The sequence below is a fragment of the Nomascus leucogenys genome, chromosome 22a (assembly GCF_006542625.1).
Source record: "Nomascus leucogenys isolate Asia chromosome 22a, Asia_NLE_v1, whole genome shotgun sequence".
Classification (NCBI taxonomy): Eukaryota; Metazoa; Chordata; class Mammalia; order Primates; family Hylobatidae; genus Nomascus; species Nomascus leucogenys.
The window spans coordinates 80,373,908-80,518,086 of record NC_044402.1 but is presented as its reverse complement, the minus strand read 5'-3'; the positions used below and the strand labels follow the sequence as shown (position 1 = coordinate 80,518,086).

The window sequence follows — 144,179 nt, the reverse complement described above, 5'->3', positions numbered from 1 at the left end:
CTCTCATTTCCCGCTAATCTGAATTGGAAGGGAGGAAAGAAAACATCTCACAGGACTTATCAAGTCCACATTCATATGGAAATTTTATAAAAAGCGTATATAACAAGTTTCGCCAAAATTCCTAACTTTTCATTTTCTGGATGTAAGTAAACAGGATTATTCTAAAACATTTTAATATCTAGATATACTCTGTAGTCATCTGTGATCATTTTCCCTCACATTTTGCTCATTCTACCTATGTATTTCTATATTGTAGTGTTTCAAAACACTCTTAAGTCTCAACTCTGTTGTTTCTTGGTTTTAGGGCAAAGTCAGATCATTCTAACTTCTTTCAGATTCTATGTCTTTGTTAAATACTCAGAATGCTGCTTTGCCTTCCATGCAGACATCTTAAAAGGAAATGATACATATGAAACACTTATGAAAATGTCATAAAATTTCTAAGGATACTTCCAACTCAGAACTAATCTTTAAATAATTTGATTTTTAAGTTCAATTGACATTCAGTACACTTATTCTAAGACATTATATAAAGTGTTATCTACATAATTTTGTAACTGGCATTTGTATGTAACCTAAACAACTCTAGAACTCATCCATTACAGATCCTTGGAAGGATCACTTTCACAGTTTGCCTCTAAGTTGGACCATTTGCCTTATCTGCCAAGTGACAGGGCCATGGCCCTCCCTCTTACATCTTTCCAGAAAAATTGCAAGGAAGCCTTAATAGGCTATGAGTTTCCACTGCTCAACTGTTCCTGCTGTTGCTAAACTGATCATTACTGCCAGTATAAAGCACTGGCCGCCTTTAATATGGCTACTGATATCACACCAAGTTCACTTTTATGGGCTGAACGATGTCTATCCAAAATTCATTTGTTGAAGTTCTGTCTTTCAGTACCTCAGAATGTGACTGTCCAGTCATGTATCCCTTGATGGGGATACATTCTGAGAAAGGAAGCAATAAATGATTTCATCATCGTGTGAACATCCTAGAGTGTACTTACACAAACCTAGATGGTAAAGCCTACACCTAGGCTCTATAGTGTAGCCTATTGCTTCCAGGCTACAAACATGTATAGCATGTTACTAAATACAGTAGGTATTGTAGCACAATGATAAGCATGTGTGTATCTAAACATAGAAAAGGTACAGCAAAATATGATATAAAATGTTTAAAAATGGTACATCTCTACAGGGCACTGTATAGGTCCATGAATAGAGCTTGAAAGTCTAGAAGTGCCTCTGGGTAAGTGGTGCATGAATGTGAAGGCCTAGGACATTACTGTACCCTACGGTAGATGTAATAAACATTGTACACTTGGGCTACACTTAATTTTTTTTAATTTACTTTCAAGAATAGATTAACCTTAGCTTACTGTAAATTTTTTACATTACGAACTTTTGTAAAAATTTTAAAACACAAACACATTGTATGGCCATATAGAAATATTTTCTTTCCTTATATCCTTATTCCATCAGATTTTCCTATACACATTAGCCTAGGCCTGCACAGGGTGAGAATCATCAATAACACTGTCTCCCCCTCCACATCTTATCCCACTGGAAGGTCTTCAGGGACAATAATACACATGGAGCTGGCATCTCCCACGATGATAACTCATTCTTCTGGAAGAACTCTGGAAAGTCCTGCCTGAGATTGTTTTACACTTAACTTTCATATAAGTAGAAGAAGTATGAGCTAAAATAATAAGACGTATAGTACAGTAAATACATAAACCAGTAACATTGTCATTTATTAACATTATCAAGTATTATGTACTGTACCTAATTGTATGCATGATTTTTTTACAACTGGCAGTGAAGTAAGTTTACACCAGCATAATCAGAAATATGAGTGATTTGTTGAGTTTTGATGGCCACAATGTCACTAGGTGATAGGAATTTTTCAGCTCCATTATAATCTTAGGAGACCACCATCACATAAGTGGTCCATTGTTGACCAAAAGATTGTTACATTGCACATAACTGTATTTTGAGTTAGAGCTTTTAAAGACTCATTAAGGTAAAATGAGGTCATATGGTTGGGCCTTAATCCATATAACACAAAAGGTATCCTTATAACAAAAGGAGATTACAACACAGACAAGAGGAAAGAAAGAAGCAGAAAGAGGATAGCTACATACAAACCAAGAAGGGAGACCTCAGAGGAAACCAACCTTGGCAACACCTTAACCCTGGACTTCTAGCCTCCGGAACGGTGAGAAAATAAATTTCTATTGTATAAGCCACCCAATCTGTGGTACTTTCCTATGGCAGCCCTAGCAAACAAATATAGTCACCCTCAGTGTGGCCTTCACCTAAACTTAGTCCCATGCGTTCCCTCCTCCAGCTTTCCACAGGCGCTGATAGATCCCCACCTGCAGCACATAGTCTAGTCTCTCTCCATTCCTTCTTTCCTAATGTCCAGTTCTTCCAGAGGGCCTCTAAGAACATAATTCTCTCTTTTTGAGGTTTTGGAGAAGCAGAGAGAGGCCTTGGAGTCAGGGGGCGTTTAAGAGCAGCTTTCTAATGGATCCTGAACTGCAGCTTCTTCCTAAATCTCAGAACCTCATAACATCTGGCCCTCCCAGCCAGACTCCTTAAACCTAGAAGGCACAATTTTTCTTTTAGGAGTTTCTCTGCCCTCCTCTGTAATTTAACTTCTGTTCGCGCAGCCTCTTTCATCAGACATATCTCGGTAGATATCTGGTTTTTTCATGGCCGAGATCCAAGTTCATTCACAAAAAGCTCCTGAACCCCAGTGAAAATCAGGACTGAGACTGGTAACCTATTTCAGGGTCTTTAAATTTTTTTAAATATTTATGACTGATTTTCCAATGCATCTGGAAAAATCTGACGTAGATGTCTCATAAAACTCTATGAGAGACCCATCTCTGGCTCAGCAGTAAATCTTATGTGAGAAATTCTTATTATCCTACTATCTGTCACAAGAATTTTGTTGAACTAGATTAATACTATTATACTTTATTTAAAAAAAACCCAAGCCTATATATCAGGTTTACTTGCCTAAGCTTACTTAATAAGTTAACACATATTGCAAGAAAGTAAATATATCTAGAGAAATGTCTCTACAAGGAGAGCTTAAAATTTCATTGATTTTTATGTCTTTCTTGTTTGTGTGAATAAAAGGAAATATTTCCTTTTAATATTTCCTAATAGGAAATATTACAAGAATATATTGTCACACAATGTTATCTGATGAGAACCAAATTTGTGAAAATGGGAAATGCATTCCAGAAGTTCTGATTTACACTGTTACAATGGCATCTTATAAATCTTTTTAAATGGATCTAACATCTTCCAATAAAAAAAACCTCACAGGGAACATACTGCATTAAGAAACTATATTTTTTAAAATAATACAAGCACTCTTTGTAATATAAGAACTCATTTCATACCTTTTTGTTAAAAATGTGAGCATTCACAGACTTTAAGACAATGTCAGACTTTAAGACTTGAATTCCGTAAAGATGCAGCTAGAGCAGTGATAGTTTCACACCTGGTATAATAAGATCCAATCCCTCAAGGACTACAGGATCTATAGCTATCTATTAATCAGAAAAGTCTTGTGTACAGAGGTTAACTTCCCCGCCCCAGGCTTTATGAATTAATTCTATATCAGCATAGAGCTTCCTTTTTTATTTCTTTTTTGGTTGCATCATTCTAATATGCAGTATGCTAAGGAATGCAGGAAGCTAAAATATTGACAGAAAAATTAAGGCTACCAGGTTCTTCTCATTCACAAACACAAAATTTTTCCTTAGAACAGTGGTACAGTAGAAAAATGGCCAACACACATATGAAAAGATGTTCAACATCATTAGTCCTTACGGAAATGCAAAATGAAACCATGATAAAATAATGCTACATACTACTAGAATGACTAAAATGAAAAAGATGAACACTCCTCTATCAATCACTGATTTTTTTTAAATAGACCAAAAATATAGTAAGGATAAAAGTAACTTTGAAAAGCACCATCAATTTAACCTAAATGATATCCAGCAAATAAAGAATACACATTCTTTTTAAGTATATATGGAACTTTTATATTTGTACCATAAAACAAAACCATTCTGACAAATAGAGGATTCCTACTATTTGGTTTCAAGACTACTGATTTCAAAGCTACAGTAATTAAGACAGAGTGTTCTTGGTGTAGGGTTAAGCAAATATCCAAATAAAATAAAAGATCCCGATATTTATATGCTCAACTGATTTTCAACAATGACATCAATGGAAAAGTACAACCTTTTCACTAAATGATGCTGGAACAAATAGATATCCATATGGAAAAAAAGAATCACCCCCTAATCCATACCATTTATGACAAATTGTTATGGCTCATAGACTTAAATATAAAAGCTAAAACAATAAATCTTCTAAATGACATTATTGCATATCTTCCACAAGCTTGGGGCAGACAACATTTATTAAATTACTGAAAACATTTTCCATAAAAACAATGATCAATTATACCTCATTAAAATTTAAAATTTCTACTTGTCACTGGAGTTTCTAAGAAAAAGAGTAGACTGGTCACAGCCTTGAAAAAAATATTTGAAATACATGTATCTGACAAAGAACACAAAATATGATATAAAAATAGAAAAAAACTTGAACAGAAACTCGACAAGGAAGATATATGAAAGACTGATTAGTCATTAGGGAAATACAAATTAAAACCACCATAAGAAACATTACACACACACACTAGAATGGCCACAATTAAAAAGACTAACACCAAACATTGGTGAGAATGCAGAGTAAACAGATCCTACATTGTTGATAGGAGCATAAAATTACACAAAAGGAAAGGAGTAGCAGAGAAGGTGAGCATATACATATAAATGTATGTGTTACCAGTAGTAAACATGTCTTAAATGACAGATCCCAGGCCAGAAGGGACCTAAAACAAAGACCAATGACCAATAGACCAAAAAAGAGGCAAGTGGGAGAGGGAGCGGGTGGTAGTGGTATGTGTGGGCACACAAGCATAAACAGGTATGTGAGATGCAGAATTAGAAGGAAAAATCCATATCTGTGCCTGCAACAAAAGCAGGTAAACATAAAATGAGGAGCTGTATATGTAAGAAACTTCTGTTTTGCAGAGGGTATCCCTCCTTCTTACTTTCAGAAATAATTTGTTTTGTCAATCTATCATAAATATTCTGGAGAAAAGTTTTAAGCTATAATTTTCACAGAGGTTTAAGTCCTTTGTAGAAACTAAAAGAGCATCAGGTTAATGAATGAAAGGAATGAAGGAATTGTACATATTTTAACAAAGATGGCTTCTCTTGTGAAATTCTCTATACTGGACGCCACGGTGCAAATTTGTCCTTGGCATTAGAATAAATTACAGCTCATCTCTTCCAAGGGGAACAGTATTTCCATCCACTAGGCTCAATGGGGTTAAGCTGGGGAACAGCTTAACAGATTACACAGTATTAATAAGTGCATACTGCTCTCATCTGATTGCTTTTCAATCAGAACCTTACATCTTTTGCCAGATATAAATCAGCTTATATAAAAGGGCTTTCAAATACAAAGCCAATGAAATATTTTCTTGAAGTCTGAATGCAATCCTTATTTGACTATGAAATCCAAACTTGCTATAATCAACATGAACAAAGCATACTGTGCTTCTGCAATATGTAATATAAATACAAAGTATATGACTTTTTATTAAACTGTAAAATATGCAAATATAGTATCACCTTAAATTAATAAAATACATTATGGCTCATTTTTCTATCTGTTGAAAATTATATTGTGTGATTACACACAGTCTCTAGCTCAAGTCCCAGGAGTAATGGAGAATGCATAGTATGGTATGTGTATGTATACATGGAGGGGAAATTGTGTTGGAGAGGGAACAGAAGCGGGAGTGAACAATGGACAACAGGTAATAACCTTCCTAATATCCAAGCTGGTGGTTGAGAAATATCTACAAGTATTTTAGAATTGATTTAGTAGTCAAGTTGCCTACATTCAATCAAAATCAAGCTATAGTACTAATGCATCTGAGGTCTCTCATAAATTACTTCATGTCATTGAGTATCAACATCCTCAGTTATAAAAAATAGTAACACAATTGGATTTTGTGTTTAAAAAATATAATTTTCACATAAGCTGAGTATACTATATACATGGCACAATTTTAATCTCTACATATTTGCCGTATTTTAAAGTACTGACTAAAGTGTAAACAAAAATGGGAAAGGCAAATTAAATAGAATTAGATGCTTCAAATTATTTTTGAAAAGCATTAAGTTCATTATTCACCGATTACTCGTTGTGTACCTACCATCTGGCAAGTACAGTACAGGGCTCTAAACTGTAGACAAATGAATATGTGGGATTTGAGATGAACTGTAGGTGAGAAAGAAGGGAGGGAAGGAGTTAGCTGTTTAGTTGGACACTCAAGCCTACAACAAATCACAGAATGTAGTGAGAGCAAGTGCTCTACTCATTAGGATGTAGCCTCCCAAAATAAGAATAACACTCATAACTGTGCCGTAATATAATTTTAGGTGATACACAAATGAAAAGTTGTTATTTTACTGGTTATAAGTTCTATACTTTTAATTTATAACAAGTATTATAGCTAATGTGAAGATATATTTATATATTAACATTTCTGGTTGTAGTTATGTAAGTATGTTTACATATATACACATTTATATTTATCTGGCATGCCATACCTATAATTTTAGGAGTATTATTAACGTAAAGTAACAAAATAAGTTAAATTAAGGTCAATTTAAAGAAATATTGCACAATAATATAACTACTAGGTGTAGATGCCAAAAACCATAAAGATGACATTAAAATTACTGAACATGAGAAAATTTAAGAAAAGCTACATTTCTAATATTTGTGCTTTCACTCTCCTAAATTCATGGTCTCTTCCATGATTCTATAATTTTTATATTAGACTATAGAACAGTTCTTCTCTGGATTAACGGTTGAAGAATTATCTATATACACACATATCCCAGGGCCAATGCTATCTCAACAGATGGACTCTCAAGCAATTATTAAGCTGTGGACCATAAATAATCCTAAAAGCTTCATGAGAAAAAGATACTAGAATAAGAGATAGAGTGAAAACAACATTTATTGAGCATCTACTCTGTTCCATTCTCTATGCTTAAAATTATTTCTATATAACAATAGTCAGAGGTAGGGTGTTTTATTTCCTCTATTACCTATAAGAAAACTAACATGGATACATGTTAAGAAATTTTCTTAACATTGAGGACACAGAAGTCAGTGAACTGAGCTTCTATCACACCTTGTTACTAAAATAACTTTTATTTTCCATCTGTGGTGTAGTTTCTCCCTTAAATCAAAAGGTTTATAAATGTTTCTCTCTAAAACATGAAATCTATGAAATAAACCAAACCTAGCAGAGACTACAGGGACATAAGGATTACTCGTTTTTACAAAGGCAATTGAAAGATTGTGCACACTACTGAAGAGACTGTTCTCTCCAGAGATATTTGACAGGAAAATAGAAGACTGCAGCAATGAGACATTGACTCTGGCAACTGAAAAGTGAAAGTTCCTGCTTTACCCCTCAGGCTGTCTACCACAGCAGACACCCATTTACTAGGTCACCCCAGGTTCAGAAATGATTTCTGAGAACTCTACTTTGGGTTTTAGGCTATTTTATCAGTCCTTCTAAAATTGCTCAGAATACACATACTTAACCTAGACAAAACAAAGCTTAAAGTATAACAACGCAGTAAAATTATGGATAATCTGGCCTATAATTGTAGATGATTTTTTTTTTGAGACGGAGTCATGCTCTCTCGCCCAGGCTGGAGTGCAGTAGTGCGATCTCGGCTCACTGCAACCCCCCGGGTTCACGCCATTCTCCTGCCTTAGCCTCCTGAGTAGCTGGGACTACAGGCACCTGCCACCACGCCTGGCTAATTTTTTGTGTTTTTAGTAGAGACAGGGTTTCACCGTGTTAAACAGGATGGTCTCGATCTCCTGACCTCGTGATCTGCCCATCTTCTCGGCCTCCCAAAGTGCTGGGATGATAGGCATGAACCACCAAGCCTGGCAATTGTAGATGATCTTAACAGCAATAGAAAGTAGGAGACGAAAAAGGACAGAAAAAGTGCACCTGCTCTTCTTTAGATTAACTTTAAACAACAGCTTATACACTGATCTTATGTGTATTCAAAAAATTTAGGGTGACCTCTTAAAAGAAAAATGGAGCATGTAACTTTCAAGCAGCCAGAGGAAGTTTTTCTAACAGATGTAATTAACACAATCCACAAAAGGCGAGCAAATAAAAGGAAAGTTAGGAAGAAGTAAATGGAAAAACATAAAATAAGATAGAAATAAATCCAAGGTGAATATACTCACATTCCTTAGATAAAAACAATGACATGGGAAGTCCCACATGGACAGAAACTGAATAGTCACCAGCCTTCAATCAACATCAACTGGAAGACATGAGTAAGCAAATCTGCAGGGGATTGTAGCATCGAACTTTTGAGTCTTGCAGACGTCATGGGGCAGACAGAAGTATGTCCCCTTGCTCTACACAAATTTCTGACCCATAGAATCCGTATAACAAATAATTTTTAATGTCACTAAACTTTGGAAAAATGTAGTATGTATAGTAACTGAAATACAGACACATATGTACACACATATACACACAAATAAAGACAGAAAAAGTACTCATGATATTACAAATGAGTAAAAATTTATAAGCAATTATTGAAGCCTGGTAAAGAGTAGAGAAGAACGAATTTTACTATTATTTGCAATTTTTTGTAGAGATTTGAGCTGCATCAAAATGTAAGGTATACCAACAGCCGAGCTGAAAGCCAAATCAGAAAGGCAATCCCATCCATAATGGCCACAAAAATAATAAAATACATAAGAATTCAGCTTACCAGAGAGGTGAAAGATCTCTCAATGATAATTTCAAAACACTGCTCAATGAAATCAGAGAGGACACAAATGGAAAAATCACATGCTCGTGGATATGAAGAATTAATGTCATTAAAGTGGCCATACTGCCCAAAGCAATTTACAGATTCAGTGCTATTCCTATCAAACTACCAATGACAGTCTTCAGAGAGCTAGAAAAGACTATTTCAAAATTAATATAGAAATCAAAAGAGTCCAAATAGCCAAAGCAATCCTAAGCAAAAGGAATAAAGCTAGGAGCCTCACATTACCCGACTTCAAACTATACTAACAGGGCTACAGTAACCAAAACAGCAAGGTAGCGGTGAAAAACAAACAAAAACAAGCAAAAGAAAAAAAAAAACAGGCACATAGACCCCAATGGAATAGAATAGAGAGCCCAGAAGTAAGGCTCCACACCTACAACTATCTGCTTATTTTTGTCAGCTTTGTCAAAGATCAATGGGAAAAAGACTATTCAATAAATGGTGCTGGGATAACTGGCTAGCCATATACAGAAGATTGAAGCTGAATGCCTTCCTTACACTATATAAAAGTCAGCTCAAGATGGATTAAAGACTTAAATGTAAAACCCAAAACTATACAAACCCCGGAAGACAACCTAGCCAAAACCATCCTGCACATAGAAATGGGCAAAGATTTTATGACAAAAACACCAAAAGCAATCGTGACAAAAGCAAAAATTGACAGATGAGATCTAATTAAACTTAAAGAGTTTCTGCACAGCAAAAGAAACTTATCAGAGTAAACAGACAACCTATAAGAATGGGAGAAAATATTTGTAAACTATGCATCCAACAAAGGTCTAATATCCAACATCTTTAAGAAACAAATTCACAAGAGAAAAATAAACAAGACCATTAAAAAAATGGGCAAAAGACATGAACAGACACCTTTCAAAAGAAGACATACATGTGGCTAACAAGCTTATGAAAAGCTTAATATCACTGATTATTAGAGAAATGCAAATCAAGACCATAATAAGACACCATTTCACACCAGTCAAAATATCTATTACTAAAAAGCAAAAAAACAACAGATGCTGGCAAGGTTGCAGAGAAATGGAACACTTATATGCTATTGATGGGAGTGTAAATTAGTTCCACCATCTTGGAAAGCAGTGTGGCAATTCCTCAAAAAGCTAAAAGCAGAACTACCATTCAAACCCAGCCATCCCATTACTGGGTTTATACCCAGGAGGAATATAAATCATTCCACCATAAAGACATATGCATGTAAATGTTCATTACGGCACTATTCACAATAGCAAAGATGTTGAATCAACCTAAATGCCCATCAATGACAGATTGGAAAAAGAAAATGTGGTATATATAGGTCATGGAATACTATGCAGCCATAAAAAGAATAAGATTATGTCTTTTGGGGGAAGATGGATGGAGCTGGAGCATTATCTTTATCAAACATTATCTTTAACATTATCTTTAGCAAACTAACACTAGAACAGAAAAACCAAATACTACATGCTCTCACTTATAAGTGGGAGCTAAATGATGAGAATTATTAACTCAAAGAAGGAAACAACAGACATGGGGGTCTGCTGGAGGGTTGAGGGTGGGAGGAGGGAGAAGAGCTGAAAGATAACTATTGGGTACATGCTAGGCTTAATGCCTAGGTGATGAAATAATCTGTACAACAAACCCCAGTAACACAAGTCTACATATGTAACAAACCTTCACATGTACTCCTGAATCTAAAATAAAAGTTTAAAACAAAGACATACATAAATTTACAGTTACTAAGAGATAAACACACAGAAAGAGAGCCATAGAGACAGAAGAAATAGACATAGGTAATAGGATGAAAAAGTGTACATGTCTGGAAATTGTTTTAATGAGGAAAATACAGATGCAAGAGAAACAAATGTGATCAAATCAGAGGAAATAATTTTTGTACACATTAGAGTGAAACAGTAAAATACCAAAGACAAAAAAAGCAACCAGAAAATAGATTAGCTAAAAAGAAATGACAAAGAGACCAGAATTTCTAAATAGTAGCAATGTACGTAAGAAGATAATGAAATCATATCTTCAAAGTGTGAGAAAACACAAAAACCCTAGCCAGACTTTTGTACCCAGCCAAACTACCTTCTAAGAATGAGGGTGATATAAAACATATTTGATTAAATGTACCTTTAACTGAAAGAAATTCTAATTGACGCACTTTAAGAAGAACGTCTCCAGAAGGAGTCTCATGAGAAGAAATGGTAAGCAACACAAATGCTAAGCATGTTTTAAACTGTGGTAGACATGGTGATGCACTCTGAGTCCCTTTCAACGAAGGGCTGGTTACTGGATAGCTGTCAGCAAACAGCTTTTATCTATCAGCCCCTTCACAGAGTGCCTCAGGTTAAACAAAGAATTTTGCTCAAGGTCAAAGAACAGCCCACACCTGATGATTGATCAAGGCAGGAATATAATGGCTTAGTCATTTTGGCCAAACTTGGGACAACTCTAGCAGACCATTTTTACTCCCAGTGGGGACAGCTAGGGCCTTGCATTGCAGCTTAACTTCTCTCTCTACCCTTTTTCTGCTTCCCTTCCTTCCCTTCTGCAGGTGTTTATCCCAAGGACACTCCCTAATAAGCCTCCTTCACTCCAAAAATATAAGGGAGGAGGGGAGGAGTGGAGGAAGGAAAGGGAAGGGAATGAAGGGAGAGAGGATAGAAAGATGGATGAAAGGAAGAAAGGAGGGAAAGAGGGAGGTGAGAGGGGGAGAGAAGAAGGAAAGAAATAAATGCAAAATGAGAGCACTGCATATCAAAACTTGTGGGATGTAAGTCAAAGCAATAATCTGTGGAAGATAGCCTCAGTTGTACTTGTTGCAAATCAAGAAAATGAAAAATAAAATGAAGTTAAAATCTTAAAAAGCTAATAACAAGTTCTAAAAAAAGAAATTGATTAATAAAAGTAGAAATAGACATAATAATGACATCAATATAGCCAAAAGCCACATTTTAAAAAGCTGAATAAAATAATCCTTACCTGTGGGATCAAAATAAAAATAAGAACATTAATCCATAACATTAAGAATACAAAAGAAAATAAAACTGCAGACATAAAAATATATGTGTAATAGTACTATAATGTACCACCAGTTAAATTTGATAATTTTAACTTGAAAGAAAATTCTGTGTAAACATGTTTTGTCAAAATTATGCCAATCCAATGAAAACATTCTGAATATGTCAATAATCAGAAAAACTGCAAAATGTTCAAATGAAGGAAAAAGGCTCACAGATAGTTTTAAACAAATCTTCAAGAAACAATTTCTATGTAGATAAACTTACTTTTTCTGACTATAAAATAAATAGAAACCTTTTTAAAGCATTCTTTAAGGTATTTCACAATCCTTATGGTGAAGCCCAAAGAGCTCAAAACAAGGAGGCTAACTTAGGACATAGGTACAAAATTGATAATCAAATTATTGGTAAATCAAATCCAAAGTGCAGATTTTTAAAAATCTATCTTGACCATTTGGGTTTTATCTGAGAAATGCTAGGGTGATTCAAGGTAGCCAAACCAAACTATTAATGTAATTAATTTTATTATCATATTAAAGCATCAAAAAAATGGAATCATATATGTCAAGAAAAAGCTTAATAAAATTTGTTAAAAACTTTCTTAGTAAAATACACTCACATCCGTAATGCCAGCACTTAATTGGCAGTCTGAAGCAGGAGGTTTGCTTGAGGCCAAGAGTTTGAAACCAGCCTGGGCAACAACAAGAGACCCCATCTCTACAAAAAAAAAAAAAAAAAAAAAAATTAAGAACGCATGGTGGTGTGGTGTCTGTTGTTCCAGCTACTTAGGAGGCTGACGCAGGAAGATCACTTGAACCCAAGAGATCAAGTCTTCGGTGAGCTGTGATTGTGCCACTGTACTCTAGCAGCCTGGGCAACAAAGCAAGACACTGACTCAAAAAAATAGAATAAAATTTGGTAAAATATAAATTAAAAGCCCTAAACAAGATGGAGTATTTTTTAGTTTTGAGATGGAGTCTTGCTCTGTCACCCAGGCTGGAGTGCAGTGATGTGATCTCGGCTTACTGCAACCTCTGACCCCAAGGTTCAAGTGATTCTCCTGCCTCAGCCTCCCCAGTAGCTAGGATTACAGGCACCCACCACCTTGCCCAGCTAATTTTTTGTATTTTTAGTAGAGACAGGGTTTCACCATGTTGGCCAGGCTGGTCTCTAACTCCTGACCTCAGGTGATCCACCCACCTCTTTAAATTTAATAACTATCAGAAACATTTTTAGCAACACTGCTTTACAAACTATATTAGAAGTCCCCAGTGTAATGAGACAGGAGAAAAAAAAACATTGCAAAGAGGAGGCAAATGCCATTATTTATGGAAGAATTAATTTTAGACAATCAGCCAAGAAATAATAAAAACTAAGAAGAAAGTTCTGTAGGGAACCCACAAAGATTAAAATGTAAAGATCAATAGATCTCTAACATATTAGCAATGGTCAATTATAAAATACCATGCAAAATAGGTATTTTTATTCTATTATCAGTGGGACCTAAGAAAGATTCTAATAAAAAGTGTGAAGACCGGTCATACTGCTCTTTTACCTATTATATCTGAAATTTTTAGCATGAGGTAGATAACTAATATTTGCTTTACAGTAGATATTCAATTGTACCAAGAATATAAATGGAAAGATATATACCAAATTTCTAGATAAGAAGACTCAATGGTTTAAATATATACTCTCTTGCCAAATTAACAATTGAGACAATATGAATAAGATTTTAACAAGGTATGTTTTAAAACCAAATAATCTGAATCTAAAATTTATATAGAAAGAAAAAGTACGTGGGTGGCCAAAATATTTTTTAAAAAGAATACAAACTTGCCCACAAGATAAAAAAGCATATCTAAAAACTGTTATAGGGTAATTTAGATCTTGAGATACTAGTACCATTTTCAAATCAGTGTGGAAAAGGTAAGCTACTGAATAAACATTATTTAGACCATTAGCTATTCATTTGGGAAGAAAAGCAAAAGAAACCATAAACTATAAAAAAAAAATTGGATGAAAATTTTATCATGGAATGGAGAAGACCTTCCTAAGGAATATGAAAACACAGCTTTTGTAAGGAGAAAGATTAACATTTGAATATAAAAAGTATTTAACTTTTGTCCAAAAAAGATCTCACAAACATTAAAACAAGTAAACAAAGAAAAGAATGATTTACAATACATGAAATACAAAAAATTAAAACCCTAAATATAAGAACTACTCTTATAGACCAACAAAAAGACAAGAACAAACTCAATAGATAAAAGAACAAAAGCAGTGAACAAGCAATTTTCAGAGGAGAAAATATAAATGGTAAATAGATGTTAAGATTCTCAACTTCACAACTAATCAGGAAAACATAAAACTATGACAAAAATTTTCACCCAATTGGCAAAAATTAAATATTATTAAATTACAAATATTAAATATTATAAAGATTTAGCTTTTAGGAGGATGCTGGGGAATGGACACTCGTCTTTTTTGTTATTACTTGTTAACATGTGAAAAAGGTACTGCACACAGTATACATTATTTAATGTTCTTACTAAGTGGAATTTGCTATGCTTACAGAGAATTGAGAATTTACAAACATTTCTTTAATTACCCTCATCCAATGGTGTACCACATTATACCACAAGGGGACGGTATTTCTCTAAAAAATTCACTGTCACAGACTAATGTAATTTACTGAGGTAGTGAGGAACACCTTTTAATGATGTCAAGATCAAAATAATTTAGCCTCCATGTTCAACTATAACTCACAGCTATTGAAAACAGTCACAGTCTTACATTTCTGGAAACACGAATAATTCCTAAAATCAAATGTTCATGGGTTAACCCAGAAATAGAGATGGAATGTTACCAACCAGAACAGAAAAAAACAAATACATAGTTCTGGCCCCAGCAGAAAGCTGTCTTCATGCTAGAAGGAAGTTAGGGAGCATGTTGCTGCTTCAACAGCAGTAGCAATTAGGTGTAAAAAATCAAAATAAAGTGTTACCTCAACACGCTGATAGAGTCCATTTGGGAAATATCAAGTAGACAAAATGATTGTTTCCCCAGAAACAGGCAGCAGGAATCCTTGCAAAGAATTCCCCACTCCATGCTTAAAGCACTGGCTTATAGGAACTTCCGTTTACTATACACACAAGTACCAAAGATATATAGCCCAATACTTCTTTTTATGGCAGCCCTAATGGCATTTTATTCATGGGTCGAGTTATAAGCCAACGAGAATAACCTATCTAATGGCCTGAAAAAGTAGAATACATAACACTATAGCATGAGACGAAACTACCAACAGCTTAAATGATTCTAAATATAGGTCAAATAGCAAAGCAGACCAGCCTTCTTAAGGCAACATGGTGTCTCATTAACATCTATAGATTTCTCACTATGCCAGGCTATCTTAAGCTTCATTTAGCTTATGTAATCTCACCAAGACTGTGAGACAGATGTTCGTACTGAGGCACAGGTTAAATAAATGGCAAGGGCTGGATGGAACCAAAATTAAACCTAGAAGGTCTACCTCCAGAGCCTATACATTTAAATACATGTTACACTACTTATCACGAGGCTGAATTCTGGACTAGTATTTTTAGGTAACCTGGATTCCAATCCTCCTCTGCCACTACACCTCTGAGGCTGGGAAAAGTGCATTGTTTTGGGGTCTTAGGGTCCCCTACACACCCACTCACCAACTGCCCACCACCTTCACCCCCATAAAGGAACTGAACTAGATAATGTACAAGGTCTTTCTTTGGTTCATCAATTCATTACAATATTATGAAAGCAGCTATCAGATTGATGCAAAGTGTAAGGTCTTATATGTTTAGATATCTGCCTCCTATGATCACCAATAGCAGCAAAGAAAACTTGTTTTTTAATATCTGTCAAAGGCATACAATAAATCACCAGTTTGTTTAAACAAAAGTATGGCTGTCTCTTATCTGCAAGCAGGTTTTGATATAGAGGGCTATATATGAGCATTATATGCCTATGAAGAGTGTGGGTGTACTGCCATCAAGAAAGTAAATGGAGGACCAAATATAGAAGTTCTGAGCAGAACTTCACAACTCTGACTTTAGCTGGCTCCAATCCCTCCACTGTGACTTAAGTAATGTGATGACTTGAGCTTCATAACAAATTGCATGTGCTTTAAAGACATTCTGACTACAGCCGGGCACGGTGGCCCACGTCTGTAATCCTAGCACTTTGGGAGGCCGAGGCGTGTGGATTCCCTGAGCTCAGAAGTTTGAGACCAGCCTTGGGAACACAATGAAACCCCGTCTCCACTAAAAATACAAAAAATTAGCCGGGCTTGGTGGCAGGAGCCTTTAATCCCAGCTACTGGGGAGGCTGAGGCAGGAGAATAGCTTGAACACCGGGGAGGCAGAGGTTGCAGTGAGCTGAGATGGTGCCGTTGCACTCCAACCTGGGCGAGAGAGCAAGACTGTCGCCACAAAAAAAAAAAAAAAAAGATTCTGACTACAATTGCTGACATTTTCATTAAAATTTACAGAAATGTAATGCACTGGAATAGTATTAGGTAATCTTACAACCATTTTAAGAGGTCTTCGAATTTTTTATAATTTTAGCTTTTATTTTAGATTCGGGGTATATGTGCAGGCTTGTTATTTGGGTATATTGTGTGATGCTGAGAGGTTTGGGGTATGATTGATCCCATTATCCAGGTACTGAGACTAGATAGTATCAAATAGTTAGCTTTTCAATCCTTCTCCCCCTCATTTCCCCCTCTAGTAGTCCCCAGTGTCTATTGTTCATCTTTATGTCCATGAGTACCCAATGTTTAGCTCTCAACTTATAAGTGAGAACATGTGTTATTTGGTTTTCTGCTCCTGCATTAATTCACTTAGGATAATGGCCTCCAACTGTATCCATATTGTTGCAAAGGACATTTCTTTCATGTGGCTGCATAGTATCCCATGGTGTACATGTACCACATTTTTTCTTTATCCAATCCACCACTGATGGACATCTAGGTAGATTCCATGTCTTTGCTGTTGTAAATAATGCTGCAATGAACGAGAGAGAGAGAGAGAGAGAGAGAGAAAGAGAGTTTGGTTGAATGATTTTCCTTTAGATCCCAGTAATGGGATTGCTGGGTCAAATGGTATTTCTGTTTTAAGTTCTTCGAGAAATTCTCCATATTGCTTTCCACAGTGGCTAAACTAATTTACATTCCCATAGACAATGTATAAGCATTTCCTTTTTTTCTCAGCCTCGCCAGCATCTGTTATTTTTTGACTTCTTAGTAATAACCATTCTGACTGGTGTGACATGATATCTCATTGTGGCTTTGCTTTGCGTTTCTGATTAGTGATGTAGAACATTTTTTCACATGGGCATTGGCCGATTGTATGTCTTCCTTTAAGAAGTTCAGTCTTTTGCCCATCTTTAATGGGATTATTTGATTTTTGTTAAGTTGTTTACATTTCTTACAGATTCTGGATATTAGACCTCTGTCAGATGCATAGTTTGCGAATATTTTTTCCTATTCTTTAGGTTCTCTGTTAATAGCTTCTTTTGCTGTACAGTAGCTCTTTCATCTAATTAGATTCCACTTGTCAATTTGTTTTTGTTGCAATTGCTTGAGAACTTAGTTATAAATTATTTTCCAAGGCCAATGTCCGGAATGGTGTTTCCTAGGTTTTCTTCTATGATTCCTATATATTGAGCTCTAACATTTAAATGTTTAATCCATGTTAATTTTGAATATGGTGACAGGTAGGGGTCCAGTTTCATTCTTCTGCATGTGGCTAACCAGATATCCCAGCACCATTTATTGATTAGGGAGTCCTTTCCCATTGCTTATTTTTGTCAATTTTGTCAAAGATGAGATGGTTGTAGGTGTATGGCTTCATCTTTGAGTTTTCCATTCTGTTGCATTAGTGTATGTGTCTGTTTTGGTACCAATATCATGCTGTTTGGGGTACTGTAGCCTTACAGTATAATTTGAAGTCAGGTAATGTGATACCTCTGCTTTGTTTTTGCTTAGGATTGCTTTCAATATTAGGGCTCCTTTTTGGTTCCATATGAACTTTGGAATAGTTTTTTCTAGTTCTGTAAAAAAAATTATGTTTGAATCTATAGATTGCTTTGGGCAGTATGGCCATTTTAATAATATTGATTCTTCTAATTCGTGAGCATGGAATGTTTGTCCATTTGTTTGTGTCATCTATGATTTCTTTCAACAGTTTTTTGCAGTTCTCCTTGTAGAGATCTTGCATTTCCTTAATTAAATGTATTCCTAGAGTTGTTTTTGTGTGTGTATATGTGGCTACTGTAAATATGATTGCTTTCTTGATTTGGCTCAGCTTAAACGTTATTGGTGTGTAGAAATGCTACTGATTTTTCTACATTAATTTTGTATCCTGAAACTTTATTAAAGTTGTTTATCTGTTCCAGGTGTTCTTTGGCAGAGTCTTTAGGGTTTTCCAGGTATAGAATCATATCGTCAGAGAAAAGATAGTTTGATTTATTCTTTTGCTATTTGGATGTCTTTTATTTCTTTCTCTTGCCTGATTATCCTGGCTAGGACTTCCAGTACTATGTTGAATAGGAGTGATGAGAGTGGGCATCCTTTGTCTTGTTACAGTTCTCAAAGAATGCTTCCAGTTTTTGCCTGTGGTCTTCAGCTATTCTAACAGAATATCAATTCAGTATTAAATTATATGTTTCACATTTATCATGAGTATTAAAATTTTTTAAATCTATAATTTCAAACTAGACATTTCTACAAATTGAAGGAAATAATACATTTTTCAACTTACAGTATTCTTAAAGTCTTTTAAGATTTTTATACATTAAGTCAATTTATTTCTGCCATATTCCCATTCTGGCCTCAGATGTTGCCAGAGGCTTGTCCAAAAACAAAACATTATTTTTAAACAAAAATAAAATTAAGAGCTCTCAACTAAGTTTCAAAACTGCTAAAATTTCAGAGTTGAAATAAATGCTAGGGATTAGAGAAAAATCCAAGTAATAATGGTTTAATGAAATTTAAAAATCTTTAGTATTTACTCTCTATATATGAAGTAACAATATCATCACAGTAGACTTTATAGTTTGATTTATAAATTGGCCTTTTCCTCCCATAATAAAACTACTATTGAGAAAACTAAGTATAGGGCAACTAGCTTCATTAAAGCTGAATAAACTTCCTTATCTATATTTCTCAATAATTCACTTCTTGGTGTTTGGTGCATATGCAAATTCAGGAGCTAGCTCCATAAAAATTAGTCCTATATGATAGCTCTAAGAGCTAAATATGTTCTTTCAGAGGCTGAATATCCATAGAAATTTTGCCATTCAGCTTATGTTGTATTTTCCTAGCTGTAAGAAGCATATTATCTATGAAATAAAAGCAAAAAGAACCATATTTATTATCAGTATAATTTTCTGTCAATCCTACAAGTGTTAGGAAATGGTCAACATTTTAATTATCTTAAAGATTTGCATACATACTGGTGTCTTTTTAAGAGTAATGCAGAACTAATGGTCAAAATGTTCACAGAATTCTTCTCTGAAATCCATGTTTCCTATTAGTTATCAAAAGGCACATTAGACCATAAAGCTTTTTCCAGAGTCAAACTAAACTAGAAAACAGGATCCCAGAGAGTAAGGATATAAAGAGCAAACTATCTCTATCTGTGACAAAATGAATTGAAACAGTTTAGATTCTTAGCTTCATTTGAACTACTTTAAAACAAACAACAAAAGTATATTTTAGGCAAGAGTAATCAACCTTAGTAAACTTCAAGCCATTTTGAATTTTATTATCTTATTCTCATCTTGTAGATTATGCTATATTTTTTCTTAAATTGTCATGTTTGGAAGGAGAAAAGGAAACTAACATTATGTTTCAGCAAAGTGCCAAAACTGAATTCTCATTTAACACATAACTTTCCAGCAAGGGATACATTGCTTTCCAGAAATTTCTGATGAGGGACTTCACATTTAAAATCTTGGTGCTATGCTATTTATTGATGTGACTAAAAAGACTGACCTGGGAGCAACAATCTTTCCATAGCATATTTCTGAACTCTATGTGGAAAAAAAATGCCTGAACCAAGCTATTAATTCAAACTTTAAAAGCCATGGGATTCACTGACAAGAGCTTACCATTCAACAAATGTCTATTGAGTGCCCACAGAGGCCCTGGTTGGGAACCGGAACCAAAGGTAACACATGGTCGCAGCCCTTAAGGGGCTTGTAAGTTAGGACATTTGCATAAGCTTAAGACTCATGCACTTTTAGGTTAACATAAACATGTGTACCCAGGAATGTTCTCTAACCCAAATTTCTCCCAAGTGCTTTCTAACTACAGATAACTAGAACAAAATCTCCGACTTACTACTGGTTTTTAATATTTCCTTCTAGATCTCTTACATATCACTATAAACTGCCTCTCTTTGAGCCCTAGGCTGTTCCTTAGTGGTTGCAGGGACTCTTAGATCTCTTTCCCAATTACTGGGTGATGGGGTCCAGTTATATGAAATCAAAGCTTTCTGAACTAACTACAAAAAAGCTTAGTGCTGCTGCTAGTGTTATACACAACTTAGATATTATATTGTAATAATGGTGGTTGTGTGGTATCATTTGAGGACTACCACAATAGGTTATTTTCTAGTTCTCAGAATTCCTCAATTTGCTTTTAACAGTGCCTGCAACTGCAATTGTAGTCATGCTTTTAAGTAGGCCTAGAACAGAGATGACGAATACCTGTTCTTTCCCCCTGTGCCACAGCAGGCATTATTCATTACAGCACTCCCTCCAGGTGAGAGGATTCCACCTTAGAGGACTTCCCATTGTAGCATTACACCCTTCTATTGAAGGAGGTTCCTAGATATATCCTCTAAAGGTGGAGATTGTCACCTACAGACCAGCCCTGGCTGAAAAACCCATGTTAAAAATGTAAATCTCAAAATTCAAAAGAGAATTGCCATAAAAGACTCCAAATGAGGGCAGTGTTGCCAATGAGAGAAAGAGGGCATTACCCTAGTTCACTCCAGACTGGCACAAATAAGCAGAGATCTGAAATTCATTTTCTGACCAGATCTGTGTTTTCCTCAGGACACTGGATCTCTAATCTCTTAGCTCAGGAGCTTGATGTGAGGACTGGTCCTAGTTTTGAGGGGCAAAGGTCAGCCCTCCTTCAATTCCAGAGACAGCAATGGGAGTCAGCACAAGGAGTGCTGGCGGTTCCACTTGGGGAAGGCAATGAAAGATCTCATTTGCCATAACAAGTAATGTATTATGATACCGCCTCTGGCTCCAAACAGCCCCCAATCTCATTCTTCCCCCCTCCGTCTAGGCAAAAAAGCCTTTAATCCATCAAAATAGAAAGTTTTAAATGTAAAATTTTCTTCTCTTCTGTGTTTGGAACTAAAACTTTCATTAGAAAGTCACACAGTCTCACTAGAACCAATTGTAATTCCCACTAATAGACACCTCCATGTAAGGATAAACACTAGCATATGCAAAGCTTCATTAAATGAAAATCAAAACACTGCCTGCCTTTTTGACCACATCTCCTAACATCTCCTTTACACTCTGTTCCAGGAACTTTGTTTTCCTTGCTTCCCTTTGAACATAGCATACATGTTTCCCACCATGGTTCCTTTGTAGACGGCTCTTTCTGTAGCTATCCACATGGCCCACTGCCTCACCTCCTCTATGCCTTTGTTCAAATAAACTTCTCAAAAGAAGCCTTCCTTGAAAAACTATTTAAAATTATAATCTACTGCCTCCCCGCCTGGCACCTCCAATGCCCTCTTATCCTGCTTTGTTTCATGACATTATATTAAACTGTAATATTTATTTATTATTGTACAGGAAATGGTTCACATAGAAGACCTGATACTGTCCTTCAGAAAGACCTGGTTGGTGGGGACTAACCCTAGGCTGAGCCTAGGAACTTGAATTTTTGAATGCTGTTTTACTAACTGACAAGGCTGCTTTGTGAGCCTGAGGCACTGAGCTCCATTTGCCTGAAATGTTTGTAAAAACAATGATTTATGGTGAACATCTAACTTTCCTTCAGGGAATCTGGAATCTCAGTAATTGTGGCTGGTTGCACAGGCAAAGAAGGTCTACATAATGAGCCGCTAATAAAAACTCTGCACTCAGTCTCAAGTGGGATTATCTGGGAAGAAATAATGCCACTCAGCATGTGTTGCTGCATTTCATTGGTACAGCGGGAAGTGGGTCCTGTGTAACACCTTGTACCTTCCACCTATTCTACACCTTCCACTAGGCAACCCCTGGGGGAGAGAATGTTGGGAGGCTGTGTCTGGACTCCTGCAGGATCTGACTGTTGTCTTTTCTTCTTGCAGATCCTGATATGAATCCATAGCTGTGAATAGAATTACCTCTGTGTCCTGTGAGTCTTTCAGCAAGTCAAACTTGTTGAGTTTGACTCATGAAACCCAAACTCATAGATTTGGGTTTGAGTGATCATGGAACCCTCAAAAAATTATGTTTATTGTTCATCATGTTTCTTTCCCTATTAGAATATAAGCTCCTCAGGGCAGGGATTTAAGACTTTCTTTAGTTCACTGATATATCCCCAGTGCCTAGAGCAATACTGGACATAATAGGTATTCAGTAAATATTTGGATGAGGAATAAAGCACATATTCTCCAATCACAATTAAAAAATATCAATGTTCCCAAAGGTATTTAAGAGGATATTTCATCTACAATAGGAACACATTCTGCTATCAAGAAAAGCTGCTTTTAGATGAAAGGCAAGAGCTGAATTACAAATATTATGGTGACAGTAAAAAGCAGATTGCACATTGCAGAAATACCACAAACGAGAATGAGCTCATTTGAAGAAATTCTCTTTAAACTAAGAATGAGATTAAAAAAATAGATTTTGACAATGTTTAACTATCAAAATCACAAGAATCCAAGAAGGAGAGATCCAGTTACCTACACTATACATAGTAGGCTCACAGTAATTGTTGAATGAATTGAATGAAATAGAGAAAAAAATAAAGTTGGTATTAATATCTCCTCAAATATAAAAGCAATTGGAATGTTTTAGGGAAAAAGATAATGAAACAAGAATTCAATAGACTCACAAGAGATCATATGTGAGAACAAAAAGATTCCCAGATATTTGGTAATACAAAAAGTAATTATGAACTTTTTAAAACATTTACTCAAACAATCCTGACTAAAAAATTAACCAAATAAATTCAAGTCACAGAATAACCAGTACCAAGATAAAATTATGAAATCATAAGTGTTTCTGTCATATTAAGGAATAAGACAGGAATTTAACTATCATGACTTTAATTTGGTTTTGGCCAGGCTTTCACCTTTGTGGGTATTAAAACGAGAGAACAAAATGAGGCCTATAGACCACACGACTACATAATTAGTTACAAATCAAACTAAAATGATGCTAATTCAAATATGTTCTATCCCATAGCTTGACAAATATACCACTCCAAGTGAGTGAGGTCCCTGGCTTAGGGTGCTTTTTAACACAATGTTTTAGTTTATTAAAAGTGACTCAGGGGCATCCATAGTCTAGAACCTATTTTGGAGTCCCATCTACTTACCAGCCCTGGTGACAAAAAATATAAACTATGTGTAAACCGATGATTTTATATAACTCATAAGTTATCAAAATATCAAAGACAGTTGAGCTTATTAATACAGCTATCTTGGTATTCTATTGGTGAAATAAGATTTAAATAAAAATATATAGTTTATAAATTATGGATTTATTCTAAAAATTCATTTTCCCTTTAGTTTATTTCAGTAAGTTACTAATTACATTAGGTTTAATACTTTAATTTGTATTCTATTGGCTGTAATACCAAATTAGACAATCTTGAGTCACCATAGATCTTAGTTTTTTTTTTTTGTTTTTGCAACAATTTCAATTTGGAGAATTTCACTGCAACTGGAAGTGTCAAAAATCTTAAAACAATGTTTGGATTCAGAAATGTGAGTTCTCTACATTATATTAAAACATTGTAATGGATCACATATCACAAGTTAGTATCAATACTAGAAAATACTTATTTTCATCATTGCAACTCATCACATTTTAATTGCAATTTTCACTATTTTTAAAGCAATAGCTGATGTAAAGAATTAGTTTTCACATTATATCTAGATCTACACATACACATAATTTAGAGTAATATGAATTGTTTAATATTGTAAGATATCCCTCAGCTGCCATCAGCAACTATCGCAAACATTGTGTTAATTCATAAGTACCTCCAGAACTGTGAATGAGAGAACAGGAAGAGAAGCAAGTAGATGCTCAGTGATTTATTAGTGGTACTGATAAATAATTCATTACACAAAATGCAATTATATCTGTTATGACAGAAAAGATTTTTTAGTTAATGTGTCCTTTCTATGACCAAGAACTTACATTGTTCAAAGCCTCCTTTCACTCCAAAGCAGTGTCCATTCAATGTTAGTGGCATAATCCTCAAAACTTTTTATTGATTTTTGTTTCAAAGACATGAGGCAGGAGTTGGGGAGAAGCATATTTCTGCTAATTGTGTTAGAAAAGTGGGCTGCTATGGTTTGGATGTGGTTTGTCCTCACCAAAATTCATGTTGAAATTGAAACCCCAATGTGGCAGTTATGGGACGTGGGGCCTGGCGGGAGTTGTTTGAATCTCTCGTGATTAGGTTAATGCCCTCCCAATATGGAGGGGATTTGACCTCCCAAATCGCATCTTGAATTGTAACTCCCACTAATTCCAGTGTGTCATGGGAGGAACCTGCTGGGAGGTGATTGAATTATGGGGACAGGTCTTTCCTGGCTGTTCTCATGATAGTGAAACTCTCATGAGATCTGATAGTTTTAAAAACAGGAGTTCCCCTGCACAAGCTCTCTTTGCCCAATGCCATCTATGTAAGATGCGACTTGCTTCTCCTTGCCTTCTGCCATGATCGTGAGGCCTCCCCAGCCACGTGGAGCTGTAAGTCCTTTAAACCTCTTTTGTAAATTGCCCAGTCTCAGGTATGTCTTTATCAGCAGCATGAAAACAGACTAATACACCTCCCACAGGATTAGTGAGTTCCCACCCTCACAGGAATAGACAAGTTCCCAAGAGAGTGGGTGTTAAGGAATTTGGCTTCTTCAGTTTCTTTAAAAGATGTGAACAAATAAAAAAAGCTCATTTCTTGCATTTCAAGTACTCTTTGATGACATCCTTAGCCTAAGATTCTTTGCTATAATTCTTTATTACTACACAACTGCAACTAATCACTTTACAAGGTTTGCCCACTCTGTCAATTTTTCAGAGGTATAAGCATCTAGACATGGATGAATTTAGTGCCAAGCCCATCTTTGCGTACTTTCATCTAACTGTAATGAGCCTCGGTTTCCCTCTTGCTTTCTTGTCTCACTGGGTGATCTCTGCACACGACCAATCCCCCTGCCATCAGTGGAAGCAGCTTGAGGACCTCACCAGAAGCTGAGCAGATGCCAGTGCCTAGCATCTTGTATTTCACAACCTGTCAAATTGTAAGCTAAATAAACCTCGTTCCTTCATAAATTACGAGATAGTCCCAGGCTTCTGTTTTTCACAAACTACCCAGTTTCAGATATTCTGTGACAAAATGGGCTAAGACATGGGCATTTAAGTTCACAAATTATACTAAATCAGCATTGAGTGTAGAATCTCAAGTGACAGTGGCAATCATAAGCTCTTCAGTAAATTTATTCTTGTGTGTTCTTGAGATAGGTAGAGCCATATAAAGCATGAATCTTAAGGAGAGGGCTTCCTTGGCAATGGTAACCGGTATATCCAGACTTTAAAAAAAAAATTTATATTTTTCTAAGAAAGTGAAATTCTCAACGTCTACACATGAATGTCTGCCTAGAAAATACAATTGTATTGATGAAAAGACCATAATTATTTTAATAACCTGCTTAGTTATAAATATACATTTTGAATGGCACTACATAACAAAAATGCCATTCACAGAAGCAATAAAGACAAAACCTTTTTAAACGTGTGAAGAAAATGAAGTCATATGAACAAAACTAATAGAACACTTCTAAATGGTATAAAAGTACACTTGAATGGAGAGAGATGCCATGTTTTTGAATAGTGTGCTGGACCACTATTTTTAACTTTGTTAAGCTAAAGTCATGTTCCCAGATTAGAACTGGCCAAGCGAGGTATTTACATGGGATTTGGGAAGTGGAAGTAAATCTGCAGCTATTGCTTTTTGAAGCTGACAATGATTATTTGCAGTGATGGGCAAAGGTTTCAGTGAGTTTCAGCTTGTCCTCCCCCCACTTCTCTTCTGCTTCATGACCTGCTCTTTCTTGACTGCTGATCTTACTAGCCAATGAGTCCCAACCTATCACCAGACACCTGGATATATAGACCCACATGACTGTGATAGGTAGTCCCAAAGAGAGCCACCATCAATTATCCCCTCCCTGGACATGTTATTTTGCTCCTTTAATCAACAGGTAGAATTTGTTTCTTCTCCTTTTGGCATTGGGATAGACTTGTGACTTTATTTGACCAATAGAATGCAGTGAAGGTGATGCTTTGCAGCCCTGAGCCCAGGCTTTAAGAAACCCATGACTTCCACTGTTACACTCTTAGAAGCATGCTGCCATGCTTTAAAGGAAATCCAAGCTACCTAGCTAGACAGGAAGGCCCTGTGCAGAAGACTTGAGGCATCTGCCTTTGTCAGTTCAGCCTTCTGTAACGAAACACTATAGACAATGACTTATAAACAGGAATCTATTTCATACAGTTCTTGGGGCTGGGAGTCAGATCAGGGTGCCAATATGGTCAAGTTCTGGTGAGGGCCCTCTTCCAGGTTGCAGACTGCCATCTCTTTGTTGTATCCTCATATGGTAAAAAAGAATGAGAAAGTTTGTTGAGGTACCTTTATAAGAGCACTAATCCCATTCATGAAGGCCCTACCTCCTAATATCATATTGGGGATTAGAATTTCAACTTATAAATTTGGGGGGCATACAAACATTCTGTCTTTGTGCTCATTGTTGCTAGGATGCTGTTAAAGTCTCCAAATATGTGAGGGAGGTCTTCTTGGACTTTCCAGCCCAGCTGCAGCAGAGCTCCAAGTTAAATATAACTGCATGAGCAACTTTATCTACACAACATGGAACACTGGGCCTTGTCCATACATTATTCATTCAATACAATCATTAGAACTGAAGAGCCTTCAGCCTTTTGAAAAGTCTCCCAAGGAATCTAGAACAATCTTGGCACTCATCTTAGGGAAAAAGGAAAAAATAATACTCAATTTCAGATGTCCTAGCATTTTGCTCAGTACAGTAGCATACAGCAAGAATCATCAGGGCAGGTAAAGTGAAATTTCTCTGCCTAGCACATAAATTTTGCTTTCAGAGTTGAGAAGAAAACTCATTCCTTGGGGCAAACAGCTACATTCATAAATTATAGCTGAAAAAACCTTTGAGCTCAAAGAGAAATACATTTATTTCACAGATGAAGGAACTGATGCCCAATGGGTCATGTGATTTGTGCAGGGCCATATGTTGGTGCCATAGCTATTCCCAAGACCCAAATTCCACTCTATCCCAGGGTACTTCCCTCCCTATACTCTTTCTACACCAAACCCACTTAAGAATCAGCCTCTCCAGCTCCTGCAACTTTACGTTTATGAACTGAAAGCAACTCAAAGGAGGTAAAGCGCAGAGGCAGAGTATGGTTCACATCATCTCCCAGAGCACTGTCCTCTCCACAGAACACACTCAAAAAGCAAGGATCAAGAGAAGAAAGTGAACTGCTTACTTGCCAAGAGTTTTCTTCAACTCTGCCCTTGCTGAGTAATCTATTTACAAAAGTAATTTTGTTGAATAGATCAACATATTGACATGTTGAATCTGTTAACACACAATTATTGATTTCTATCTATGCTACTAAGTTGTAAGACAAGATTCTTATTCTTTGAAATTAAAGACTTATTTTCCAATATAACTGAGGGGATTTGCTTCCTTAATATGGTCATAAAATAGGAAGAATTTCTTCTATTTGTCACCAAGAGAGCAAAGTGTTTACTTATAAAATGTTCCAAGGTGGACAGCCTGCACTTTGAAGTGCCATTTCATCTGCAGGAATGCTACTCCTGTTTCATGAAACCAGATTAAAGCCATGTTTATTTAAAGATGCCTGTTCACAAAAGGCAATGCCAGCAAAAAATTAAAATTCAAAAGAGATCAGAATGTATTACTAACAAAAGGGTGCTCCAAGGTCATGGGTTTTTACAACACCCTAAACAAAATTCCCCCTGAAGCCTTTAGACCAGTGAAATTATGCACCATGTCAGAATATTTTCTTCTCTAAGTATGTATGCTGCTCATGTTTCTGGGAATTGTTCTGTCCTCAGCATCACAGTGTCAAAGTATGGAGTCTCAGACATTTGCTAACCGTCCTTGGCATTCTCAGCAGTGAGCATCTGTTTCTCACCAGTGGCACCTGCACAATTCCACTGGAAAAATTATTCAGGACTATCCCATCAACTGCTGTCCACTAGATGTCTACAGCATCCTCAGTCATAGGAGGCAACCAAACACATTCTCATTCCTCAATTCAGCAGTCGGCCAGGCTATTCCAAGTTTCCACCTCCCAGCATGCCATGATCTGGACACTCTCTCAAGGCAGTAAATTAGGGCAATTGTAGGGCTCACCTCATTTGTTTCCCGTTTCTCAGAAATTAATGTCTTGTATCATCTGATGTCTTGAAAAAACATATTCATATTTTTCCAAGTTTATTTCAGGCATAACTATAAATCAAGTCTGTTACTTCACCTTAGCTAGAAGCAAAAGTCAGTTTTTTTTTTAACGATACAAATATGATTCTGACTCAAAGCAAGATATAGGATGTGATGGAGATAAGGAAAAAAAGACTTGTGGTTCAGGGTATGTGAGCAGGAGAGGAGACTAGGGGTAGAAACAAAGAACAGGAAGGCATTGGACACTAACCTGCTCTATCCCACAATTTTTTCTAGGCATAGCCTGAAAAAGAGTTCAGGAACTTCGGGATTATGTCAAGGCTTATATGATTCAGCATTTACAGTAATAAAGTGATTTCTCACTTTCTAAGACTACCCAGCTTATGCTACACAAACAAACTTACATCAAGCCACCTTGTTTGTGACTGGTGCTCTGTCAACTGTCTCTAGATCTGCAGTTGCAGATAGGCAGTTCCCTGCAAGGCATCCACACCTTAATACGGAGACAAGGCCATCAGCTCCCAGAAAAGATGAGATTTACAGGCACCTCATGTTATGCATCCTGACTCCCACCATCTCCTCCCAACAACCTCCCTCAGGTCACAGAGCATAGAAGAGTTACTGACCAAAATCAATCCTGGAAAGATGACTGTCATTCTATCCTCCACGGACTCATATCCCATTCTCTTGGAGAATTAAGTAGGTATGGTATGAGTTAAGATGAACCTATATATTCCAAAAGTAGATGTTCCCAGTGCAATGGAGCAGAGGGGAACATTTGAGGACACTTTAATTAGTTGAGTGCAATCTCTAAATAAGAAACAGTGTTACACACCCTGTGATGTTTTCTTTGTAAAGATACTAGGACCTTGGCTTAAATGCATTGTAAGGCTAGATGAAAAACCTTTGGTAAAATAATGGACACTGATTAGTTCCAATGAGATGGGAATCTTCCACTGACCTGTGGTTAAAATGAACTAGTCCTTATTTCTTTACTTGAATAAAAACTAGATTTCTGTCATCTGAATGTTAATCCATGCAAATCTCAGATGTTATTTGAATGAATAGGAAACTGTTTGCATGGCTGCGATTCAGACAACCTGTTTCTTGGACTTACGTGCATGAGAGCAGGGCTGTAGTGTGGCAGGTGTGGATACGCCAGATGACACACTGAGTCAGACCATGCTCAGGTGATAGGCCCGATGATGTCAGTCATTGAGAGGGAAGAAGAAATACCAGATAATATATATGTTCTCCTTAAAGCAGTCTTAATCACTTAGAAGAGAAAAAAAGATCATGCCAAAGAGTTGGGTTAATAGAGAATCTGCTGGGAAACAGCATAATATGAGGTCTAACCTGCCCTTCAACGAAGGAGTACAGCAGCACTTACCATTTCTGTATGAAGTGGCTTGATGTGTGGCGTTTTATGTAAGGGGGAGAGCTACTTCCAAACCTTCTACACAACTGAATCCAAGTGCATATCCAGAAATAAAATGTACAAGCACCATTAACTCTTCTCATCTTTAGCCATGCTGAACTGTAGTCTCTGAAACGCTTTACCTACAGGTTTTAGCTCAGGAATTACCAAGACAAGTATAACCAAGGCATAAAGTGCTAAAAGAATATCCTTGATCATGGTAAATTTAGTTTGCTGCCAAAAGTACGGTATATGATCAGCATAAACCTTTAGCTTCATTTGCCCTCCAGGTAGCACATACTTTCCATATCCCTGCTGTGCTAGCCCAGGCTAGAAGATTTGGCTCAATTTCCTGCTTTGTATTCTAGTCAACTATTAGGGCTGTCCTGTTTAATAATTGTGAACTGTTTAATTGTTAACTATTTGAAGCTGCTCATTTATAGAGGGATGGAGCCCAGTCTCCTCCACTCTCAGCTGCAGTCTGTAGTCTGAATAGGAGTATGATCTAGAGGAATTTGTCACACATGTCTAGCTATGCATGTCAGCACCACCTACCTTGTCCTGCCACTATTTTCCATCTTCCACAATAGACCACCATGCAGCCCAAGTGTATGCTGGGCATTCGACCACCAACTTTGCTGGGGTGATCAGACCCAACACCAGGTCATAGGGGTGACAAAGTCCAGCGGAGTAAAAGGATTGAGGAGAAAAAAAAAGGTGGGACACTAGGGGGCCATCGCTATCGTATGGAGGCTGCGAAGGCCCCGAGCTCTGGGAGCCCATGGTATTTATTGGTAATGCAAGGAAGAAACAGGTGGTGAGAACGCGGAAGTCAAAAGGGCACATTGCATTAAGCACATGATTTACAGCTGTGATGGATTAGCGTTTATAAGGAACATGTTCTGCTACTTGAGATAATGGGAATAGGAGCCTAGGAAGGCTAGAAACAAAGAGCCAGTAAGTCTAGACACATCCCAAAAACATTATGCAAGCCCTGCCTCAGTTTCCCTCCCAACGCTCAGCTTTTTCCCCAACACGCCCCCCACCTTCTTTTTTGTAAGGGAGAAGGTATCATTATTACTATTATTACTAGCTATCATTAGCAAGGCGATTGCAGGCTGTGCAGTCCTTAATTGCCAGTGACCCAGCTTTTTTCTTAGCCCTTATTCAAACTGGAGTCACTGGTTTGAATGCTTCCCACATACCTCCCCCTCCCTTTGCCTTTTATAAGGGGACCCTTAATCTTAGGGGTTGCAGAAGGATGAAGGTCCGTCTTCTGTAACTTCATGGTGAATAGGGGCGATGATACTCCTGCCTAACTATTAGGGTCTCTTGTATTCATGGTAGAGAGGAGTCAAAGCATTGGTCCATTAAGCATTGTGACTCTGGTCAGTCCTTGTTCTGTCTTCACGTTCAGATTCAACTGTCTCATGGCTCGTACTTGGGGAGGAACCCGGTCCATGGTTTGGATCCACGGGTCCCTCCAGTCTCCCATTCCATAGTCATACATATCTTGAGGTCATCCACACGGTTCATTCATCTCCTGCAAAAGCAAAAGCATGCCCTCACCTCCACGTTAGTGAATCTACTGAAACAGAAGCAAAAACTTTTGTGGTTGTAGCCGGGAGGCCACTGATAATGAGAACAGGCCTTTTCTGATTAACTGAAGGCATAGAGAAAGCAAATCGAGGCTTTTCAAACCTTCAATTCGCACTGTACAGGCGGGTCCACTAGATGCTGTGGCTCATGATAGATCTTCAGATGTTTGGTGGGCACCCACACAGGCACCTGATGCAAGCAAATCCTCTTCCCCATAAAATTATCTTTAGGCAGGGATCAGAGGAAGTAGACTCAGAGGTAAGGAGAAATTTTGGGGATCTAATGGCTTCCTGATGTTTGATAGGTGTTCCCTCGGAAGTTATGAATTCCCTTTCCATATTGCTGCGTGGGCATGGAGGACTAGGTAAGCATACTTAGAATCTGCATATATATTTACCCTTTTTCCTTCTAATTCTAGTGTATAATGGCCCCTGCTTTTGCTAGGGTGTCTCTAACAAAGGAGTGGGGCATTCAGGCATAATTAGAAAGGTATGTGAGAAGAGTAAAGTTCCCCAGTCACAACTTAGTGGCTGGAAGTAGTATCTAGTGACAGCCTGTCCTAGGACCCCTCGGATAGTGACAGATCTGGAGGACAGTTGTCTGAGACAGGAGATTAAGACTGATAAGACCGCGCCAGTGTCCAGGAGACAGTTAACCTCCCGACCCTCAGTGGTCAAGCATACCCAGGGCTCTGAGGGTGATGGCACGGGCTGGCACTTACCCCGGGCACCCTCAGTCCTGCTGCTGGATCATCTGGTTAGTGGCTTGACTCACAGGACCTTCGTCCCCTGGGGCAGTGGGCCTTCCAGCGATTCCCTTGACATAAGGGGCATGGACGAGGGGGCGGCTTATTCCTATTCGGACAATCTTTTTGGAAATGTCCTTGCAGACTGCACTGGAAGCAAGCCCTATTAGGCATTCAATTTGCCCAGCCTTTCCCTTTTCCAGAGCCTCCAAAGTCCAATTACCTGAGGGTTATGACTAAAACGGTGGCTTTTTAAAATCCCATTTGTCACATTCTGCCTGCTCCTCCTGATCGCTATTATAAAAAACCAAGGTTGCCAAGTTCAATAGGGTTTCTAAGTTTTGCTCCGGGCCTAAGGCGGACTTTTGAAGTTTTTTCTAATGTCTGCAGCGGACTGAGTGATAAACTTATCCTTTAAGATTAGTTGGCCTTCAACATAGGTGACAGAGAGGTATGCTTCCTCAGTGCCTCCCTTTGTCTCTCCAGAAAGGCAGGATTTTCTTCCTTTCCTTGTGTTATAATGGACTTCATTGAATAATTCATAGACTTTTTCCTTTCTAGTTTTCCTTAGTTCCTTCCAGCATGCAAGTTAGCAAGTGTCTACAGCACCAATCTCCATGTTCTGATTCTGCATCCCAATGAGGGTCTACGCTGGGAACTGCCTGCTGGCCTGTGGGGAATTTTTCTTTCCTCTGTTGTCATCCGATCATTGAACTGAAATACCAGAGATCAGCAGACTCTCAGGCTGCAGTTACAGTGGCGCTTCTCTCATTTGGGGTTAGTGTCTGATCTAGCAGTAACATTCTCTCTCCATGTCAAAGGATTGTCCTAACCCTTGTAAAACATCAATATAGCCATCAGGGTTATCTGAGAATTTACCTAGGTCTATTTTGTTTCAAGTCTGAGAGGGAAAAAGGTACTACACTCTGACTGGGCTGAATTCTCCAGGATACACTTAGGGGCGTTTTTGCCTCGTGGGGAACGTTTCCCATCTGTAAAAACATAGGGACGCCAGCACCCCTAGTCGTTTTCCAATGAGCATTAGTCTTAGAGCATTCCCTATGGTCCTAATGCTTATTCCTTTCCAGGGTGCATAACCTCCCATGGACCTCTGCTTATCGGATTAGTTACGCTCACCAATGTAGCAGTCCGGCACCTGTTTTCCCACCTTTCTTGACCACAAAGAAATGGGTCCGGGCTGCTGGACTCTAGTGGTCCTTTACCAGCGTGCCCAACATTGCCTTTGCACTCAGAGGTGAGTCCTAGAGCTGGGCTGGGTTCCTGAGTATTTCATACCCACCCAGCTGCCCCATCAAGATGCACTCCCATAAACAGTTCTTAGGCAAATTCATTTCAGAGAGGGTAACCTTTTGAGTCAGGATTGAGAGTTGTTTTTTTTATTCTGTGAGTGCTTTAATGCTTGGCTGAGTGCAAACAGCTCGCAGGTTTGAGCAGACGATTTATTAGGCGATTTTCTTAACTCTGCTTCTATAATAGTTTCCCTGTCAGTTACTGAACACCCATTGTGTTCCCCCGCCCCCACTCCCCTGTCACCCAGGAGGAACCATCTATTGTCCTGTCCTGAAGGGAGCTCCTCCTAGGTCTGGTTGGGCCTTTGTATGGTAATTAAGATTTAAATCCCTTATTAGGAAACCTGTTGGGTTAAGGGAATTTTCAGTGGTTAATGTTAAATCACTTTTTTCCTAACAGAATAGCCCTATGCTTTTAGATTTTTGAGTTAGTAAGCTACCTTTTTGGTTTTTTGACTTAGGATAGCTCTGAACTGGTGAGGTGTGCTCACAATGAGGTTTCCTCTAAAGGTTATTTTTCTACTTTCTTCTGTTAGCAAAGCAGTTGCTGCTACCGATGGAATGCATTTGGGCCATCCATGGGTTACTGGGTTGAGGATTTTTGATAGGAAGGCTACTGGCTGTCCGTGGTCTCAGTGCTTTCGGCCTTGTTTACACTGATAAGGTAGTACGGGAGTGTTATAGGGCCACTTCAAATATAGGTTTTAAGTTTACCCTGGCTTTTAAAGAAAAAAAGTGTACCCTATTCCTTTTACTTGTGTATATTTCTCCTTTGTAGATGGATTTTGGAAACACAGTGGAAGGACGTTTACTATCCTCCCTGCTGGATTACAGTTACGGGAAATTGCATGCTTCGTGGTGTCCCTCAGCTGTAGCCTTTTGAGTAGAATCTTGTATAGCACCACCAATTGCTCCAGGTTTTAATTTTGCAACTATAGGAGCAGTACGTTTTCTAGCTAATTCATCTTCTAGCCCATTAAGGGGAGAGAGAGGTGGCCTTTCACTTAATTCAGCAGGTGGAGCCGACGGTCTAAGACAGTTTTTTCAGTGTCCCTTTTAATTTCCTCCATTTCCTGTTCCTCACTTTAAGAATCTGTAGTTTTTTACACTCATCCTCCTCTTCCTCATCTGAACCTACCTCATCATATTTGAAATGGCTCAAGAGCTGCCTTTATTAGTGCCCACATTGACCAAACAAACTGGAATTTCTGCTCCCTCTTTATACGCCTTTTTAAAGTCTCTTCCAATTCTCTCCCATTCACCCAACTCCATAGTCCCTTGTTCTGGAAACCATGGGCAAAACTTTTACTGTAGGAAAGAGTGACAAGTTCTGAGTACTAACTTTCTGCCTTAAGAAATTTAAGAATGTCTGCTTTTACTTTGTCCCATTGTTACCCTAAGTGCTCAGCTTTCCCGCTGAGCTTCTATTAGGCATTCTCCGCTTTCACACGCTCATAGCATTCCTTCACCGGGGTCTTTGCCGCCCCACATTGGGCAGCCAGGAATAGTTAAGGCGATCAGACCCAACACCAGATCGTGGGGGTGACAAAGTCCAGCGGAGTCAAAGGATTGAGAAAGAGACAGTGAGAGAGAAAACAGTGACAGAGAGAAAGGTAGAACAGCTAGGGGGCCATTGCTATTGTACAGAGGCTGCGAAGGCCTTAAACGCTGGAAGCCCACGGTATTTATTGGTAACCCAACAAAGAAACAGGTGGTGAGAACGTGGAGGTCAAAAGGGCACGCTGATTAAGCACATGATTTACAGCTGTGATGGTTTAGCATTTATAAGGAACATGTTCTGCTACTTGAATTAATGGGAATAGGAGCCTAGGAAGGCTAGAAACAAGGAGCCAGCAAGTCTAGAAACATTCCAAAGACATTATACGAGCCCTGCCTCAGTTTCCCTCCCAACACTCAGCTTTTTCCCAGCAAACTTCCCAGCTTAAAGGCAAACCATAGAGCAAATGGTCTTAAGACAAAGTCTAAAAAGCTTTAGATTACCCATGAATAAGTTTCAAGCAATCCCTCAACCCCTAGTATTAATTTTATTTATGGATAGTTTAGGTCATATGCAAATGCATTTTGATCAAAGTCTCTTAGGATGCATAGCCCCCAAAAAGTTTATGTTCCACCATCCAAAAGACAGACATATTTTTCCTGTTGTGATCCCTCCCAGTCTTTCCCCTCCCTACTATTAAGGGCCACTAAAATTGCAGTGAGTATAATAAATGAGCTTGACAGAATTATAACAACTTCAGAGTAGGGTTCATAGGTCAACCACATCATTCAGAAATGTCCCCTTTACTTCAATTTCTTGTTCACATTTTCCACTGTGGTTAAGAAAAAATCAGCGACTGCTATTACTTAATGATGTAGTATTCTGAAGCAACTCCTTAATGGACATTTAATTGATTTTTCACCCAATAAAAACATTTACTTTCAAATTGAACAGGATGTTGATGAAGGGTATCAGTTTCCAAGAATATTCTCTGCTGTAAATTTTATGCTTTGCTTTTCCTGCTATTTAATTTAAAGCTATCATAGTCTAAAAGGGGAAAATGTCCAAACTTAATCCTACTTAACATGGAAGAATGGAAACAAGTGCCAATTTGCTTTTTTATTTGAACATCCATTCTCATACTGGGTTTGTGATCTTCAGAAACTTTAAGTTTTTCTATCAATTCATGACTCATGACTTGTCTCAGTTATTACTGATTTCTACAGGCACAACAAAAATCACACAATTTTTTATTGCATTTTCACCTCAAATGTTAAAATAATTAATTTTCCCCAGATGTATTGAGATATAATTCATCAATAAAAATTGTGTGTATATACATATATATGCAAAAGGTATATAAACTGATGTTTTGATATACATATACACTGTGAAATGATTACCACAATCAAGCTAATTAACATGTTCATCACCTCATATAGTTACCCTTTTAAATTTTTAAATTGGCAAATAATTGTACAATTCATGAGGTACATGGTGATGTTTTGATACATATACTGATCAGATAAAGGTTATTGAACATTTGTCGTCTCAAACATTTATCACTTCTTTGTGTTGGAAACATGCACCATCCTCCTTTAGCTATTTGAAACTATATATTATTGCTCACTATAGTCATCCTACAGTGGTATAGAACACCAGAATTTATTTCTCCTATCTATCTATAATTTGGTATCCTTTAACAAATTTCTACATAGTTACCTTTTCTGTGTATGTGAGGCCACATAAGACCTAGTTTCTTGGCAAATTTCAAGTACATATATAATGCATTATTTTTTTTTCTGCTCAACATTTTTTTATTATACTTTAAGTTCTCTGACACATGTACAGAATGTGCAGGTTTGTTACATAACTATACATGTGCCATGGTGGTTTGCTGCACCCATCAACCCGTCGTCTACATTAGGTATTTCTCCTGATGCTATCCTTCTCCTAGTTCCCCACCCTCCAACGGGCCCCAGTATGTGATGTTCCCCTCCCTATATTCATGTGTTCTCATTGCTCAACTCCCACTTATGAATGAGAACATGTGGTGTTTGGTTTTATGTTCCTGTGTTAGTTTGCTGAGAATGGTAAAGTTTCCAGCTTCATCCATGTCCTTGCAAAGGACATGAACTCATCCTTTTTTATGGCTGCATAGTATTCCATGGTGTATATGTGCCACATTTTCTTTATCCAGTCTATCATTGGTGGACATTTGGGTTGCTTCCAAGTCTTTGCTATTGTGAACAGTGCTGCAATAAATATACATGTGCATGTGTCTTTATAGTAGAATGATTTATAATCCTTTGGGTATATGCCCAGTAATGGGATTGCTGGGTCAAATGGTATTTCTGGTTCTAGATCCTTGAGGAATCGCCACACTGTCTTCCACAATGGTTGAACTAATTTACACTCCCACCAGCAATGTAAAAGTGTTCCTATTTCTCCACATCCTCTGCAGCATCTGTTGTTTCCTTACTTTTTAATGATCCCCATTCTAACTGGCATGATATGGTATCTCATTGTGCTTTTGATTGCATTTTCCTAATGACCAGTGATGATGAGCTCTTTTTCATATGTTTGTTGGTCACATAAGTGTCTTCTTTTGAGGAGTGTCTATCCCTGTCCTTCGCCCACTTTTTCATGGGTTGTTTTTTTCTTGTAAATTTGTTTAAGTTTTTGTGGAGTCTGGATATTAACCCTTTGTCAGATGGACAGATTGCAAAAATTTTCCCCCATTCTGTAGATTGCCTGTAACTCTGATGATAGTTCTTTTTTTTTTCCTGCTGTGCAGAGGCTTTTTAGTTTAATTAGATCCCATTTGTCAATTTTGGCTTTTGTTACCATTGCTTTTGGTGTTTTAGACATGAAGTCTTTGCCCATGCCTATGTCCTGAATGGTATTGCTAGGTTTTCTTCTAGGGTTTTTATGATTTTAGGTCTTATGTTTAAGTCTTTAACCCATCTTGAGTTAATTTTCGTATAAGGTATAAGGAAGGGGTCCAGTTTCAGTTTTCTGTATATGTCTAGCCAGTTTTCCCAACACGGTTTATTAAATAGGGAATCCTTTCCCCATTGCTTGTTTGTGTCAGGTTTGTCAAAGATCAGATGGCTGTAGATGTGTGGTGTTATTTCTGAGTCCTCTGTTCTGTTCCATTGGTTTATATATCTGTTTTGCCACCAGTACCATGCTGTTTTGGTTACTGTAGCATTGTAGTATAGTTTGAGGTCACGTAGCATGATGCCTCCAGCTTTGTTCTTTTTGCTTAGGATTGTTTTGGCTATCTTTTTTGGTTCCATATGAAATTTAAAGTAGTTTTTTCCAATTCTGTGAAGAAAGTCAATGGTAGCTTGATGGGGATAGCATTGAATCTATAAATTACTTTGGTCAGTGTGGCCATTTTTACGATTTTGATTCTTCCTATCCATGAGCATGGAATGTTTTTCCATTTGTTTGTGTCTTCCTATTTCCCTGAACAGTGGTTTGTAGCTCTCCTTGAAGAGGTCCTTCACATCCCTTGTAAGTTGTATTCCTAGTTATTTTATTCTCTTTGTAGCAATTGTGAGTGGGAGTTCACTCATGATTTGGCTCTCTGTTTGTCTATTATTGGTGTATTGGAAAGCTTGTAATTTTTGCACATTCATTTTGTATCCCGAGACTTTGCTGAAGTTGCTTATCAGCTTAAGGAGATTTGGGGCCGAGACAATGGGTTTTTCTAAATACATAATCATGTCATCTGAAAATAGAGACAATTTTACTTCCTCTCTTCCTATTTAAATACCATTTATTTCTTTCTTTTGCCTGATTGCCCTGGCCAGAACTTCCAATACTATGTTGAATAGGAGTGGTGAGAGAGGGCATCCTTGTCTTGTGCCAGTTTTCAAAGGGAATGCTTCCAGCTTTTGCCCATTCGGTATGACATTGGCTGTGGGTTTGTCATAAATAGCTCTTATTTTGAGATACATTCCATCAATACCTAGTTTATTGAGAGTTTTTAGCATGAAGTGCTGTTGAATTTTGTCAAAGGCCTTTTCTGCATCTATTGAGATTATCATGTGGTTTTCGTCATTGGTTCTCTTTATGTGATGGATTACGTTTATTGATTTGCATATAGTGAACCAGCCTTGCATCCCAGGGATGAACCCGACTTGATCGTGATAGATAAGCTTTTTGATGTGCTGCTGGATTCGGTTTGCCAGTATTTTACTGAGGATTTTTGCATCGATGTTCATCAGGGATATTGGCCTGAAATTTTCTTTTTTTGTTGTGTCTTTGTCAGGTTTTGGTATCAGGATGATGTGACCTCATGAAATGAGTTAGGTAGGAGTCTCTCTTTTTCTATTGTTTGGAATAGTTTCAGAGGGAATGGTACCAGCTCCTGTTTGTACCTCTGGTAGAATTCAGCTGTGAATCTGTTTGGTCCTGGGGTTTTTTGGTTGGTAGTATAATGTCTTCTAGGTTCATCTATATTGTTGCAAATTGCAGGATTTTCTTCTTTTTAAGGCTGAATAATATTCCTCTGTGTGTGTGTTTTAGTGTGTATGTGTGTGTACCTTTCACATTTTTCTTGTTGCTTTATTTGTCAACACTTAGGTAATTTCCATATCTTGGCTATTGTGAATAATACTGCAATGAACATGTGAGTGAAGGCATCTCTTTGAGATATTGATTTCAATTCTTTCGAATATATATGCAGAAGTGGGATTGCTGGATCATATGGTTCTTCAAATTGTGTCTAGCTCTCTCTCACTTCTCCCTGGAAATGAAGTTAAGACAGCTCACTGCTTTGTTGATTCTTACAGGGAAATTAGGAAAGAAGAAAGACTTCTTCTTACACTATTCTTAGACTTTTTTAAGTTCTTTATCTTTCATTTTTTTGTTTTCTAGCCAGTCACACTATCCACAAAATCTACCAGTTAATAGCCAGCAGTAAAAAGAAAATAGATTATATTTTCAGTTACAAAACAAATGAGGTTAAGATTTAAATTTCTTATAGTAATACTTTCTGTTTATTACATTAAAATTATAGATAATATATTAAGAAAAAGTATGTATTTGAACCCCAATTAACAAATATTATCTTTTACTGAAACATAAATCAGTCTAAAACTACAACTTTCAACAAATAAGTTCAGTTGAACTGTTTTTGCTAAAGAAAAAAACTTATGAAGTCAGGGAAATGTGGGTGTGTCAGAATTTATATTGCTCTATTTTGTTGTTGATTTTTCAAAAGAAAGTATATAAAAATACACACACATTTCTATGGGGAACTGTATTCAGCATTTCAGCATGAACACTTTGTTAGTATAGCAGAAAAACACATTTGTTAGTACAGCAAAATGTAGGCTTGAGTGTGAAAGGAGACAGACCATGGTTGAGAATATAGTCTATGAGCCTACCTATAGGAGTTAAGTTTAAGAAAAACAAAATTAGAAACAAAACTAAACTGGGCCTGGTAGCATGCACCTGTAGTCCCAACTACCCTGGAGGCTGAGGAGGGAGATTTGCTTGAGCCCAGGAGTTTGAGATCAGCCTGGGCAACATGGTGAAACCCCATCTCTATTTAAAAATAAATAATAATAATAAGAAGAAAGGCAAATGAAACAATAAAACAACACTTAAGGGGCATCAGAGAGCAGCCCTTTCCCCTCTTCCTCAATACAGGGTTACAAAAGACCCCACTCTACATAAACCCAGGGAGGAAGTAAGAATGCGCCTCTCTATACTGCTTTTCCAGCTACGGAATTGTAATCAGAATCATAAATGTCTTCAACATTGGGCAGCCAACATAAATAACTGAAACTGCAATGTATTTGGTACCAGAGAGTGGTGGGAAGAGTGGTAAACTGAAGAGTGTATATTCTACACCTAAAATCCTTCAAAGTAATAAAACAAAGAAAAAGACACCATATTGGCCAAATGAAACACGTCAACACCGTAAAAGCTGTTGTTCATCAGTTTTCTCCCTAGGACCTACTCCTAGATCCAAGCACCTGATGCAGTAATCTTGGGCTAGGGAGGGCCTCCAGCAGAATGTGGTGGCTTGATAGAGATCTTGTTAACTGAAATCAGAGGCTCCTAGGAATGATGATAAATGAGGTTACCATCTTGGACAGTGCCCTATCACCTCCTAAAAGCTTCAAGAATTGGTCAGGCTACTTCTACATTTAATACCACATCTTTTGCTTCTGTCTAGAGCCTTTCCCTCATCAAATGAGAAATTTAGTAATCTCACAGCATTTGCCCTATTCTCCTGGTCTTAAAGCAAGCATGAAACTATTTTTACGGTTTTTCTCACAGTTTTAGTAATTAAAGGTAAAATGTGACTAAAAAAATTGCTTACTATCTATCTAGGGTTTTTTTTTTCTTTCTTCTGCTTCCACTCTAGTAGCAAAGATAATAATGATGCAGATGATAATGGAAGGTTTATGTAGTAAAATTTGCCTCATGTTCAGAAGAATCCCCAAGCATTTCGTAAGAGCAGATGAGGCATAGTTTGTAGTTAGGAAGCTGAACAGGCAAAAGGGAGACTTGTGGAGAGGTGATGAGAAATACTCTGAAACTACCCCGAGGTGGAGAGAGGATAAGGGTAGGAAAGGAAACATTTGCATCAGTGGCTTACAGACTTACTCTCCCCTACATCTCCTCAACCTTTCTCCTCCTGTCTCCATGGAACCTACCTGAAAAGACACAGAAAATGAACAATGGATGAAACAATTTTGAGAAAGCTAGAGACAGGAAAGCCACGGGGGAGAGAATAGCCTGGGCCGATGTAGAGAAAAGGAAGGTAGAGACCTGAACTGAGGGGCAATATCTGTATCTACTCTTATGAACGGGACATCCATCAACTGTTTGGGCCAAAGTCCAGTGTTGCCTATGTCAGCCAAGCAAATGTTTCATAGTCTCACCTACATTTATGGCAGACATTCTGCAAACATCATAGCAGAGATGTTAACTAAGGATTTCCAAAGTAATGTTCCACTACTTAATTACATAATTAGCCACTGCTTTAGCAAAGGTTTCCTCTTTTACTTCCTGTCTTAATAGCACAGTTTCTGTTGTCATATAATTCTAGACTCAAACAACTGAGAGTAACATTTGGAATATTCATTTGGCTTCAGACAGAAGGCTATGCACATGTGTGTGTGTGCATGTGTGTGTTTGTGTGTGTGTGTGTGTGTGTGTATTCTGGCTGGTTTACATTACTGAAGTCAAGCAGACAATTTTTCCATATTCCTTTGAAAAACCAATTTAATAGTGAAAACAGCAAAAGGCAAAAATTATGTTAACCAGTAAACAAATCAGCGCAAGAAAGTGAAGAGAAAGGGCAGGATTTGGTCTGTAACATTCATTTCTGTAAAACTAACCAGGTCATGTTAACTGGAACCAATGACCTTTACTATATCAACAGGATAAAGGAAGTCAACATCTGAGCTTGACAATTTTTCTTGGAAGCTTCTCTTCATAATTTTTAACTTGGTTGGTACATTTATGTTTTCTGCCAGTTAAAATTATGCAATATTCTCAAAGATTAAAATATTCACAGCAACTACATATCCTTGGAAAAAATAAAATTGTGGGTTTTTAAGTGTTTTATTTAAGAATATCTTAAGTAGACCTAACCACTAAATATTCATTTTTAAAATCTCATAAGCATTTTCTAAATTACTATTTAGGAACATTGAGAATGAAGACCCAGAATTTTCTCCATTATGAAAACACAAAATATATGAAGTAATTCCTAATAGTTTACAACACTATAATTTTATAAGCTAGAAAGTGTCTAAACATTATGAAAGCCATTTCATGTTAATCCACTACAAATTGGTCTTTTGATGTGCTACAAGTCCAAGGCATTGGAAACACAATCAAGAAGTATCACTCTTACTTAGGTAATAAAATTTGATCAAGCTGTTATGTAAATAAAACAAAGAGAAAAGGATAGGAATAGATCATTTAAGAAAAAGTACTCCAAATGGACAATAAACATACAAATAAAGGTATCATAACTCACAGTTCTTAAGAGTATGAAGCTTTAGACTCAGATGATCTAGATTCAAATCCAGCTTTATCACTCCTAGCTGTGTGACCTTAAACAAGTCACTGATCTTTCTATGTCTCAGTTTCATCTTTGAAATGAAGATGATTAGATAGCCTAGTTCATGGGGATACTATTAGAATAAAAGAGACAATCCACAAAAAGGACTTGGCAAATAATTGTCATGGTATATACATTCAATAATTGTTGGCTATTACAGATAGAGTATCCTTTATCTGAAGTGCTTGGGACCAGAAGTGTTTTAGATTTTGGATTTTTTCAGACTTTGGAACATTTGCACTACCCTATGGGTGTTATGTAGGCCTTCTGACATTTTCAACAGTATCTTTAAACCACAGAGCAGAGAATAAAAAAAAAAACAGTGAGTAATACACGTAGGTCTTGGCCTCATGTAGGACATCAGCGTGTCTGGCCTGCACACATAACATTTTATTACCCTTTGTCTTTTCATCTCCCCTTGTGTAGAGAAATCTGGGCATGTGAGAAAAGATATATTGCAGCTGCAGGAGGATGGGAAATTGGCACTGAAAAAGTTTTGGATTTTGAAGCATTTCAGATTTTGAATTTTCAGAATTAGGAATGCTCAACCTATATTACCATTCTTGAGTTGATATTTTTATAAGGTGAGAGATGAAGATCCAGTTTCATCATTCTTCTGCATGTGGCTTGCCAATTATTCCAGCACCATTTGTTTAATAGAGTGTTCTTTCCTCACTTTATGGTTTTGTTTGTTTGTTTTCTTTCTTTTTTTTTTTTTTTTTTTTTTGCTTTGTCAAAGATCAGTTGGGGCTGTAAGTATTTGGGTTTATTTCTGGGTTCTCTATTCTGTTCCATTGGTCCGTGTGCCTATTTTTATATCAGTACCATGCTGTTTTGGTGACTATGGCCTTATAGTATAGTTTGAAATAAAATAATATGATGCCTCCAGATTTATTCTTTTGCTTAGTCTTGCTTTGGCTATGCAGGCTGTTTTTTGCTTCCATATGAATTTTAGGATCGTTTTTTCTAACTCTGAAGAATCATGGTGGTATTTTGATGGGAGTTGCATCGAATTTGTAGATTGCTTTTGGCATTATGGTCATTTTCACAATATTGATTCTACTCATCTATGAGCATGGAATGTGTTTCCATTTGTTTGTGTCATCTATGATTTCTTTCAGCAGTGTTTTGTAGTTTTCCTTGCAGAGGTCTTTCACCTCCTAGATGAGGTATATTCCTAAGTATTTTATTCTATTTTATTTTATTTTATTTGTAGCAATTGTAAAAGGGGTTGAGTTCTTGATTTGATTCTCATCTTAGTCACTGTTGGTGTAAAGAGGAGCTACTGATTTGTGTACATTAATTTTGTATCCAGAAACTTTGCTGAAACCTTTTATCAGTTCTAGGAGCTTTCTAGAAGAGTCTTTAGAGTTTTCTAGGTAAACAATGATATCATCAGCAAACAGTTACAGTTTGACTTCCTCTTTACTGATTTGGATGCCCTTTATTGAGGGCTCTTTTTAATTCAATGATAGGCACCACCTTTTTTCCAGTAAGTCCCTGTAGATCTTTAAATTAAATCTATTTGGATTGGCACAAAAGTAATCGCAGTTTTGCCGTTACTTTTAACAGCAAAAAACATGATTACTTTTGCACCAACATAATATATTTAATAAAACAACTATCAGGTATCTATTGGTTCTTTATCGTAAATAAGTCTTTGATATATAATACTTAATCTACTTTTTTTTTTCTTTTTTTCTCTCTCTCTTCCTTTTCTATTTGGAAATTTTCCTGAGACTTCATTCCTTTGACTCAAATCAGACTAACTTCATATGTTATGGTAGGGAAATTCCCTTGGCCACAGCCATTTTTTAAAAAATAAATGAAACATAAAATAATAAAGTGTTAATAGTCATAACATAGTGGAAAGAAAACTGTAGTCCAGTCAAAAACCCTGAGTTATGCCATTTGGAGACCTCAGGCTCTTAACCTGACTAAGATTCAACATTCTCATCTGTAAATCATAACATCTTTAACTTCATCAGCCTTAATGCAGGCACAGGCTCTGGGGACAAAGCTCAGAAGACTGGTCTTTAATTTGTTTGTCCTCAAAGAGTGGGACAACGTATTCTGGGAGCGTTTGGGGCTTTAGGAACAGATCTTTGGGCATTGTTTTTACCTTTTATAATTAATACCATCTCTATTGTGATTCTAAGGGTAATTAGAGTACTACAAAGGATATTTCCTCCTAGAATTCTTGCTATAATCATATAATTAAAAGTGTCTCTAAAGATTGCTAGGTTTCTAAAGACTCATTTTTCAAACCAGAAAGCCCTACAGGCAACTCAAAGTGAATGTTCCATAGAATCCCTGTATTCCCAAAGACTTACTCTGAGTAACCCTGGGGAACAGCATGGGGAGTACATGGAACACTCATTTGGATCATTAAAAGTGATAAATGTCTACCATTACTTGCTGTCATGGATGATGCAATCTGAGAAACTGTCCCAAAGTAACAAGTGATGTTACTGAAAAATTAACTAGCTAATATAATATTTTGACTTTTATATGTCCTAAGATCTAGAAATTGTGATGTTCAGTTTGATGTCAACAAGGCAAAGTTGGCTGTAAGCAAATTTATGAAAATGCAAAAGGTTTTTTGGCCCCCTGAAAATATTATCTACTCTCTGCTTTGTCTCTTTGTGAAGACCCCTCAGCACTCAAATCTCTCTTAATGTCTCCTGGTGGGCTGAGTCCTCCTGTGTAATGTCCTCATCTGATTAGCCCACCTCAAGCAGGGCTTCATTACTGAGGTTCTTACTTCACACTAACTTCTAATCAAAAACTTATTATATATTCTACTCTTTTTAGACTTTTTTTGCTTAAAATTTATTAGTATTAAGTTAAAGTTAATTTTAACTTTAACTCTATGATTCTGTTATTAAATACAACTATATTAAAAACAAGTTCATAAGATCCCAATATTTTTCCACAAGAACCTTTGCCAAGTTGGTGACCAAGCAATCTTCAGCAGAACCCCCACTTCAAATGCCAGAAGCAAAGATTCAGTTATGTGCCAAGGCACAAAGCTACTCACAAAGAGTACACAGTGAGACCACCAGGAAATGATCCCTTGAACTAACTTCTTTCCCAAATACAAGCAGATGGAATTATTTATCAATTGAATTAAAAGATTATAGGAATGTGATGTTACATCCAACACTTTTTATTCTCGCCTGGTAAACGTTTGGTAACCCAGCCTTTTGTTTCAGGACAACCCTGACTATAGTTAGCTGAGGAGACCAGGGTATGGTGATGCCCAGACCTGACTCTTTAGGTAATTTAAGGATTATTTTTAAAAGGGTATTTATGTCTAACTCATCTGGAAAAAAAAAGTGGAAAAAAAAAGATTTGGCATAGAAACCATATTTAGAAACAAAGAGTGCATTTGACTAGGAGTGTTTTCATTTTTGTGTCTCCTGAAACTCTAAGTACAGAAATAGTGACTAGAGGGTATGTGGGTTTGAAAGAAGCAAATAAGACTTTTGAGTGGTTATCTGGTTCTTTCCCCTAACAATAAATTACATTGTTCTGTAATTATTTCTTGTTCTTTTCTTATTTTGTTGCTTCCACATATCATATCAAAGCAATAAATCTTTCTCTCTCTTTTTTCCCCAGCTCATACATAGAATGTCTTCTGGTTTTTAGTTTCTAGTAAGCTAAAAAAGCTTTCTCCTTCCTTTCTTCTTGCAACCAGAATTTGGGGCTCCCCTTTGATCACTAGATTATAATTTAGGTCACTGGAAATTCAGAAGTTTCAGCAGCAATAATTTTCACAAAATAGTTTTATATCTGTTGAGATGTTCAGGCCTTGACAGTGGGGACCTTTTAGCTTGCACCATTTTCCCATTAGGTAGCACAGTGACCATGGCCTGTGATATGTAAGGACCTAAGAAAAGTGGGAATATAAAAGAGTTATTAACTGATAGATATAAAAGGAAAAACAGACAACTCAATAATGATAAAGAGTTTAATATTCAAATTTGAATACTGGATAGAACAACCACATAGATTAATAAGAAAACAGAAGACTAAAATAACACTATAAACTAGCCAGACTCAATAGATGTCTATACAACACTTCATCCAGCAGCAACAGAATACACATCCTTCTTCTTTTTTTTTTTTTTTTTTTTTTTTTTGAGACAGTGTCTGGCTATGTTGCCCAGGCTGGAATGCAGTGGCATAATCTCAGCTCACTGCAAGCTCCGCCTCCCAGGTTCACTCCATTCTCCTGCCTCAGCATCCCGAGTAGCTGGGACTATAGGCACTTGCCACCATGCCCAGCTAATTTTTTGTACTTTTAGTAGAGACGGGGTTTCACCTTGTTAGCCAGGATGAGCTCGAGCTCCTGACCTTGTGATCCGCCCACCTCGGCCTCCCAAAGTGCTGGGATTACAGGCATGAGCCACCGCGCCCAGCCCAGAATACACATTCTTCTCAAGTGCACATGGAAGATTCTCAAAAAAACTTCAAAGGTAGAAATAATAAAAAGTATGTTTTCCAATCAAAACAGAATGAAAGTAAATATCAATAACAGAATAAAAATTGAGAAAAATCACAAATATGTGGAAATTAAACAACATGCTCCTAAATAGCAATGAAGAAATCAAAAGATAACTAAGAAAATATTTGAGATAAATGAAAATGAAGATATAACATATCAAAACTTATGGGAGGTAGCTAATGCAGTGCTTAGAGAAAAATTTATGCCTAAAAATACCTAAATTAAGAAAGAAGAAATATCTCAACTCAAAAACCTAACCTTTCACCTAAAATGCTGGAAAAACAAGAACAAAATAAACTTAAAGCAAGCAGAGAAAGGAAATAATGAAGACTAGAGTAGAAATTAGGAAAATGAGGATACAAAAACAGTAAAGAAAATAAATAACACTAAAACCTTTTTTTATAAAAATCAAAATTTATAAATCTTTAGATAGATAAATCCAGGAAAAAGACTAAAATTACTAGAATCATAAATGAAAGAGGAGCTATTACTACCGGCCTTACAGAAATTAAAAAGTGTTCCAAAGGAATGCTATGAACAATTGTATGCCAATAAGTTAGATTACTTAGATGAAATGGACAAATACCTAGAAAGACATACACTACCAAAACTGACTCAAAAACATATAGACAATCTGAATAGACCTATAAGAAGTGAAGAGAGTACATTAGTAATCAAGAAACTACCCACAAAGGAAAGCCAAGATCCATATGTCTTCACTGGTGATTTCTACAAAACACATAATGAATTAATACTAATTCCTCACAAACACTTCCAGAAAAACAGAAAAAGAGGAATACTTCCCAACTCACTTTATGAGGCCGGTATTACCCTGATACCAAAATCAGACAAAGACATCATAGGGGGAAAAACTCCTACAGAGTTATATCTCTTGTGAATATGAATGCAGATATCCTCCACAAAATGCCAATACACTGAATCCAAGAACATATAAAAAATTATACATCATAACCACATGGGATTAATAAGTTAGATTAACACCTGAAAATCTATTAATATAATGCACCATATCAGTAAAATTTTAAAAATCACATAGTCTTCTCAATAAATGTAGAAAACCATTTTACAAAATCCAATACATTTTCATAAAAAGACATTCAGCAAACAAGAAATAGAAGGAAATTTCCTCAACTCAATAAGGGGCATCTACAAAAATTATATAGCTGACATCATACATAATATCAAAAGGCTACATGTCTTCCCCCTAAAATCAGTGTAAGAGATAAACAAAAACTGGAAAGTTTCATCCTACTCTCACATAACTCACCACAGAGTGCAATACTCTGGTCACCAAAGTGTGTGTGGCTTTTCTCCCCAACAACGGATTCTCCAATGAAATCCAACTGAGTGTCCTATAATTTATCTCAATTTTGACATTATCTAGCTGCCCCCAACTTCAGGTGTCAATTGCAAGTAGTAAGCTATCACCTATTTTGACTGACTGGCTATAAATTAGGGTTCCTAAAAACTCCCAATTTGGATCTGATTAATTTGCTAAGAAGGCTCACAGAAACACTTATTTAGGGTTACCAGGGATACACTTAGGTTTACATTTATTATAAATGATATTACAAAGAATGCAGATGAATGACCAGATGAAGAGATGCATAGGGCAAGGGATGGGGGTCGGGGAAGCATGCAGAGCTTTCATGGCCCCTTTGGGCACACCTCCTTCCTGAGACCTCTGTGTGTTCAGCAATACAGAAGCTCTCTATACCCTGTTCTTTGGGTTTTTATGGCAACTTCATTATATAGTTATGACTGATTAAATTATTGGCCATTGGTGATCAACTCAAATTTCAACCCCTCTTACCTCCCAAGAGGCTAAGGAATGAGACTGAAAGTTCCAGCTCTCTAACCATAAGGCTGATTCCCCTGGCAACCAACTTTCATCATGAGGCTATCAAGGAGCTCAGTAAGAGTTGCCTTATTAGAACAGAAGATATTCCTACCCTGAAGGACATTCCAAGAAATGTAGGAGCTCTGTATCAGATGCCCTTAGTTTATTGGTGCTGCTATAACAGAATACCACAGATAAGGTAATTTGTAAAAAAAAACAGAAATTTATTTCTCACAGTTATGAAAGCTGATAAGTCCAAGATCAAGGCACCATCATTTGGTGTCTGATGAGGGCCTTCTTGCTGCATCCTCAAATAGCAAAAATAGAACAGCAAAAAAGAGAAGAAGAGAAGGAAGGCAAAAATGGGGAAAAACACTGGGTCCTCACATGGCAGAAGGGTAGAAGAGCCTTTTATAAGGGTGATAATCCCATTTATGAAGGTGGATCTCTTATGATTTAATCCTCTTTCTAATGTTACACCCGTTAATGCTGTTGCATTGGGGATTCAGTTTCAACATGAATTTTGGAGGAGACGCCATCATTCAAACCATATCATGCTCCTATCACTCAGGAAATTATAAAGGTCTTAGGAACTCTGTGTCAGGAACTGAAGTCAAAGATCAACTATTAGAACAAAAGGTTATCCTAACACCCCTACCTACAAGGGTTTTGGAGCTCTATGTCAGGAACCAGGGAGAGAAACCAATATATATTTCTTATTATATCATAATATCAAAATCAGGAACAAGACAAACATATTCACTTTTACCACTTTTATTGAAAACTGTAATAGAGGTTCTAGTAAAGACATTTAGTCAAGAAAAAGAAATAAAAGGCATCCAGATTGTAAAGTAAGAAGTACAACTATCTCTATTCACAGATGATATGATGCTGTGTACAGAAAGTCCTAAGAAATCCACTAGAAAACTACTAGAACTAATAAGTTGGTTCAGCAAGGTTGTAGGATATGAGGTCAATATATAAAAATCAATATTATTTCTACACACAAACAATGAACAATCCAGAAATGAAAATAAGAATACAATTCCATTCATAATAGCATCAAAATAATTAAATATTTAGGAATAAATTTAGCAAAATAAGTGCAAAACTTATACTTTGAAATCCATAAACAATTTTGAAAGAAACTGAAGAAGTTACAAATAAATGGAAAAAGGTTCACAATCATGGATTCGAAGACAATAGTGTTATAATGGCAATATTCCCCAAATTGATCTAACAACTTCCAACACAATCTGCATAATAATCTCAGCTGACATTTTTGTAGAAATTGACAAATCAATTTAAAAAATTCATATGGGATTGCATAGGGTCCAGAATAGACAAAAGAATCTTGAAAAAGAACAAGTAGGAGCTCTCACATGACCCAGTTTCAAAACTTACTACCAAGCAATGTTAATCAACACTGGCAAAAGGACAGACATACACATGAGTGGAATTGAAATGGGAGTTCAGAATAAAATCATGCATCTATGGTCAACTGATTTTCAACAAGGATGCCAAGACCATTTAATGTGAGTATTTTCAAAAGAGAGTGCTGGATTTACTAGACAGCTACACACAAAAGAATCAGGCTGGACCCTTTCCTCACACCATATGCAAAAACTAACTCAAAATAAAGACCTAAATATAAGAGCTAAAACTACGAAGCCAGTAGAAGAAACCAAAGAGTAAACCTCATGACTTTGGATTTGGCAAAAGATTCTTGGAATATGACATCAAAAGCCTAAGCAACAAAAGGAAAAATAAAGTGGACTTCATTAAAATTAGAAACATTTGTGCTTCAAAGGATACCATTGAGAAAATGAAAAGATAAACCACAGGATATGAAAAATTATTTGCAAATCATATACCCGATAAGGAACTTGTATACCAAATGTACAATGGACTTTTACAACTCAATAGTAAAATGACAAATAGCTCAATTTAAAAATTGGCAAAAGATTTGAATAGGCATTTCTCCAAGGAAGATGTACAAATGGCCAAAAAGCACTTGAAAAGATGCTCAACAACATTACTCATCAGGAAAATGCAAATGGAAACCACAGTGAGATACCATTTTGCATCCACTAGGAAGTTAGAATCAAGTGCCAAATATAAAAAGCATTGGCAAGGATGTGAAAGAATCAGAACCTTCATACACTACTGGTAAGAATGTAAAATTGTGCAGACACTTTGGAAAAGAGCCTAGCATTTTCTCAAACATTTAAACATAGTTATATCACACAGCAAGTCCACTCCTTGTATATGCTCCAAAGAATTGAAAACAGGTATTCAAATGGCTGAATACAGATGTTCATGCAGCACTGTTCACAACAGCCAAAAGGCAGAAACAACTCAAATGTCCATCAACTGATGAATGGACAAATGAAATATGATATATCCATACAATGAAACATCATTCAACCATAATAAGTAATGAACTACTGATACATGCTATATAACATGTAGGAATCTTGAACACATTATCCTAAGAGAAGTCAGTCAAAAATATCACATATTATATTATTTCATTCATGTGAAATATCCAGAATTGGAAAGTCCATAGAGATAGGATGTAGATTAGTGGTTGCCTTGGGCTGGAGAGCGGATGGAGGGTGAAAGCGATAATAGCTAAAGCACAGGGGGTTTTTCTGAGGTGATTAAAATGTCCTAAAATTGACTGTTATGATGATCTCATATATCTCTGAATGTACTAAAAATCATTGAATTGTACACTTTAAATGAGTGAGTTGTGTGGTACGTGAATGACATCTCAATAAAGCTGCTTTTTAAAAAGCAGTGCTCTATTTTTAAAAAAGTTATTGGTTTCAAACACAAAGAAAAATATATATATCTACAAAAGGAATGCTGTGTTTATTTCATTATTCATTAAATTTAATATTACTAACAATTTCATTACCCTGGAGAGAAATCTGCAGGTCAAATTATCTCATTTCAAAATAATTCCCCAGTAGGCATAATGATTCTTTAGAAACTGGAACTAACTATAAATTAAACAATTTCAAAAACAAAACTATAAAAAGCATTTACATTCTGTTCACTGCACAGATATTGCATTTAATGTGGCATGTGGGCACATTTAAGTGAGTTTGATATAATGCGAGGAAGGATTTCCAAAAGTAAGTGTTAGGAACTAACAAAGTCTTAAAATGTCTCCACTTTTACCATGCTGTTCCCTACAGGCACATGCTCATACCCTGTTTGCCAGTAAAAGAGCCTTACTGATTTCAATGCCATTCCTCTTAACTCACGTTTTGGTTTCCAGGGACTTTTAGCTTTTGCTTTCTCTTCCAGGTTCTGACCACTAATTCTTTATTTGGTATCTTTCATACACTGATGTTTGTACTTTCATATTAAGAACAAGGAAAATGTGAGCAGATAAGCCACTAAGAAATTAGCTCATTTTCATGCAAATATCTTTGTGTCAAGAAAAAATGAATTAAAGGATCATTCTATGGATTACTGAAGTGAAATTAGGTATGGTATAGAAAATTATTCTTCCTCGAGGTAAAATTTTAGCTGTTTTAATATTTTTAATTTGGCCAATCACAAAGATAGAAAGCTAAGACAGATAAGAGATCTAAACCCCTTACATTTCATTTACTTGTTTGTGTGATCTTGAACAAGTCACCTAACTCTTTGAACATGAGTTCCCTAATCTGTAAAAATATGGAATAATAAATTTAACTGTCTGTTAATAAGGAAAACCAAGAATATGCCTAACAATAGTAAGTAATCAAAAAACTTTTCTACCTTGAAATTCTGAAATCTCAATGTAAACTGACAATGTCAGTGATGGCACCATTGAACCATTCAAGAAATGTTGCTTGCTCCCTAGTAACTAGGCAGATTTATTCTCTGTTCTAAATACCAGAGGCAGACCACACACTACTGGTAGTCTACATGTATACCCTCTCTACTCCCTCTCACTCTCCAACCCTGTATGACACCTAATGAAATAGTTCCAATAGAGCTCCCTGTGCAAACTGAGAAGAAGAAACTTGAGAGCAGGACAATCACTGGAGTACATCTGACAATAAATTAACAACGGTTGCTCAACTTTCTCATAGTAAAAGAATATCTCCGATCATTCCTTGTTTTTTGGTGTACTGTTTAACCTTCAAACTGCATTATGTGACACAAATATTTTGAAAAATTAAAGATCTGCTAGAAACTCATTACTTGATGATAGGCACCCCATCCCTACTGAATTAATTAATGAATAAGCAAAGCAGAAAAAAACTAAAAAAAAAGGAGCAAATGAAAGACTAAGTTATCCTCAACTGACAACTAAAGAAAAAGCAACTTAATTGAGGTCAGAAAAACATGTTAATGGAATTGTTGAGCGATGTCTTCTAAATGTTTAATGTGCCAAATGTAGTTTTGGTTCTCTCTCAATTGACATTTCTTGTTATTCCTCACATTCTTTCACACATCAACTCTATGAAACCGCACTGTACCTATAATGGAATGGTACACACCTAGCGACAAAAATTTTCTAATGGGGCCTGGTAAAGAAGATAGGTTTTGATTCTTTATGCACCTACCATGTGCCCTTGAAAAGTTAAGTTTTAAAGAGCTAGCGTCAGAGAGAGCTGGGGCTTGATTTAGTCAAGTCACTTTCTAATGGAGTCTGGAAATAAACCATGTGCTTGTTTGCTTTTTTGTTTTTATTTTCCCTTCTGCAGCTAAATACTGTATACTTCCTACTAGAGAAGAAAGAAATCAGATAAAGATTTGAAGATGTCTTTATGGTCAAAATTAGTTGTGAAATGATCTGTAGCATATCTTCAATCAATATATCAGAATCTATAAATAGCTCTTAAACCTAGAATGTATTATCTTAACCATGCTGAAGTGTACAGTTCGGTAGTACTCCTAATATTCCACAGGGAGTGTACAGGGTGTTGTTTACCTCAAATTAAAATGTGAGTGTCCTATACTTTTATTTGTTAAATTTGACAACGTTAATCTGTAAAAACTGTTCTTTTTCCTCAGCTTCAGAAGCTTCTTCCTGTAATTTCCTTGCTCTTCAGTGATACTATTCTTCTCATCGTTTTCTAGGATGCCTGGATTCCACAGGCTCAAATGCTGCTTGCTCAGAACAAAAGTTATAGAACTCCTAGAGTTCAGTAGTCATGCCCTTCCAAAGAGGTCCCTTTGAAGAGAAGTATCAGTTACCATGTCTTTTCATAATAGCCTGTTCTCGTGAGTAAACACCTTCACTTTCTCTAACACATTGAATAAACTAGGAAAACCACTCCTTAATTCTACCAGCCCATGAGCTCTAGGTGAGTTGGAATTTATTGTTTTGCTGGAAGTAAAGCATTTCTTGAACATTTTCCTGGATTCTCAATTTATTTTGTTAGGAATGGTACTCCCATTCCAGAAAAAGGAGCATGATGCTGGGGTTACATTTGAGAGCTTCCATTCAGGATGATTGATTTGTGGTGCAGAATCAGCTGTTAGAGTCATATAATACCAATGTAGTAAACCAAAGGCCTTCCAGCATTGCAGCAAAGGCTGTTGGTGGAATGGCACTGGGGAAGTGAAAGTGGCCCCGCAGAAATGGAATGACATTTGAACTAACCTCTTCAGTCTAATGGGATGGAAACCCTGGATCCCATCCCATCTCAGTGTAAGGGAAGCAGCCTCCTTTCTCCTTTGCTTTGCTTTTGCTGGCTATGGAAATGCTTGAGACAAGGAGAAAGAAATCTGTTCTGTTTTCTTTATGAACAAGTGTTATCAATGTAGAAATTATGATGATATTGGCTGGTTTGGAGTTGCGGTGGGGGCCCCGCCCCTGAGGGAAAATAAAGCAAGCCCTGGATCATGGCAGCAAAGTGAAAGAAAGAACAGGGATGGCCCGCTAGGGAACCTCTTTGGAAGGGCATGACTACTGAACTCTAGGAGAAACGGTGCCTCTTTGTTTTAGGATTTCCTTTTTTGAATTATAGTCTCATATATGCTTATCTATGCATATATTATCTCATAATAAGCTTGAGTAAAGTTTTTATAAAATGCTACAGCTGTGCTATAGGCAATTAAAGGTTAGGAGTCATGCCAATCTTTGAGGCATAACTAAAGTAGAAAGCAAACAGCAACCAGAGGAAGTGTTTACAAGATGATAATAGGTGATGACTAGAAAAGTCAGAAACAGTCTTTTTGTGGAGAAAAGTGAGCAACAATCAGCTAAAAATAGTATGCTCATGTTTATTGAGCCAGACGTTTTTGAACTAACATGTTCTAAACATTTTCACAGATTATCTCATATAATCTAGGGAATATTATTATTCCTGCTTTACAGGTAGGAAAACAGGTAAAAAAAAATACTAAATAACTTGATCAAGATCTAACGGGGCAGTAAGTGGCAGAGCCAAGGTACATATTCTGGCCGCCTTGCCTCAGAGTCAGTAACCTCAACCAACATAATATCCTGTGTACATGCCCTCCCACCCCTGCGATGTGGGTGTGATATCACCCTCTCCCCCCACCCGGATATTATGGACCACCACCCCCTGCGAGGTTGTTCGTAATATCCAGGGTGACAGAGGGTGATATCACTCCCCACATCGCTGGGGGGGTATTATACACCGACCCCGCGAAGTGGTTTGTAATATCCGGGGGGGCAGGAAGTGTGATAATATTCCCCAAAGCGTAGGGAAGTAGGGTGTATACCCCCGACCACGATATGGTTTGTAATATCCAGGGGGGAGAAGGCAATATTACTCCCCATATTGTGAGGGAGTGTACAGTCCTTTGCAATACTTACCTTGGAATTAGGAGTAAACTTATCCTAGAATATTTCGAATAATTTCACCGGGTGTACACCTACTGTGACATTAGGAGTAACATCTCCCTACAATATTACGAATAATATAACAAGGTGTAAACCCACTGTGACATTAGATGTAATATCTCAGTAGGATATTACGAATAATATAACTGGGGGTGTACCCTGTGTGGTATTAGAAGTAACATCTCTCTTGGATAATACAAATCATGACAATTAATAATTACAATAATAATGTTTAATATGATATTATGCATAATACGCTAGGGGAATATTATTCCTAAAGTCACAGTGTGTGTACACCATGTATGTACACCCTGTGATATTATTCGTATCCTAGTATCCTAGAAAAATGTTACTCCTAATGTCACAGTAGGTGTACACCATGTGTGTACACTCTGTGATATTATTTGTAATATCCTAGGGGGTGTTATGTGGGTGTACACTCTGATATTATCTGTAATATCTTAGGTGATGTTACTTTTAATGTCACAGTGGGTGTACACGATGTTTGTACATCCTGTGTTATTATTCATAATATCATTAGGAGGATGTTACTTCTACTGTCACGGTGAGTGTACACAATGTGTAGGTACTCCCAGTGATACTAAAAGTAATATCCTAGAGGGGTGTTATTCCTAATGTCACAGTGAGTGTACACCATGTATGTACACACCCCGTGATATTATTTGTAATATCCTGGTGAGATGTTACATTTAATGTCACAGTGGGTGTACACCCTGTGATATTATTTGTAATATCCTAGGTGGATGTGACCCCTAATGTCCTGATGGGTGTACACTATGTGTATACAGTCTGTGATATTTTTTGTAATATCCTAGGGGGATGTTACTCCTAATGTCACAGTTGGTGTACACCATGTGTGTAAACCCTGTGATATTATTTGTATAATTATAGGGGGATGTTCTTCTAATGTCACCATGGGTGTACACCATATGTGTAAACCCTGTGATAATATTCTTCATATTTTAGGAAGATTTAACTACTAATATCACAGTGGTTGTACAACCTGTGTGTATAACCTGTGATATTATTCATAATATCCTAGGGATATATGACTTCTAATATCACAGTGAGTGTACACCCTGTGATATTATTCGTAATATCCTAGAGAGATATTACTCCTAATATCACAGTGAATGTATAACCTGTGATATTAGCAGTCATATCCTAGGGGGATATTATGCCTAATGTCACAGTGTGTGTACACCCTGTGATATTATTCATAATATCATTGGGAAATATTACTCCTAATGTCACAAGTGATGTATAACCTGTGATATTATTCATTATATTCTAGGGTAATGTTACTCCTAATGTCACAGGGGGTATACAACCTGTGATATTGATCATAATTTCCTAGGGAGATGTTACTTTTAATTTCACAGGGCGTGTACATGCTGTGATATTATTCATAATATCCTAGCAGGTTGTTACTCCTAATGTCACAGGGGGTGTACACTCTGTAATATTATTCATAATATTTTAGAGGATGGTTACTCCTAATGTCACAGGGTGTGTACACCCCGTGATATTATTCATAATATTTTAGAGGATTGTTACTCCTAATGTCACAGGGTGTGTACACCCCGTGATATTATTCATAATATCCTAGGGGGATGTTACTCCCAATGTCACAGGGACTGTACATTCTGTGATATTATTCTTTATATCCTAGATGGATGTTACTCCTAATGTCACAGAAGATGTACACCCTGTGATATTACTGGTAATATCCTAGGGGGATGTTGTCCCTAACATCACAATGGGTGTACATCATGTGATATTATTTATAATATCCAAGGGTGATGTTACTCTTAATGTCACAAAGAATGTACCTCCTGTAATATTATTTATAATAGCCTAAGGTGATATTACTTATAATGTCACAGGTGGTGTACACATTGTAATATTATTTGTTATTTTCTAGAAGTTTGTTACTTTTAATGTCACAGGGGGTGTACACACTGTGATATGATTCATAATATCCTAGGTAGTTACTACTTCTAATATCACAGTGGGTGTATACCCTGTGATATTTTTCATAATATTCTAGGGAGATATTACTTCTAATATCAGTGAGTGTACACCATGTGTGTACACCCTGTGATAATATTCATAACATCCAAGGGAGAAATTACTCCTAATATCACAGTTGGTGTACACCCTGTGATACTACTTGTAATATTCTAGGAAGCTATTACTCCTAATATCACAATGGGTGTACGCACTGTGAAAGTATTTGTAATATCCTAGGGGAATGTTACTACTAATGTCACAATGGGTGTAAACCCTGTTATATTATTCATAGTATCCTACTTGGATGTTACTCCTAATGTCACAGGGAGCATACACCTTGTGATATTATTCGTAACATCCTGAAACGGTATTACTCCTCACGTCACAGGGGGTGTATATGCTGTGATATTATTTGTAATACCTTATGGAGATATTACTCCAAATGTCAAACAATGTGTACATCCTGAGATATTATTCATAATATTTGGGGGGATGTTACTCAATGTCAAAGGGGGTGTACATACTGTGATATTATTCATAATATCCTAAGGGAATGTTACTAGTAATGTCATAGGGGCTGTACACCCTGTGATATTATTCATACTATTATGGGGGGATGTTACTACTAGTGTCACTGTGAGTGTACAGCCTATGACATTATTCCTAGTATCCTAGGGGGATGTTACTCCTAATGTCAAAGTTGGTGTACACCATGTGGGTTCACCCTGTGGTATTATTTGTAACATCCTAGGGGGATGTTACTCCTAATTTCATAGTAAGTGTACACCATGTGTGTACACCCTGTGATATTACTCATATCAAATTATAGGGGGCTGTTACCTCTAATGTCACAGTGGGTGTACACCGTATGTGTACACCCTGTGATAATATTCATATTTCAGAGGAATTTGACTCCTAATATTACAGTGGTTGAACAGCCTGTGTGTACAACCTGTGATATTATTCATAATATCCTAGGTAGATATAACTTCTAATATCACAGTGGGTGTACACCCTGTGATATTATTCATAATATCCTAGGGAGATATTACTCCTAACATCACAGTGGGTGTACAACCTGTGGTATTAGCAGCAATATCCTAGGGGGATATTACACCTAATGTCACAGTGTGTGTACACCCTGTGATATTATTTGTAATATCTTGGGGGAATGTTGCTTTTAATGTCACAGATGATGTATAACCTGTGATATTATTCATTATAATGAATACACCATCTGTGTACACCCACTGTGATATTATTCGTAATATCTTCAGTAGTAATTACTACTAATATTCTAGTGGGTGTACACCCTGTAATTTTTTAATAATATTTTAGGGAGATATTACTACTAATATCACAGTGGGTGTACACCATAATATCCAAGGGAGATTTTACTTTTAATATCACAGTTGGTGTACACCCTGTGATATTATTTGTAATATTCTAGAGAGCTATCACTCCTAATATCACAGTGGCTGTACACACTGCTTTAATATTCATAATATCATAGGGGGATGGTACTCCTAATTTCACAGTGAATGTACATCCTGTGACATTTTTGGTAATATCCTAGGTGGATGTTACTCCTAATGTCACTGGGGGTATACACCCTATGCTATTCACAATATTCTAGGGAGGTGTTACGCCTAATGTCACAGTGGGTGTACAACCTGTGACATTATTCATAATATTCTAGGGGGATGTTACTCCTAATGTGTGTACCCTGTGATATTATTCATAACATCCTAGGGGGATGCTACTTTTAATGTCACAAGGGGTGTGTACACTGTGATATCATTAGCAATATCCTAGCAAAATGTTACTCCTAATGTCACAGAGGGTGTACAACCAGTGATATTATTGGTAATATCCTAGGGGAATGTTGCTACTGTCACAATGGGTGTACACCCTGTTAAATTATTCATAGTATCATACTGGGATGTTACTCTTAACATCACAGGGGGTATACTCCCTGTGGTATTATCCATAATATCTTATGGGGATATTACTCCTAATGTCACAGGAGGTGTACAACTTGTGATATTATTCGTAATATCCTAAAAAGATGCTACTCCTCATGTCACGGGGCATACACGATGTGATATTATTCGTAATACCTTAGGGGACATTACTCCGAATGTCACAGAGAGTGTACACCCTGAGTTGTTATTCGTAATATTTAGGGGGTATGTCACTTTTAATGTCACAGGGGGTGTACACACTGTGATATTATTCATAATATCCTAGGGGAATGTTACTCCTAATGTCACAGGTGCTGTACACCCTGTGATATTATTCATAATATCATACGGGGATGTTACTACTTATGTCACAGGGATTGTACAACCTGTAATATTATTCCTAATGTCCTAGAGGGATGTGATTCCTAATGTCACAGAAGTTGTACACTCTGTGATATTATTCATAATATTTTAAAGGGATTTTTACTTCTAATGTCACAGAAGGTGTACACCCTGTGATATTCTTCCCACACGATGTGTGTACAACCTGTAATATTATTCATAATATTTTAAGGGGATGTTACACCTAATGTCACAGTTAGTGTACACCATGTGTATACCCCCTGTGATATTAATTTTAATATTCTAGGGGGATGATAGTTCTAATGTCACAGTCTGTTTACACCCTGTGATATTAGTTGTAATATCTTATGGAGATATTAATCTTAATATCACAGTGGGTGTACACACAACGTGTACACCCTGAAATATTATTTGTAATATCTTAGGCAGATATTACTCCGAATACAACAGTGGGTGTCAACCCTGGGATATTATTGGTTATATTCTGGGGAGGCATTACTCTTAATATTACAGCGCATGTACACTTTGGGATATTATTCGTAATATCTTGTGGAGATATTACTACTGATATCATGGTGAATGTACACTCTGGGATATTATTTGTAATATCTTGGGGATATATTACTCCTAATATAGCAGTGGGTGTACACTCTGGGATATTATTTATAATATCTTGGGGAGATACTACTCCTAATACCACAGTGGGTGTAAACCCTGGGATATTGTTTATAATATCCTGGGGAGATATTACTCCTTATTATCACGGTAGATGTACATAATGTATGTACACCCTGGGATATTATTCATAATATCCTGGGGAGCTATTACTCCTAATATCACAGTGGGTCTACAACATGTGGGTACACTCTGGGATATTATTCGCAATATATGGGGAGAGATCAGTCTCCTAATATCACAGTAAGTGTACACCGTGTGTGTACACCCTGGGATATTGTTCATAATATCCGGGGCAGATATTATTCTCCTAATATCACATTGTATGTACACCATGTGCGTACACCCTGGATATTATTCGTACTATCCTGGGGAGACATTACCTTTCTAATACCACCATGGGTGTAGAAGCGAAGATGCTATTACTCCCAATATATCAGGGAGTGTACACCGCCCCTTTGATATTGCTCCTAATATCTTGGGGGAAAGAAAGTGATATTACTCCCGATATCGCATGGAGTGTACACCTTCCCTGTGATATCATTCCTAATATCCGGGGGTCAGGGGGAGAAGATGATATTACAGCCAACATCCCAGGAAGTTTACACCCCCACAATGATATTGTTCCTAATCTCCAGGGGGAAAAGTATGATATCACTTTCATTCTTGCAGGGCTACTACACCCAGCCTGTGATATTGTTCCTAATATTCACGGGGGAGAGAATATTACTCCCAATATTGCCTGGGGTGTAAACCCACCCTGTGATATTGTTCCTAATATCTATGAGTAAAGAGGATAATATCACACCCAATATCGTCGGGGGTGTACAGCCCCTCTGTGATATCTTTCGTAATATCCAGGTGGGTGCAGGATGATATTACTCCCAATATCACAGGTGTACACCCCCACTGTGATATATTTTTTAATTTCCAAGGGGGAAGAGAATGATATTTCTCCCAAAATTGCAGAAAGAGTACACCTTTTAAGCAACATAGTTCCTAATATCCAGAGAATCAGAGAACGATATTTCTCCCAATATCACAGCAGGTGTACAACTCCCTGTGGTTTTGTCCTAATATTTAAGGAGGGAGAAGATGGTATTACTCCCAATATCGCTGGAAGTGTACACCCTTTTGTGATATTGTTTCTAATATCCAGAGCCTGATAGAATGATATTACCCCCAATATCGCACAAGGTGTACACGCCCTTGTGACATTGTTCCTAATATCTAACTGGGGAGAGGATATTATTGATCCCAATATCGAAAGGGTAGTACACCTTCCCTGTGTTATTATTCCTAACATCCCGGGTTGGGGAGAGTGACATTACTCCCAATATGGCAGGGATGTACACCCCACCCCCTGTGACATTTTTTCTAATGTCCAGGTGGGGTAAAGGATTATATTACTTCCAAATTCGCAGGGGGTATATCTCCACCCTGTTATTGTTTCTAATATCCTGGTAGGTACAGGATGATATTATTCCAAATATCTCAGGGGGTGTACACCCTGCTGTGATATTGTTTCTAATATCCAACTGGGGAGATGATAATATTGATTCCAATAACACAAGGAGTGTACACCTTCCCTGTGATATTGTTCCTAACATCCAGTGGGGGAGAGAGTGATACTACTCTCAATATTGTAGGGATGTACACCCACCCCCAACCCCCACCATGATATTGTTTCTAATGTCCAGGTGGGGTGAAGGATGATATTACTCCCAAATTTGCAGGAGATGTACACCCCTCTGTGATATTGTTTCTAATATCCTGGTAGGTAGAGGATGATATTCCTCCAAATATCTCAGTGGTTTACACACACACACCCATGATATTGTTCCTAATATACAGGGAGAAAGAGGATGATGTTACTCCTAATATTGCAGGCAGGCGGGGAGAAGATGATATTACTGCCAATATCACAGGGGTTGTACACCCACCCTGTGATATTGTTCCTAATATCCAGAAGGGAGAGGATATTACTCCCAGTATCACAGGGAGTATATATCCCCTCTGTGATATTGTTCCTAATATCTGGGGGGTGAGGGGAAGGTAATATTACTCCCAATGCCACAAAGGTTGTACACCCCCCCTGTGATATTGTTCCTAATATTCAGGTTAGGGAAGGATGATATTACTCCCAAAATCCCAGGGGGTGTACACACCCCCTGTGATATTGTTCCTAATATTTAGTGAGGGAACAAATGATATTACTCCCAAAATCACAGGGGATATACACCCCCACTGTGATATTGTTCCTAATATCCGGGGCGGGGGGGAGGATGATAGTACTCCCAATATCTCAGGGGGTGTACACGCCTTCTGTGATATTGTTTCTAATATCCCTGGGGGAGAGGATAATATTACTCCCAATATCACAGGGTGTTTACACCCCCTCTATGATATTGTTCCTAACATCAAGGGGGGAGAAGATGATAATACTCCCAATACCGCAGCAGGTGTACACCCCCCATTTAATATTGTTTCTAAATCCAGAGGGTGAGAAGACGATATTACTCCCAATATTGCGTGAGACATACACATCTACTGTGCTATTGTTCCTAATACATGGGGGGAGGGGGAGAGGATGATATTATTCCCAATATTGCTTCTAATATCCAAAAGGGAAAAGGATGATATTACTTTCAATATCGCATGGGGGGGTACACCCCCCCATGATATTGTTCCTAATATCCAGAGGGGAAGAGCATGATATTACTCCCACTATCGCAGAGGCTGTACACCACCCCCCTGTGATATTTTTCCTTATATCCAAAAAGGGAGAGGATGATATTACTCTCAATATGGCAGAAGGTGTACACCCCCCATGTAATATTGTTCCTAATATCCAGGGGTGGAGAGGATAATATTACTCCCAATATTGCAGGGGTTGTACGGTCCCCCTTGATATTGTCCCTAATATCCAGAAAAGGGAGAGGCTGATATTACTCCCAATATTGAAGGGTATGTGCACTCCCTATGTGACATTGTTCATAATATACAGGAGGAAAGAAGATAACATTGCTCCCAATATCACAGCTGGTGTACATCCTCCCTGTGATATTGTTCCTAATATCCAGGGGGAGAGAAGAATATATTCCAACATTGCTGGTAGTGTACATTTCCTCTGTAATATTGTTCCTAGTATTCAGCGGGGGGAGAAAATCATATTACTTCCAATATTGCAGGGGCGTACACTCCCCCTGTGATATTGTTGCTAATATCCAGGGGAGAAAAGGATGATATTACTCCCAATATCATAGGGCATGTACACACATCCTGTGATATTGTTTGTAATATACAGATGAAGAAAGGATGATATTCCTGTCAATATCGCAGGGGGTGTACACCCCACCTGTGATATTGTTCCTAATATCCAGGGGAAGAGAGGATGATATTACTTTCAATATTTCAGGGGTTGTACACCCTAACTCGGATATTGTTTTTAGTGTCCAGGGAGGGAGAGGATAATATTACTTCCAATACTGCAGGGTGGGTTCAGCCTCCTTTGATATTGTTCCTAATATCAATGGAGGTAGAGGATGATATTACTCCCAATATCCCAGGGACTGTACACCCCCACCCTATCATATTGTTTTTAATATCCAGAAGAGGAGAGGTTGATATTACTCCCAATATCACAGTGTGTGTATACCCACCATGTGATATTGTTCCTAATATCCAGATGGGGAGAGGATGGTGTTACTCCCAATATCACAGGAAGTGTACATTTCCTCTGTGATATTGTTCCTAATATCCAGTGGCGGTGAGCATGATGTTACTCTCAATATCGCAGAGGGTATACACCCCCTACCCCGTGATACTGTTTCTAATGTCCAGAAAGGGAGAGGAAGATATCACTTATAATATCGCAGGGGGTGTACACTCTTCCTGTGATATTGTTTCTGATGTTTCGGGGGTGAGGATGATATTACTCCCAATATCGCAGGGGGTGTAGGCACCCCCTGTGATATTGTTCCAAATATCCAGGTGGGTAGAGGATGATATTACTCCCCATATTGCAGGGGGTGTGCACCCTTTCAGTGTCATCGTTTCTAATATCCAGAAGGGGATAAAATGACACTATTCCCAATATCACAGGGAGTATACACCCCCCTTGTGATATTGTTCATAAAATCCAGGGAGGGGAGAGGATGATATTACTCTCAATTTCATGGGGGTTCTACAACCCTCTGTGATATTGTTTCTAATATCCAGGAGGGAGATTATTATATTACTCCTAATACTCCAGGGGGTGTACACCTCCCCTGACATATTGTTCCTACTATCCAGAAGGGAAGAGGATGTTATTCCAAGTATCGCAGGAAGTGTACTCCCTTCTCGTGATATTGTTCCTAATATCCACATGTGAGGATGATATTACTCCCAATATCACAAGGGGTTTACACCCCCCCCCGTGATATTGTTCCTAATATTTGGGTGAGAAGAGGATAATATAACTTCCATTATCGCAGCGAGTGTACACCTCTATTTTGATATTGTTCTTAATATCCAGAGGGGAGAGTTTGATGTTAATCGCAATACTGCTGAGGTGTATACCCACGCTGTGATATTGTTCCTAATACCCAGGGAGGGAGAGTATAATATTACTCCCAATATTGCAGGGCGTGTACACCCCCGCTGTGATATTGTTCCTAATATGCAGGGGGGAAGAGGATGATATAACTCCCAAAATCGCAGGGGGTGTACACCCCCTCTGTGATATTGTTCCTAATATCAAGGAGGTGAAAGGATGATATTACTCCCAATATCACAGGAAATGTACACCTCCCCTGTCATATTGTTTCTAATATCCAGTGGGGGAGAGGATGATATTGCCCACAGTGTTGCAGGGGTGTACACCCCCCATGTGATATTGCTCCTAATATCCTGGCAGAAAGAGCATGTTACTCCCAAAATCGCAAGGGTTGTACACTCCCTGTGCGTTATTGTTCCTAATATCCAGTGGGGGAGAGGATGTTATTGCTCCCAGTATCAGAGGGGATGTACGCACCCCCGTGATATTGTTTTTATTATACAGGGAGGGAGAGGATGATATTACTTTCAATATCACAGAATGTGTATATCCCTTTGTGATATTGTTTGTAATATCCATGAGGGGAGATAATATTACTCCCAAAAGAGTAAATATCCTGTGTGTACACCCCCCTGTGATATGGTTTGTAATATCTGGTGGAGGAGAGGGTGATATTACTCACCATATCGTGGGGGGTGTACACCCTCCTATGATATGGTTTGTAACATCCAGTGGAGGCAGAGGGTGATATTACTCCACATATCGCGGGGTGTGTACACCCCCCTGTGATATGGTTTGTATATTGGGGGAGGGTGATATTATCACATATCGTGGGGGTGTACACCCTCCTATGATATGGTTTGTAAACCAGTGGAGGCAGAGGGTGATATTACTCCACATATCGCGGGGTGTGTACACCCTCCTGTGATATGGTTTGTAATATCCAGTAGGGGGAGAGGGTGATATTATTTCTCATATCGCAGGGGGTGTACACGCCCCTGTGATATGGTTCGTAATATCCAGAGGGGGAGAGGGTGATATTACCCCCCATATCATGGGGTGTACACCCCACTATGATATGGTTCATAGTATTCCAGGGGGTGAGAGAGTGGCCTCAAGGGAGCCACTTGCCTTGGTCTCCCAAAGTGCTGGGATTACAGGCATGAGTCATTATGCCCACCTACATTATTTTTTATTGTTGCACTGTTATTTTTGTTTTTTTAAGAATATTTTTTATCTGCAGTTGGTTGAATCCACAGATACAGAACCAGTGACTATAGAAGGGTGACTATATTCATGCCCTTGGGTCATTCCCTACCCCTGAACATTGGCTGACCCTGGTGACTTGATTCTAACAAATGTAATATGGCAAAAATAATGGGATGTCACTTTCGAGATTAGGCTATGCCCTCTCTCACTTGTTCACCCTGATGGAAGCCAGCTGCTATGTTGTGAGCTGTCCTGGGGCGAGGTCCACATCAGTGGCATGGAGCCAATGTCCCTGCGCAACAGCCAGCGAGAACCTGAGCCCTGCCAACAACCACATGAGTGAACTTGAAAGCTATCTTAGTTTGGCCTGATGAAACAAAAGTTACATAAACTGGGTGGTTTATAAGCAATAACATGTATTTTGCACAGTTCTAGAAGCTAGGGAATATAAAATCAAGGCACCAGCTGATTTGGTGGCTTGTGAGTGTCTGTTCCTCATAGAGGGAAACTTCTTGCTGCATCCTCACATGGTGGAAGAGGCAAACAAGCTGCCTTGGGCCTCTTTTACAGGGGCACCAATTCCATTCTCGAGGGCTTGGCCCTCATGACCTACTCACCCCTCAAAAGACCCCACCTCCTAATACTATCACCTTGGGGGTTAGGATGTCATCATGTGAATTTTGTGATGACACAAGCATACAGACTACAGCAGATGCAATCCCCTCCCAGTTGAACATTGAGGTGGCTAAAGCCCTGGCCCACACCTTAACTGCAGCCTTGTGAGAGGCCAAGGGTGGGCCAGAGGACCCAGCTAAGCTATACCTGGATTGTTGCCCTACAGGAACTGTGAGATAATAAATGTTGTTTTAATGTGTTGTGCAGCAACCAATAACTAATACGGTTGACAAATTTAAACTTAGATAACCCGGCTTTGAACACCATGTTATAACCACCATGTTCCACTGGGAATCGGTCCCCTTGGCTTTCCTTACAGAGACTAACATTTACAGCCAGGCCTAGTGTGCTGCCTCTGCTTCCCAGAGGCCCAGGTGATGCCGGGAGTCTAGCACACAGCATACAACACAATCAACTGTAAGGTACTAAACAAAGATTCCTGTCTTCTTGCTTGCACCACAAGATCATTATTGATCATTCCTTTTGGATTGTGACTCAGAAATGTCAACTCTATTTACCATTTCATTTTTTTCATTCTCCACTTTCTTTTTTTTCATTGCTTTCATACTCCATTTTGCTCTTTTCTACCCTTAAATCTATTTTCCTCTTCATTTCTATCTTCTCTCTCCTGTAAACTGTTTTCTCCTGCTTCTGCTTTCACTTACAGAAGAAGGCACTATTTACTTTCTGGAAATATTAACATTGGTCTGAGAAGGACGGGTTTTTGGAAACAGCATCAGGAAGAAAAGCACAGGTGGGGGGTGGGCTAGGGGTGGGACAAGAGAACCCTCTTTAGTGGGTTTTTTGTTGTTGTTTTCATTCCCACCCAACTCTCATATCAAAATATCCCTTATAGTAGTTAAAAGCTGTTGGCTACCCCAATTAAAGTGTTTTTGTAGAAACTGTCGGAAATAGTTCCAAGAGCACTTTTAAGTTATTACATGTGGGTTGCATAAGCACTGCAGACTTATTAAAACATTCAACATATGATATGAATTAAGTGACAAATCAGTGAGTCAAAGCTTTAGCTTTTCAGTGTGACTAATGCGATCCTCTGAAATTTAGGTGCCCTGCAAAAAAACTTATCATAAAAAAAAAAACAATTAAAGAGTATGTTTTGTTCCCTCTAGGAATCTATACTCCCAGCTTTAAAAAATATGGATGTAACTATTTTGCATTTGGATTAATCATGCTTTTAAATATATCTGTAACTAACAGAACCAGTCGTATTACAAATTGGATCTGGGACACAAAGGTAATTATTTTGTTTAAACAAATCTTATCTTCCTTAAGAGCTCCACCCACTGGGTTGTGCAAAGGGGAAGAAAAGAAATCTATTAACCCATTTCCCTAAATCCAAAGGACTGTAAGATTTAACGGCACCTTTCCATATTCCTTATGATAACCCAAGGGGCATACTGGGTGGGACATTTCTTCCTAGAGCTGCACAGACATTTAGCACCTGTACTTTCTCCCTTACCCTACTTCCTTCCCCTACAAAATGGCAGGAGCTGCCTCTCCTGGCATGGGGGCAACCTTAACTGACCTTATACATTTCCAAACACCCGCTTGAGGGTAAGTACTGCCCTCCCCACTAAACAACAACAATAAAAACTCTAACTGATGCTGAGGTATTACAGTAAAGCTTCTAGCGTGTCCAATCCATCCTTTCCCGCCTCCTCTCCAAAGTAGCATCTGAACTTTACAGGAAAAGGAAAAAAAAGTGAGAGTTCTTTGATGAGTTCAATGTCCCTGGGTGCCCTGGTCTCCAAGGAAATGGTAATTATTCAGCTTACTGACCTTCCCAGTAATGACAACAGCTGGTGTCATTTATGAGCTGGTCTCCACATATAAAGTCAACTCTTGTTCATATATACTTAAATGAGAATTATTTTCAAATGTAACACTTCAAATATAGTCTCATGGAAAAATTGATTTGTCCAATTATACCCTGGTAAAAATGAAGACATATTCTTATTTATCCTATGCAAAAATTATATTGCTATGAAAAAGTAAAGAGACTTGTAAAAATAATTTTCTCAATTCTTATATGTCAGTGAAAATCAAACCCCAAAAGAAAGAGTCTACTTAATTGAGGATTTAAGATAGCTTCAGAAGAAAAAGAATCTGTTATGTATCTATGAAAAAATAGAACATAAAATTAATACCAAAAATATTCTGAATAAACCACATTAAAATTTCCCTCATTAGCTTAAGTATGCTGTAATTAATTCTTATTCCACTAGGCCTTGGATCAAGCAGTTGGATATGATAAAGCATAACTGTTTCTGAACAGAAAGGGGTTCTGGAAATCCTGACTTTGTCCACTAGTATAGCCTGAAAGTTTTCTAAGCAATCTTATCTTGGAAGATTATACTCAAGACTATTCTTTGAAATATCCATAGTTCAGAGTACCTAACACAGTCTTTTCTGCAGCACTCTGAGATTATATTCTCTGGAGAAACAAAGCCTAGCCTGTTGCCTAAACTAGGGTTTTTTAGGAAAGCTTCAGAGGGAAACAGAAATCTGCTTGAGAATTAGGCTGAACAGCTGTGATCGATTTATTATAATACCAATATTATCAGAATGAGTCGGAATAAAATTTTCCATGAGTATTTCATAAGTGTTTTATCAATGCTTCCTATAAAGTGAGAACTTAATATGAACAGTGAGGGCAGTGATAACTCTCCGGAGTCTTCCCTTAAAATCTAAAATCTCTGAAATGTTTATACTAACTGAACCTAGGGGAGGCTGAGTATCTCTTCCGATTTGACAGTTCTTCCCATGCAACTCTTATAATAGTGTTGAGCTAGTTTAAAAATATGGAGTATACCAAACATATCTAATTACTTCTAGCATCTCCCTATGCTAATACCTGCTGTGGCAGGCATAGAAATGCACCCTTCCGGTGATCAGACTTGTGGCCTCCAGCTGTTAACTCCTTCAGATCTGCCTCAGAGCCCGGGTCATACTCTTCTTGGGGTATAATGATGTGTTAGTCTGTTTTGTATCACTATGAAGGAATACCTGAAACTGGTAATTTATACAGAAAAGAAGTTTATTTGGCTCACAGTTCTGCAGGCTGTATAAGCAGGGGACCGGCATCTTCTTGACTTCTTGTGAGGCCTCAGGAAGCTTTTACGCATGGCAGAAAGCAAAGGGAGAGCAGGCGGGTTACATGGCAAGAGAGAGAGCAAAAGAGAGCAGGAGGGGGCACGCTCCTTTTTTTTTTTTAAACAACCAGCTGTCACATGAACTAATAGAGCAAGAACTCACTCATTTCTGTTGGGAGGGCACTAAGGCATTCATTTGGGATCTGCTGCCGTAACCCAAACACCTCCCATCAGGCCCCACCTCCAACATTGGTGGGGGAAGGGGGGCCACATTTAAACCTGACATTTGGAGGGGACAAACATCCAAACTATATTAAATGGCCTAAAATTTCACCCAATGTAAGACTCTTCTAACAGGCAATCCTTGCTCTGGACATCTCTGTTGGGCTTTCAAAGACCTGTCAGATTTTCATCATGATCTGCTGAGTTTTTCTGCTCAATCTTGCTTTCTGTCTTTTCCTTTCACAGGTATTACTTTCTAATACACCTTTGACACCCCTGTTTCTATCTCAGTATCTGCTTCTTAGAGGATCCAATTGATACAGTGATTCCAGGAATGATTCAAAAAAATAAAACAAGTGGTAAGTTGAGACTTTGACACTGGACCCCTCATTATCTGAATGACAAAAAAGAGCCCACCGCAGGTGGCATATGGGGTGCAATTAGTCCCTGGCACAATATAGTAGCCCAGCTGTGAAAATACTTCACTGGTAAATAGTACTGGAACATAATACCAGATAAATAAGAATTTATTGACATTGGGGCACTCTCTTGGGATATATGATTAAACTCCCTGGAAAGGATCTGAGGAGGTAGAGCAAATTTGCTGCTAGGATACCTCTAGACACCAGGAGAAAGTGATGGCCCGTGCTGAGGAAAACTAAAATGCCTAAATTGTCACAGCAGACAATGGAGGAAGGCAGTAAGAGGACCAGGAAAGCGGACATGCTGGAGTGGGTGTGAGATCAGAAAGCCTACTAGAAAAAATTATTTTCCACAGGAGGCCATGAGGACACATCATTCCCCAAGGTCATCAGGAATTTGCTAGTAAGTGGGGCACCAACATCACCAAGACATCCAGTGCTGGCTCTTCTCAACAGGTCAGTGCTGACTGTAGGAGAGGCTGTCATAGAACTTGGCTCCTTAGTAACATTGAGGATCATGGAGCCCAAGAGCAAGAGAGGTTGAAGTAAAACTTAATCCTCAATGCTGGGGGTGGGGTGGGTCACAATTATCATTATGCCCAACAATGTCAGAGCAGCAGCTAAAAGAGAATTGTGAAGACGGTTAATAAAACATAGTGTCACTAGGAGCAAAATACATGGGCTTCCAATGAGGATGCTGCTTGATACATGCAATTAAAGGAAAGAATGGATGAACAGGAGGCTGAGGGTGGTCACACCAACAAAAAGTCACAATATCTTGCCCACTTCCTGGATCTGTGCCTGTTGTCAAGCTATCGAGACTTGTCTGGGTCTCAGGAAGAAACATCCTGTGATATCAAGTCAAGTATGACATGTAATGATTCCCCTAGTCCTTCCCCAAAGAGATCCATTTCCATGTACTTGAATGTACATTCGGAAAAGGAGTACCCACACTTCCTGAGAACTATTGCACACAGGGTCAGAATTAACATTGATACCTAAAGATCTGAAGAAACATCATGACTCTCCTTTTGGAATGAAAGCATACGGAGGCCATGAGTCATGTCCATGATCTGTTCAGAGTCCGCTCACAATGAGTCCACTGGGTTCACAAATCAACCCAGTGGACATTTACCCCATCTTCAGGTGTATAATTGGGACTGACATATTTCACAGTTGGAGCAACTTCATATATTGTTCTTGGCCTATGGAGTAAGAGCTATCATAGCGAGGAAGGCTAAAAAGAAGTCTTTAAAACTGCCTCTCTTGCCCAAGAGACAACATCTGAAACAATATAATGTGCCTAGAAAATGGTGCAGATTAATGATACCCATAAAAATAAAAAAGATGCAGGGTTGATAGTTTCCATTATATCTCCATTTAATTCAACAGTCTGGCCTTTGCAGAAACTAGATGAACTATAACAGAAGAATGATTGTAGACTACCAAAAGTTTAACAAAGTAGCAGCCCCAGTTGCGATTGACATGCCAAGCATAGTATCATTGATAAAGCAGGATAATATGGCTCCAGGTATATGGTATGCAGCTATCGGTTTGGAGAATTCATTCTTTTCTATCCCAATCAAGCAAGACAATTTAAAATAGTTCATTTCCATATGAAATAAATAGTTCATGTCCACATGAAATATCAATATACATTGAAACTTTTCCCCAGGACTATATTAACTTTCCTACTCACACTTATAGTCCAAAGAGATAGGAATCATTTGGAAATCCTGTAGAATATTATATTGATTCATTATATCAATGACATCAATGCTGATCAAACAGGTTTAGCAAGAGGTTATTAGCATGCTCGAGATTTGTGCTCCAGAGAGTGAGAAATGAACCCTTGGAAAAATCATGGAGGGACCTGGTTCTTTATTAAAGACATTAAGGGCCCATTGTTCAGAGGAGTGCTAGGATATCTCCTCCAAAATACAAGACAAATGGCAGCATCTTACATCCAATATGAAAAAGCAAAAAGCACAATGCCTAGGAGGCTGCTTTGGGTTCTGTAAGCCACATACTCTACACCTAGAAATATTTTTCTCATCCATAAACCAGGTGACATAAAAAGCTGCCAATTTTGCAACCTGGCACAGGAAAGGGTTCTACAGCAGGACTGAGCTGTAGTGAAAATAGCCTCAACACTGGGCTATATGATCTGGCAGATCCCGTGATGTTAGAGGTGTCTGTGGTGGAAAAAGATGTAGTATGGAGTTTATAGAAATCTCAGTTGGAAAATCACAGTTCAGGTGCCTGGGGATCTAGATGAAGGCTGCAAGTCTTTCGAAAAATGGCCCTTATAATGCTACTGGTAAAGAGGAAATGCTTACTGTGGGACACTAAGTGACACAAAACAAAATGTACCTTGACTCCAGCCTGGGTGACAGAGCGAGACTCCATCTCAAAAAAAAAAAAAATGGCTTGTTGGACACACCAGGTTATAAGTTCTGGGAAGCTGAACTGTAATCCATCGTAAGATAAAAGAATTACATTTGGGATGAAGCACAAAGAAGACCACAATCAATCTATAGGATTAGATAGCATACACTCTGACATCACTGTTAGAGTTGCATCAATACTCCCTCAGCTCATATTGGTGACCATATGGAGCAGAGGTGTGGTCTTGATCAATAAGCTAAAGAAAGAAACAAAATGGGTGAGCTTAGTTTATGAATGGGTTGCCCAAGTATGTGGATGAAAGCTGAAATTGAGCAGCAGCTTATATTACAATCTCATTAAAGAATAGCCTTGAAGACAGTAGAGAGAAACAGTCTTCCTAGTGGGCAAAGCTTTGGATGGTGCACCTTGTCACTCACTTTCTGTAGAGGGAGAAGTAGCCTGGGGTTAGAATATAAATATACTTACAGGAAATGACAAACATCCTGGCTGGCTGGTCAGAGGCCTGAAAATGAGTTTAGAAGATCACAAATAAAGAGTCCTAAGGGTCTTAGAGGAACCTGGATATACAGATTGGTGTGAGCAAAAAGTGTGAAGATATTTTTATCACACATCAGTGTCCACAAGAAAGTATAATCTATGGAGTAAGCACAAAAAAAAGTAGGAAAATTACTCAGTTAGTTGATGTCAACCTGTCTTTATTAGTGGCCACCTCAGTGCTGGTACAATTGGCACATGAACAAAATGGCCAGGGTGGCAAAAATGGAATATATGCACAGGTCCATCAGCAGAAAGCCCTCTTACCACAGCTGATCTACCTACTTACTGCCTCATCTGAAAGCTTAACCTGTGAAACTGGTCCTTGATTTGATACCGTATCTTTAGGAGATCAAGTAGACACTTGGTGGTATGCATTCGCATTTTATATTCACCAAGACTCATCCAGCACCAGTATCTGTGGACGTCCACAATGCTTGATCCACAGGTATGGAATATAATACAACATAACATCCAAGCAGGACTTACTTTATAGCAAAGGTGGTGCAAGCCTGTGACCATGGGTTCCACTGGGTGTATCACATGCTGCATGCCCAGAAGCTGGTGGCCTAATAGAGCACTGGAATGACCTGCTGAAGGTTCAGTTAAAGTATCAGCTAGAAGACAACATTCTGCAAGAATGAGGTACTGTCTCTCAGGATGCAGGGTCCCTAGTAAGAACAATACTTGGGTCCAGGAAACAAGGGATGAAAACAGGAATGTAACCCAATTTACCATTTTTCCCAATGACCTGCTGTGGGACATAGTATTTCCCATTCCTGCAACTCTGAGCTCTGTGGAATTGGTGGTCCTAATCCCCAAAGGTGGTATATTCTTGCTAGGGGACACAGTGTCCCACTGAACTAAGCTCAGCAGGTGCCTGGAAACACAGGACTTTTAGAGTTCAGGGGCTAGTAGGCAAGAAAGGAATCAATGCTTTGTCAGAGGTAGCTAAATCCAAACAGCATGAGGAGATAGGCTTGCTGTTACACAATGGGAACAAGTAAGAATATATGTGGTACTTAGGCGATCCACTTGAGCATGTCTTGGTAATACCTTACCTTATAGTGACCATCAGTGAAAAAACGCAGCAGCACCTGCCTGAAAAGAAGATCACTACCAGGCGCTCAGACTTCCCAGAATTAGGATTTTTACACCACCAGTTTGACCACAGAGAGCAGTAGAGTAGTAGCTGACTGCAAGGGAAATTTAGAATGAATAGTGGAGAAGAGAGGCAATGGATTCAGTGTGGCCTCAGGGCCCAAAGATGGGGAGTGTAGTTTGTCTCACTAACTTGCCACTTCTAAATTTTTTTTAGGAAGAAATGTGCACTAGAACCCTGGAAAAGTTGTTCCTGAAAGGTGTATGGAGACTGGGTCCACATGGTGTAACGTGTGGACTGTGACAGGCACAGAGATATGCTGCTCAGATACCTCCTCAGGAAAGGACTTGTTTGTAGCCTAGCTGCAAGAAGTGTGGTTAGGTGACAGCCTTCAACTGTTGACATCTTCATGTCCACCTCGGGTTTTTAGTTGAGGCCACACTCTTCTTGGGGTGGCTCTAGCCAGCGACTGAGCAAAACTGTGGTACAAGGGCCTAGCCATTTCATCCCATTGTAGGCCTCTTCATCTTTATTCTGGAGCTACCCCTGCCCAATACTATTTCCTCCCTTTTCCTTTCACCTTTTTTATTCATAACTCTTTCTCAGTGTCTGCTTCCTGAAGGACCCAACTGACAAATCCATTCTTTTCCAGCTCCATCTAGTTCTCCTCTGCTCAACCCTAACTTTCCTATTTCTGTTGATAATTGTAGAGGTAGTATATTCGTCAGGGTTCCCTAGAGGGACAGAACTAATAGGATATATATATATATATATATATATATATATATATACACACACACACACACACACACACACGTATATATATCCTATTACATATATATCCTATTTTTATATATATCCTTATATATATATCCTAATATATATATCCATCCATATATATGTATATATAAAAAGGGGAGTTTATTAAGTATTAACTTACACAATCACAAGGTCCCACAATAGGCTGTCTGAAAGCTTGAGGAGCAAGGAGAGCCAGTCTGAGTCTCACAACTGAAGAATTTGGAGTCCAATGTTTGAGGGCAGGAAGCATCCAGCATGGGAGAAAGATATAGGCTGGGAGGCTAGGCCAGTCTCGCCTTTTCATGTTTTCCTGCCTGCTTTATATTCGCTGGTAGCAGATTAGATTGTTCCCAGCAGATTAAGGGTGAGTCCGTCTTCCCCAGTCCACTGACTCAACTGTTAATCTCCTTTGGCAACACCCTCACAGACACACCCAGGATCAATACTTTGAATCCTTCAATCCAATCAAGTTGACATTCAGAATTAACCATCACAGGTAGTATTGTGGGTTTTTAAATATATGAATACAAATGTTCATCTCCAGATCCATCTCCTGTGCCCTGTATTGGTGCACCAAAATGCACCATCAACAATGGCCAAATATCTTAAATATGAAATAAAATAGATGACACTATTGTATACTAGCAATTATCTTAAATGTATCTTGTGAATCAACTAATTCAATTCTTAAAACTACTGCCCGGTTGGATACTATTAGTATTTCCATTTAACAGATCAGGAAACGGTCACAGAATGTGAAGTTACTTGCCCCAATCATCCACAAATAATAAAAGGACTCAAGATTCAAAATAAGTAGTCCAACTGCAGTGTTTTTATTCTTAATCATCACACTCTGCCTCCAGAAAGGAGTGGAAGCACAGCACCCTAAAACTGTAATAGAGAAGTGTGTGGAGAAACCAGGCCTGGTTTATGAAAGATTTGATAACATAAAGATATTCTTGTTTTAGGAAGAGAGTTTCCAAAATAGCAAGTAGTTGAACTTTTAGGTTTTGTTACTAGTGAAAAGTGAAGTTTAAAGAAAGTTTGTTTGATGCCCTAGTTCTGCACGCTGCACAAACTGCTACTTCCTACTCAGCCAGGCAATCTCCTTATTCTCAGGTCATACCAGTTGGTACCTTAACCTAAAAGAGAGGCAACACAGTCTCTATAGAATTAGTTTTTCCTCATTATTTCACTCTATTTATGATCTAATGGTCTTCCATTCTCTTGGCCTGGATATCTTGGAATTTATTAGGCACTTAACTCTTGGTCAAACTCTTATAAAGTCTCAGGAAAATCTCTCTTAAGATTTTTCTTTAAAAAAAAAAAAAGATTTTTCAGGGAAAGTGACAACTGACTGTTTTTTAAAAAAAAATTTTCCCCAAAATGCAGTGAAATAGTTTTAAAGTAAATTCGGCTAGACCCTAAACACTACTAGGCTGCCAGTGAGCAGCGAGGATGTTAACTCGCTGGCACGCGTCTGTATGAACTACAATTCCCATCGTACACCGCGCCATTTCACGCTAAACTACAATTATGCTTTCGTCTTTCCTTCAGCACAGGCGCTGGATTTCGGACCTTGTAGTTCAAGCCAACTTCTCTTTTTTGTCGACATTTTGATAAGAAGACAGTGTGCCTGGGTCGATTACTTTGACTCTGGTATTATGATATGGTATTTGAAATAAATTAAAAGGATAACGTGTCAAGCCAATTGAGAGTCAAGTTTTTAAGTTTTTCACTATTCGCCTTCTTCCTACCGTCGGTGCTCGGGAAGAGGAAGTGACGTACGTCCGGTGTAATGGCGGCGCGGTGGAGCTCTAGGTAATTATCGAACTCCTTGGAGTCCCCGCAGGCAGGGACGCGGAGTGGGGGTGGCGGGTCGCCGGCTCGGGTGGGAAGTAAAAGACCCCCAGGAGTGGGTGCGGGCTCACTGATACGGCTGTGAGCGGCACTGGAGTGTGCGTGGGTCTTCTCGCCACGCTCGGGCCCGCAAGAGGGGTGTGAGAGCGGCTAGGTCCAAGCAGGTGGGGAGGGAATGGGCTGCCGTCAACTAACTGACTGCCTGAGCGGACCGGCTGACCACCTTTGTGAAGTTCCTGGAGCTGTCTGAAATGCTGCACCAACGCTGGTGCTCTGTTGTTTCTTGTGCAGTGTGTTTTATACTTAGAGCCTCTGTAGTCCATTGCGCTTGCCAAAGCCCCTTTCCTAGTGCCCAGGTCGTAGGGCCAGGGGAGTGGGATTAATGAGCCCTAGTTGGTTAAAAGTTAGTTGAATTACTTGCACTCTTATGCCTCTTTCCGGTATTATATCCCTTTGATTATTTGTTTTAAATTTCATTAGCGGCTTCTTTTTCATTTCTTTGCCCTGTAAATACTGATAGTGTCTAGTGTTTAGTCTTGAAAACACTTCGCTTCTCATGTGCCCGCTTCATCTGTCATTCTTGATCCTTCCATAACTTGAACTATCTCCAGTGAGGTGATAACTGCCGAACTTGGGTCTCCAGGCTCCACCTCTGTAACGAGCTCTGGGTCCTACAACACAGCATTATATAACGGAAATATAATAGTTAATTTCACTGAGTTTAACTGCAAAAACCACGGTACCTGTTTCCACTTAAACCTAACAATTCTTTTGAGGTAAGTGGAGAAGGCAGGATTTGGAGAAAGGCTATTCTAGATGCAGGAATTAGGTAAGAGTTTCCTTTGCATTTTTAGATGTGCAGAGACTCGAAATAGCAGGCAAGCAAGCAAACTTGGTCCTCAGCAGATCAGTTAACCTACCTCTTATCTGTATTTAGACTTACCTTGTTTTAGGATTGCTTGTGAATTCAGGAGTTAACATAAATTATCATCCTACTATGGAAGGGCAGATTTAAAATTGACATTAAAAGTGTGGTTTTGACCAGGAGAGGAGAAGCATTGTTACAGGCGTTATCAGTAGGTGGAGGAAAGCCACTTGTGTTGGTCCTGGGTGATGGACTAGTAAAACAAAGATTTCAGTTTTATCCAGCTATTATTAGGTCTATCACTTGAAGCAAGTTACCTAAAGTCGCTAGTGTCAGCTTCATCATCTGGAAACATGTAGGTAATAATACAATACCTGCCTCACTGTGTTGTCTTTTTTTGAGTATAAAGAAAAATAATGCAGATGAGGCACTGAGCACAGTGCCTGTTACACAGTGTTAGCATTGTATTATTGTAAATTACTACTATGATACAGTTGATGAGTTCTCTCTGTTCCTCAATTCTTGTTCTCCGGTTCTGAATGTTTCCTTTCTACCTTTAAGTGTCCTTCCAGTTGTTTTTTGTTTTTTGTTTTGTTTTGTTTTTGAGACGGAGTCTCACTCTGTCGCCCAGGCTGGAGTGCTGTGGCGCTATCTCGGCTCACTGCAAGCTCCGCCTCCCTAGTTCATGCCATTCTCCTGCCTCAGCCTCCCGAGTAGCTGGGACTAAGGTGCCCGCCACCACGCCCGGCTAATTTTTTGCATTTTTAGTAGAGACGGGGTTTCACCGTGTTAGCCAGGATGGTGTCTGTCTCCTGACCTCGTGATCCACCCGCCTCGGCCTCCCAAAGTGCTGGGATTACAGGCGTGAGCCACTGCGCCCAGCCAGTGTCCTAGTTTTAAGTGTCCATGCCACTTTTGTGGAGTCTTTCCCAACTCAGTTGACTGGGGCTCTGAGACTGTCTTGGTTATGTTAAAGGCCAAGAACTTTGATCTAATACCCGGTCTATTGGTTCCAAAAATGTAGCCTCCTGAATCAGCAGCATCATCTCCTTGAAGCTTGTTAGCAATGTAAATTACTGGGCTTCACCCAGTTGTGTTCCATCTGAAATGTGGAAATGGAGGCCCAACAGTCTGTTTGTCTGTCTTTTTTTTTTTTTTCTTTTTCCAAAAGCATTCGAGTGATTCTCATGCCAGTTAGTTTGAGAACTTCTGCTGTAGCACATCTTTTAGGGGCATGCTATGGTTCATCCTCCCCCTGTCCTCAAAATCATGTTTGCTGCCCTTCTTGCTCCAAAGTACTTGATGCATGGCCAGCCAGTATTTTATTATTATTCCACCACATCCTTCCCTGCTTTGGATAGGATACCTCCAATCACTTTTTGGAGTTCTGGCACTTCCTAGACTACCTAATTGTTTTTCTAAGCCAGCTTTCTTAGCTCTGTTAGCTTTCCCAGCTGCTGAATTTTTAGAAGTTAACTCTCCTGGGGGGGGGGGGGGGGGCGGGGGGCGGGGGTGGCGATGGCTTATGCCTGCATTCCCAGCATTTTGGGAGGCCAAGGCGGGCGGATCACTTGAGACAGACCAGCCTGACCAACATGGTGAAACCCCGTCTCTACTAAAAATACAAAAAAAATTAGCAGGGTGTGGTGCTGTGTGCTTGTAGCCCCAGCTACTCGGGTGGCTGAGGCACGAGAATCACTTGAACCTGGGAGGCGGAGGTTGCAGTGAGCCGAGATCTCTCCACTGCACTCCAGCTTGGGCGATAAAGTGAGCCTCTGTCTCAAGAAAAAAAAAAAGAAGAAGAAAAAAAGAAGTTAACTGTTCTTCCCAATGATTGCACATTGTTGAGTGACCTACAGTGGCTTGTACCTGAGACCACCCAAAAGACAACACAGTGACGCATTTTGTATTTCAAATGCCCATGCCTTAACTTGAATAATATTTTAAATTTATTGTCCACTTGTATTTAAATGGAATTTTGTACTACTCATCATATCCCTAACTTGGTCATGGTTTGTTCATGGTGCCTGGAGCTAGTCCAAGAAAGAAGTGGCTATTGGTAATACATTCATGCATCCCACTTATAACTTTGAAGGCTCCCTTGTTGAATTTCCCTACTTTTCTGTTTATCTGAGCATGGGAGGGTGGTGAAACAATAAAGCCAGACAGCATACTAGTTTCAGCAAACTCCCAGACTTACACTTTTTCTCAGTATATACGTTTCCCAAGTGGACATTGGAAGAGACATTTGAATGCCTACAACAAAGTGCAAACTTTAAGCATGGATTAAAACCAGCCTTTATATAGTCAAGTTAGTAAGTCTTTCCTAGTGAACAGATACCAAAAATGGGGTATGGGCTGCCTTGGCCTTGGGACATATTAACTCCTGTAGAATGGGTTAGCTAGTGGGAAGGAGGAACTCAGTGGTGACTCATGTTTAACCTGTCTTTCAGCCTAACTTGTAAATGGGTGGAGCTAGACAGAGTTCAGCACTTCCACCTGAAAAGTTACCCTGTGAGTCCTTCCTGAAATAGTTTGTCAGGATAGCTTTATTTTAGACCTGGCTACAGGAGCCTCTGTAGTAGAATGCAGTGCTTACATGTCTAGGGGCTAAATTTCTCTGCGGAGGCCAACACCTCCAAGTTTTCTTTAAACCAGAATGTGGTTTACTACGTGGCTCTCTAATTAAGTAATCAGGTGACTTTCAAAGCTGTGCCATGAAAATTGGCAGAATGTGTTCACCCATATACTTAATTAGGCAAGCTGAGGAACAGATTTGGTGCAGGAGAGAGTGGTTTGAATGTGTGATGAAGGCATATGGCATATTCAGTAATTAGGGCTGATTTTGTAAGTTAAAAGAACTGCACCTTCAGGGACAGATTTCCTTTTGCAGTGCCTACAGAGGAACTAGTATTTTTTTCATCTCACTCAATGAGGAAGTGTTTTCAAGCTGCTCCACAGGTTAACATGGAGTGAAGACTAATAGGGGGTGGCATCTGATAGTGCTGTCTTGATGCACTAAGACTTGGAAATCTTAGTATTTTCAAGAAGTAGGAGTTAATAGGTGAGACAAGGCTGCTGTTGTATTCCTTGATGAACAAGTTGACAAAATGGCATTATAGGAAGTTCTGTGTGGGAAGAAATAGGAGTAATCAGCAGAAATCTACACTCCCCTTTTTTTATTTAATTTTAGACTTAGAACTTATTAAGTAGCAGACACTGTCCTAGGTTCTGGATATGTAGCAGTGACCAAGAACCTTGAGGATCCAGTGTACTCATACAGAGCCTTTCATAGTTTAGCTTAATGAGTCTCTCATGTTCCATCTTATTCATGTTCAATTTTTCATGTACACCTTGGAATCCCCAAATTCTCTGTCTCTGAGTCTTTACACATGCTTATCTTATTTCCTGAATGACCTTTTCCCCTTTCTATATGGATAATTCCTACTTGTTCTTTAAGATTCAGCTTCAAGACCTACTTCTTTCTGTATGTCCCAAACCCTCTTTTCCAGTAACACTTTGTTTATGACATTGTTGTAGCACTTAGACATTTCTTCTTTACCCAAGGACAGAGTCCTCAATGCCTTGTCTGTTGCGCGATGTATATATCTCCCCACCATACACAGGCACTGCCTTTAGTAGAGACCATGACTGTACTTTCTTTCTCTTAGCTTCACACTTCCTCATTTTCTCTGTAAGCACTTTTCTTTTTTCTTCTTTTACTATTTTTTTTTGAGATGGGATCTCACTATGTTGCCCAGGCTGGGACTCTAGGCACATGCCCCTGCACCCAGCTTTTCTCAGCCACTGAATATAAATATCAATTATGGCCCTAGCCTGAATGGAACCTTCCCCCAGCCTCCTATATACAGTGACAGAATGAGGGGGAAACATGGGCAGATTTGGTAGAATCAGTAGGATTTGGTGACTTACGGGGAGTAAGGAAAAGGAAATTGCCACCTGGGAAGCTTTATAAGTCATATCTTAGAAGAAGAGCTGGTTTGAGATGGGGAGAAGAAAATAATTAGTTCCACTGTGGATTTCTTTAGTTCAGATGGCCTTTGGCACATCCACATAGAGGTTTCCTATAGCAAATTGGACATAATGATTTGGAACTCTAGAGAAGATTGGCTGGAGTAAAAAGTTGTTTTCACATGTTAATTAAAGCCATGGGGATGGAGATGATCTTCCACAGGGAATATGGAGAAAGAAAAGATAAGGACTATTCATTCATGCATTTAACAAATATGTATTGAGAGCCTCTAGTATTGGGAATGTAGCAATAAACAAAACATAAATTCATGAGCAAATATTAAACTCTCAGGCATAGTAAATATTAAAGGGATGGACAAATGAAGGTGGTGTCCCTGTAAGTTGACAAGTGAGAACTTCAAGAAGGGGATTAGGTGCCAAATGCTAGAGCAATGTCCCATAAAAGAAGGAAGCTGCCCCTGGATTTAGCAACAAGAAAAAAAGTTACTGTGTAACATTGGTAAGTGCTGTGGAGTAGTGGGAAGGGAAAGCCAAATTACAGTGGGTAGGAGAGGTTAAGAATTAGAGACATCAGGCTGGACATGGCTGGAATCCCAGCACTTTGGGAGGCCCAGGTGGGCAGATCACTTGAGGTCAGGAGTTTGAGACCATCCTGGCCAACATGGCGAAACCCCATCTCTACTAAAAATACAAAAAATTAGCTGGGCATGGTGGTGTGCACCTGTAATCCCAGCTATTCAGGAGGAGGCTGAGGCACGAGAATCACTTGAACCTGGGCGGTGGAGGCTGTGGTGAGCTGAGATCATGCCACTGCACTCCAGCCTGGGTGACAGTCAGACTCTGTCTCAAGAAAAAAAAAAAAAAAAGAAAATATTAGAGGCATCAAGTGTGAACTTACATATCAAAAAATAGCTGTGTAGGGATGAGACAGTAAAACTAGAGAGGGGACAGGATAAAGGGAATTTGCCCCATAAATGTTATAATTTATTTTTAAATGAATCATTAAAAAGTTCAACATGTAGAATTTTTCTTTAAAGCCAACTTAAATAGAAATCAATACTGTACTGTAAATCAAGAGACAGCTGATTGAAATGTTGAAACTAACAAAAATAGACAAATTCCTATTCTCATAGATCCTGCATTCTGTTGAAAAGAAGCACATTGGGGAATCTTCCTATGCATAAAAAAAATTAATAGTATTTCCAAATGATTGGATCACTTAACTCTTTATTTGGTTAAACAGCCTAAAATAGACTAGCTTCATGATATAGGAAATGAATGGGGGTAATACTACCTCCCAATTTATAATGCGAAGTTTTCAGTATAGATAATGGTGTCATTGGATTCATTAAAATGTCTTAAATGTCTTTTTTTTTTTTTTCACTCATCTGTGTCTTACTGTCTTAAAGTGTCTCAAAATTTGGGCTGTCTACTCTCCACACAGAGTTGCAGACCAGTCAAATGCTTTTATATTACTTACTTCTTACAGAAAACAATGTCCAGAACTATCTGCACAACTTCTAGCCCTGTACTTGAACCTGGCAATCTAGTCATTCAGATGGTTATGAGTCAGCACACCTGGCATATGCAATGACTAGGAAGCAAAAGAGAGGACAGCTCTGCAACTCTTTATTTGTAATTCTTGGAGCCAGAAGTGTTTGCATTTCAGTATCTTGTAGATTTTAGAAAACTGCAGTGCCTATACTACATACTAAGTAATCCCCCCTTTTGGGGTCTGGAGCAACATTAATATTTCTGCACTGTATCAAGTCACATTAAGTATCAAGTCAGTATATGCTAAGTTTTGCTGTCAAGTGAGTTGCCACATGCTTAAGAATAATCTTTGTATTTTCAGAGCTTTACAGATTTTAGAACTGCAGATAAAGGATTTTCAACCTGTACCTGGTGACTTTTCTAGAAAGAGACAGAAGTATTTTGACCCTTTTATTTTCTTGAAATTGTGATTCTATGCTGACATCAAATTATAATTTTTTGGCCATATGAGGTATATCATGAGGCAAATTTTTCACTAATATGTAAATTAAGACGGGAAAAAAATAGCAAGAAACGGTTTTTCTAAACAAGTAAGTTTTCCTTCAGTACAGATATGGCAAGTACATAGCCATCTTGTTTTATACTGTTCAAGAGCGAAGCCAATCTGTTACTCCTATTTGTTCCCTGAAAAGGAAAATCCGTTCTTTGGGGGCTTGGCTCTTGTTGAGGTATTTTCTGAGAATTCCATTATCTCCCCTCCCATTATATTTTGGCACTTAGAATACTTTTAAGACAGTTTTTATTTTGTATTGTATAATATTACCACTTTCCCCACTGGGCAACTAAGATTTTTGTTTTTGTTTTTGTTTTTGTTTTAAATATGAACTCTGTTAAAATGTTTGAAATTCACCAAACCTGTTGTTACTATTTAGAAGCCAGAGGAGCCAACTAAAGGTAATTCACTGTTGATTTCCCTTTCCTTTAGCAATTTTACAACAGTATGTTTCAGCAAGTTCCTCTAACTTGGATTGAGGACACCGAAGTGACAATGGTAGAAGTGTTTTGCTACGGCAATCATCTGGAAAGCAGTGCATTTCAGCCATTAGTTCAATATTTTCTCATTTTCTTAATTTTTGAGATAATTGCAGGATTCACAATTTTCTGGTTAACAGTCTGAAGTACTTATATATGTTATTAAATATTTTGCTTTCTAATGCTTGATGAAACTGAGAGAAAAACTCTATTTTTTTTTAATAGTGCTCTCGTGAATACTATATCTCCTATTGGAAAATATCCTCTTTCTTCGGGAGAGCAAGTGTGGTTTTGTTGAGTTGCTTTCTTGTGAGAAGGGGAAAGAAATGTAATAATTCACCATAAAATTCACGTAGTGATGCTTAGAAGAGCAGAGAGTGCTATAAACTCTAGATAAATTGCTCTCATTTCAGGAATTTCCAATTAGTGTAAGTATTAGCATGCATATGTTGAACTCAGAATTTCCGAACAGGCATATTCTGTATAAATCTGGACAGTGACAATACTTTATTCATTTTTTGTTAGAACTATGATAGCAGTCTACTTTACCATATTGCCATTTTCACATGTTTTGAGACATGGAAATGTAACAGATTGTACTTTATTGCCAGAAATTATTTGCTGATGAAAGTTGAAAGGGGAAAGATGATATCGATCAGAAAGAAAACTCATTAAATTTAAATATGTAAATTGAAATATGTAAATTTAAATAGAAATAAAATGCACAGAAATTGCTTGTTTTGAAATGTGTAAGTAGGTTGGGAAGAGGAACCGGCTGTAAGACCCCAGGAGAATAGCAAAGGAAAACGCTAAATCTTGTGCAATGGGGCCAAGTGATTTTTTATTTTTATTTTTTGCTCATAGTATACCTAGTCACAGTGAATTCTAGGTATGCTAAATTAAATAAAAAGGAATCCTTAAAATTACTATGAATGTTTGAAAAGAAGTAGTGCTTCATTATATTAAATCACAGTCTTTGGTATCTGGAAGTTTGAACAAATGGATCAATTTAGGCTAGGATAATTTTCTGGATAGTAGAGTCTGTACTCGTTTACATTTTATAATTTACCATTTTGGCTTCAATTCATTAGTATTGGTGTTTTCATTGGGACACAATATATGGCTTTGGCATCAGATAAACCTGGCTTTGAAGTTTAGCTTCTGCCATTTACTAGGTGTAGTTTACTTGGACAAATTGCTTGAATTCTCTGTACTTCAGTTGTTTCACTGAAAAACATGGCCAAAAAAAAAAATCACCAGAACAGGGTAATTTTGAGGATTGAGTAAGATTGTATAAGTGATTATAAATTGTGGCCATAATTTCCCAGGTTTAAAAAACACTTCTTACCTGTGAATTATTAAGAATTAATACATTTGGAATTTCTATTTCCCTTTCCAATTGATTTACAACTAAGTTCTTCACCATAAAGTAGGTAGGCTGTGGGGTCTCTATATTCTGCCTAAGTGGCTCATGGTTTGAGAACAAATTGAGAACCAAAGTTTCTTATGTAGAATTGAAAAGCTGAGGAGACTTGGGGAAAAGTTGGATTTTGGAATTACCTTGGGAATGCTTTCATAAAACAAGTATGCACGGGTTTCCCCTATACTTTCTGCCCATTATCTGATTTTGTAAGTCAGAGGTGGGCCCCAATATATGTACAAGTAATTCTCCTCTCATGCATTTTTTCTTGATCCAAGTTGTTTTTAATATAGTGACATCAAACTAGTTTTACACTGTTAAGTAGTGATTTAAAACTGACCTGTAGGAAAAAAGCCCAACCTGTCACCTTGCTTGAGTGGCTTAGTGTTTTGTTTATCATTATAGATTTGTTTCTTATACCTAGAATGTAAGCTTCACGTGAACAGGAGATTTTGTTAGGATAGTTCATTGCTGCCTATCCAATGCCTAGAAAGATGCTGGGCAAATAACAGAAGTGATGTATTATTTGTTGGGGAACAAATGTATGTATAAATAACACTGGGTTTAAAGGTAATAAAGGATATGTTAGAAATGTTAAATGGTTGTGTTAGTAGAGGTAGGGAAAAAAATATCAGTATCTTTGAGCAAAAGTAAGTCGAGTAAAGTTTTGAGTTTTATGGCTCTCTATACCTTTATAGCCATTAAAACCGGACTTTTGGAAAGAGTCATGCAATTTGGTTTCAACAGAGTCATCTTGTTGAGGCAAATGGTCCTGAAATCCAGCTGAGATAAGGGTTATCCCTACAGGGATCTCATCCTCAAGTGAGGGAGAGGGTAGCCTCTGTTTTTTAAAATTCTATTTTAATTTGTAGGCTTTTAAGCTATATTTTGTACTTTTTTTTTTAGTGATTACTCCAGGGAACAGTATATATATATATCCTTAACTTTTCACGTGCTACTTAGAGTCGATATTGTATCACCTCACGAAAGATGTAGAAAACCTTGCATAGTGTAGATCCATTTTGGTCGCTAATTCTATATACTATACATATATATACTCTGGCTACATATAACCCCTCAAGACGTAATTTTTGCTGTAAAGAGTCCTATGTATTTTAGATAAAATAAAACAGTATTTTGTATTTCCTGAGAAAGTTACCATTTACAGTATTCTTCATTTCTTTCTGAAAAACAGTTTCCATCTAGTATCATTTCCCTTTAGCTTGAAGAACTCATTTTAGCATTTTTTGTAGTGCAGGTCTGCTGGTGATAAATTCTCTTAGTTTCTCTTAGTTGTTGTATTTTGTTTAATCAGTAAATGTCTTCATTTTGTCTTCCTTTAAAGATTGTTTTTGCTGGAATTCTAGGTTAACTTTTTTTTTTTTATCTTTTAACACTTTTAAAAATTGTTTCACTATTTTCAAGTCTCTCTAGTTTCTTTTTCAAAAATTTTGATATAAAAATATATAGAGATGTAATTTACCATCTTTACCATGTTTAAGTGTACAGTTCAGCGGTAATAAATACATTTATACTCCTTTTTTTTTTCCTTCATCCTCCACACCCCACTCCCCTTTCCAGCCTCTGATAACCACCAGTCTGTTTTATCTTCATGAGATCCACTTTTTTAGCTTCTGCATGTAAGTGAGAACATGGTCTATTTAGTTTCTGATGAGAAGTCAACAGTAATTTGAATTGTTATTTTCTCATATATAGTATGTTGTTTTTTTCTTTTCTGCTCTCAGGATTTTTCTCTTGATCTTTGGCTTTAACTATTAACCATTCTACTGTTAAGCATATTCAGTGAATTTTTTATTTCATACATTTTTCATTTTTATACTTTCTGTTTGGTTCTATTTTATCGTTTCTCTTGGCTGAAATTTCCCAGGCATATTTTTCTTTGCATCATTCCATATGTTTTAAAAACCATGGTTTAAAAACCTTATATACCAATTCCAGGATCTGGATCATCTCAGCATTGATCCGTTTTGATTGTCTTTTCCCTTAAGATTGGGCCACATTTTTTAAATGCTATTTTTAATTGTCTCCTGGATATTATTTTTATGATATAGAGACTTTGGTTTCCTTACATTCCTCTAAGGAGTGGTGACTTTTTAGGCAGTTAACTTGGTTGGACTTAAATTGCAAACTCTAGTCTCTTGAGCAGCAGTTCAAATCTTAGTTCAGTTCTTGGCAGGAATCTGTCTTGTACATGTGTTGGTTCAGAGGTAGTCAGAGATGTGGGAACAATTTATACCCAGCATGTGGGGTTCTCCTCCACTGACTCTCTCCCCTCCTGGATTCCCCCTCAGTTTCCAGCAGCTGTGGTTGCCTCAGACTCTGTCCTCTTGTTCTTCAAATGAGAGTGGCTGCGGTTTTTATCAGTTTTAGCCACCCTTGCGTGGTACAGACTGCAGCCTGCCCTCAGACTAAAGCTATATTAAATGGGATAACTCACTCATGTTGCTCCTTTCTCAGGGCATCTACTCTCCTCTAGATTCAGCCTGCTTTTGTTCATTCTCCAGTGCCTTCAGGTGGTTGTTGTATGTTTTGTCAAGAGTTTATGGTTGTTATCTGTGAAAGGATTGGGTTCAGTGGGAGCTTCCGTAGCCATTTCAGAAGTGGAAGTTCAGTTACCATTTTAAAAAATTTGTTCAGAAGTGCCACATAAACTACCCAGTGGCCCTGGAATCAAAACACCCTTATTATTTAAGTTCTTAGAGGAAAATAGTGTAATTCTTTCTAGTCTGAAACCTCTCTTTCCCCTTTGAAACACGTTTTTTATTTGACTTTTGATAACATAGGCTTATTAAGATAGTAACTCTTGCATGATATCAGAATAGACTGTTTAAGGTAGAGGGGCATGCCTCTCTGCTACCATCACAGAGTCTGATTTTATGAAGTGTTTTACATAACTTATTCTGGATTTTCTCAATTATTTATCTAAGGTATAGCATCCAGTAGGAAAAGTTACTCTGAAACTAAGTTCAAACAATAATGTCATAGTTGTGGGCAGCGGCGCAGTCTCCACTCACTGCCCGCTCTGCCTTCCGGGTTCACACCATTCTCCTGCCTCAGCCTCCCGAGTAGCTGGGACTACAGGTGCCCGCCACCACGCCTGGCTAATTTTTTGTATTTTTTTAGTAGAGACGGGGTTTCACCGTGTTAGCCAGGATGGTGTCGATCTCCTGACCTTGTGATCTACCTGCCTCGGCCTCCCAAAGTGCTGATAAACTTTAAAAAGATACATAAAGAAAAGATCTGGGGACAACTTGCCAGCTAAAAACAAGGCTGAGCTTTCCAAACAACTGCAATAATAACTAATTGAAGAAGGAGCCTGTTAATAAGCATATTATGTAAAGTTATAAACATTTGTCTCTTTAACTGTAGGCCTCGTACATAAGCAGTGATGTGCTTTAGATTGTAGTTATATTTTATAGATTGATAAGTTTGCCTTTACTAACCTTGACACCATGCCAATCATTGTAATAGAAACATTTCTTGATTTAGTAATTCGTATACATCCCCATCTGCATTAAATGATAGCAGCTCTGTATCACTTCATAATGTCAAGACTATTTGTATGTGTGTGCCAGTGAAAGGAATACTTAACAGGGTGTCCTTATGGTAGGTTTCTAGTTGTAAGTCTAACTGGTATTATAATTTAGTTATTATAATTATAATTGAAATAGTGTATCTGGCTTTCAGTGTTCCCTTTTAAAAGAAGGAATTGGACCAGATAATCTGTTATACCCTTTCTGACACCCAAATTAATTTTTTTTTTTTTTTTTTTTTGAGACAGTCTTGCTGTTGCCCAGGCTGGAGTGCCGTGGCGTGATCTCGGCTCACTGCAGGCTCCGCCCCCCCGGGGTTCCCGCCATTCTCCTGCCTCAGCCTCCCGAGTAGCTGGGACTACAGGCGCCCACCACCTCGCCCGGCTAATTTTTTGTATTTTTAGTAGAGACGGGGTTTCACCGTGTTAGCCAGAACGGTCTCGATCTCATGACCTCGTGATCTGCCTGCGTCGGCCTCCCAAAGTGCTGGGATTACAGGCGTGAGCCACCGCGCCCGGCCCACTCAAATTAATTTTTTTTCCAGTTGTATTCAGTTATTTTGCTACTAAGCACGTTGCTTTCTCTGCATTCTCTGTATCTTTTAATCCTTTTATTTTTTTTCTATTTTTGGGATTTCATTGCCTTATACTATAAACCATGTAGATATGTACTTCCAATAAAATATTTGAATGCAAGTTCTTTGTGAACATAAGTATCAATTTAGCATCTTGCAGAAATTGCTGAAATTTACTTAGAATATTAAAACACATCTGAAGATTTGAGATTTAATGCTGATGACTAGGTTTATTCTGAGCTAAATACTTAGTTCTCATATGTGCGTATATCTGAAGCTTTGTGCCATTAATAGATCACATTGAGACATAATTATTGTAGTTTAGCACCTTAAATTTTTATGTGGATTAAATTTATTTCTTAATGATCATTATTGCAAGGATATTGGGTATTTCATTCTTAGTCTATATAGAAACATTGGATTTTTATACTCAGTTTATATAGAGTTTCTCTTCTATCATTGTTTTCTCAGTTTTTTTTTAATATCACACTACTATTTTATGATGTAGGTATATATCTCTCTCACTGTGAGAACATTTTTTATAGGACATCTCTTTTTAAATTAACTTTTGTTCCCCTTGGTCCTTAGAATAAAACCTTCTATTTGCTCTCTTGTTCATGGATTTTTTTTTCTACTTGTATGTGTTAGGTATACATTATTATGTGTAACTACTTAACGATTTTTACAATTTTTATTTAGTTATTATATTTGTTTATGGATTAAGAAAAATAAGGTGGTCAAATGTCCATTGTGTAGAAAAAATATCATTTTTCACACTTTATTAGTGTTAATAAAGCTTTCTTTGGTATATTTTATAGGTGATGTTTGCAGACAGAAAAAGTAAACTGTCAAGGAATTCAGAGCATTGGGTACTTGTTATTTGGACCAGTTTGAGGAGTCTTTGATTTGTTGGACCAACTGGCAACAGAAAATGAAAAGTAGTGTGGCACAGATAAAAGTAAGTGTTTGAAACTTAAAATAGAGGATGTAAACTTATGGTCAATTACCTATTCTTTAAATATAAATGCATTTATGTAATTAGGACATTAGAGCCAGACAGTAGAGTGGCACTTAGGTTGGTGCAAAAGTAATTGCAGTTTTTGCAATTTTTAAAAACCACAATTACTGTTTGCACCAACCTAATACATCCATCTAACTTAAACAATTTTAAATGTAGATACTCAGCTATATGGAAGTATTAGTGTGTAAGAGCGCAGTTAAGAGAACGTACAGAAATGTGTTGCGTGTGTGTGCGCGCATGTGTGTGTGTGTACACATGGATGCATGCATCGGGGCCTGCATGTATCATGTGAGCGATCACGTGTAAAAGAAAAATAAGTTTAAACAGTGAGGGGAAGTTTCTGCATATCTGTTTACAATGTGAGCCTCTTGCATATTTCTTATGAATAAATGGTCTCTTTATTCTGTGCTGTACTTTAGACAGTGTGCATTCATTTATTTAACAAATGCATATTGAGTTATCTTGATTGTTCTAAGAACTTTGAACAAAATAGTGTTATGTGTTATATGTTATATTGATATATGTTATAGTGATTGTTCTAAGAACTTTGAACAAAATAGTGAATAAAACAAATCCGTGTTTTCATGGAGTTTACATTATAGTTGTTGTGGGGAGGAGACAAAATAAATTATAAACTTGATAAGTTATGTAGTATGTTAGAATGTTAAGTAATAGAATTGTCCTGTGGAGAAAAGAAGTAGAACAGGGTAGGGGGGGGATTCAACATTGAGGGGTTGCAGTTTTTAATAGAGGGATGAGTAGGGCCCATTGAAAAGATAGCCATTTGAGCAGAGACTTGAAAATGTGAGAGTTAACTATGCCAATATCTGGGGAAAGAGTGGGCCTGGCGAAAGGAACAGCAAAGGCAAAGAATCTACGGGGAGCAGGTATCAGAAGGGGAGAATTGTAGGAGGTGAGATCAGGGCAGTAATAGGGACCAGTAATTCCGTCTGCTTTCAAAACTATTCTGCCTGTGAGTGGACTTGGCAGGAGAGCAAACTACTCAACTTCCTTTTCTCTTCAACTGCATGGATTTAAAACCAGGACATCACTTTTTGGGCCTTGGAGTCAGTAAAGGGGGAACTGTATTTTTATTTGATTATAAATGTAGGCACTCCTCCCTTCCTCTCCTCTTACAGCTGTGCACACCTAAAGTTCCTTCTTTAAAGAGAAGCAGTAGATTGCAAGCTCCTTGACAGCAGGCCCTGTAGTAGGTGCTTATTAAGCTGAACTGATAGACTTGTAGAGTAAGGCAGCCTCTGCTGCAGTCTTTTCCAACCTCTGTCAAGTGTGAGAAGACACCCACCTCCCTGCTAGGTAGACATCCAGCCTTTGCTTGCATATATCTTTTGGCAAGGGGTTCACAGTTTCTTAAGGTAGTTCCATCTCTCAGTAACCCTGTATATTGTTCTGAAATCAGCCTTTTTGGGACTTGTACTCACTGGTCCATTGTTACTTAAACAGTTAATTTATTGAGGACCTAGTAGGTGGCAGATTCTGGGTTAGGAGCTGGGGATGTAAAGGAGACCTTGTACAGAACTGGCTCTTGACAGAGCCGTGTCAGACAAGAGCGCTCAGATCTTTAGACTAATGCCTTTTACTCAAAGGGAGAAATGTTTAGCCTTTCTCAGACTCCTCTTTTGGTTCCTCTTAGCCTCTGCTTCTCCACGCTTCCCTCTTGTGGCCCAGATGGGTCTCATGTACCATTTTATCCCCCAGCCTGCCCGTGGGTGGCTTCATTTAGCATGCCCTTCACACTTAGTGGCTTGGCTGTACCAGCCAGCTCTCTTTGGTCTGCTTCCATTTCTCTCCTTTCTGTTAGCCACAATGGGTCCACTAGCTGGACTGGTGCTGATTCTTTCTTTAGGTGAAGCTCAGCTCCTCCCTTGATGTTCTGAGGACTCACCTGTTAGGTTCATAAGGCTTAACTGAGAATCCCCTGTTTTTCTCTTGAACCTCACTGTAGCTTCCTTAGCAAGCTCCCTACCTCTTCCAGTCCCTACCCCCTCTTTCTTTTAAAGTCTAGTGGATCCTGAAAGCCACTGGACTCAGGCCTCTTGTTCCCCTTGTCTCCTCATACTGCTCTCCCTACGTTGTTGGAGACTAAGAGTTACTACATGATGTCACTGTATTTGTTTTGCTTCATGAACAATTTGGAAAAATTTTAAAGGTAATTCTGACTGTATAGTATTTTCAACTACTGCACTGACTTACAATCTAAACTCTGTGATAAAAGAAATAGGGAAATTCAGGTTCTTAATATTTGATTCACACCTGAAAGTGATTTTTAACTTGATGAAATCCTATTCATCTACCAAAGCCAAATTCAAGTCCCCGTTTTCCCACTTTCATCCCTTAGCACTCTATGCCACGGTGATTGTTTCCTACTCAAGATCTCCTGTTAGCACTTACTATGTGTGCCAGTCATTTGTTACTTGATCACATTTATGAAATCTTTCTTCTTCACAGCTTCAATATTTTTGGTCTCTTCCTCTTGCTCACAACAGATGTTGCGGAGATGTGTTAAAAATCATTAGCATAGAATTGGGGCCTTTTCCTTAATGTAATCAGAATAATTTCTTTGCCTTGTAAAAGAAAAAGGAGACAATGCAGTTTTATTGTTCTCTGTCTTCTCCCCTCTCCTCTTCCCCCCCTTCGTCTTCTCCTCTCTCTCTCTCTCTCTCTGTCTCACTCACTCTCTCTCATTCTGGGGAACATATAATCTAATGTGTTTAATTGTGGAAATCTGTATAAACCTCTCTGTCTCCTACAAGATCATAAGCTCCTTGGCCTTTCTTATCTATTGTATCCTTCAGAATGTCTACACAGGAAGGACTGTGTCTTACAATAAATGATCAGTATAAATATTGTATTTTATGTTACCATTTAATTGAATGAATCTTGTGCTTTGTATTTGACCTAAGATCTTTATGTGAAGTTTTATAGAAACCAATGTCATATATATTGAACAGTTCTATTTCACTGTGTTGCTAAGTGAAATAATTTTTAAAACTTTCTTAGACACAGAATTTTAAAATGGTTGAATTTAATGCAAAGTAACAGCTAAACTATGGTTACTTTAAGTTATCAATTTTGATTACATGCTTATTCACCTATATAGATTATTTAGTGGGTACTATTCAAAAAATTCAATAGTTAATGAGACTATTTTGCATTGTACTTGTGATTATTGTTAGACTCAAACTGCTGTTAATTAGATAGTCATAAAATCAGAGGAAGTTGGATCTTATATTTCTACTCAGAATAATTTTCTTTTTTAAAATATATCCTTTCTTCATTAAAGAGGCAAGCATGTAAGTTTGCAGAACAGTTACTCATTGTTTGATTTAGTTTATCTTAGATCTCAAGATTAAGGTATGTTAAATGCTATTTTTCTTTACAGTATGGTTAATTAAAATTATTTTAATTCTTAAAAAAATGCTTGTCAATATTTGAATGTTGAACAGTTATATAAAAAATTTTACCTATATACAGAGGTAAACATTTTGGCTCCTTAATTTATTTGGATTTTTTAATTAGGATATAGTCTCAGACTGGATGGTTCACATCTCTGTCTCATGTCAATCTCATGTTACATGAAGTTACTTACTTGTATATTGATTGTTTTTCAAAAAATTTGGAATAGTGCTTATACCCTAAAAGTAATGTTGTTCGATTCCCTAGAGCCTACCACAGTATAATACATATGAGACACTCAATTGATGTTTGTTGAAAACAAAAATTAACTTTTATAAACATGTTAGAGTCAGTTTCTTCCAGCTATTTTACCCTGTACTAAAGTTGTGGTTTTCATAAGCCAAAGGAGATTGGAGGTAAGTACAATATTGTGGCTGAGGCGAGAGGATCACTTGAGCCTGAGTGGTTGAGTCTGCAGTGAGCCGTGATCATGCCACTGCACTCCAGCCTGGGCAACAGAGCAAGACCCTGTCTCAAAAAAAATAATGATAATAAAAATTATAACTTATTACATAGAAGTAAAATATAAACTAGGTGTCATCGAAAATTTGAGAATTATCTTTTTCTACCTTGATTTTTTTTGGCTAGAAAGAAGTATGTGGTCCAGCAAAGGCGTAAGAATGATACAATGGATTTTAGGGACTCAGCGGAAAGGGTCGGGGAGAGTAGGGGGGCGGTTAGAGATAAAAGACTACACATTGGGGTACATGTACATTATTCATGTGATGGGTGCAGCACAGTCTCAGAAATCACCACTAAAGAACTTATCCATGTAACCAAACACCACCTGTTCCCCGTAAAACTATTGAAATAAAAAATAAAATAAAAAGAAATAAAAAATAAAAATAAACAGAAAAAAAAAAAAAAGAAGTTTTTGGTCCGTAATGAAAACAGGTGCCTGCCACAGACAGGCCTATCTGGGATGATCTGAAGATTTTGTTTTGTCTTACAGACTGTTTAGGTTACATGAATTATTCTTAATGATTTAAGAAATGTTTTGCTACAATTTCTGAAGTACTTCCAACTTTCTAAGCCATGTATTTCAGTGTATGTTTTTAACATAAATAATTTTTGAAATGTTTTCTCCTTTTTTTCCTCTTTTAAAGCCTTCTTCTGGTCATGACAGAAGGGAAAACCTTAATTCATATCAGAGGAACTCCTCTCCAGAAGAGAGGTAAATAGTTTAATCTGCTCTGAATGCAATGTAAATTTTTATGGTAAGGTTTATGTAATAATTTAGCTCTTAGATTTCTAATTTTAGGGTGGATAACTTCTTTTTAATGGTTTTATAACCAATATTACTTGAATGGGCTGTAGGAGGAATCATCCTTAAATGACTCTTCTAGGAGTTTCTAGTAAATAATTCCAGATATTATGTAATTTTTATGTGAAAGGGAGTAATTTTTAATGTTTCAAATACTAATGGAATGAAAGTGTAAAATGGAAAACTGAGTTGAAATTACACTATTTAGAAGTGCTGCTTTTGCTACTGTTAGTATTATCCCTTACATGTACGTAGCTCTGTACTGTCTTTAAAATATTTTTATATAGATTATATCAGGGTCCCCAAACCCCAGAGCCATGGACCAGGCCGCACAGCAGGAGGTGAGCAGCAGGCCTGCCAGCATTCCCACCTGAGCTCCGCCTCCTGTCAGATCATCTGTGGCATTCCATTCTCAGAGGAGCACAAACCCTATTGTGAACTGCGCATGCAAGGGATCTAGGTTGTGTGCTCCTTATTAGAATCTAACTAATGCCTGATGATCTGAGGTGGAACAGTTTCATCCTGAAACCATCCCCTCACCCCCCACCATTTGTGGAAAAATTGCCTTCTACAAAACCGGTCCCTGGTGCCAAAAAGGTTTGAGACCACTGGATTATATCATATTATAATTATGTTAAGATCAGCGATCCAAAAATGTTAACATTAATGGGCATTATGAATTCATATTAGCACTACAATTATTTTATTTATGATCATTGAAAGACCATTAAGCATATGGTCTATTAAAAAGTAATGACTGTAAAAAAATTTTTTTGTGCCCATTAAAAATAATTTATGAAGGAAGAAGCACCCTTCAAGCTTTCTTTCAGTTGTCTAGGCTTCCTTACTCCATATGTACTTTCTTATTCTACTCTGCTAAATATCTCTAAAAACTTTGCTTTGTGAACATCAAGTTAATTGCCCTGATTCATCACTTACTCTTTCACCAGTTGTCTACTCCCTCTATATTTAAAAACAAAAAACAAACAAAAAAAACTCTTTACACACAGACACATACACACACAGGTATATGTGTGTATAACTTAATTGTAGATGTGTATATAAAATATGGATTATGTTACTGTGTATCTATTATGTATATATTTAACTTCTGTTAAGGTTCTCTGATTTTATTGATTTTTAAGATTCAAATAACAGATCTGATGCTATCCATCCTTGTTTGCTAATAATTTCAATCCATTCACGTTGCTGTCCAGTAATGCATTTTCAAGAATAACAGCTGATGAATATGGTCTTTTGGTATGGAATTAACCGATCCTTATGGAGGCCAGCCAATGACATTGGTCTTATACATTCAGTGTTTTGATAAACGAGCCAACTAAGCAAAAGGAGTCATTTGTAGGATAGCCTTTTTTCATGCTAACTATATATGATATCCAGATATATGTCTCCTACTGGGAACGAAGTGAATCAGGATAATTCACTAAACAAGTAAGTTTGCTGAAGTGAATCCTAGGAGTTGTTTTGCTGTGTACAAACTGAAAGCTTTTGTAATTCTGATGGAATGAATGGGTGTTAGCAAAATGAGCCGTTAAGAACAGTTTGACACGAGGTTGTTTAGTCATAGAGTTGCTTTACCATTACCAATATATGACTTGCCTAAATATTTATAACATAGTTGTTTTTAATTTACAACTTGGTTTTGTTATTTTATGTTAGATATGAAGAACAAGAAAGATCCCCCCGGGATAGAGATTACTTTGATTACAGCAGATCAGACTATGAGCATTCAGGAAGAGGACATTCTTATGATAGTAGCATGGAGTCACGGTTAGTGTTGGAAATTTCTAACTTGTAGAAAATTGTATTTGTTTAAACTTTCTTTATGCTATATTTATAATAAAAACAAAAATAATAGTAGCTAACATTAATTGGATGTTCTTAGGTGCTAGGCTTTCTAATAAGGGCTTCATGTGAATTAACTTCTTATTGCAGTAAATATATGAAGTAGGTACTAGTATTTCTGCTTTACAGCTGAAGAAAGCTAGAGAAGTTTAGTAATTTGTTCATGTTTTGAAACATAATAGTGAGAAGCCTAGGTCTGTCTGACTCTAAAGCCCAAGCTCATTCATTATATTGTACTGCAAGAGGGGTTGGCTTATGTGATTTTTTGAGATTCTTTACTAAATGAAAGAAATTTATATTGTATGTTATAGAGTGGTCTAAATTTACTTTCCTGTGTAATGGCAGAGGGACATTGAGACTTAAGTTTCCAATTTGTAGTTTTTTTCTACATGTGAAGGATTCTTACTTGAGCTTTAGAGAACTTGGTTACCCACCTGTTCCTCTGGCTAACAAGACTTGGAAGATTTACTTGGTTGAGAAATGGGCAAGGGAACTGAATGGAAGGCAGATAGCAAGAAACATTGGAAGGAGAGTGTTTGGAGACTCCCAGGGGTAATATTTAAGAAGAGTCAGACATTAAGTGCCATTCATGTTTCATTGAAAGCTAGGCAGAGTATTATAACCCCTTGTTATTGAGTTGTGTTTATTTTCAATTCTTTTTCTCCCTTGTAGAAATTAGTAATAGTTTTTATAGTGAGAATACATTAGTTCCCACTTATCCATGGGGAATGTGTTCTAGGGCCCCAGTGGGTGCCTGAAACTGCGGATAATACCTGAACCATATATATATATATATACTATGTTTTTTCCAATACATACGTACTTATGATAAAGTTTAATTTATAAATTAGGCATAGTAAAAGATTAACAACAGTAACTAATACTAAAATAGAACGATTGTAAGAATACACTCTAATAAAAGTTACGTGAATGTGGTCTTCCTCTCTCAAAATATCTTATTGTACTGTAGTCACTTATTTTTGGACTGTGGTTAATCACTGGTAGCCGAAGCCTCTGAAAGTGAAACCACAGATAAGGAGTGACTACTGTGTTAGAAAGATGTCGGCGTTTTAAAAATTCCCTTTAAAACTTCACTAAGGGGCCTCTGTATTTGCTCAGGAGAAAGTATAATGGAATTAAAAGTTACTTAGTACATGTGGGGAGAGACTCTCCAGGTAGACGTAATGGTAGTCTCAAAGAAAGTAGTGGGGCAGATACTTGAGATGCTCAATATAGGGAAGAGATGTTAACTAGCAGTCTGCAGATGGAAATACTCTCAACTACTTAAAACAGAACTCACTATATGGGTAGTATTTCCATAACTTGCATGTATCTTTGCTTAGGAGAGGAGTAGTGATGCAGATAATTTCCAGGTCACTTGAAATGGACTTTGGAATGTCTATATTTTACACTTTTTAATGAGGCAGTGTTGCATAGTAGAAAGAGAATAGATTCCATATTCATGCAGATTAGAGTTCAAGTTTTAGTTACTAGTTACAGAAATTTGGTAAAATTTCTTAACAAATTTCTTCTGAGCCTCAGTTTCCTTATCTATAAGATGAGGATGATAACATGTATCTTGTCTGGTTGTTTAGGTTTAAAAATAATGTCTGTCGTACTACCATGTCTGAACATAGTAGTTACTAAGAAAATGACAACTTTTAAAATATTAATTTCTTGAGCATATCAGTTTGAGTAGTGAAAAGCAGTGAACCAGTGGCACTTTATGTAGAAAACAGTGGAAGAGTTCAGGTAAACTACTGTTGAACAACGTGGTTGATTCTGAATGTATTTCTAATTAATCTTACAAAACTAACATGATTTTAGTATTTTATAAAGGAACTGTGATTTGTCTCTGTAACAACCATTTTCATTATCCCTTCATAGACATCTTTCTGCCTTTGTCATTGTTTTCATAAAACCAGCTTTCTCCTGATTTTCCTGTATTCCCTTATTAGTCATCTAGTTTCCAAAACTTGACTTTCATGGTTTATTGTTCACTAAGATCAATATCTTGTTTTGATGTCTCTCAGATTATCCACCCCTTTACTACCAATATTATACCCCCCACAGGAATTTTGACCAAATTCCTCTGCAGTTTGGAGTTTGGAGCTAAGCACATTCTTTGATATCTACAGCCAAAAATTTCGTTCTCATCACTTTCTAGTATATACCTAATCCTATAATGTCAGATTATGTTAACCTTCAAAATTCAGGCTTGTCTACTGTCAACTTAATGAGAACGACTACTAGAACCATAATTGGTAAGCTAAGCTTTTTGTATATTTTCCCAAATACTGTTAAAACTCTTAGAAACTAGATACTATTTTTTCCAATTTACAAATAAGGAAATGGCTTTGAGTTTATTAAGTAGCTTACCCGAGGTTGCATTTAAACATCTGGTAAATGTTGAAACTGGAATTTGAACTCAGTTCTGGCTCCAAAGCCCCTGTATTTTTCACAATCCCTGACTGTAGTACTTCAGTATAACTCTACGTTAGGTCTAGTATATGAAAATGAAGTCTCATGTTATCCACACAGTCACACTGTGAAGTAAGCAGGCTAGGTATTATGCAGAATGTAAAGGCTAACAGTCCAAAAATGTTTCTATTTAGACTTTTAGAATATTTTGTTACTTCTGCACTATAAAGGAACAAACACAATAATGGTAAGGATCTGATTTTATCAGCCAGCTAGCTCTCTTACCTGGTGTTTCTCAGAAGAATCATAACCAATGTCAGGAAATCCCTGCTGTAGCTACTCTCTTGAAACATGTATATTCATAAGAAGAAGCAACTCAGTTGCAAATTAGTGCAGAGAATTTAGAGCATCTGCCTTTGTGACTAATTGAGGTTTATATTTGAAATCACTCTTTCCCCCCATATGTTCACTCTTGGTGTATATAGATTGTCTATCCTCCCTAGGAGTCAGTTAAGTCTCTTATACCTCAGTTTCAAAACTGTTCATTCAGCCCAGCAATGTCATTACTGGGTATATACCCAAAAGAACGTAAATAATTATATTATAAAGACACATGCATGTGTATATTCATTGCAGCACTATTGACAATAGCAAAGCCATATAATCTACCTAAATGCCCATCAGTGATAGACTGGATAAAGGAAATGTGGTACTTAGACACCATGGAATACTATACAGCCATAAAAAAGAATGAGATTATGTTCTTTGCAGGGCCATGGGTAGAGCTAGAGGCCATTATCCTTAACAAACTAACACAGGAACTGAAAACCAAATACCACACGTTCTCATTTATAAGTGGGAGCTAAATTATGAGAACACATTAACACATGGAGAACAACACACACTGGGGCCTTATGGAGGGTGAAGGGAGAGTGGAGGGTGGGAGGAGGAAGAGGATCATGAAAAACAGCTAATGAATACTAGCTTTAATACGTGGGTGATAAAATAATCTATACAACAAACCCCCATGACACAAGTTTACCTATGTAATAAACCTGCACTTGTACCCCTGAACTTAAAATAAAAGTAAACAAACAAACCAAAAATCCTGTTCCTCCACAGCTACCTGGGAAGATGACTGCTTTTCAATCTCCATGTAGGTTTTGTTACTATATATTTAAAAAGACCATGTCAAACATACTCCTTAGATTTAGCTAAAATCTATCTCACAGTTTCCTGGTAATGCAATGATAATATGAAATTTACTTTTATTTACTATATTATATATAACTCATGGTTACCCAAAACATGAACAGAATGATCTGAGTTTCCAAGGCAATATATGTAAAAAGCAGCTCAGTGGATAAACTTTGCTCTGGGGAAAGATAGCAAAAAGCAAGGATTTGCTCTTTTCCTGTTAGTTCTTGATGGTTTCAGAGATTGTTTTAAAAGCCTCAGCTTAAGAAAGGATAATCAGGTACGTTAGTAGGGAAGACTTATTGTGCCTAGAAAAATTTTTCCCCCCACATTGTCTCAAATAAGCAGAAGCTTCCAATATTCTGAGATTTCTAATAAAAATATTAGTTCTATCAAGAAACAATTTCAAATATTATATTCTGTAGCAGTCTTACAACTAAAGTAACCACTATTGGAAATTAACTCTGGTTTCTTCTCCTTTATACAATTTGTCATATACACTACAGGCTAATTTGTCTTCTTAAAACACTCTTTTCATGCCACTCTCCTACTCAGAAACTTTTAATGATTCCCCATCACCTCCAGTATAAAAACCTTAAAGTCTTTACATATGTTTTAAGATTTTAGTCTAACTCTAACTCATCTTTCCAGCGACCATGACACATAATCCTTTATTTCCTGATTGTCCTACTCATTCTGACCTTAACACCCCTGCTCAGTCTTTCAATAATTATCCCCTCTTCTACTAGTTGCAAAATATCATCCTTCGTCTCCCCTTCCTCCTGCCGACTTGCCCCCAATCTAAATCCCGTCATGCCTTCAGGACCTGATTTGTTCAATTTTCTCTGTGAAACACTTGGTCACCATTCTAAACCACTTTTCCTAGTCTGAATTTGTGGGACCCACTTATGGTTTCACTCATTTGTGTGCAGTTAATTGTTAAGAGTGTATTTTATATTGTCTTCTCTGCTCTTAAAAAAAAATTTATATTACAGAAACAGGGACCGAGAAAAACGCAGAGAAAGAGAAAGAGATACGGATCGGAAAAGGTCTCGGAAATCTCCATCTCCTGGGAGGAGAAACCAAGAAACATCAGTAACTCAGAGTTCCTCTGCTCAGGATGAACCTGCTACAAAGAAAAAGAAAGATGAGCTGGATCCTCTTCTTACTCGCACTGGTGGAGCATATATTCCCCCTGCAAAGCTCAGGATGATGCAGGAACAGATTACAGATAAAAACAGGCATGTTGATATCAATCAGTATATAAAGCCATGAAATTGTCATTAAAAAATAAGTCAACTATGGTTTAATTAACCCTGGCTCTTGAGAATTTACATCAGTCTATAGTGATAGAGACCTCAAATTAGAGACCTCTTTACTTCATAGCTCCATTGGAGAGCCACACACTACCTGCCCTTATATTAGCTCATTACTTCTTTTTTTTTGCATGAATGAATTAAAAAGTTTGAGGAAAAGATTGCTTACCCTTTTTATAGTATTTTCAAACTATTGTTCCTTTCATAGTTTCATGGATGCATTCCTATTGTTAATGTCTATTTTTTGTAGAAAAGAGTAATATTGACATTTTAGTTCTAAAATTGACTTTTCCTGTTGTAAACCAGGAGTCAGCAAACTTTTTCTGTAAAAGCCCAGATAGTAAATATTTTACACTGTGAGTCATTTTGTCTCTGTTGTTGCTACTCAACTCCGCTCTTGAAATGTGAAAACTGTCATAGGCATTGTGTAGAAAATTATAAGCATGGCTGTGTTCCAGTAAAACATTATTTACAAAAGCAGGTGGTCAGCCGCATTTGGCTCATGGGTGTAGTTTGCCGACCTCTGTACTCATCTATAAAACTGCAGCTGGCATTTATCTCTTTTCGTACATTTTCTTCAGATCATGATATATTAGACTATACATTTTTGCCACTCTAAGGCAGGCAGACAAAATTTATATATGAACAGTCACACTTAAAACACTCCTCCCTCCCTTTTCAGAATAATTGAGATGGTGAGGAGCTATTTAGCAAAGTACAGCTAAGTTTTTAAGGTATTTTTCTCTAATAGGATGAGTTGATAACTAGGGAAAGTATGGTTCCAGATTGAAATGATTATTCGGTTGCCAGACAACTAGTTATCTATTGGGATAGAAGGTATTAATGGTTATAATTTAAGAAAAACAGATGCAAGGTGAGCCAGACAGGAATATTTCGACATCTTTTCATGAGTGTTTCAATAGCAATTTGAAAAGTGCTTGAGAACCTTATTTAAGTTAAATCTAAATTTGTTTCAAGGATTAGCTTGAAGTAGAAATGTCATGATCTGCCCACCTCAGCCTCCCAAAGTTCGAGACCAGCCTGGCCAATATAGTGAAACCCTGTCTCTACTAAAAATACAAAAATTAGCCAGGCGTGGTAGTGGGCGCCTGTAGTCCCAGCTACTTGGGAGGCTGAGGCAGGAGAATGGGGTGAGCCCAGGAGGCGGAGCTTGCAGTGAGCCTAGATCGCACCACTGCACTCCAGCCTGGGCAACAGAGACACTGCCTCAAAAAAAAAAAAAAAAAAAAAGAAATGTCATTTATCTAAAAGAAGCTATGAAGATTAAAATAAATTAAAACCGAATTTAAGAGCCAGAAAGGGGTATTTGATGACATTAAATTCAAAACTAGTAAGTTTTTCTTTATGTTTCATATTTTAGCACTTGGCAGTGATATTTGAAGTGTTAGGTTGAAAAGGAATTTGGAGATGGCGTCTGTGGTTAATAGGACCTTCATTATCATGTAAGCATTTTGCTCATGCACAAGGCAGTAGTGGCAGCATTACTGAAAAGTATTCACTTTCTCCAGTCCAGTCCAAAGCAATCCTGATTGTAAAAGACTAGAAACTTTGTCAGTCCAAGTCTTGCTTCCTTTTAAATAAAGCAGACAGGAGAGTCAGCAATACATGCAATTTAAAGCAGATTCCTTTAAGATAATTTTATATACAGTTAAAGTCTGTTCATAGGCTGTAAAGGGTACAAGGAGAAGTAGACATCTGTAAGAGAAGGCCATAGTCTTTGCTTTCAGTAGATACGTGAATTGTGGGCTTCCTAATTAGGATGTATAATTGTAGTTGATGTAGCCATTTGATTAGTTCAATAAGATAGGTTGTGATTGTATATGAGCAGCATCTTATTAATCAGGCCACTTGTTAAGCCATGCATCTTGTTTCTAGAGATAGTGGGATACCAAAAGTTTGGAGTTATGAAACAGTGGAATAGTCTACCTTGGGTACAGGCGGTAAGGGGGTACATAATTTATAGAGAATTTAGAAACAAAATAAAATTAACTGCAAAATGAGTCTGTTTTTTATCCTCACCATGCTAGCAATACTAAACAATGTCAGTGATATAATACTTGTTCCCACCAGGAACTGCTCTCACCAACCCTCCTTGTTGTGCCACTCCAGAACAGGGTTTCTTAACCTACAAGCCCCTCAAGAGGTCCATGAATAGAATTCAAGCAATCAGTCCATAAATGTGTTTGGGAAAAAAATTGAATCTTTATTTTTACTCTTCTCTAAAGTTTAGCTTTTTTTTTTTTTTTTTTCTTTTGAGAATGTAGGCAATAGATCAGAGTATTGGCAGTCTGTTACAGATATTTCATGATACGGATTATGGCCATGCTACTCAGAAATTTAAGTAGTTATTAAGCATGCTGCCAGTTCTTGTTGTTTAATGTGTTATGAAGCACATAGAATATTATATCAAACTTTTGTTCTTTGCATGTTTCAAAAACTGAATTTTAGTATGATTAGTATCCTTTGTAATCCTATTCATTGTATATATCATTCCAAAAAGTCTACTGGTTTCACCAGACTTCCAGAGAGAGACGTGTATGGAAGAAAAAAGGTTAAGACTTCCCGCAGCTGAAATCAGATTCCACAGAAAAGTAGTTACAAAACCCATAGAATTGTAGAGCATTCAAAGATCTTAGACATTGTCCAGTTCAACCTAAAGAAACTCAGTGAGGCCAAGAAATTTCCCCAAAATCTAGGGTAAAAAGCAGTACAGCTATCTAACATTCAACTGGTATAGCTGTAGGACTACTACATCAACATAGAGATTGTCTTTAAAATACTCTGAACAATATTTCAGCCTCATGATTTCATGTGAATCCCTTTTCCTGTAGTTACCATTTCTTTGTGGCTTAAAACATTTAATTTTGTTGTCTCTGTCATCTTTTTATGAGAAGGGACATACAAATTTTTTTTTGTGGCTTATATTTGGGTATTTCATGTTACCATTTAAATTTTTGAATTGCATTTATTTTAAAGGTTTCCATTAAAGACAAGTTTAAATCAAGCATTATATGTAAAATAAGCATGTATTGAATTTGACTAATAAATGTACTAGGCATAAGAACAAAACGTTATCTTTATATATCCTTACATAATCTTATTCTATTATTAAAGGAAAATGGTGTGTACTTAAGCATATGTACAGAAAATCAAATATGGTTCAGGATATAATCTATTTATCCTGATAGGCATCATATATTTTACTGTACTTGGGGGTCGTTTCATGGAAATAATGTTAAAAATTAAGGAACACTATGTAGTTTTTATGTTCTTACAGCTTCTTCTTCTTGTAATTATTGAAAAAGTTTTAATCTTCATTAAAATCACTTCTTTTTAGCTTAGCATACCAGAGGATGAGTTGGGAGGCCCTAAAGAAGTCAATTAATGGTCTTATCAACAAAGTCAACATTTCCAACATAAGTATTATTATTCAAGAGCTTCTTCAAGAAAATATAGTTAGAGGAAGGTAAGTATCAGCTATTTTATTTGTGGTATTTCTAAGTAATTTTTTCAAAGGAATATAATATCTACATGAACAATAATCATTGATTTATTGTGCTACTTCATTTCAAAGGTCATTGAGAATATTTATTTAAAATGCAGTACTTATAAAAATATAGACTGCCAAGAAATAACTTGTGCCTTGCTGTTAGAGGTTGTATGGAATTTTTGCTTTTTGAGAAGCTTTGATTTCACATAATGGTTTTTGCAGACATTCACTTAATGCCTCCAATAATTTAAACTCATGAGGAATAATGAATATTAAAATATAATACCTTAAACTAATTTAATTTTTTATTTCTTTTTTAAATTGACAAGTAAAAATTGTATATACATTTGTGGTATACATCGTGATGTTTTCATATATGTGTACTTTGTAGAATGGCTAAATCAAGCTGTTTAACATGTATTCACATACCTGTCATTTTTTGTGGTGAGAACACTTAAAATCTACTCTATTTTCAGCTTTCAAGTATATAATATATGGTTATTAACTATAGTCAAAATATTGTAGAATGGTTCTCTGGAACTTACTCCTCCTGTGTAACTGAAATTTTGTGTCCATTGACCAACATCTAAATTCCCCCAACCCCAGCCTCTGGTAACCATCATTTTATACTCTGATTGTATGAGTTCAGTTTTTTTTTAGACTCCGCATATTAGTGAGGTCATGCATTATTTGTCTTTCTGTGCCTGGCTTATTTCACTTAGCATAATGTTTTCCAAGTTCGTCTGTGTTTTCGCAAATGACAGAATTTCTTTTATGGTTGAATAGTATTCCATTATACATGTATACATTTTATTTATCCATTTATTCACAACAGACACTTTTGTTGTTTCCATATTTTGACCATTGTGAATAATGCTGCAATAAATGTGGGAGTGCAGATACCTCTTCAACATACTGATTTCATTTTCTTTGTATATATACCCAATAGTGGGATTGCTGGATCAAAGGGTAGTTATAATCAAAAAAATTTTTTTTGTATTGGTTTATTTTAGAGATGGGGGTCTTGCTTTATTGCCAGGCTGGAGTACAGTGTGTGGTCATAGTTCACTGCCCCCCTTGAATTCCTGAGCTCAAGGAATTCTCTCACCTCAGCATCCTAAGTAGCTGGGACCACAAGCACTCATCACCACGCTGGGCTAATTTTTTAATATTTTGTAGAGAATGAGGTCTTGCCATCTTGCGCAGGCTAGTCTTGTACTCTTGAGCTCAAGCAGTCCTCCCCACTTGGCTTCCCAAAGTGTTGGTATGACAGGCGTGAGCCACCACACCTGGCTAGTAATTCTGTTTTTAATATTTTAAGGAAGCTCTATACTATTTTCTTAATGACTGTACTAATTTATATTTCTACCAACAGTGTACAAGCGTTCTCTTTTCTCCATGTCCTTGGCAACACTTGTTATTTTTCATCTTTTTTATTACAGCCATTGTAACAGTTGTGAGGAGATGTAACAGTTGTGAGGAGATGTCTCATTGTGGTTTTAATTTGCATTGCTTTGATAATTGGTGATGTTGAGCATTATATATATAATATATAATATATATTTATATGTAAATATACATATATTTATATATATAGCCTATATTTGTACATCTTTTGAAAAATGTCTGTTCTTGTCGTTTGTTCATTTTTTATATTGGGTTGTTATCTTACTATTGAGTTGAATGCCTAATGTATTTTGGATATTAACCCCTTATCAGGTGTATGGTTTGAAATGTTTTCTCCCATTCCGTAGGTTGTCTCTTCACTCTGTTGATATTTTCCTGTGCTGTGCAGAAGCATTCTAGTTTTATGTAATCCCATTTGTCTCTTTTTGCTTTTGTTGCCTGTGCTTTAGGGGTCATATCCAAAAAATCATTAACCATACCAATGTCTCGGAGCTTTTCCTTTGTGTTTTTCTTTTAGAAACTTATAGTAGTTTCACAGTTTCAGGTCTAATGTTTAAGTCTTTAATCTGTTTTGCGTTGATGTTTGTATATGGTGTGGGACTAAGGGACCTATTTTCATTCTTCTGCATCTGGGTATTCAGTTTTCTTGGCACCATTTATTGAAGACACTGTCTTTTCCCTATTGTGTCTTCTTAGCATCTTTGTTGAAAATCAGTTGACTGCAAATGTCTGGATTTATCTCTGGTTTCTTTGTTCTCTGTAGCTCTATGTGTCTGTTTTTATACTATTGTCGTGCTGTTTTGATTACTATAACTTTGTAGCAGATTCCAGGTCAGGGAGTGTGATGCCTCCAGCTTTGTTCTTTTTGTTCAAGATTGCTGTGGCTATTTGGAGTTTTTTGTGGTTCCGTGAGTTTTAGGATTGTTTTTTCTATTTCTGTGAAAAACATAACTGGAATTTTGATAGGGATTGAGTCCAGTCTGTATGTTGCTTTGGGTACTATGGACATTTTAATATATTATTTCAGTCCATGGACATGGGATGTCATGCATGTTCTTCCATTTTTTCATGAGCAATTTGTAGTTTTTAGTGTACAGATCTTTCATCTCCATGGTTAGATTTATTCCTAAGTTTTTTTTTTTCATAGCCATTGTAAATGGGATGTTTTCTTGATTTCTTTTTCAGAAAGATAGTTCATTGTAAGCATATGGAAGCACTACTGATTTTTGTATGTTGAGTTTGTGTCTGCAGCTTTACTAAATTAGTTTATTAGTTCTAACAATTTTTTGGTTAAGTCTTCAGGGTTTTCTATATTAAGATCCTGTTTACAGCAAACAGACTTCTCTATTTTTGATTTGGATGCCTTTTATTTCTTTCTCTTGCCTAATGGCTCTGGCTAGGATTTCTAGTACTATGTTGAATAGAATTGGAAAGAGTAGGCACCCTTTTCTTTTTCCTGATCCTAGAGGAAAAGCTTTCAGCTTGTTACTGTTGAGTATATTAGCTATGGGTTCGTCATATATGGCCTTTATTCCAATTTAATTTCTAGTGAGAGTGAAGTGGGAATGTGAGAGAAATGGGAAAGATGAGCAATAAATTTTAGAAAAGCAGAAGGGAATCACCATATTCTATAATATGTGGCTTTAAGCAATTGGTGATATTTAAAAGGGTCAGAAAATAGAAGTACTCCATGTTCTATTTATTATTTTAAAATCTGAGGGCTATTTTCTCATGTCATTTTACATGACTATGATTCATCTTTTAAAAAATATGTAATGTAGTGGCCAGGCACGGTCGTTCAATGCCTGTAATCCTAGCATTTTGGGATCCTTGAGGCAAGAGGATCACTTGAGTCCAGGAGTTGCCTGGGCAACGTTGTGAAAACCTGTCTCTTCGAAAAATACAAAAATTAGCTGGGCATGGTGGCACACAGTAGTCCCAGCTCCTCTGGAGGCTGAGGTGGGAGGATTGCTTGAGCCCAGGAGGCAGAGCTTCCAGTGAGCCAAGATCGCGCCACTGCACTCCTGCCTGGGTGACAGAGTGAGACCCTGTCTCTCCCCAACCTCTCCAAAAAAGGTGGGGGTATAAAGTAGGTGCAGCAAGTTGTAGAGGCACAGAAAGTTGATCAAGAGACAGCCATTATCCTCAAAAGTGGGCAAAGATCTCCCCAATTTACTTAGAAAAAAAGTAGACTTAGAAGAGTTATGGATTGCTAAAGATTTTATAATTTATAAGCTGCATCCTTTTTCCCATTTTCTACTCTAGTGATTCAGTTGTCATATCTAAAACTACCATTAAGACTTTTTTTCCTGACTTTTGGCAATCCAATAATTACTTGTCATTACATTGCTAAAAATAACTAGTTTGCCCAATTTGCCTTTCCCCTTCCTCATCAAATGCATATATAGAAACATGACCATTTTCAAAATGAGTTACAAGTAGGTACCTTTTAATTTCTTCTTACTGTTTTAGCATTAATCTTGCATTGCTTTTAATTTCATGTCTTTATTTCTCACGGGAGTATTCCAAATCTTCATTTTATTCTACTAAAATTAGACTTAAAGATTTAAACGCAAATTTGTCTTTAATCACAAAATTAGTTTTATAAAAATGACAGATCTGTAGTAGAAACTTTATGTTGTCTAACTTTTGTACTTTTGAAGCAGGTCTGCTTTTGTTTACTTTTTTGAAAATGTTAAATTATAGGAACCTTAAGAACCTCAAATTCATGATCAGATGTAACAGACTGGGAAAAGAGGAATTATATGTAGAGAGAAAAATTTGGGGGATAAATTGCAGTAAAATCTTCATTCTATTTTACAGAATCACAAATTTACATTTCGTTTTCTGAAAAACAATATTTATTAGTAAGACAAAGTCCATTTAGTTCTGATTTAGATTTTATGATTACTTATAGAGAAATATTACTGAATTTTAATAGTTTTTGTTTCATTTAATTAATTTGGTGATTATTATTGACTCCTTTTTAAATTCTTTTTTATACAGAGGACTGCTGTCCAGGTCTGTTTTGCAAGCACAGAGTGCTTCTCCAATCTTCACCCATGTTTATGCAGCATTAGTGGCAATTATCAACTCAAAATTTCCACAAATTGGAGAATTAATCCTCAAGAGGTTAATTCTTAATTTTCGAAAAGGCTATCGGAGAAATGACAAGGTATATATGAATGGCTTGTAAGTAGAATGATACATAGGAACAGACTAATAAACTAGTATCAACAAAAGTAAGCAAGGTTGATTTTGACACAGATACATAGCATAATGCTTTTTAAAAACTGTCTTTCATGAGAACTTCTTTGTTCTGTTAAATATCCCTGGCCACTACTGATGAGCCACAAAAATGATGGCTATAACTGTAGAACTATAACTAACCGGAAGGAATACTCTTTCATGTGTTTTATCTTGTAACTTTCTTATAATGTAAAAATTATACTTGTGTGGTACATGTTTTAAATAGATGATGTTAGTAGGCCATAGATTATGTAAATAAATGAAAATTGGGTTTAGTTTATGGATTAACTTTCCACCTTTATTTTTCAGCAACTCTGCCTGACTGCTTCAAAATTTGTGGCGCATCTTATTAACCAAAATGTGGTAAGTAATTATCTTCAATACTTGGTCCCATTCAGTGGCATTAGACCAGAGGGTTGATGCCACTTCACTGATACATCTCTATTTTTGCTTTGCTTTATAGTCCTTGGGAGAAATATGTTGGATGATATTTTCATTTTAAAACTATAATAAATGTATTTAATATTCTTTTTTTTTTTTTCTTTTTTTGAGATGGAGTCTCGCTCTGTTGCCCAGGCTGGAGTGCAGTGGCACGATCTCAGCTCACTGCAAGCTCTGCCTCCTGGGTTCACACCATTCTCCTGCCTCAGCTTCCCGAGTAGCTGGGACTACGGGCGCCCGCCACCAAGCCCGGCTAGTTTTTTTGGAATTTTTAGTAGAGACGGGGTTTCACCATGTTAGCCAGGATGGTCTCCATCTCCTGAACTCGTGATCCACCCGCCTTGGCCTCCCAAAGTGTGGGGATTACAGGCGTGAGCCATCGCACCTGGCCGTATTTAATATTCTTTAACATAATGCTTTGATGCTAATCAAAACACTTTTAGATATTCATGAAGTTAATCTGACTTAATACTATACATGGTTACTTGACTGCAAACCATTCCTTTGAAGAACCATTCCCTTCATTTTTATAAAACAATAAAATTGGTGTCTCCTCCATTTCATTCCCTGCTGTTCATGAGAATCTAATAAATATCTGATATTCTACAAAAACCTCTATTCGTTGCAACCACATAGGTATAGCCATATATTTTTAGAATCACTTGATAGAATAGAGTTGATCAATTTTATTCTGTTTCAAATGCAAGTAATTTTATCATGCTATTATTCAGTTTGTGGTTATTTTATATTTTATATTATTTTATATTTACATATTTTATATATAAAAATATTTTATATTTTATTTGATGGTTTTGATTTAGCTTTTGTTTAACCATGAAAGTGGTAAAATTGTTCTTGCTCATACTCAAAAGTTTCCTTCAGATACATAGTATCATTTCCAATTAGTATCATGTATAACAGGAAGAATTTTAAAGTCATGCTTAGTCTTATTTCACTAATATTAAATATTTTGATTCTTATTTACATGAAAATTCTTTTGCTCTTAGAAATCTTTTAGATTTTGACCTAATTAGTCATCATATTATTACAGTGATAACTTGCTACTTAAGACCATGGAAACTTAATTTCACATCTGTAACCACAGAGATATATTTCCATTTTTAAATGTGTATTACACTTAGACTAGAGATTTTTGGCGTAGCCATAAAACACTCGATATTATAAATTTTTTGCGTCTTCCCAACTGTGGTACAGGGCAGTATTTTCTTGTCACTGATGTAAGACTGTTTGACACCCCTCCTCCCCTAGTAAAAAGAAGTAGTGGGTGTCTTTGATGTTGTGCACAATTGGAAGAAGATATCTCCTGAGTTGAGATTTAGACTTCTTTCCTCACCATCTCAAATCACTGTCTGACTTTAGAAAGGCATATGTATGGTGTTTTAAACATTTTTTGTAGTTCATTTTCTTCTCATAGCAAAGCTTCTCAGTAGAATTTTATTCCCACTCTTCCTGGCATTGTTTATAAATGTCAGTTTTTTAACGTGGCCAGTAGAAATAGTTTGATTTAATTTTTTTTAAAAAAGGTAGAATATTCAAAACTGTTGTGTTCCAGAAGTTATTAAGATATTTTGTCATAAAATTAGTATTCATGTAACTTAAGGACTATTTGTGTCTAATAGAGTTGCTGATAGAATGAATTGGGAAATGTATATAAAGAATTGTGATCATGGAGAAGGGTATTATAAATCATATTACTATTTCTCATGTAGTAATTATGAAAATAATTATCTTATTAGAAAGTAGTATATGATTTTAACATATTTTATCTATGACACTTTCCATACATAATGGCTAAGAATATTTCTTCTGAAGATAATTCAAATAGTTGTATTCAGCATAGAAAATTAAGATTTTTGGAACAGTCATCTGAAAATTCTTAGTAGCTAGATAATAAAAGTGACAGAAAAATTGTATCCCATATTTGGAGTATTTCCATGTGCTTTATAAAACTTTGCCCATCATATGTGCAATATAATTATTGTAAACAGATTTACTAATTTTTAGAAATTATAAAAATATTTTAATGTATGTAAAAACATTTTCTTTCTTCCTTGTATATGTATTCTATTTAAGGCACATGAAGTTTTATGCTTAGAGATGCTCACTTTGCTCCTGGAAAGACCAACAGATGATAGCGTTGAAGTAGCCATTGGTTTTCTTAAGGAATGTGGCCTCAAATTAACACAAGTGTCACCAAGAGGAATCAATGGTAAGTGTACGTTCATAGTTTGATGTTAAGTTTTTGTTTGAGTATTATAATATTTATTGCTTATTTTATTGTCTTTTCTTTCTGTTAACCTTTAGCTATATTTGAACGCCTTCGAAACATTCTGCATGAGTCTGAAATTGACAAAAGAGTTCAATATATGATTGAAGTGATGTTTGCTGTACGGAAAGATGGATTCAAGGACCACCCCATTATCCTAGAAGGTCTTGATTTGGTGGAAGAAGATGATCAATTCACCCATATGCTCCCTCTGGAGGATGACTATAATCCAGAAGATGTTCTTAGTAAGTCTGGGGCATGTTAGGTGGAAAGAGGTGTACCAACAAATGTAAATATAGAAAATAAACATTAACTTTTAAATTTTTTTAGATGTTTTCAAGATGGATCCTAATTTTATGGAGAATGAAGAGAAGTACAAAGCTATTAAGAAAGGTATGTAAAATTTTATAAAATAATTTAGTTTGGATAAGTAGAAGCAATTTAAGTAGTTATATAATACTGATAGGAAATATTTAGAGATCACTGATCCCCACCTAATGAAATCTCTGCTCTTACAAAGTTATTCTCTTAGCTGTTTCCTCGGGCATTATTTTTTTCCTGGTACTTGCCCATGGTTTTTTACTTCATTCTGAATTACTTACCCCATTATTCCTTTCCTCTTTCCCTCTAAACTATGCAACCCTTATGTCTCACCCATCTTAAGAAATATTCATAGATTAGTAGTGGCCTTTATTTAGCTTCTCTACCATTTACAGTCTGTGCCACCAACTTTAATATTCAATTAAGTGGTATACTTTATTGTAAAGTGCTATACTTTATTGTTGCTTGAGATCAGGTTGATACCCTTCTGGTAGGATGAATCACAGTATTGGTGCCTCTCTGATAAAATAAATTGATCATTTTCATTTGTACATCATTGGTATATTGTAAGCACTAACTTTGGACAGGTTTTGATGTGTAATTTATCTTTGACTTATTAGCTGAGTGACCTGTAGCAAGTTACTTGTTTGATGGAAGACTAAATGTTACCTTTCTGTGAAAGGATATATAAAATACAGTGTTGTGTATTATCACAGACAATGATAGCTATTATTACTGTTACTATTTTCGCATTTGTATTATTTTCCTCCTAAAGCTAACACTCAGGCCTACTTAGATAATAATTTTATGGGCTTATTTCTCTTCAGTTGTAATTTTACTAGAGAAGTATTTATTGCTGTGGAAGCAATAAATATTTACCTTTGTATTAAACCCCAAAAGTTTGTATTAAAAGCTCTCTGATTATAATAGAAATGCAAAGAGTTGGTTAGCTTTGCAAAATCTTTTATCAGGCTAACAGAGCACCATTGGGCAAAATATAATTTTAGTTTTTGTCATTTGTTTGCTTTTAACATAAAGACCAGCCTTATGTAGTCTCATATACAGAGAAAGCAGAAACCTAGAACTCTGTCTCTGTCTGCATTCCGTTGTTCAGTAGTGCTTAGAAGTAGAAGGTTGAAAGGAAAAGGAAAAGTGGGAGAAATCTTCCATTCCTATGCATTATTCTAAAAATCTGTTATAATAATAATAATGGGTTTCTCTTCTTAGATGCTGATTTCCTAGGAGCTTTTCACTATAATATGCCAGATTCTTTTTTTCTGTTATAATTTCATTTCCAAACAGAGAACTCTATAGATACGTTTTGCCTTCTTATGAACCTCTTTTCCTGCAGTCTCACTGAAAGATGCCAAATGTTTTTGTGAAATTCTTATATACACCTGATTTGATTTCTTTCTTTTTTAAACTTGAGAATTCTCTATCCATTTCTTTAGTGTCTAGGCAATTGGCCAATGCATGGAAAGTAGTACTTTCTTTTATTGTAGCAGCTCTCAAATTCTTTGGTCTCAGGATCCCTTTACATTCTTGAAAATTATTGACAACTCCAAAGAGCTTCTTTTTATGTGGTTTATATCTATTGCTGTTTACTATATTAAAGGTTAAAACAGTATAAAAGAGTATTTATTAAATTATTTCAAAATAATAGCAAACCTAGTATATGTTAACATAAATTACATATTTTTATGAAAATCGTTATTTTACAGGCTGGGCATGGTGGCTCACGCCTGTAATTCCAGCACTTTGGGAGGTTGAGGTGAGCGGATCACAAGGTCAGGAGTTTGAGACTAGTCTGACCAACATGGTGAAACCCTGTCTCTACTAAAAATATAAAAATTAGCCGGGTGTAGTGGTACACGCCTATAATTCCAACTAGTCAGGAGGCTGAGGCAGGAGAATCGCTTGACACCGGGAGGTGGAGGTTGCGGTGAGCCAAGATCGCACCACTGCACTCCAGCCTGCGTGACAGAGCGAAACTCTGTCTCAAAAAAAAAAAAGAAAAAGAAAATTGTTATTTTACAAAACAAATTTAGTGAGAATGATGTTTTATATATTTTGTATTATATATATTTTTTATAAAATTTTATTTATAAAGTTTACTGTCTGGCCTAATGTGAAGCAGCCGGACTCCCATATCTGTTTCTACATTCAATCTATTGCAGTAGGTTGTTTTAATTGAAGTACATGAAGAAAATCTAGCCCCAGATAGATAATGTAGTTAGAAAAAGGGAGCAATATTTTAACAGCCTTTTCAGATAAATGCCAATATTTAACAACTAGTAGTTTTAAGATTAATTGCAGTGTGAATTCTGAAACAATATCAATTAACTTTGATAGTGTTGCATTAGAATCCATTTGTCTGTCACTTTAAATAAATCCTTTACTCATGCATGATTTTGTAATGTTGCATTAGTCATTTAGAAAATACTAATTCATTGAGTTACGCACATCTTTTAAATGTTAATATTATCAAAACCAAATTAACATGTTGGTATAATATCTAGATAGCACATTTAGTAATATTACCACCGCCCTCGTCCAAAAAAATCTAAGTAATGGGGAGCTCTCAAGCTCACAGAGATGGATATAGGTTTTTCAAAATTCTTGAAAACCCTAATGTTATCATCGTCGCAGATATTGTTAGTTGTTTTCCCCAAAGTGACAGTCTCAGGTTGTTTACATTTGAGAAATTGTTGGCCAAATATCTAACAACTATAGTTAGTTGGCCATTTTTTTCAAGTAAAAATGAAAAAAATAGCTAATTCATCTTGCAAAGCAAGCAGTCACACAGCTGGTTTTCCTTGACATAACTGTCACCATTGTAGATCTGTCTTTAACAGAAGGGCTATGTATATAAACTTTATATTTCATTACTCAGATTAGGATAAAGTCTTATATTCAGGGCTGAGATTTAATAAAATTCATCAAGGAGATTCTCAGATGAAACTGGCTTTCTACTTCAAGAGGGTGGCAGTAAAGAATACATTGATTACTAGTGAAGTTTGATGCCTTGATTAGTGCTTGGGTTACAGAAGTTTTAACCCCCATTGCTTTTGGATCATCATCACAGATGTCAGCACAGTGAAAGGGCAGATACTGTGTTGGTATTATTATGACAATAGTTTTGACCTGCAGACCACTTGACAGGTCTCAGTGGTCCCCCATGGACTCCTAGACCATGCTTTGAAACCACTACTTTATTCAGTTAATGAAATCCAAGTGTCCTTGCCTAAGCGCTTCTAATAAGTACAGTCGAAAGTGGAGAGATGAGAAGAGGATGATGTAAATGATTAGACAATTCATTTGACCTTCATTGTTTTGTAAAACATTCTTCTAGAGCTGGCATAAAAAAATGGCCCCAGCAGGAAGTAGGCACAGCTTTAGTAATTAGCACCTTCGACTGACCCAGGTGTACTTGTGTTTTAGATCTTAACAGCATTTGGGAAAACAGCAGGAATGCCTGTCTTCCTACTACTGAATACTAAATAGTTTCTTTTAAAAGTCTGTCTAAGCCATGTTGCATAGTAATAAACTAGATACTTCAGATTATCTCTTGAATTCACATTTGTTTGAAATATTCTTGAGATTTTTATGTCAGATAAGGGCTGAATGACTACTCTTCATTTTTGTAAAATGATTTGTTTCTCATAATGTGAAGCTTTCTGCTAACTTTCATTATGTGTCTCCTGATTTATACTGCTTAAATATAAAGAAATTAGAATTTTTCTTAAAGTGAATTGATCCCAGAACTTTGTATTAAAAGCCCTCTGATTATAATAGAAATGCGAAAGTGAAGAGTTGGTCAGGTTTGCAAAGTCTTTTTATCAGGCTAACAGAGCACCATTGGGCAAAGCATAATTTCAGTTTTTGTCATTTGTTTGCTTTTAACATAATGACTGGCCCTATGTAGTCTCATATACATCACTGTTTTCATCCAGTTTTGAATATATCATTTGTATTTTTAAAAGTGATAATCTAATACAGTGCTTGTCTTACCAATTGTCTTAAAGGCTTTTAAACTTGTTTCTGTTTTATATATGAAAAGTCTTTGAATTTATTGTAATGTTCAATTTAGTAGATATATATTTTAATAAAAATCTCATTACTGTTTATTTCAAGTGAACACTAAATTATGCAATTATTTTCTCTCCCTTCTTTGTCTTTCCAAGTACATTCTTAGCCTAAATTCTTGTTTTCTGTATCTAGCCTTAACTTTTTATAATGGACTGTCTTCTTTCTGATGATGAAACAATATTTTGACTCCCATATACTAACTTCTATTCCTAATATTTGCCAGTGCTCTTGCTCTTTTCAAAAACCATCATCTACTTTTTCTTTGTTTTTCTCATCTCCTTGTTTCATGGGCACTTTTTATGTGGCAGAAGAGTGATACATACAGCTCTCTTTAGTCAAATCAGTTATAATGCTTTTTGACAACCTAGGCAATAACGCGAGGCTTGTTGGTTATCTTTGTCGGCTAGTAAACTGTTACACCACAGTGGATTTCAACAAACTGAGAATTATCTTCTTAGAATGAAATACATGTATATGACTTGCACATTTTTTTCCTAAACTTACTTTGTACTTTACAGAAATTCTTGATGAGGGAGATACTGACTCAAACACAGACCAAGATGCTGGGAGTAGTGAAGAGGACGAGGAAGAAGAAGAGGAAGAGGGAGAAGAAGATGAAGAAGGTAAACATATAGCATACTCAAATAATATTATAAGATACTCTAAAATTAATTCTAATGTAATCTTCTAAAACAATAGTTCTCAATCTTTGGGGAGAGCGAGGAGGGCTGCTGATGGCATCTAGTGGGTGAAGACTAGGGCTGCTGTCAAACAGCCTACAAACCACAAGACTGCCCCTACAACAAGATATGATCTAGCCCAAAATGCCAGTATTGCCAAGATTGAGAAACTGCTCAAAAAGTATTAAACAAATTCATTTTTTAACATCAACACAATTTTAATTTAGTATATTATGCCTTTGATTATATTCTAGACAATGAAAAACATGTTTTCTTATTGAGTACATGTGATTTATGTAGCCCTGGCAGGAATGTGACAAATGAGAGTGACTGCATATTTGCTGTTCATTTTGGCAAAATAGAGTGAAGAGGCCAAAAGCTATATTTACACAGAAGTAGTGTGTTCTTCCTCTTCAGCTTTGATTACATTGTTTCACAGAAATAAGCTCGGAACTTTGGTTAAGGCACAGTTAATACATCAGAACATAAAAAAACTGGTCATTATTTACATGTATTGCATGTGTGAAGATATTAAAAGTATACATTTGCCTTTTAGGGCATAATAAATACTTCTGTCTTATAGTACAATTGTTCTTCTGTAACGTATTTTGTAAAAATGATTTAATTTCTTCCAACTTTTTGAATTAAAATTATCTTCTATCCATGTACTACATTTTACTTTAGAATTTCCTTGTTTTATGTGAAAATACTGTTCAAATAAAAACTATTAAATGTTTATAAGGAAAGTTTTCATGCATTAAATAAGAGAAAATTTTAACAAATATATGTATTTATGTTGGACTCATCCAGCCTGTTGTGATGATCCAGTGTTCTCTGAAACTGAATTTTTACCCATGAGTTATATAGTGCGTCTAAATTATCAAGATATTGTTTATAACTCTAGAAATAATATTTTACCAGACAACAGCATGAGTGCAGCCTTTTATAGTATCTAAATGAGCAGATAACAGATAAACAAAAATAGTTTTCTTGGCTTGGTTCTGGACTTCTTTGAGCTAACATTGTGATATAGCAAAAGACTTGAAATAGTTACTTTCAATTCTATAAATACTAATTTACACAGTAAAAAGAGAATATTATTAAATTTGTATTGATTCTAAATAGATTTTTGAAGAAAATGCTATACAGAGATACATTTTAACTTCACATTTATTTTTGCAGTTTTGTAATTTTGTTATGTTTCTTTCAGGACAAAAAGTAACTATTCATGACAAAACAGAAATTAACCTGGTCTCATTTCGTCGTACAATTTATCTTGCTATTCAGTCAAGGTAAGGCATCATATCTCAGTTCATCCTTTTTTTGTTTTTTGATAAGGGATGGGTAAAGAGATCAGGGATACATTTTAGGGTCTCATAACAGAAAACTGGACCCCATTTCAGCATTCTTAGACTACCTACCTCTCTCCCCCATCCCATGCCCAAGCTCATAGTACCCTTCTGTTGATTCTTTGCTTTACAGGCAAATTGTTTTTACTTAATTGGAAGGTCTAATTGTGTTACCTAATTAAATGGTTTTTTAGCTATATCATTTCTCATAGTTAAGTGCCACTAATAAAAACCTGAAAATAATTCTGTTTTACAAGATAGCAGAGCACCTACTTTTATAATGAAAATGTAATATTTAATATTTTTAAAATTTGGTTTCTAGTTCTGATTCTAGGCAAAGAAGCACTGTTGTGATGACTGTTGGACAGTGATTTGCTCTGCAGATGTAAATGAGTATAAACAAATAGGAATTAGACTTAGGAAGATTTTGAAGACTCTTTGAAGTAATGCTAAGTAAGAAGTGGTGTGATGTGAGGTCATGAAAACAAAACCTATTCGCTTTGAAGGCTGTGAATTTGGTTTTGAAGAGAAATAAATGAGGATGTTAAATCTTAGTGCATCTGGTACTTTGTATGTGAATCAACCTATTGATTTAATAGGCACAGTGTTTACATTTTACACTGGAGGAGAAATATTTCCTCAGTTTTGTTTCATTACTAGGCTTAGTATATTTCCATTTAGTATGATGTAATAGCAATAATGATTCATAAGTAGGAGTCATCTGTTTTCAGTCTGAACAGTTTTTGCCTTTAGGTTTATCTTCAAATAGAGGAATGTTAAACAGCAAAACATTGGTTGGGAATTTTTTTGCTTTATCCTTACCTATTTTCTCTTCTCATAAAAAAGTATTAAATATTTTTTCATATAAACTTAAAGTGAAAGGTGAGAAATATTTTGTCAGAGGTAAATAGTCTTGGGGTTTGACCTTTCATTTGTTTGTCCTTTTAGAAATCCAACAGTCATCAGTTGTGAGCAGCAGATTTACTGTGTTAGTGTTGCAGTTAACATTAACTTTGAAGAGTTACAGTGGAGCTCTTTGAATAATTATTTGAAAGAAACATAACCTTGATAATCTCTGAATCACACAAAAGACTTGAAAAATTAAAGCATTAAAAAACAAGTAATAGCCACTATTACATAGTGGTATCAGTCCTAGTAGCAGTAATTCCTGTCTTATATGTTGAGTTTCTGTGGGGATTTTTTGTTATTTTTTTAAACATTATTAATTTTAATTAGTTAATTTTTATTTATAATTGGCACATAATAATTGTACATATTTATACCCTAAGGGTGATTATACATTGTATAATCAAATCAGGGTAATTACCATATCTATCTCTTTAAACATTCATCATTTCTTTATGGTAACAACATTCAAAATCTGGCTACATTGTTATTTGCTGTAGCCACCCTGCTATGTAATGTGAATCAAGGGCTTTTTGTTCATGCTATTTGACCCTTGTTTTTCATTACTGTATTTCCTAAAGATGTAAATGTGGTCACATAATTATATACAGAATTGTTTGGTGCAAAAAAAAAAAAATGGAGACAATCTTATTTTCTACCACAAATAATCAAAATGTCCAGTCTACGCCACCACTGAAAATTAGGTTAATAGAGAATTGTTTTAAATGTGAGCAGACAGCTTGATGTAATATTAAGTGGGATTAAAAACTGTGTAACTGTATAGAATTGTGCTTATAGTATTTTCTTAACTGTAAAAATAGGCAGATTCTAGAAATAATATGTAACATATCAACAGTAATTATCTTAAGGGGAGGTTTATGTTTATTATATACCAGGCTAAAAATCAGGAATAGGATGTAATCATCAAGCCAGGTGGCTATGAGGTCATCTTAAACCGTCCACTTTTGAAAATCTTGTGAACAAAAACCAAGTTCTGGCAACGGAACTATGTGGAAATTTTATTTTTTATATTTGTTTTTGTTGACTAATCTGACCAGTAGTCTTATCTTCCTTCTGTTACGGCTCCTTAAATACCCTTTTTTATATGCATAAAACATTAAACTACACAATTGCCTTTGCTATTAAAAAATAAAGCATTGCTGTTTGTTCTTGCTTTTAAACGATATTCCTGATTTTATTTTATTGAAGTTGTAACATGAGAGAGAAATGTTCTACCATGTCCCCACCTGTTTAAAGTTTCTGATATTGGACACATCAACATAACCATTTGTAAACACAACTTGAAATCTGGCATCATGTAAAGAAGACAGTAATTCAGTAAATGTCTTCTTTTTTCTTTACCCTCTCTTCAGTTGCTATTAATTTGTGTTAAACCTGAAACCCATTTGGTTTAGCAACCTAAGATGAGAACTAAAATATCAAGAAAATTTAATTCATTTAATATTTATAATTAGTACAACCTAAAAACTATCTTGTTGTAGGGAGTCATTAAATACTTTCAAAATAAAACAAGAACAAGAAAAACAGACTCATATAGCTAACTTTCTCTCTGATACTTCACTTAGTAGATAAAAGGAAAGTAGTAACATTTCTTCATCAACTACTTGACTGTTTTTCAGAAATTTCAGGATTTTGTCTCAGTACTAATTTCATTTTTTGAAAAAGCTGGAAAAGAAAAAGTCACATCTGTTTTAAATGTTTTTGGTTTTGCTCTATTATTAAAATGTATCAATTACCATTTAGTATTTTAATCCTAATGTTAGATACTGTTTAATATTATCTGTTATATAATCTCTTTCCTGATAGGTTTCTTTTTTATTTCATTGCCTTGTACCATCCTGGATTATCACCCTGTTGTGCTTAGGAAACCCTATAAGTAATAGAAGCTGAGGAATATAGATGAACTGCAAAACTAAGTCCATAATCATTACTTAGTGATGATTTTATGCTGTGTTATCAAAAGTAAGGGTGTGGGCATTCCACAGAAATGCAAATATAGTAGCATTATTTCTGAATCAATAAACAATTAACAAATTGAGTTTGCTGATTCTCTTAGGGGAACTATGCTGACGATATTTTAAATTCTGTTCATATGAATACTGGGTAAAAGCATGTTTTTTTCTTGCAAGCTATTTCATATTTACTATTTTTATATGTGGTATTTATAAAATGTGGATGCCCTGTGTTTAGGATGAACCAAGCTAACTTGTAAAAGTACTGATTAAGCACTAACGTCATGCTGAGCTCCTGGTATGCCTTTCACCTCTTGGAAGCAGTATAGAAAAATATAAGAAATTGGCAGTGTCTAGTAAAAGTAGATAGAGTTATGATAGAATAATATATCATTTACTCTTCTACACTGAGATTTTAATGTAAGCAGAGGAACTTGACCTGTGCTTGCTCCTGTCTTAATGAGGACTTTTCCTGGCTTCTCTAAACACGTGATACACATTTCAAGAAATGACTTTTCAAATCAAGTATTAATTACAGCCTTTTCTTATCAAATATTGGGTGAGAAAGTGTAAATATTCCTGTGTTCAAGTTCTACTTCTGGGACTATGTGGCCAGGAGCAAGTTTCAAATACTAATACCTAAGTCTCATTTTTCTCATCTATAAAAATGAGAGTCAAATTAGATTGTCTCTAAATCCTTCTGAAATCCTATGTATAAACCTAAATCAGTATAGTATCCTATAGGTGTTTTTACCTCCAGTTGTTTCTAATTTAGGTATACATTTGTGAAGAAGAATGTATTTCTTAAAAATTTTAGGTAGTTGTAATTTTTTTTAAAGTATTAACTTTTAAAAGCTTTTATTTCTTCGTCCTCATTGTTAACCATTCTACCTATTGTTTTATCTAAGCTTTTGAATAGAGTTATTGCTCTTTTTCTTTCTTAGATTTATTTAACAACTAAATGTAGAACAGAACAGCTAGATCTCTTGAAAACCTTGAGCGCTGGGAAGCACTCTTTGAGATCTGGACCTGATTACCCAGATTTAGAGTACTTAGATTTGTCCTGTAACATGGGATTATCAAGTCAGAACATTTAATAAATTCTTTATGTGCAGTTATTATCCTCCAATGCTTGAAGGAAAAGATATTGCTAACACTTAAGAATTTACTACCATCATACTTGAGTGATGAGTTTGTAGTGGGAGAACATTCGATAAGCATTATATGATTGCAGAAATGAGAGACACTTAACACATCATGTGTTTTGTTTCTTAAAATGAAGAAAATCACATAGAATAGAAACCCTTTTATCTGATTAGTTGTGGCTTGAAGTTGGTTGGTTTGAGAGAGTAATACAATTCAGTGCATATACCTCTTTTTTATTTTTATTTTTGCTTTTTTAAGATTGAGATTTTATTCACATGCTATGATACTCACCCATTTAAAGTGTACATTTACAGTCATGTGCCATATAACGACTTTTCAGTCAACAATAGACCACATAGGCAATGGTGGTCCCATAAGATTATAATACCATATTTTTACTAAACCTTTTCTATGTTTAGGTGTGTTTAGATACATAAATACTTACCATTGTGTTAACAGTTGCCTACAGTATTCAGAAGTACAGGAACATGCTGAACAGGTTTGTAGCATAGGGGCAACAGCCATAGCATGTAGCCTAGGTATATTAGGTTGTACGATCTAGGTTTGTGTAAATACACTCTATGATGTTCTCACATGAAAAAATTTCCTGGCCAGGCGCTGTGGCTCAAGCCTGTAATCCTAGCACTTTGGGAGGCTGAGGTGGGCGGATCATGAGGTCAGGAGTTCGAGACCATCCTGGCCAACATAGTGAAACCCTGTCTCTACTAAAAATACAAAAAAATTAGCAGGACCTGGTGGTGAGCACCTGTAGTCCCAGCTACTCGAGAGGCTGAGGCAGGAGAATGGCATGAACCCGGGAGGCGGAGCTTGCAGTGAGCCGAGATGGTGCCACTGCACTCCAGCCTGGGGGACAGAGCTAGACTCTGTCTCAAAAAAAAAAAAAAAGAAAAAAAAATTTCCTAAGAATGCATTTCTCGTTAGATAACCGTGTCATTAAGCGATGCATGACTGCAGGTGGTTTTATTATATTTACAAAGTTGTACAACCATCATCATTGTCTAATTCCAGAACATTTTTATTACTCTAAACTAAACCCTGAGCCTATTAGCAGTCACTTTCTACTCATTTAATCTACTTTCTGTGTCCATAGATTTGTTACTTCTGAACATTTTGTATAAATGGAATCATACTATATGTAGTGTTTTGTGTCGGGATTCTTTCACTTAGCATAATTCAAGGATTCATCCATGTTTTATGTATTGGCACTTCATTCTCTGTAGAGTTAAGAGCTATATTTTCCTTATATACACAGTACAACAATATGAAATTACAGTTAAAAAAGATGACTTAAAACCGTTTTTAAAGTAAGATTCTTGTATATAAGAGTGTACAGTCTGTGTTGCAAGCTTTTAACCTTTGTGATCATTTCCACAGTTTAGATTTTGAAGAATGTGCTCACAAATTGCTGAAAATGGAGTTTCCTGAAAGCCAAACAGTATGTTACTACTTTTTCTATTAGGAAATGTATATATTGGTTTTAAAAATGCTTAAGGCTGTTAATGGGTAAGTTTTGTGGATTGAAGCAATACCTCAGTACTAAATATTTTTTAATGTAGGTTTTATATCATTTTAAGATAACACAAAGCTTAGGGTGTTTCAGATATATTGCTCACTCCAGTGAATTAAATTTTCTGCTCAAATGAGATATGGTAAAAAGAGAGTCTCTGAAACACTACACTTTACGTAGAATTTCTGAGCTGTTGCTTATAAATCAAATTTTGACTTAAATATAATAGGAAATTTGTTCTTTAATGGATTATGTGGTCCATCTTCTGGATACACTGCAGGGGTATCCAATCTTTTGGTTTCTCTGGGCTACATTGGAAGAAAAATTGTCTTGGGCCACACATAAAATACACTAACACTAAAAATAGCTGATGAGCTAAAAAAAAAATTTTTTTTTTGCAAAAAAATAACATAGTGTTTTAAGAAAGTTTATGAATTTGTGTTGGGCCTCATTCAAAGCTGTCCTGGACTGCATGCAGCCTGTTGGCCACAGGTTGGACAAGCTTGCAACTAATGCATTCTTTGCAGTAGAAATGATAAAGATCACAGCACATATTTCATTGCTCTAGTTGGATATAGAAGAATTTATATAATTTTTTCATTCTTTTTTTTTTTTTTTTTTTTAGCCAGAGTCTCACTCTGTCGCCCAGTCTAGAGTGCAGTGGCATGATCCCGGCTCACTGCAACCTCTGCTTCCCAGGTTCAAGCAATTCTCCTGCCTCAACCTCCCTAGTAGCTGGGATTACAGGCACCCTCTACCACACCCAGCTAGTTTTTGTATTTTTAATAGAGATGGTGTTTCACCATGTTGGCCAGGCTGGTCTCAAACTCCTGACCTCAGGTGATCCACCTGCCTCGGCCTCCCAAAGCAGTGGGATTACAGGTGTGAGCCACCACTCCCAGCCTTCATTCATTCATTCCTTTAATGAAAATGTATTCAGCAGATACTATATGTCAGGCACACCACAAGATAGCTCCACCTGGGCTCCATGGGACTCACTGTCTTACAGCTTGGTATACTTCACTTTTCAAAGTATCAGAACCCTAATGCCAAGGATAATGAAAATCAGATTAAGTAGATAAAGTTGCTCTTTCTTCTGTTTTTTTTTTCTAATGTATGTTATATATATTGCTTCCTTCCCATCTAGATATTACATCCTTAGAAACTGAGCCAAAGCTTTGGTGATTGTATTTTTCTCACTTTGCTTTACATGTGGTAAACCAGGCACAGATGCCAGAGTGAATGTATCAGCTCTGATGGGCTGTTCAGTTTCTAGTTCTTCTAGGTCTTCTTGATTATCGGAGCTAAGTTACTGTTAGATATAAATTCTTTGTCCTAAGCCTTTAAAAATGTTTATGTGTTACAGAGGTTGGCAGCCTGCGGCGGAGGCCTGCTGCGGAGGCCTGCTGCCTGTTTTTATGAATAAAGTATTATTGGAATATAGCAAGACTCATTCATTGATATATTGTCAATGGCTGTTTTCACACCACAGCCGCAGAATAAGTAGTTTTGACAGAGACCATATGGACTCTAAAGCCTAAAATATTTATTATCTGGCCCTTTACAGAAAAGGTTTGCCAGTCTTTGTTCTAGAATATAGATTAATTCTTGAAATATAATGATATGGAATTTTGACAAAAAATTATCTTTTTAAATGTAAAAGATTCCTTTTTTTCCCTTTCAAAGTTTTGTTATTGGTATATTAGTAATAGTGTGCTTGTTTGTACACTGGCCACGCTTGATATGCCATCATTGGAAGGAAATAAATTAATACATTAAAACCTTTAAAATTATAATTGTCACTGAAATTACTGTATGATCTTGTCATGTTATTTGAGGAAGATAATTAAGCCATTATAAATTGTATTAATATTCATTGAGAAGATAGTTATTCCAGAAATAACCTCAGTATATTTTGATAATATTTGGAAACGTATCTTAGTGCATTTATTTTCATGTACTCAAAAGACTCCTAAAATTGCTGTAATACTTAATTAAAATGTTAAAATATTTAATTATTATAAGCTAGAGGGAATAACTCTTATAATTGCGTTTAGTCTAGGGAAGAAGGTAATTTGTTTTGCAAGTAGTGCATAGCAGTGCTATCAGCATATTACCATGTTTTATGGTAACTGTTATATTATAAAATGTAATGTTGGTAAAAAAAAAGTTGAAAGTGAATTTTCATATATGAAGTTAACATAATTTGGTAGAATTTAGAAAAGCCTTATTTTTTTAGTTTTTAGTACTTTATGAAATTTTGATACAGTACCCCTTTTCAGAACTTACACATTTATAAACATTTAGTTGAGATAACTTGAGAAAACTTGAGACTTATCTTTATTTTTATATATATTTATATATATATAGCACAATATAATGGCATCTGAAAGTGGCCAGCCCTATGTTGTAAAGTGAGGCCTTTGAGCTTTGAGTAGATTGTTCCTTGAGTATCAGTATCTAAAGCAGTGCTGTCCAGTACAACTTCCTGTACTGATGGAAGTATTTATATTCTGTACTTTCTAGTACAGTAGTCACTAGTCACTTGTGGCTTTTGAGTACTTGAAATATGACTAGTAATGTGGCTGAAGAACTAAAATTTTAATTTTATGTATAATTTAACATAATTTAAATTTAAATAGCCACTAGCCATAATGGCTAGCGGCTACCATGTTGAACAGCATAATTCTGGAGTATCTGTTCTGTGCTTCTCCAAGGTTCCCTTCCTACCTCTTGCTCTAAGTCCTCCTCTGGAGTCTCTGACAATACTGTTAACATATGCAGTAAATACTTAATTATATAATTTTTTTAAATATTTACTATTTTTAGTTAGGTTGTATCCTGTGTTAGTAAATATGACAAAATGTCAAAATTGTTCATTGAAAATATAAAGGTAAAAATTAAAAAGCAACACGTTTTTATATGCTTGCTTTCTGTTTGCACAAAGCAAGTATATTACAGTTACTTTATTTGGAAAATTGTTTTAAGTTTCTGGTAAATCTTTATAGAAAAGATTACACTGATTGTAGATGAATTAACGCCTTTTTTCATTTTGTCTCTATTCACCTTATGTTGCTTGAGTTTTTTCATCTATGACATTGCTATAATCAATACATATTTCATTTGGATTATTTCAGGAATTAATATATTAATTAAAAAACTAATTTGTTAAGTAGAAATCATCTGTGATGATAGTATTTCTTGACTGGGCATTTATTCATTAGCTTAACAGAATTTTCAGAGAGGTTTACGTGGCACTTGAATAGCTAATTGGAACAATATACTAGCAGTTATGGAATGATTCCATTTATTTGTATAGATCCATATAGATAGGTCTATATGAATAACATTTATTTTGAGGTGAGAAAATTCATCCACAGAGGTGTTTTTTGATGTTTCTTTATCAACGTTAACTTTATGTTAATGTTGAAGTTGTACCCACTTATGCCTCTGTAAAGACTGATAATGATCTGCCTTTTCCATACTAAATATATTCCTTAGCAATTGAGTTCATATCCTTGGGACATATGTAACTGAATTGTTAGATGTTGTGTTGGTGAGTCTATATTTAAAAGAAGTCTGCATAGAATCCTTTAAGAATGCAGTGTATTAAATCTCTCCCTCATATGTCTGTTTCCTATACTAGGTTTTCTTGATGTGGTTCATACTTATCATGAATTTAGAATTTTATAATTAATGTAATTAGCATAAGTGACTGTGGAAGCTGTCAGGCAGACCCAAGCCTTTAAAAAATTATGAGTTTAACATAGATTGAGGTTTTTATTTTATTTATAAAATTTTTAAACTGTTTTAAACCCTTATTTAAAAATGCAGGCAGTCACTATCATACTGGTAAATTATACAATATTTAGTCTCTTTGTGTTTTGAATCATTAATATATATTTTTTTCCCAAATAGAAAGAACTCTGCAACATGATACTTGATTGCTGTGCCCAACAGAGGACATATGAAAAATTTTTTGGCTTATTAGCTGGGGTGAGTTCCAGCCTCTACTGAGGGAATTCTTAAAATGAATATTGTAAATTAATGATTTCTGCTTTATGGTCTGGTCTCATAACAACATATTACCATTTTTGCTAAAAGCATATTATTCTCTCCTTCCTCAGGTTTCCCACTCTCTTCACCTTCCTCTTTTTCTACTTCATTTTTGCAGTGCTTTAACTTTGCATATCACTTTTCCAGAGCTTTTTGGAATTTTCCATGATTTGTAATAATTTTCCAATAGACGACAAGTAAATGCTGCCTTTTCAAAATCTCAAAGCCGTGTCTAAAGTCAAGTACATGTTCAGGCAGCACAATTAAAGCATGATCTAAAATATTTATTTAAGCTCTACCCACATGTGATCAGCTACGTGTATGATTTTGTTTTAACACGTAAATCTCAGGTAATTAGAAACCATATATATTAACTTCTTTTTTGAGCATCATATGGCACGGAAGGATTTAGTGATATATGCTCTTTGAAAATATAAAACATATTTAGTAAGTTTTGATTCAGTAAATTTAGGATTTAATATGCTCATAATTGTATTAACATTCAATTTTTAATGGTACTGATTTTTTATTTATTAGCGATTTTGCATGCTAAAGAAAGAGTACATGGAATCCTTTGAAAGTATATTCAAAGAACAGTATGATACCATCCATCGCTTGGAAACAAACAAATTGAGAAATGTTGCTAAGATGTTTGCTCACCTTTTATACACTGATTCACTTCCATGGAGTGTAAGTACATGGGTCAATATTTATACTTCCTTCCTAATTCCCTGTTCTCAAATAGATTTTGGTATAAGCTAGCCATATTTATCCTATTATGAAATGTGCTTTAAAATGAAATGTGTAGAACTGCTGTCTTTGAGATTATCGTCATGTAATAAGGAATCAGAAAGCTAGGTAAATAATATACAAGAAGTACTATCTTTGTATTAACAGTCCAAACATGCCAGTGTTTCAATAGTGATGGCTAAGAGTGTCTTCAGGAAAAATACTGCAGCTTTTCGTCTTCCCTGTGTACACAGACATGCATGCACACTCACATCCACATATGCCACTATTTTGGTGGTAAATGTGTCTCTGAATTACTCTCCCTTGATTCCTGAGGAAATAACTCTCCATGGGTCCTCTTGTTGGGTTTAAGAAAAATGACTGTTCTAGAAGGATGTGTTCTTTTTAGCAGACACTGAAGTTGGGTAAGCTATAGAGAGGATATCCTATAGTCATAGAACAAAGAAAGATATATTCTTGATGGGGAAATGTGCACTGGATTGAAATTTGAAAGGCGTTCATTAAGCTGGCATTTATTTTACAGCTGTTAGTCAACCAGTGTTAGTTAGCCACCACTTATATACTGAGTCATTGAGAGAGGTGCTGGGTATTCAAAGTGAATTATTCATGGCCCCTCCTTTCAAGAGGCTTACAGTATAAGACCAGAGGTAAGATATGCCCATAGCAATGATACAAAATAAAAAGTCTTAGATTCTAAGAAAAGCAAAATTGCTAAAGGAATTGAAAGAGAGAAAGAGAGAAGAGAAAGAGAAGAAAAGAGAAGAGAAATTACATCCAGGAGGAAAGAACAGGATTATCTTGTAGAATGCCATCCTGCTAATGGTAGAATGAGGCAATATCTCAAACTTACAAACATTGGTTAGATTTTTATAGTACTTTAAGTACCAAGTATGTCCAGCTACATTAATAGGCATTTGTAATCTAACCTAGGAGACTAATTGTAATAATTTTTGACTTCGTTTTTTCCCCTCTTTGAGAAAATGAAGAATTTTAAACAATTAACTAACTAATGGGTCCCCCAGACACATAACCCATAAAAACTAGAGGTTACTTTTATTTTTATTTGCCCTAAAAATATTTCTTTAGGCATTTCAATTTTTAAGCCACAGTCTTAATATTCAGAATAAACCATTATACTTTCTTTTTTTTTTTTTTATCATATATTATATGTGCTAAACAAAATTGTAGCCTAATGTGCTAAGTGGCATTTTGCCCCAAACCCTCATATACACCACATTTTGATGAATAAGGTTTAGGAGCTAATAATCTTTACCTTTTTTTTTTTTTTTTTCTTTTTTATTATACTTTAGGGTTTTAGGGTACATGTGCACAATGTGCAGGTTTGTTACATATGTATCCATGTGCCATGTTGATTTCCTGCACCCATTAACTCGTCATTTAGCATTAGGTGTATCTCCTAATGCTGTCCCTCCCCCCTCCCCCCACCCCACAACAGTCCCCGGAGTGTGATGATCCCCTTCCTGTGTCCATGAGTTCTCATTGTTCAATTCCCACCTATGAGTGAGAACATGCAGTGTTTGGTTTTTTGTCCTTGTGATAGTTTACTGAGAATGATGTTTTCCAGTTTCATCCATGTCCCTACAAAGGACACGAACTCATCATTTTTTATGGCTGCATAGTATTCCATGGTGTATACGTGCCACATTTTCTTAATCCAGTCTATCGTTGTTGGACATTTGGGTTGGTTCCAACTCTTTGCTATTGTGAATAGTGCCGCAATAAACATACGTGTGCATGTGTCTTTATAGCAGCATGATTTATAGTCCTTTGGGTGTATACCCAGTAATGGGATGGCTGGGTCAAATGCTATTTCTAGTTCTAGATCCCTGAGGAATCGCCACACTGACTTCCACAATGGTTGAACTAGTTTACAGTCCCACCAACAGTGTAAAAGTGTTCCTATTTCTCCACATCCTCTCCAGCACCTGTTGTTTCCTGATTTTTTAATGATGGCCATTCTAACTGGTGTGAGATGGTATCTCACTGTGGTTTTGATTTGCATTTCTCTGATGGCCAGAGATGATGAGCATTTCTTCATGTGTTTTTTGGCTGCATAAATGTCTTCTTTTGAGAAGTGTCTGTTCATGTCCTCTGCCCACTTTTTGATGGGGTTGTTTGTTTTTTTCTTGTAAATTTGTTTGAGTTCATTGTAGATTCTGGATATTAGTCCTTTGTCAGATGAGTAGGTTGCAAAAATTTTCTCCCATTCTGTAGGTTGCCTGTTCACTCTGATGATAGTTTCTTTTGCTGTGCAGAAGCTCTTTAGTTTAATGAGATCCCATTTGTCGATTTTGGCTTTTGTTGCCATTGCTTTTGGTGTTTTAGACATGAAGTCCTTGCCCATGCCTATGTCCTGAATGGTATTGCCTAGGTTTTCTTGTAGGATTTTAATGGTTTTAGGCCTAACGTATAAGTCTTTAATCCATCTTGAATTAATTTTTGTATAAGGTGTAAGGAAGGGATCCAGTTGCAGCTTTCTACTTATGGCTAGCCAGTTTTCCCAGCACCATTTATTAAATAGGGAATCCTTTCCCCATTTCTTGTTTTTGTCAGGTTTGTCAAAGATCAGATAGTTGTAGCTATGCGGCATCATTTCTGAGGCCTCTGTTCTGTTCCGTTGATCTATGTCTCTGTTGTGGTACCAGTACCATGCTGTTTTGGTTACTGTAGCCTTGTAGTATAGTTTAAAGTCAGGTAGCGTGATGCCTCCAGCTTTGTTCTTTTGGCTTAGGATTGACTTGGCGATGCAGGCTCTTTTTTGGTTCCATATGAACTTTAAAGAAGTTTTTTCCAATTCTGTGAAGAAAGTCATTGGTAGCTTGATGGGGATGGCATTGAATCTATAAATTACTTTGGGCAGTATGGCCATTTTCACGATATTGATTCTTCCAACCCATGAGCATGGAATGTTCTTCCATTTGTTTGTATCCTCTTTTATTTCATTGAGCAGTGGTTTGTAGTTCTCCTTGAAGAGGTCCTTCACATCCCTTGTAAGTTGGATTCCTAGGTATTTTATTCTCTTTGAAGCAATTGTGAATGGGAGTTCACTCATGATTTGGCTCTCTGTTTGTCTGTGATTGGTGTACAAGAATGCGTGTGATTTTTGTACATTAATTTTGTATCCTGAGACTTTGCTGAAGTTGCTAATCAGCTTAAGGAGATTTTGGGCTGAGACAAATCTTTGCCATTATATGCTCAAGAGAGGATATCTTCCCTGCTATAAAAAGCACATTACTCAAAACAGAGAATGAAATCTATTTCTGTAGTATCTTAACAGTTTGAAAGTTAGTATAGAGAAGTAGTTTTAAACTTTATGTCAGCATAAGGGGAGATATTCAGAGATAACTCTGGTTGAAGATGAGAATAAATAGTAATTTTGAGAAACACTTAAACCTACAAATATTGGTCACTCTGTCCTGTCTTTTATAAATTAAAATATACTTGTCTTTTTTGATTTTAATTTTCAGGTTCTTGAATGTATAAAACTGAGTGAAGAAACCACCACATCATCCAGTAGAATTTTTGTCAAAATATTTTTCCAGGAACTGTGTGAATACATGGGTCTTCCTAAACTTAATGCAAGATTAAAGGATGAGTAAGTTTGCCATTAAGCACTTTTTATTCTTATTGACCTCTGGTTTTCTCCCATTGTAGCAGACATAAGCCCACCCGAGATTGAAAAACGAGCTAAGCAGCCTGAGACAATCTTCATCCATTAATCACTATGAATCTCATGTTATGTCACACAGGACAACATGCAACTTTTAGTGGTGGTTTTTAGTTTAAGTGCAGTTCAAATTAGTGCCTTTTTAAATTTTCTTAGAAAATACAGAATGATTTTTGTATGCTCACTTGAATTCTCCAGTGATATTTATAATTTTATTTTCTTTTTACCCTAATTTTAAGCCTTAGAATGATAACTAATATTATCAGTGGACAGTTTTGAGTATCTATTTCATCTGTTAATAATTGTTCAAATTATTACATGGAACTAGAGCCTTATTTCAGGACTATTATGTAATCCTCTCTCACCTTTCTTATTTCCTATTTATTCAGATTGCCACTTAGATTGACTTCTACTCTATTGACACTACTGAAATCATCCTTTCAGATTTCTCAGTGACCACCTGCCATATTCGGTTGTCTTTCTCAGGCTGCGTGCCTCTTCACTTCTCTGCCTTACTTATGCAGTTGACCACCTTCTCACTGTGGCTCCACGCTTTCTTCTCACTCCCTCTCAGTCTCCTCCTCGGCCTGCCCCTTCAGTGTTCCTCGGTTCCACACACTATCTCTGGACTATTCCATCCACTTCTGTTGGCTTCACATACTTACTTATTTGGTCCCTGTCTGCTTGACCAGGCTCATCTTCTCTGTCTTCAGCAAGCTGCACTCCAGCCATACCAACACTGCCAAGCTTGTTAAACACATCTGGCTCTTTCATGCTTCCTTACCTCAGTTTCCACTGCTGGCATTTTCTTGTCTTCTTGATCTATCTGGCAAACTCTTAGTCATTCTTCTTATATTTTACCTTTTTCTGTGAGAAAGTTTTTTCTGACTCCACTGAGTAGTCACTAAGTGTGGTGCTGAAAACCAAATGTCCAAAACCACCTTGTATTGTTAGTGTCTTTCTGGTTGTCTCACTCCATATATATTATAATTATATGGTCTTCATCCTTGATTTCTCCCTTTTGTTGACGACTTCCACCTCTCCCCCAGTACTTGGCACAGTTCTATGTATGTGTGTGTACGTGTACATACAACAGAGGTTTTTAAAATTTTTTGTACATATACTCACTATATATACATATGTGTGTATATATATACACACTATATATATTCACACTTGTATATATGTGTATATATTTATCTTTATGTGTGTGTGTGTAAAAAAAGTTTTTAAAAAACCTCCTACATTGTATAATGATAGAAATTGAATTTGGTACATATTGCTTGACCCTACTCATTTCATTTACATAGCACGTAGCCTAACCTAATAAATGACATCAACTAGTTACTTGGTTGTATTTCATTTAGTAATTTAATATGTGAAAAATCTGAAAAATGACTAAGGATTTTACCTTTTTAAGCAATGTGTTCTCTTTTATTTTTTTCCTTTTTAGAACTCTACAGCCATTCTTTGAAGGATTATTACCCCGAGATAATCCAAGAAACACTCGGTTTGCCATCAACTTCTTTACTTCTATAGGTCTTGGAGGTTTAACGTAAGGATTATTCTCAGAATTTATGTTCAGATTGTAAAATTATCTCATAATTGTCTTTGAAATAAAATCTAACAGATTATATTTTAAATTAGGGATGAACTGCGTGAGCATCTCAAAAATACACCAAAGGTCATCGTGGCACAGAAACCAGATGTTGAGCAAAATAAATCCTCCCCATCCTCTTCCTCTTCAGCATCCTCCTCTTCAGAGTCTGACTCATCCGACTCTGATTCTGACAGCAGTGATAGCAGTTCAGAGTCTTCCAGTGAAGAGAGCAACTCTTCATCCATCAGTAGTCATAGCTCTGCCTCAGGTATTGAAGCTCATTTGTAATTTGGCTTGCTCTTTTCTAATAAATATATTGCTGATCTATATGAAGGAAGAAAATAATTTGATTGCTTATTTGTTTTAGAGATCAGTTGTTTAAAAGCCACAATTAATACAAATGGTCCCATCTATCATTCTTGCAGTCTGTAGTACAACATTTATAATGCTGGGATTACCTTTTGACATCCTCATCATAGAAATGAAAATATTTCATTCTCAAATACTTATTTGAGTGATGACTGATATGAACCATCCATTCATAATGTTTGTAATCTAGTTTATAGGAGCTATCCTGATGTTTTTATTTTAAATAAATTTTAGTTTTTTACTTTTAATATTACAGCTGTTTGTAATTGACATATACATTCAATGTGGATCTCAGATGCTATATGAATTTTTATAAAGGGAACACATCCTCATAGCTAGTACACAGATCAAGATATACTGGTACCCCAGAAGTTCTGTGTGTTTCCTCTCCCAGTTACTACTCCTTCCATCCTCACGGCAGCTACTATTCTGATTTGTAATTTCATAAATTAATTTTGCCTGTTTTTACCTTTAGCATTATGTATTATGGACTCCTTTTTATGTCTGGCTTATTTTTTTACCATTATGTTTGTGAGATTTAGGTGCATTACTGCATTTAGTTATAGTTAATTCAGTAATATTGCTGTGTAGTTTCCTACTATATGAATATACCACAATATATATTTATCATTTTTGCTCAACAGACTTTAGATTTACAAGTGATATTTCCGTGTATATTCTTGTACATTATCTTTTGATGACCTTATTTATTTATTCACATTTCTACTGGATATGTACCTATGGGTGGAGTCGCTGTGTCATAAGATGTGCATATATTTAGCTTTAGTGAATACTGTCAGTTTTTCAAGTGGTTATTCCAATTTGCACACCCACCGGCCATGTATGAGAGTTTCAGTAGCTCCCATTCTCATTAATACTTCAAATTGACCATCTTTTTCATTTCAGCCATTCTGGTGGATGTGTAATGGTACTGCATTGTGGTTTTAGTTTTAATTTGCATTTCAACTAAAGAAGTTAAATGCCATTTTATACATTATTGGCCATTTGGATTTTTGTTGTCAAGTGGCTGTTCAAGTATTTTACCAATTTTTTTAATTAAGTTATTTTCTCTGTTGATTTGTAGGTTTTCTTTACATATTCCAGATATGATATCTTTTGTACATATATGTATTGCAAATAACCAGTCCCATTCTTGTCTCTCTAGCCCTGCAAGGCTACCAGACCTCTGGTGTCTTCTGTCCCTCAGTAGCATCACTGAATCAGCAGATGCTCCCAGGGAGAAAGTGGCTGTAGAACATCGCTTACTTCTCAATGTTTCTGCTTTCTCCTGCATCTTGGCCCCTGTGGTCCTTGTTTTTCCACTAGCTCTCTGATGCCTTTATATTTTTTACTTTGTAACTGTAACCTTTTATTTTGAGCTAATTTTAGACTTAGGAAATTGCAAAAACGGTACAGAGAATTTCCATATACTCTTCATCCAACTTCCCCTAATGGTAGCATCTTACATAACCCTGGTTCATTTATCAAACTAGGAAATTAGCATTGGAACAGCATTATTGACTAGACTACAGATGAGATTTGAAAACCAGTTTTACCACTAATGTCGTTTTTCTTATTTCAGGGTTCTGCTAGCATTTAATTGTATTCTCAGTTTTCTGCATTCTATGATAGTTCCTCTCGGGCTTTCCTTGTTCTTAACAGCCTTAACACTTTTGAAGTCCTCTGGTCACTTATTTTGTAAACTGTCCCTCAGTATGGAGTTTCGTCTGATGTTTTCTCATTATTAGAATGAGATTAGACATTTTTGGCAAGAGTACATTAGAAACAATGTGCTGTTCTTAGTGCATCTTATCAAGAGGTTCATAATTTTATTTTAGGTGACAACCTTGATCACTTGAGTAAGGTGGTGTCCACTGGATGTCTTCAGGGAAACTATTTTTCTCTGTGAAAATATCTTGTAGGGAGATAACTGGATACTATGCAAATCTCTTTTTCCTCCAGCTTTTACTCACTAATTTTAACATCCATCTTTGGATCTTGTCTGCAATGCTTATTTTTACTATGGTGTTTTCCTAATGGTGATTTTTTATTTGTTTGTTTTCTTCTACATCTAGTAATTGAATTTCTTCTATAAGAAAGTGTTGTCCCTCTTCCCTCATTTATTTATTTAGTCAACTGTATATATCAATATAGACTCATAGTTATTTATCTTATCCTGTGGGTTAAAGTCCAATACTGTCATTTATTTTCTTCAAATCATCTTAGCTTTGGCAATTAGGAGTTCCTTCAACTTGATTTCTGTGTGCTTTTCATCGTTTTTCAATGCAACATTTTAAAATTGCATCTGGCATTTCTAGTTATTTTCAGCAGGAGCACAGGTTTTCCACAGTCTTCTCTATCCAACCTAGAAGTGGAAAGGCTGTAGTAAAAGATGTTTTCAAAGTTTGATCTGGTTCACAGTTTCTGAAAAGATCTGTGTTGTTTTACCCAAGGTCAGCTCTGCTTTCTTTCATTACAGTATCTTGGTCCAAATAAGGGATTGTCTGCTTGTCCTACATGCATGTCATTTCTCATTTTGTTTTGTTTGGATGCAATATTTCATCAAATATGGCATCAGTACTTTCCTCTGTAGCCTTAAATTGAAAGGCTAATCTTCACACCTTTGTTCCATAGCTTGTTATGTTTCAAAGTGTTTTACATACTGTGTGACATCCAGAATTGTGGGGCTGTTTTTTATATTATCAGAGAAAGATTGTTTGCTTACAGGAACTTTTATTCATGAATTGAAGTGTACAAACATTGTTCATTTAACATTCGCCATTTTTATATTCTACAGAATTTGTTATTTCATGGTATCCATTTTGAGAACAGATGACAACACAGCATGAATTGCTGCAATAAGGGAGCTTGCTGATTCAAAATTAATTTGCCTTCTCATACAATTTCAGTAGAGAACTTTGTTTTATTAATAAAATATTAAATAGCATAAAAGCAGTATGAACTGCCCCAAAATTAGGGAACTGTAATGCAAACATAGCAAAGGGAGAAGAGATTGCCTGTTGTTATATGGCTGGGTTTTAATATCAGTAAAGCCTGACAGTGGTGTACAGTAGGATCAGGGGGACGCTGGTTTAGCACAGAGCCAGATGGTTTCTGCTTGGGTAGCTGCAGCTCAGCTGAGCTGTTTGATAGGAACCAGAGAAATAGGTCCTTAGTGGCAAGCCAACTGACTGTACCGTGTGCCAAAGATATGCATTTAGCAGAAGAAATAGAGGCTGGTACGGTGAGATTTAGGTAGAGTTAGGGTGACAAGAGGCACTTTTCTATCATATTTTCTCTTTCTTGCCTATGTATGAATTTGACAGAAATTTTTGTTATCTTAGCATCTTTGATTTATGCACCCAAATTAAATAACAGATAAACTGATTAAATTTGTTTTCTTGCTTAAATTGGTTATTTCAGTATGACCATTTTGTATTTATAGTTGTGATTATATCAGCAAAATCAAATTGTTTGAGGTCTTTTCAGAAGAGTTTATCCAGAAACTAAGCCTTTGTGGCTCTAATAAAGCCTATGACTGTACATCTTAACATATCTGCTCTCATTGGTGCAGTTAGTGCCTCTCTGATAGTAACAGAGGGGAGAACTATTGTTTTTGCAGGAAGAGGCCTTTCATTGAGAAATACATGTTCATGCTGTTAAGCAAACCCAGTTGTTCTACTCCTCCTATGTTTAGGAAGTGAATGCTAGTTTGGGTGATCATTGTATTTTGATCTGACATAATATTCCTATGAATAACACTCTGTGGGCTGGAATTTTAGCTTTTGGGTTCAATTTGTTAAGTAGAAATGTACCATTTGAGTCGCTTTCTAAAATTTTTACATTTGCTATAAAATTTCTGTTTACTGTCTTAAATCTAAAGATCAAAACAGTACTTTGGTAACTAATGTTGAGATATTATATATTCCCCTTCCTCCCTCCCCCGCTTCCCTTTTTTTTTTTTTTTTTTTTGGGACAGAGTCCCACTTTGTTACCCAGGCTGGAGTGTAGTGGTGCATTCTTGGCGTACTGCAACCTCTGCCTCCCAGGCTCAATTGATCCTCCCACTCAGGCTCCTGAGCAGCTGAGACTACAGGCTCACGCCACCACAGCTGGCTGATTTTTGAATTTTTTGTAGAGAAGGGGTTTCACTACGTTACCCAGGCTGGTCTCCAACTTCTGGGCTCAAGCAATCTGTCCCCCACCCCCTCTGCTTCCCAAAGTGCTGGGATTATAGGCATGAGCCACTGCACCTGGCCTGAAATGTTGTATATTCTTAAAACGCCGAGGCGGGCAGATCACGTGAGGTCGGGAGTTCGAGACCAGCCTGACCAACAGGGAGAAACCCTGTCTCTACTAAAAATACAAAAATTAGCCAGACATGGTGGCAGATGCCTGTAATCTCAGCTATTCGGGAGGCTGAGGCAGGAGAATCACTTGAACCCAGGAGGCGGAGGTTGCGGTGACCCAAGATTGCGCCACTGCACTCCAGCCTGGGCAACAAGAGCAAAACTGTCTCAAAAAATAAAATTAAATTAAATTAAGCATTTGGTAAGATTCTGTGTCATCAGACTTTCTATTCAATCAATTTGGCTTTGCACCTAGTTAATCTGAGTTAGTAAACCTACACTGTATCAGTAAATGTGATTGTTATAATTATGAAATTAAGGTTGAAATAAAAGCTAACTGTCTTTTATTTTACACATGCAGCTAATGATGTAAGAAAGAAGAGACATGGGAAGACCAGAAGTAAAGAGGTAGATAAATTGATCAGAAACCAGCAAACAAATGATAGGAAACAAAAAGAAAGAAGACAAGAACATGGGCACCAGGAAACAAGGACTGAGAGAGAAAGAAGGTCAGAAAAACACAGAGATCAAAATTCAAGAGATTCAAATTGGAGAGATCCTATAACAAAGTACACATCAGACAAAGATGTTCCTTCTGAACGAAATAACTACAGTAGAGTTGCGAATGACAGAGACCAAGAAATGCATATAGATTTGGAAAATAAGCATGGTGATCCCAAAAAGAAGAGAGGAGAGAGAAGAAATTCTTTTTCTGAAAATGAGAAGCATACACACCGAAATAAAGACAGTGAAAATTTCAGAAGAAAAGATAGATCAAAGTCAAGGGAAATAAATAGAAAACACTCAGGCTCAAGAAGTGATGAAGATAGATATCAAAATGGTGCCGAGAGACGATGGGAAAAATCTAGCAGATACTCTGAACAATCCAGAGAATCAGCGAAAAATCAGGACCGGCGAAGAGAAAAGTCTCCAACAAAACAAAAATAATTCTACAAAGTGACATAAACTGGACATGCCTTATATTCAGTTGAAACAAATTATTTTTTACTTTGATTGATGAACTTTATAGAGAATTCTTGTATAAAGTACTGGTTTGTATTTGTAACTTTAAAAAAGTTTTCATTTTAACGTATTTTATAATTGGTAAGTCTCAAGGCCCTACACATAAAATTATTTGAAAAGTTTCACCAGAAAGGGATGTAAGTCTTGCTTATATTTTGTGAATAAAATGATCAAAAGCTCATTGATTCAGTGATGTTTTTTCAGTTGACACAATATTTTTTTTGAATTGTTTAGGAAGCTGTTATAGTGAATTATCAGTGCTTTTTTGTTTGTAACTGAAGACCAAAACAGGTGAACCTTTTCAGTTTAACATTTTTGCTTTGTTAATGAGATGTTATGAATCTTTTTCAGGTAGTCACTTTTTTTTTTAAGTAGAGGATTTGTTACAATTTTCATATTGGGCTTTGAACAAAGTATGTAATGTGTAATTTTTTTCACAAGTGTTGGTAAAGCTAGGTGTATGTTAGTCTTTAAACCAATACACAGTTATTTATAATTAGAACTTCTCCCACAGGAAATATTTCTTCTCTCTGGACTCCTGGGTATCATTTAATTGAAATTCTTTGTGATTAGTGCATTTTTCTCAGCCTCGAAGTTATATCACTGTTGATGAGTTAATGTGTATTTAATTTTTAGTTTAGGTTAATAGATCATTGGAAAACATATAGTTGTGAAATATGCAAGCAGCCTAACTGTAATTTCAGTTTTTTATACGAATTTTAAGGGTTTCCATCATTGTAACTGTTAACCGATTAATTAATATGACTGCCTTAGTTATTACTTTTGAAATAAATATTTCCTCTAAGATATTAGACTTGCTGACAGACATTTGACCTTCCTTGCTAAATATAGACTTCTTGTGTTTGCTCACCTTAAAGGTGCATATAGTTCATTTTAGCCAATGTTTGGTTTCAGAAATAGTGGGACCACCATTTTAATGTTTAGTTTTGGGGCATATGCTGATTCAAAATGTTTCCTATTTTTGTTGTTTAACTTGAGTATAAATAACAATAAAATTCATGTAAAGAAATATCCGCTCCTTCTCCCCACCAACTCACAAGTATTCATTCGAATGAGACAGCTTGGATAAATTCCTTTTAGTGTTTTCTCCCTTTGTGGTGGTTAAAATTTGGTGTCATTGGAAGGGACTATCATGGACAGTGCATTCCACAGAACTACAAGCTGAGCAAATTGGATTTAACAAACATGTAGGCCATGAGCCCTAAGGGAAATAGTTTATTTTTTTACCTGAGCCCTCATCTTCAGGGTTGGTAAAAAGGAAAAAAACAGTAGACTAGAAATTTTAGTTTATTTTCTACACTTTAACCTTAGTTCATGACTTTTACATGTAAAAATGGGAACCCATTCATTTTATTAAGTGCTTAAGACCTTAGAGT

The 144,179-nt window shown here is 36.6% G+C and overlaps 1 protein-coding gene across 1 annotated transcript; it reads left to right on the top strand.

Annotated features, from left to right (window-relative positions):
* Window positions 1-78,299: 78,299 nt before the first annotated feature.
* On the top strand, window positions 78,300-143,808 carry CWC22 (CWC22 spliceosome associated protein homolog). The gene is made up of 20 exons (XM_003253793.3): window positions 78,300-78,527; window positions 92,317-92,456; window positions 97,103-97,170; window positions 98,941-99,051; window positions 103,740-103,985; window positions 107,419-107,547; window positions 111,985-112,153; window positions 112,537-112,590; window positions 114,763-114,898; window positions 114,994-115,200; window positions 115,286-115,348; window positions 119,884-119,988; window positions 121,256-121,337; window positions 126,815-126,875; window positions 130,866-130,943; window positions 131,541-131,693; window positions 135,242-135,369; window positions 136,895-136,996; window positions 137,089-137,309; window positions 142,121-143,808. The coding sequence occupies exons 2-20, from the start codon at window positions 92,430-92,432 to the stop codon at window positions 142,705-142,707; spliced, it is 2,727 nt and encodes a 908-aa protein (XP_003253841.2). The 5' UTR covers window positions 78,300-78,527; window positions 92,317-92,429; the 3' UTR covers window positions 142,708-143,808.
* Window positions 143,809-144,179: the final 371 nt, after the last annotated feature.

Coding starts and splice junctions, on each gene's coding strand:
- CWC22 (XM_003253793.3), top strand. CDS start 92,430: ATGAAAAGTAGTGTGGCACAGATAAAA. Junction 126,876..130,865: donor AGTTTCCTGAAAGCCAAACA/GTATGTTACTAC, acceptor TTTCCCAAATAG/AAAGAACTCTGCAACATGAT. Junction 136,997..137,088: donor ATAGGTCTTGGAGGTTTAAC/GTAAGGATTATT, acceptor ATTTTAAATTAG/GGATGAACTGCGTGAGCATC.